The 144,179-nt window shown below is 47.5% G+C and overlaps 1 protein-coding gene across 5 annotated transcripts; it reads left to right on the forward strand.

Annotated features, from left to right (window-relative positions):
- Window positions 1-8,429: 8,429 nt before the first annotated feature.
- On the forward strand, window positions 8,430-99,734 carry BCL6B (BCL6B transcription repressor). Of its 5 annotated transcripts, none has more exons than XM_085637753.1 (11): window positions 44,984-45,084; window positions 53,911-54,012; window positions 58,872-58,944; window positions 64,368-64,539; window positions 66,622-66,843; window positions 74,556-75,338; window positions 75,834-75,973; window positions 77,975-78,145; window positions 81,156-81,286; window positions 91,997-92,134; window positions 97,901-99,734. In XM_085637753.1, exons 4-11 carry the CDS (start codon window positions 64,376-64,378, stop codon window positions 98,039-98,041), a joined length of 1,890 nt encoding a protein of 629 aa, XP_085493879.1. In that variant the 5' UTR covers window positions 44,984-45,084; window positions 53,911-54,012; window positions 58,872-58,944; window positions 64,368-64,375; the 3' UTR covers window positions 98,042-99,734. The 5 variants fall into 5 exon arrangements, with proteins under 5 accessions (XP_085493880.1, XP_085493879.1, XP_085493878.1 ...); XM_085637755.1 differs by having other exon boundaries at window positions 45,066-45,084; window positions 64,371-64,539; XM_085637754.1 differs by lacking the exons at window positions 44,984-45,084; window positions 58,872-58,944 and adding an exon at window positions 8,430-8,520.
- Window positions 99,735-144,179: the final 44,445 nt, after the last annotated feature.

The following is a 144,179-nucleotide window of genomic DNA, read 5'->3' on the forward strand; positions in this document are numbered from 1 at the left end:
CAGCCAATGCTGTGTTTATGGCAGATCCCTCCAATGTGTCTTTTGGATGTGGTGAGCTGCACCAGGAGGCCTTGGTCTCTATCAAAGCTCCTGTTTATAAAGTGAAACTTAACTCTGGTGGGCCAGAAAATAACTTCAGTTTACAAGACAGAACTGTAAACACGAATGGCTGCAATGCATTAAAAATATGAATACACCTATGTGTTAGATAAAAGCCAGAAAAGATTATAACAACATTTTCAGAAAATATTTCCTCACCGAGACTTCCTCTTTCAACATTGACTGTTCTAGGAAGCTGCTTCGTTCCTGGTTGATTTCAACCAGGAACACTGTGTCCAGTGTGGTGCCGAGTTGGTTGGGCTACAGGGACTATTCCATGGGCCCTGATCCTGGGGAGTGGTTTGCTCTGTAACTGGACACATCGTGAAAGTTACTGTGCAGCTGTTTCCAGTCTCAAGGGTCCAGTCCACAGTCTGCTCTGGTTTTAAACGGAGAGGGGCGGCTGTAAATAGATTTCTCTTTTCTTAGTGCTCCTTGGTCACTACAGAGGCCAGGGGTCGCAAGAACAATGCCAGTGGTCTCAAGTGAGCGGGGTTGCAACTGTGACCTCCATGCATGGAGAGGAAGAGAATGTGACCAGTAAGCTGTTGGGACAGTCATGATCCAAGTAGAAATAAGCATTGGCAAAGCCAATAGGTCCCGCCTATGCAAGAGCTATTGGCTTTGTCAATAAGTTTTATCCATGTTGTATACAAGCTTGGCAGCTGTTCAAAATGGCTCAAAGTTAGTGGCATAATAGAGAGTGGTGTGGAGTGTCGTGGAGTAGAGTGGGGTGGGGTGTTATGGAGTGGTGTAGTGAGGCGTAGAGTGCGCTGATGCAGAGTTGAGTAGCATGGAGTAGAGTGAATTGGAGTGTCATGGAGTGGTATAGAGAGGAGTGGCATAGTGTTGTGGAGTGTCATGGAGGGAGTAGTGTGTCATAGAGTGGAAGGGCATGGAGTGGAGTAGAGTGTCATAGAGTTGAGTAGTGTAGAGTGGAGTAGAGTGTCAGAGTGGATTGGCAGAGAGTGTTGTGGAGAGCAGATTGGAGTGGCAAAGAGGGTGGTGCGTAGAGTGGAGTAGAGTGTCATAGTGGTGAGTAGTGTAGAGTGGAGTAGAGTGTCAGAGTGAACCAGAGTGTCAGAGTGGATTGGCAAAGAGTGTTGTGGATTGGTGTAGAGCAGAGTGGAGTAGCATAGAGGGTGTTGCCTAGAGCGGAGTAGAGTGGTCTAGAACAAAGTAGATTGTTGTATAGTGGAGTGGCATAGAGTGGAGTGCAATGGAGCGGCGAAGAGTGGAGTACTGGAATAGTGGAGTGGACTAGAGTGGAGGGGTGTGTCATAGAATAGAGTACACTAAAGTGGCATGGAGTGGTATAGAGGGAGTTGTGTAGAATGTTGTAGAGTGGAGTAGTGTTGTAGAGTGTCATAGAGTGGAGTAGAGTACTGTAGAGGGGAGTGGAGTGGTATAGAGTGGAGTAGAGTGTCATAAGAGTGGAGTAGAGCATCATAAACTGGAGTGTTGTAAAGTGGAGCAGAATGGCCTAGAGTAAAGTAGTGTAAAGTACAGTGGTGCAGAGTAGATTGGCATAGAGTGCAGTAGCTTAGAGTGCATTGGTTGTGAGTAAAGTGCTGTAGAGTGCATTGGTGTAGACTCCACTGGTATAGAGTGCAGTGGTGTAGAGTAGAGTGGCATAGAGTAGAGTGGCATATAGTAGAGTGGTGCAGAGTAGAGTGGCTAAAATCAGAGTGTCAGAGTAGAGTGGTACAGAGTATAGTAGAGTGGAGTGGCGCAGTGTGGATTGCAGTGGCGTAAAGTGCAATGGCATAGAATGGAGTGGAGCACGGTGGTGTTGAGAGTGGCAAAGAGTGCAGTGGCGTAAATTATTTTAGAGTAGAGTGGAGTGGTACAGGATAGAATGCAGGGGTGTAGAGTAGAGCGGCGTATAGTGCAGGGAAATAGAGCCATGTAGAGTGCAGTGGTGTGGAGTGCAATGGAGCGGATTAGATTAGAGTGCCATAGAGTGTGGTGGCTTAGAGTGCATTGGCATAGAGATGAGTGGTGCAGAGTAGAGTGCAGTGGCATAAAGTGCAGTGGTGCTAAATAGCATATAGTTCAGTGGCAGAGACTACAGTCTTGCAGATTAGACTGTCTTATTGTGCAGTTGTGTAGAGTACACAGGCGTAGAGTGCAGTGACATATGGTAGAGTGTTGCAGAGTAGAAAGTTGTAGAGAGCAGTGGCATGCATGCAGTGGCGCAGAGAAGACTAGAGTGGCATAGAGTACATTATCATAGCGTGCAGTGGCGTAAAGTAGATTGGAATAGAGTGGTGCAATATAGAGTAGGGTGGTATAGAGTGCAGTGGTGTAGAATAGATTTTTTTCAGAGTAGAGTGAAGTGGCGTAGAGTAGAGTGCTGCAGGGTAGAGTAGAGGGGTGCTGGGTACAGTGGAGTGTGCAGGGTATAATGGAGTGGCATGGAGTAGTGGCGCAGAGTGAAGTGGCGTAGAGTAGAGTGCTGTAGAGTAGAGGGGTGCTGGGTACAGTGGAGTGTGCAGGGTATAATGGAGTGGCATGTAGTAGTGGTGCAGAGTGAAGTGGTGCAGAGTAGAGTGGGGTGGCCTAGACTGGAGCGGTGTAGAGTACAGTGATGAAAAGTGCTGTGGTGCATAGTAAAGTACAGTGCATTGGCACATAGTACAGAGGTGCAGAGTAGAGTACTGAAGTGCAGAGTGAAGTGGCGTAGAGCGCAGTGGCATAGAGCACAGTGGTGCACAGTAGATTAGAGTGGCAGTGGTGTAGAATTGTACAGACTAGAGTGGTGCAGTGACATAGAGTGTAGTGGCACAGAGTAGCGTGGCCGAGCATGCAGTGTTGCAGAGTAGAGTGCTGTATAGTGCAGTGCCATAGAGTAGAGTGGAATAGAGTGGTGCAGCATAGAGTAGAGTGGTATAGAGAAGAGTGTTGTAGAGTACAGTGGCATAGAGGGCAGTTGCTTAGAGTGATGCAGAGTAAAGGGGCATAAAGAGCAGTGGTGTAGAGTACAGTAGTGCAGACTAGAATAGAGTGGCTTAGAGTGCAGTGACTTAGAGCACAGTGCCTTAGAGTGCTTTCGTGTAGAGTGCAGTGGCATAGAGTAGAGTTGTGCAGAGCAGTGTATAGTGGCATACAGTGCAGTGGCGTAGAGTGTATTGATTTTGAGTAAAATGGTGTAGAGTGCATTGGTGTAGAGTGCAGTGGTGTAGGGTGTAGAGGAGTGGCATATAGTGGAATAGTGCAAAAACAACAGCTGATGGACAGAATGCCGAACAATGTCATTTTTTGCTCACCATGCCATTCCAGTTTGAACCCAGCCATATGCAAATCAGTCTTGACCCTGTGCCTCATGTGAACAGTCCAGCCCGAACTGCCAAGCAAGGACCTCCCTGGACTGGAAACAAGCATCCTAGGACCGGTTTCGGGGTTTCACCCCTCATCAGCCAGGATAGCTTGATTCCAGTGGCATGGTGAGCACGGGACTCACGTCTGAGCATACCTGTCCCACTCGGGGTGACAAATGCAAAAACAACAGTTGATGGACAGAATGCCGAACAATGTCATACATTCACCCCAGTACAGAGATCTGGGCCTAAATCCATAGTTGCTTTGCTCACCATGCCATTCCAGTTTGAACCCAGCCATATGCAAATCAGTCTTGACCCTGCACCCAATGGGAACAGTCCAGCCCGAACTGCCAAGCAAGGTCCTCCCTGGACTGGAAACAAGCATCCTAGGACCGGTTTTGGGGTTTCACCCCTCTTCAACCAGGATAGCTTGATTCCAGTGGCATGGAGAGCACGGGACTCACGTCTGAGCATACCTGTCCCACTCGGGGTGACAAATGCACAACAGTTGATGGACAGTGGAATAGTGCAGACAAGAATAGACTAGAGTGGCTTAGAGTGCAGAGAAGATTGTTTCAGAATAGAGTGAAGCGCCATAGAGTGCAGTGGCTTAGAGTAGAGTGCCATAGAGTGCACTATCATAGAGTGCAGTGCTGCAGAGTAGATTAGAGTGGCTTAGAGTGGATTGTCATAGATGCAGTGGCGTAGAGTGGTGCAGGGTAGTGTGGCGTAGAGTGTAATGTTGTAGAGTGCATTGGCATAGAGTGCTATAGAGAAGAGTGGTGCAGAATGGACTGCGGTGGCATAGAGTGCAGCGGCATAGAGTGCTGTGGAGTAGAGAGGCATAGAGAGCAGTGGTGGACAGTACAGTGGTGCATAGAAGAACTGAGTGGTGTAGACTGCAGTGGTGTAGAGTGTTGCAGAGTAGAACATAGTGGCGTAGAGTGCAGGGGTGTAGAATAGATTGGCACATAATGCAGTGGCATAGAGTGCAATGTTTTTGAGAAAAGTGATGTAGAGTGCATTGGCATAGAGTACAGTGGTACGAGTAGAGTGCAGTGGCTCAAAGTGGAGTGGTGCAGCATATATTGCAGTTGCGTAGAGTGGAATGGCGCATAGCAGGTTGTTCAAAGCAGAGTGATGTGGCATAGAGTGGAATAATGCTTGGTAGAGTGGGGTGGTGCAGGGTGCAGTGCAGTGGCATAGAGTGTAGTGGCATAAAGTGCAGTTGTGCGGAGCAGATTAGACTGGCATAGAGCAGAGGGCACAAAGTGCACTGGTGAAGAGTGGAGTGGTACAGAGTAAAGTACATTGGCATAGAGTGCAGGGTTGCAAAGTAAAGTGGCATAGAGTGACTTGGCGCAGAGTAGAGTGGTGTAAAGTGCAGTGATAAAGAGTGCAGTGGTGCTTAGTAGAGTAGAGTGGGGTAGAGTGCATTGGTGTAGTGTGATGCAGAGTCGAGAGGCATAGACTGAAGTGGCGTAGAGTGGAATGGTGCAGAGTAGAGTGCAGTGGTGTAAAGTTGAGTATGCATTGTGTTGTTGCATACTATCTTCCCAGATAACACATCTTTAATTGAAATTACCATTATATTTGCACAGACATACAGTTTTACTAATAAAAGTATACAGTGCACAAACTATAATGTGTGGAAATGTCATCACCTAGTGTATTGATTTGCTTTGATGGATTTAAAATGCTTTTTTCAACCACCCTTCATGGTTATCCCCAGTAGTCAGCATGATTGTCACATAAATCCTCTCACTTTGAAGTCAGAGAAAGAAAAGTAAACACCAAGCTCCCTTGGAAGACGTAGCCTGACGTTTGACCTCTCTCTTTGAATGCACAGCAAATGTGAGAAGAAAAGAACAAGATTTAAAGGCCTGTTTACATAAAGGGAGCACTCGAAAGGATACTGTGAAGAAGGATTGGGCAATGGAAGAGAGGAACTCAAGCTGGACCGCCTAAAACAAATGAAGTCAGTAAATAGAAAGCAAGAATATGTGCGTTACAAACCATAAAGCCCATGGTAAGCAATGGGCGGAATGTATTCCCTGGGAAGCTTTATGAATGTCCTCAAGATGTTGTTAGCAAACCACGTCAACTTCGGCCTAAAAAGGGCAGGCCAGAGAAGCTGGACTGTTTTGAACCAGGGAGAGATGCTGGGGCAATCAAGTCTGCTTATAGAAAACATGAAAAAAAGAAATAAGGAGACAAAAAGAAAGTTAACCAAGGCTGAGAAAATGAAAGTGGGAACTGTTTGTTAGGCTGAGGTTCACAATCAAAACGCCCTCACTGAAATGGAAGCGGGCCGAAGGCCCAAGTGGGCTTACCTGTTGCCCCATGCTGCATGCCTTGGTGGGAGGAAGCAAAGAATGAATGACAACTGAATAGGCCAATGGATAAAGAAGGCTGTAAAAAAGCCCCTATAGGTATGCATACTGTGGAATATTTTTACATTCTCTTCCTGGGTCTCAACTGGGTTAACAGGTTTACGCCTCTTTTTCGATTCCATGTAGATTTGTGAAGCGCACCATCACCCTGGAGGGTATCCTGGCGCTGAGCAGGTGTGTGCCTCGCCACACCGAGGGCCTAGTGGGACTGCTCGACAAGCCAGGTCTCCAGCTTCTTGCGAAATTCAACATGTAAGGTGGAGCCTCTTATATGTAGCGGCGGGTCATTTGACGCTTTAGGAGCAATGTGGGAGAAGGCTCGACAGCCGAAGTTGTGCAAGTAGAAGCCCGGACGAGCAGAGGTGTCTGTGAAAGCAGATGCGATTGTTGAATTGTGCCAGGGCAATGTTATGTAGCGCCTTGAAAGCGTGGGCGAGGAGCTTGAATTGTGCTCGTTTGTGAATGGAGAGCCAGTGGAGCTGCTTCGGGGGTGGTGTGATGTGTGTGCGGTGTGGGAGGTTGAGAGTGATCCTAGCCTCCGTGTTCTGAATGGTCTGCAGCTTTCTGGTGAGTTTTTTTGTTGACCCGGCATAGAGGGTGTTCCCATAGTCCAGCTTGCTTGTGACAGGGTGTGTGTGACAGTTTTCTGGGAGATGATTGGTTGTCATTTGAAGATATTCCTTCAAATCTTCATGGTGTGAAAGTGATGGCGATGACTTGGTCTGTCATGTCTCACAATGTTTTAAATATTTGGACCTAAGACACGGGCTTTGTAGTGTGACAACACTGGGCTTAGTAGAACTATTGCTGTGCAATATGCTGTCAATCACTAGTATCACTTTTGGAAAATAGTTCACTGGGTTAATGTGCCAACAGCAGAAATGTGGGGAGATGTCAACAAGCTAGGCCTGTTAAGGTTTATAGCACTGGTGCAACGTCACAGGTGTCCTGTTGGTGCCTGTGAAGGGGTAGGGGAGAGTCAGTCGCTTGCCTGGCCAATTAAAAGACTGCTGGGTTGGGGCAAGTCAGTCGCAGCTCATTCTTGTGGCGATAAGAGGCACATTGCTAGCCATTCACATGTTAGTGTAGCATCTGTGGAAAGTATGTAGGTTAGGGGCGGAGTCGGTCGGTCTCAGGTGCTTCCCTAAAATTCCAGGAGGGCTGGGGTCTCGTGCCTGGCTGGAGTTTGTAAAAAGGAGAGAGGGATAGTCAGCCATTTGTGAGTCTAGAGCAGAGTCGGTGGAATGGAAGACACTGTCCTGAAAGGCACACAGCACTTGACAGTCAGTCACCTGTCCAGCTGCTGCCTATGAAAAATAGTAGGGTTGGGGCAGAGTCGGTGTCCTGTCAGTCTGATGCCAATGTATTGAGCAAAGGCAGGGCTTTAAGTGGGCCGGATCCTGCCAGTGCTCAGCACCAGCAGTTCTAAAAGGTAGGTGCTGAGATGTGTCCTTATCGGGCTTTACATTTTGACATCACCCGCCGGGCGAAAGCGGTGCCACCCTTCACTGCCTTTGATGTAACTTCAAAGAGGCCCCTTATAGTTCTTTCGTAGTCTCCTCATTTCAGAACTGAAGCATTTTCAATATGCTCTACAATGAAGCCATAGTTGTTGCTTATTTATCTTATGCAACTAACAACCATTGTCAAAGCCAATAGTTCTGGCTTGTTGTAGGTGTAATTTTACTTATTGTATTATAGATCTGGATGCAAAGACAGAAACAGCAAATTACCAGTCTGGCGGCACACTATGCTCAGCACAGATTTTTAGCTTACTTTTTAAGCCACGCCCCTTTAAGAGACCACCCAGTTTTTCATCCCACTTAAAGCCCTGAGCAAAGGCTTGAAGAAAAGTGAGTGGTATATCAGGCCCCGAGCCTCTGAAAGTATATTAAGAAGGTGACCAGGATAAGGAGTATCAAGTCAAGGCCGGTAGGGCTGGGCAGAGTTGGTCACACGTCACGTTGATTCTTGTGAAAGGCTGGTTTTGTGGGGGACGGGTGGATACATTCCACGTTACGTGTGAAAGGCCGGTAGGGCTGGGCAGAGTTGGTCACAGGTCACGATGGTTATTGTGAAAGGCTGGTACTACGGGGAACGGGTGGATCACATCCCATGTTACGCTTGAGCCTCTGAAAGGCCGGCAGGGCTGGGCAGAGTTGGTGCTTGTGAAAGGCTGGTATTACCGGGGAGTCGGGGACATGTCAGGCTTCTGCCTGTGAGAGGCCAGTACGGCAGGGGCAGAGTCAGTCACTTGTCATGACTGAGGCTATTCAAGGCTAGTCTGGCAGTCTTTCACACCCTGAATGGTTGATGTCTGGCAGACTCGGCCCCTGCCCCGGCCCTCCCATCCTCGCAGCTGCCGAGCCGTGCACCAGCAGGCTTCAGACGTCCAGGCAGGCCAGTCCCCCTTGCTTGGCACCGCCCGGCGGGACTTCCAGGAACACCGACTCATCGGCCGAAAATGCCAAGCCCTCGAGAGTGCGGGAAACGTGAAAAAGCAAATAATTCCTGAGCGCGTGGAAGCAAAACAAGAGGGGGGAGGGCCTCAGGAGGGGGGTGGAGGTGGCTGGCACCTGCCCTGTCCTCACAACAAGGCCGGCTGGAGGCATGCGAGGACCGGCCTGTGAGAGCCACCGGAGAGGGTTCAAGCCGAACGAACATCGGGACCTCTGCCCCCCTGTGACCCAAACTCCGAACCGCAGGTGGGTGGGAAAGATTCTTCTGGGGTCAGAGGGTGTTTCAACAGGGTCGACTTTAGGGCAGTGCGACTGGTGCGGCCGCACTGGGCGCTGACCTGTGGAGGGGGCGCCAACCTCAGAGTTGGGCACTGTGTTTAGCAAAAATGTATGATTGGAGAGATGAGGGGCACTTATGCCCGGTCATAGTGAGAGATTCCGAGGAGGCGTTCATGTGGGGTGGGGGCGCCAAAAATGATTCGCGCACTGGGCGCCACCACCACTAAAGCCGGCCCTGTGTGCCATGGTGGGCTGGCACAGTACTGGGGGGCATCGGTGGGAAGGGGCATGAATATTCCCCTAAGCACCGAAATATCGATCGTTTTGGAAGTTGAAGGGCTCAACAGGCATTCAGTCAATACACACTTTCACTAGTGCAGCAGGTGCAGTAGCACCGGGGCCCGTAGGGGCAAGAGGCCTTCTGCACTCTGAATGTGGCTATATATTATACAAAAATGTGACTGGGGGTTATTTTCCGTGCTCGAGGAAGGCTCACGTCCCCGACTGCACCAGGACAGGGGGCAGTTTATGGCGAGTCAAAGCCCACTGGCTCCATATTCAGGGCTACCTTGAGTGCCGGCACTGGGCACTTTATTGGATTTTATGTTTTTTAAGAGGTTTTCTAAAGTGCGCCTAGGCCAAGCGAAACGGGAAAAGGAGTGCAGTGCAGACAGTCCATACTAGAGGACAATTTTATATTTGTTTTGTTTTTACAAAAAAAGTAAAGGTTATTAGGACGATATAGTTAAAAAAAAATGTTTTTATAAAGGAAAAAAAGGCAAATTCACTGAAAAAGCCTAATGGTAAAAGGGACGTTATAGTTTTTGATCACGTGAGCCAAAGCTTTATGTTTTAAACACAGAAAACCACCGCAATTCACCAGTGACAGTTCACTGGACTAACTATAACTTGAGCCCCCACAATGCACTGCTTATGACCTCACACATTACATCACACCCAACATGTTCAATGACATCATTGATGAGATCACTGCTGACCTCTCAGATTATGTCACTGATGACATCATCCACTGAGCACAACAGTTCATCCAATGGGTGATTGGCTGCAAGTGAACCGCTGCACTTAGCACAGAGAGTGTCCGGAGTAAGCACCTTCGCGTCGCACACACGGTTCAAACCAGTAAGCAGCGGCCTCTCTGTTAAAAGTGGTATCCAGGGCCGTGCCCCTGTGTTCTGTGAGGTGGGGGCAGAGGTGTGTCGTGTCCTCGGGGAGTTCTTCTTTTGTACACGGCGTAGGTGGTGCACAGTAGAATCCGGCAATACAACGGCTTTGGTTGTGTCCTGCACGTCTCTTGTTGGTAATGACCCTTGCACAGGAAGTTGGATGTTTTTAGTGAATTACAAATGCGGAGAATTATAAATCCAGCCCACAGCGGGCATTAGTGGGATACGTTTATACGGCTCCTATAAATAATCCTGAGTCAGTTGCGGCTGGTTTTCGTGTGCTGAGTCACTCACAGTAAAGGCTGCACGCGCTTCGAGCTTCAATGTAAACTTGAGTTCGAGAATGAAGCGAAGCTGCGCTCTTCGCGAATGTTTGTGTTTGGGTTCAACCGCGGTGCGGGGGTGCCACAAACTCAAGGGGGCTCCCTCAGCACAGCACTCTTGCCGGAGAGCTATTGATTAAGCCCGGAGGGGGCCTCTTCCCGTTCCTTGCAGGGAGGCCCCCTCAATTTTCGTTACGCCAGTGTTCAATGTTTTCTGTAGACGTGGGTTGCTTACTTGTGGTGGGCGAGCCACTGAAAGCTCGAGCCAGGCTCGAGCCCGAAGCCTGGCTCTGGCTCAGCTCGAGGTTCCGTTGCAACCTCGAGCCCATACCGAGCCGAGCTTTCATGCAGTTACTTCCTGTCTGCCTTCAGCCCTCTGCCCAGGATGTGGCTTTATACCCATAGCTGCAACTGGGGAACCAGGTTCGAGTCTCAGGATGGGATCAACATCCGGCGATTCTGGGCAAGCCTCTTTTTTGTAAATATACAAAGCGTAATATGAATGTAATTACGCATTGTTAATCTCCCCACGCCTATGGACAATGCATGTGAGCTTGTGTAATGTAACTAGTTGTCATGTACAGAGCGCCAATACCTACGGGTCGAGTTTGCGCTATTTCAAAACATGCACTTGGAGGTAAAAAAAAGACAAACCATTTACTGTCTGATTTGTACAAAATGAAACCAGATAACCTGGATAAATTGTGGCTTCCCCACTAAAACTGTGTGATTTTAGGCAAACATTTTATTTCTCCAACACCCTTTTCTTCTTCGTTATCGCCTATGAAAGCACTTTCAAATATGTGAGTCCAGACTACCAGTTGTACAAAATTAGCACTTTTAATGAGTACTTCTCACTGCATGCTATAATGTGCCCTATTAATGTCAAAGCTTCCACACGTTAAAGATTTTTTTTTTGTTGAATTTTGAAGAGACTTCATTTTATTTTATGTGACTTTTGTTGTATGATTTACATAGTAAACATTGTCAAGGCTCGGCTCGTTGACGGGCTCTGTGATGCGAGCCAGACCCTTGCCTCTGCTCCGGCTCGGCTCGCCTTGTTAATCTGTTGGCTCGCCAGCCGGCACTTAATTTGTATATAAATTAGGTACCAGGGCCCTCGTCAGGGGGTCACCACAGCTGACACCACACATCGCCCCTGCCAGCGCTGCCAATGACAGTACTTACACAACTTCCCATCCATCACACCGCCACAAGTGTGACAATTCAGACTGTTCGAGGCCCCGAAAGCTATAAGAATGGCTTGGGTGGCAGGGATTAGTTGTCTTTAATGTATATTGAATTAATAGACAACTGTTGTTCTGAGCATCTTTATATTTCACAAACAGTGCCACCATGTGGCAGCTGTCATAAGTGCTGGTGTTGACAATTAAGTGCCAGTGCCAAGAACCGGAAACCACCTGCTCAAATTAAGTACTGCAAAATGTGTCAAAAAGTTGTCAAAAGGTGGTGAAAATTAGCAAGCCCTGATGAATCACTAAAAAGTGATGCAAGCTGCTATAAGGCAGGCCATGTTAAGAAAGGTGTCCAAAGCAACTCGGAGTCAGAAAGACTACAGCAGGAGGCAACACTTGCCAAGAGGAAGTAAAAGTGGCCCAATGAACAAATGTTGCCAAAAGGAGACAGAAGTTGCCAAAAGTTCCTGAAAATGGCAGCACTTGCTCGAAACCATTCTGTAGTTGCTGAAAGAGTTGCCAAAAAAGTGGCATCATTTTCTGGCAGGAAGCTATGTTCAGAGAGGTTCAGAGAAACCACAGAAGAAATTGCCAATGAACAAGGGATCAATATTGGTGCAAGTGAGACCACGCACTTTCGGCCACGTTCAAAATTCATTCCCATGTCTGCAAGAGACTCGATAGACGTCTTTAATGAATTGGAAGTGAATGATTTAAAAAACTTGGAGAAATGTACTGGCGCAAGACATAAAAAATGGTCACAACAGCAGAAAGAGTGTATGGATTTGATTAAAAAACTGTCCACAAATGATAATTGTATTGTGCAAAATGCTGATAAAGGTGGGAATATAGTCCTGTGGGGTAGACAGAAATACCTGGACGAAGCATACAAACAACTGAACAACAGAGTGAATTATGTTAGAGTTCCCTCCAATATCATGATAGCGAGGCATCAGCTGTACAATACACAATTACAACAATGGTTTGATCAGAGTTTGTTAACACGTGAGGAATTTCTGTACTTAAAGATCAACAATCCAATAGTACCAGTTTTTTATCTAATACCCAAGGTACATAAAGATCTTAATAATCCGCCGGGGAGGCCAATTATTTCGGCTATTGGAAGTGCCTTGGAAAATACCTCCAAATTCATTGACTCCTTTCTATGCCCAATGGTAAAATTGTTACCCTCTTTTATACAGGATACGGGCGACTTTTTGAAAAGCATCTATGATTTACCGTGGGAAAAAGACATGCTCTTAATAACTATCGATGTTACAACACTGTATACGAGTATCAGGCATAAAGATGGCCTGAATGCCATGAAACATTTTTTAGGCACATGTCAAATTTCTTTACGGGCACATACACAAATGTTGATCTCAATGACAGGCACCTGTTTAAAGAACAATTTTTTTCTTTTTAATGGGGAACTATTTCATCAGTTGTGTGGGACTGCAATGGGCACCTGCTTCGCCCCCAGTTATGCGAATCTGCATATGGGCTGGTGGGAGGAGCAGGTGAAACGGCAATAGTACCAGGAGGTATGGCACAATAACATCCTCCATTGGAGTCGGTATATAGACGACTTATTTGTCGTCTGGAAAGGTTCTGAATCATCAGCCAGGCATTTTGTCAAACAGCTGCAATCTAATAATCTAAATCTGAAATTCACAAGTACTATCAGTGATATAGAAGTCAATTTCCTTGATCTTACAGTGTATGTAAAAGATGCTAAGCTACATACTAAAATCTATCGGAAACCGACGGCAGGAAACTCGCTGCTTCATGCAACAAGTTTTCATCCGCATAATTTGATCAGAAGCATCCCCTATGGGGAATGCTTGAGAACTATGCGTAATTGTAGTGAGCATGAAGTCAGGGAGACTGAATTGGCAAATTTATATTCCCGCTTCAAATCCCGAGGCTACGGGGATGAATGTATTCAAACAGCTGTCCACAAAGTCAAGGATAAAACAAGGGAAGATATTTTATTTAAAAAAACTGGGTCTAGCAAGAAAGTCAAGAGCAGGGAAGAGGGATCAAATGAGTGTCGAATGATAACAACCTATAATAAACAACATGGTCAAGTAAGAAATATTCTGGCAAGACATTGGCACCTGATCCGTAACGACCCTGTGTTAAACAAGTTAGTTCCAGCTAGACCTTTAATAACTTTCCGAAGAGCTAGATCCTTTAAACAAATGCTTGTGAGTAATATGGCACCCAAACCCATAGCTGCACGTCCCAAAGCTTCTTGGTTGCAACGCAAGAATGGTTTTATCAAATGCATTAAGTGCAAAGCGTGCCATTATGGCAAAAATACAACAAAGTATGTAACGGGTTGCTCTAAAATTGAAAAAAACATCAAAGGGCAATATGATTGCAAAACTGATTTTGCTGTATACGTACTTAGCTGTCCATGTAATTTATTATACGTGGGCAGCACAATTCTACCAGTCCATAAAAGAATTCTGCAGCATCTTCGAGCTATTAAAAACAGGGATAAGGCATACCCTGTTGCTCGGCATTTTGCAAAAAACCATGAGAATAATGTGTCAGCCTCACATATTTTGTCATTGATGCGATTGCTCCACATATTAGAGGGGGTGATAGGGAAAAAAACCTAAGAAAACTGGAATCCCGCTATATTTTGGAACTAAACAGCAGAGCCCCGTCAGGCCTTAACATGGAAGAGGACCTATATACACATCTATAAGGGACTGAGATAAGGTACCAATTAGGCCATTAGTATGATGTTATTGCTGCTAACTTTCCATAATCTCTTTTTAAATATGTTTGTGTAATTGTAATGTTTTGTTAGTTTTACACTGGGTGGCACTGTATTATACAGAACAAGATGAGTTCATATTTGCTATAAGAGGTTGCAGAATTATGTGTAGTGCATGCCCACTAGGGCTAAATTTGACAGACGGTAGCAAGAACCATTGTGCATGCCCACTAGGGCAACACCTGCGTTATTTTGTGTCGAATTAAATAATAAGGAGTTTAGTATTCATTGCGTATTTACGTAGGGTAATTTAAAAGTACATGAACTATCTTGATTTTTTTACTGACACAAATTCCATTATGTCTGCCACCATACCACCAAGCGGTTCGAAGATGAGGCTGAAGAAAGAGGGGTGTATCTAGAATTCTAGGGGACGCCAAATGGAGTAAGGGAAGGCTCAAAGATCAAATTTCATGCCTTAACTAAGATCAAATTTCATACCTTAACTTCCTGAAGTCTATTTGCCAGCAAAGGCATTAACCAATAAAGAACTGCCGTACAAACTCAACCCTTTTTAAGTTGAGCCTGCAAGACGGAGACTCTTGTGTTCAGTAATGTGCTTGGAATCCACCCTTTGCTTACTATTCGTTGGCATCGGTGTCGCTCTTCTTTGCCTCCTTCTCATTGAGTAGCGCTTGCCACGCATCACTTCCATTTCTTGCCCTATTGCACGGACCAGCTACAGATTAATTAGCTTTTGATTACTGACCCTCTGCTGGCCATCTGCTGCTCGCGCTGGAATTCAGGCTTTATTTCTGAGCCATGTCGTATTCAATGCTGGCCGCGTCATAGCTCTTTTTTTTAACATATGTAACTTATCCCCACCCCTCCCTGTTTCTTCTCCCCTCCCTCCTGTCCCAGTTTCTTCTCACAAGTCTCTTTTTTACTTAACTTATCCTCACTTCCTCCCTGTTTTTTCTCATCCCATCCCTGGTTCTTCTCCCCTCCCTCCTGTCCCAGTTTCTTCTCACAAGTCTCTTTTTTACTTAACTTATCCTCACTTCCTCCCTGTTTTTTCTCATCCCATCCCTGGTTCTTCTCCCCCTCTCACCCACCCCCTTCTGTGCAATCTTGACCTAGAAAGCACTATGAAGCGGCCAGCGCTGGCCACTTTATAGCATGTTTTAAAATCATTCTGTTATCCACCCTCACCCCACCCCCTCATTAACCACCCGCACCCAATTGCCAATAGCTTGCCCATGGGCGAGACCTATTGGCTTTGCTGATGCTTATTTGTATAGTTAGAAAAATGTTATGATCAACCATGCCAAAGGCTACTGAACGATCCAGTATGACTAACAGCCTGGGATGGCCTTCGACAAACAAGTGCGAGATGCCCTCTGCGGTCCTAAGGAGAACTGCGTCTGAACTATGATTAAAGGGAAACCCAACCGAAAGTGGGGTAGGAGCCAACATTTTGTGGTGCATGCCACATCTTTCAAGGATCTTAGTAAGGAAGGGGAATCCAGCGATTGGCCTGTAATTGTCTCTCTGTTCAGGTTGAAAGTTGATGTTTTTTTAGTGGTATGTGGACATGTTAGAGTCTCAGGGACAGATCTGTGTTCCAGGGAGTCACTGATGATGTGCAGCTATGATGGGAAGAAGGCTGTTTTGTGTCCTTTTGCAGGAAAGGGAGGGGTTGGATCATTGGCGTCCTCCTGAGAGGGTTTAGCATCCGTAATGTTTGTACTATGGATGGTGGAGGTAATAGGTGTGAAATTGTTAAAGAAGCAGAGACGATTTCTGAACCGATATTAACTCTTGTGGTCGGATAGAGGGAGAGAATGAACCTCATTGATGAGTTCCATTATTTTTTTGTAGAAATTGCATCAAATTTTTGAATATTTTGAGTATATCCTTAGAGTGAACCCTGCATTGTCAAGCTTTTATTTGAAAGTAGGTTTCGATTGAGCTGTGTATGTTTACTCAGCCTTCTTCTGGCTCTTATCCGTAGGTGGTTATTCACAGATGTTAAATTTTTACAATGGTATGTCAGACCTTTCAAATCTTATCTCTTAATGGTTATCTGAATATTGGGCCAGTGTGTACTCTTTCTGCAATTTTTTAATACTTTTTGCTTTTTTTTTAATTCATTCGCGAGGAGTGTCTAGATGGCCAATGAAATGGAAGATGTACCATGTGACAGCCCCGTCCAGTCATGGTTTCTTAGCAAACTCACCCAGGTACATCAAGGACTGTAATAATTAACTGAATTTGAATGGGAATGCAAGTAAGCCCAACCATGCAAAGTCTACACCACTCCACTTCAATCAAATCCCACTATACCCCACTGTACCCCAATCTACCCCACTGTACACCAATCTACTCCACCCCACTCAAAACTACCCCACCCCAATCTAACCTTTCACAACTCCAACCAACCCTACTCCCCCAAATCTACCCCACTCTACTACAATTTACCACACTCCAAGCTTCTTCAATGTACCCCCACTCCATTCAATTCTACTCTCTATAATCCACCCAATCTATCCCACTCCAATATACCCCACTCCACTATAGTCAACCTCACTATAATCTACCCCAACCCACCCCACTCCACTCTTCCCCACGCTACCCCACTCCACTCCAGTCTACACGAGTAAATCCCACTCTAATCTATCCCAATCTACTCCACCCTAATCTACCGCACTCCACCTTGATTTAATCTACCCCACTCCAATCTACCAAACCAATATACCCCACTCCAAACCACTCTACCCCAATCCACCTCACTCCATTCTACCCCAGTTTACCCCCACTCCATTCTACACCAATCTACCCCATTCCACTCTACACCATCTACCCCATTCCACTTTACCCCATTCCATTCTACCCCACTTTACCCCATTCCACTCTACACCTGTCTACCCCATACCACTCTACACCATCTTCCCCATTCCACTCGACCCCAATCTACCCCACTACAATCTACCCCACCCCACTCCATTCCACACCACTAACCTCTAGCCATGCTGAATAGCAGCCACGCTGGTGTACAACATGTCTAAAACACATTGCCAAAGCTAATAGCTCCTGCATAGACGAGACTATTGGCTTTGCCAATGCTTGTTTGGCGGTGGTGTCACTGGTTACAGTCCTCTCTCATGTCATGTAATCACTTGTGTCCCCCCTCCCTGCCCCTCTGTCCCCAGGCCTCCTCTTTCCTGGGGATTTTTCTCGATACCTGATTGTATTTAGTGTTTTCGCCAGACGTTCGTCCCACTTCCCTAGTCAGCAGCTGGAGGGGAAGTGCGGACTATGAAAGGCGTTTAGTCATCCCGGCAACAAAGGACAGCGGGCGCCGGCTTCCCTTCTCTGGGGCCAAAGAGACAGGCAGGCTGCTGCCCCTCGGTGAGACAGGCGGATTGTACCTCGGTGAGACAGGTGGGCCGCACCTCAACGAGACAGACAAGCCGTCCCTCACCGAGAGAAACAAGGTGCAAAACCCTCAGGGCCAGTGGCGTAACGAAACTTGAGGGGGCCCCCCTGCAAAGTACATGGAGGGGGCCCCCCATTCTCCTCGCCAGTCAAGAGCCCTCAGGCCAGCGACCCGCCATACTGCAGGGGCTCACCCCAGCCATAAAAAAAGGATTCTGGTTCCTCTATTGGTCACATCCGCCCTCTCATCGAGCGATTTACATACATCAGTAAATGCTGCTGCGCCCTCCAGCAAAGTTACATAGCACTGTCTCCAGCCGGCCCACCAAAGACATCCTCCTACTTGATGAGCCACCTTCAAGCGAAGCCCTCTCAGTTAACCACCTCCAAACTCAGATCACTTCCGTCGTGCCTGCTACTAACTCATCCATTACACTCTACCCTCACCCCTATGAAACCCGCAATTATGCTTTTCTGCCCGCCTTTAAAACCACCCCTCGGATGTCACTGCAAACCTGTGACCGCCGCCTACTGCTCCCCTGTCCATCACCCACAGAAAGACTGATGACCGGTCACCATCTAACCACTGCCTAGCAGTAAAGACAGAGCCTTTCAGCTGCTGGCCTCCCCAATGCCACTATGGAAGTTTTAAAAATGTTGAAAAATCTCTGCAACTGACCACCTCAAAACATTTCTTCCTGCTAGCCTATACGGCATCAAAGCCGTTCCTGCTACTTTTCATCCTCTGCATGATGCACACAATAATATCAAATGTACAAAGGGTCCGATTTTTGTTTCCTCACGCCAACATTAATTTACACTATGTACCCCACTAAACCATACCTGCTGTCAAAGGCAAACCAGATCCCATATGTAGCACCTGTCAACAAGTACCCCAAGGACAAACACCAGAGAGAATGAGCGATTCATGAATTAAACCTACAATGACAACGTAGCATTTCCCCACCCACTGTCAGCCCAGCGAAGTCTGCAACCGCACAGTAGCCATCAATACCAGCAACGTCTAAAGCGCATTTCCACTTCCTTTCTTTGGCAGCTCCTGATACATATACGTATGCCTTCTGGACGCCATCTACCACAGACCACAGCATTCTTTGTGTCCCTAAGACTAACCGAATGCTGTCGGTGAACGCTTCTCTTCCCCCTTCCTTACTAATAACTAATGGAGGATAACGAAAAAAAAATATAGTATTTTCTTATGCAAATAGCGTATCAAGCACTTGCTGCCCGCAGTCCTCGCCAGATCCACCCAAATCAATATTCTGCTATCGCACCATCCTGTCACCCCTATTATTATCTGAAGATATTTTTTTATCCCTTCCTTGAACTGGGAAAAGCAATACTTTGCACAAAAACAAGTCCCTTTAAAACCTTTGCTACTTACAGACTCGCAAAGCACTTCCTTGTTTTACTAACTGTTGTAAAGCAAACGGATAACTCATTCTAGGATTGGGATTATTGTTTAGAGGTGTGGAAGTTAATACTGAGACATAGGATGATTTTTTGCATACACTCGTTCTTCCCTGCATGCGCACACAAAGCTACATTACAATTTAGCTAAACAAATTGTTCAGAAATGTACCGGAAGGTAAAGAAACAGCCCAAATAATTTTTACAAAGAAAAATAGACAATCGTCAACTTTATACCCCATGACATAAAAGCCTTAGCGTGCACAGCTTGCTCAAATCCACGCTACCTAATTCTACCAAACTCAGCACATTTGAACATCTCATAATTCCATGCCACACAATTCAACTATAAATAATTTAACCCTACATTCCATACCACATAATTACAATCCTAAAAATGAAAAAACATATATTTCTACTTCACTCCATACCACATAAGTCCACATCACATAATAACATTCCACACAACTTAATAGCACTCCAAACCACATAATTACACTCCACACAACAAAATTTAAGTATACATAATTCCACTTCAACCTATATAATTATACGTCACACAACATATTTACACTCAACTTTAAAACACAGAATTACCCTCCACAAAATACAACTCTGCAACATGCTACATAATTCCACTCCGCACAATTATACACCACACCATGCCACGTAATTCCACACGTCTCACAATTCCACAATTCATCCCCACACAATTCATCACACATAATTACTCCACATAATACCACTCAGCACCACATAATTAACCTCCACATAATTATGCTCTCATCCATATTGCATAAATACACTCCACATAAATCTAGTCTATGCCACGTAGCAACATTCCACATACACTCGTTCTTTCCTGCATACGCACAAAAAGAAACATCACAATTTAGCTTAACAAATTGTTCAGAAATGTACCGGAAGGTAAAGAAACAGCCCAAATTATTTTTACAAAGAAAAATAGACAATCGTCAACTTTATACCCCATGACATAAAAGCCTTAGCGTGCACAGCTTGCTCAAATCCACGCTACCTAATCCTAATTCTACCAAACTCAGCACATTTGAACCTCTCATAATTCCATGCCACACTATTCAACTATAAATAATTTAACCCTACATTCCATACCACATAATTACAATCCTAAATATGAAAAAACATATATTTCTACTTCACTCCATACCTCATAATTCCACATCACATAATAACATTCCACACAACTTAATAGCACTCCAAACCACATAATTACACTCCACACTACACAATTCAAGTACACATAATTCCACTTCAACCTATATAATTATACGTCACACAACATATTTACACGCAACTCCAAAACACAGAATTACCCTCCACAAAATACAACTCTGCAAAATGCTACATAATTCCACTCCGCACAATTATACACCACACCATGCCACATAATTCCACACGTCACAATTCCACAATTCATCCCCACACAATTCATCACACATAATTACTCCACATAAAATGTAAATGTAAATGTAAATGTTGTAGACTTGTAAAGCGCACAGCTGCCCCAGCAACGGGGCGTCCCGGCGCTGTAGACCGCTGGGGAACCCGTCCTGGCTATCCCTGTGAGATGGTCCCTTTCTGGGTATCTCCAAGGTGAAACCAGGCATCCCCGGCGTCTGTGAGGGGCCGTTGTAGAGATGAGGCAAGCTTAATGCCCAGAGTTGCCGAGTGTGTTCCTGGTTAGAGTAGGTACCGAGGCGAGAATTATCGAGTCCGTTTTGACCCTGGTCCTCGACCCTGCCGCGTCGGGAATTGAACCCTGGTCTCTGGCCGATTCTCTGCTTACGGGTCTGCCGCCTCTAACCAGTGAGCCACACCTCTCCACAATACCACTCAGCACCACATAATTAACCTCCACATAATTATGCTCTCATCCATATTGCATAAATACACTCCACATAAATCCAGTCTGTCACGTAGCAACATTCCACATAACTACACTTCACACCATGCCTCATAATACCACTCAACATAATTTTCACCCAGCAGCGAACACTTCCACGTCACACATTTCAACTCTACACATTTCCATTCCACACCACATAATTCAACAACAAACTACATAATTCAAACCAACAACAGAATTACATAACACACCACATACATCCAATCTACACCACAAAATTCCACATCATGCTATAATATTTAACAGCACACCACATAAGTAAACTCCACTACATACTACTCCACAACGCAAAATACCATTCCAGATAATCTCATTCCAAGACACACAATCCCACTCCATGACACACAATCCCACTCCACATAATTCCAGTACACTCAATACCACACAATTACTATCCACATAATTACATTATTTCGCTACACAGATCCAATCTACACAATACAATTCCACAACTAACAATTCCAATCCAAACCACATATGTCCACTTGACACCACACACATTCACTCCACTCCAAGCAGAAAACACATAGGTAAAATACACTGTCCTTTACAATGTCAATAGCTCTAACTCTCACAAATGCGAGACCAATTGCATTGCAAATGCTTGTTTACCTTCCAATGCGACCGAGCAGATCCTGTTCATTTTTTTTATTTTTATTTATTTTATGGAGTTTTATATAGCTCGAACTTGACCTGTATCGGGTATCATAGCGCTTTACATGAGCACCAGTTGCGTTACATGAGGACACATTCATATTTGTTAGGCACAGGTAGATTAAGTGATTTGCCCAGAATCACAGGATGTTCAGCGTCATTGTTGAAACTCGAACCCAGTTCACCTGGTTCGAGGTCGACCGCCCTAGCCGTTAGGCCAACTCCTCTCCCAAGTATGAGTAAGAATAGGCATAAGAAGGGCTAAGCAGAAGAGCTGAAGTATTTAGATGTAAAAGTAGTGGAAGGTAGGTTCAAGTAGGAGTATGCAGGAGTAAGAGTGCAAGTAGGAGTAGGTAGGACTAAGTTAATGGTAATAAGGGCATTGGTAAATACGGTAGCAAAAGTAAGAATAGCAGTTAGAAGACGTAATAGGAGTAAGAGGAGAAATGAGTAAGAGCAGGAGGAAATAGGCGTAATAAATTGTAAGTGGAAGCAAGAGTATGTTGGAATAATAAAACGTAAGAGTGGGAACAAATATGAGGTGTAAGAGAAAGGTAAAATTAAGAGGTTACGTAGCACAGTAAGAGGAAGTATGCAACATATGAGTAGAAACAAAAATAAGCAGTAGGCATAAGTAGGAAAAGTTAGTAACTTAAGTGCAAGATTAATGAAAGTAAGATTGAAAGAGACCAAGATGAGAAAAGAAAGACGAAGACAGCAAATCCTTCCATATTCTTCTACGACTCCAGTGCTAACAAAGCATGACATGCTTTTCATTTTATGTACACATCAGATGAAGAGCAAGGACCTTCCATTAAGCGCTATTGTAACACGCTTCAGTTGGTAACTTGCATGCAGCTGAAATAGGTACAATTTATGTGTTTTATAGCGCTCACAAACAGCATAAGCGTGTTTCTTGGCACTATTTCAACAAAAGTTAACACTATGCCACTGGCAGAGGTGCAATTTGTTTTATTAATGGGTTGCACACAGACCGGTCTCTGTGACGTGCTGTTCGACGAAAAAGTGCAAGAAAAGACTTCTTAATACCACGTGAGCAGCACTTCAGAACTGTTTGGATAAAGCGTAGCCGATGCCCGGGAGCCGAATAGTGATTTTTGTGTGTCTCTGGCGCCCAGTAGCAGTGCGTTTACCCCGAGGGCCACATTTGGCATGTTCGGATTTGAACTCACCATTATAGAGAGAATGTAATACTAGGTCATTTATTGTCACATGCAACAAGGGTTGTCAATCCCGGCCCCCTTTCTCTGTAGTCCCCGGCACCTGTTTAGAGGTGGACAGGAAGGAGCCCTCTCTCCTTCCAGCACAACAAGCAATACCACAGAACAGCGCCAAGACCAACACAAACGGCTCCCGGTAGCTCATCTCATGTGCCCCGGTAGATGTGAGGCTGTGAGCTGATGAGTAAGAGGTTTAGGAGCAGGGTGAGGAGCTGGCAGCCTACACCAGGGTGGAGCAACAGCACCGAGGCGTCTACAGCAACAGGGGACGGGTCTCCTCAGCTCCGAAGTGTGAGGCCAGCACGTGGGAGCCATGCAGCGGCAGCCAATGCTTGTGAAGCATGTAATCAAGCATTGGCAAAGGTAAAATAAAACCAAGCTAGTGCCAACTAACACAAAGGGTGGGACGGGGAATGGTAAAATTGGGGGCAGGAGGCAGGCCCGGCTCCAGGAATTTTTATTTGGGTGGGCCAAGGGTACATTCGGGTGGGCCACTGCTGGCCCAATTTATCGCTTATATATCTAGCCAGGCCTGCTTCTGGGCCCTCCTTTATCTCTCCTTACTCTTACAAGGCACAGTAAAACGCACTCTTTTCAAAGTCTCTTTCTAAATGTTATCACTCTCAAAAAGTGCTTTTCTTCCATGCAATGTCCCTTTGATGGGAGGAGGAGGTTTCTAAGGTGGGAGTATCAAGCAAGTGACACTACCCGGGCTTCCTCTGTGCGAGCCTTCAGGGAGAAACCCTCTTCATTACTACCTCCACCTGACCTCTGACTCTGCAGCGCACTCTCTTACAGGCTTGATTATCCACTTTTCTACCACCCTTCTCCATCACACCTTATCTCACACCTGACCTTGGGCCCTAGCCCCATATCAGCCACCATTCAGTTCCACTTTCACTATTCCCAGTACAAAACAATAGTAAAATCACCTTCAAACTTGAAACATTGAATATAGCAGTAAAAATAATTAGCATGCATGTTAAAGTATGCTCCACAGTTGTCCTAATCACCTGACTGTTAATTAAATAAATGAAAACAGAAAGGCCATGACAGGGCCGGCTTTATTGCTGGTGCAAACGTCTTTTTTACCTCTTTTTTGACCTCTTTCTCTGTAGATAGCTTAACTACCACCCTCCAACAGTACCCTTCATCTCGCCATAGCCACTCCCCCTCATGGCCTCCTCCTCAGACTCCCTAACTACCACCCTCCACCGGTGCCCCTCATCTCTCTCTAGTCCCCCCCCCCCATGACCCCTCATCAGATTCCTTCACTGCCACCCTCCACTAGTGCCCCTCATCTCTCTATAGTTCCCCCACCCCATGACCTCCTCCTTGGCTTCCCTCACTGCCATCCTTCACTAGTGCCTCTCATTTCTCTGTAGCCCCCCCACCCCATGACCTCCTCCTCAGATTCCCTCACTGCTCCCTCAACCAGCGCCCCTCATCTCTCTGTAATTCCCCCTGAGCCCCATGACCTCCTCCTCGGATTACCTCACTGCCACCCTCCACCAGTGCCCCTCATCTCTCTGTAGTTCCCCCCCACCCCTGACCTCCTTCTCAGATTCCCTCACTGCCACCCTCCACCAGTGCCCCTCATTTCTCCATAATTCCCCCCACCCCTATAACCTCCTCCTCAGATTCCTTCACTGCCACCCTCCACCAGCACCCCTCATCTCTCCGTAGATCCCCCCACCCGTGACCTCTTTGGATTCCCTCACTGCCACCCCCCACTAGTGCCCCTCAGCTCTCTGTAGTTCCCCCACCTCATGACCTCCTCCTCCGCTTCCCTCACTGCCAACCTCCACTAGTGCCCCTCATTTCTACATAGCCCCCCCACCCCATGACCTCCTCCTCAGATTTCTTCACTGCCGCCCTCCACCAGTACCCCTCCTCTCTCTGTAGTTCCCCTCCACCCTGTGACCTCCTCCTCGGATTCCCTCACTGCCACCCTCCACTAGTGCCCCTCATCTCTCTGCTGTTCCCCCCACCCCGTGACCACCTCCTCTGACTCCCTCACTGCCACCCTCCACCAGTGCTCCTCATCTCACTGTAGCTCCCCACCCCATTACCTCTTCCTCGTTTTCCCTCAATGCCACCCTCCACTAGTGCCCCTCATCTTTCCGCAGCTCCACCCCCACTCCAGGACCTCCTCCTCGGCTTCCCTCACTGCCACTCTCCACTAGTGCCCCTCATCTCTCTGTAGTTCCACCCACCCCATTGACCTCCTCCTCTGACTCCCTCACTGCCACCCTCCACCAGCGCCCCTCATCTCTCCGTAGCTCCCCACCCCATGACCTCTTCCTCGGATTCCCTCACTGCCACCCTCCACTTGTGCCCCTCATCTCTCCATTGCCCCTCTCTCATATCCATTCCATTTGTTGTACAGCGCTACTCATATGAGTGTAGGGTGTCACAGTACTTTACATAACAGCACGCATTATACAGAGACAATAAATCAGTCTATGGGGAATGTCACATAAGCCAATGAGGATTACAAGGTGTAGAAATCACGTCATCCATACTGGTGGGCAATATATTTTACGGGGGTTTGGACTGGAGAAGCACAAGCTCAGGATTTAAAGAGTACTCCAGTGGTTGGGGGTCAGCTTTACTGATTAAAATGTAATAACTTCCCAAACAAACTCTTTTTGGCAACATTAGAATAATGAAGGAATGGAGAAGTTCTAACTATATCACAATACAAAAAAGCGAAGTTTGTATGCAGCTCTTTAAAGACAGTTCATAGGTCACTGTCCTATGTTAGGATAGTAACTTCTGAACTGCAAGTAACACAAGGATATCTGTGACAGAGGTAGTAACCCACTGAGCTATTCCCATAAAATTCAGTTTATCAGCACTTAAAAACTACCAACAGACAAATGGTTACTCTGCAGCAGGATCGTAAATCACCAGTTATCTGTACAGTTTTTATTGTAGTTGTACATCGGTGGCAGATTCACTGGGAGGGCCATGGCTCATGTTTGGGTGGGCCAGGCTCATGTTTGGGTGGGCCTGGCCCACCCGGCCCACCCCACCCTCTAGAACCGGGCCTGGCAGGAGGTAACATATCCTGCACTTGTTAGTGGTGTGAGACAAAGAAAAGGGTCAGCGACAGGAGGATATTTACAGCTGGGACTAATTAAAGTCCCAGATAACCTATCTGTAGAAATGTAAATGCTGCATTTTAAAACATATCAGGCATTTGTTATCAACCCACAACATAGCATGTTTTTTGAAGGAGCTCACAATGAAAACTCACAATTAAAACTGCTAGACTTACCAACAACGCTGCAGAATGTGATCTGTCCTGCTCTTTACAAGTCTAACCTCTCTCCCTGAAAGCCCCGGTGTTTCTGAAGAGTGCGGGGCCCCATCCTTTTTCCGGCCGGGCTCTGACTGAAGAGAAACAATGTAACTTGTTACTTTGTTTCTCTTCATTCCTGCCCTGGGTCTACGGGAGGAGCACAGAGCAGGCTGCAGACTGCACCTGCTTTCTACAGCAAGCATTTCTCTCCCAGCTCTTTACCGAAGAGCTGAGGGGGCCCCCTTCACCTAACCGAAGACTGGGGGCCCCCCCGCACCGCGGGGGCTGCGGGGGCGTTTGTTACGCCCCTGCTCAGGGCGTTCTATTCCCGGGGGCCAAAGAGACAGGCAGGCTGTCCCTCCATGAGAGAGGCGGACTGTACCTCGGTGAGACAGGTGGGCCGCACCTCAACGAGACAGACAAGCCGAACCTCCGCGAAACAGCCAAGCCGTACCTCACCTAGAGAAACAAGGTGCAAAGCCTTCAGGGCTTTCTCTTCCCCCCTCTGGGGGCTAAACAGGCAGGCTGCTGCCACTCAGTGAGACAGACGGGCTGTACCTCAAAGAGACAGCCAAGCCGTACCTCGGCGAGAGAAACATGGTGCATAACAAACCCTGAGGGCGTTCTATTCCCGGGGGCCAAAGAGACAGGCAGGCTGTCCCTCCATGAGAGAGGCGGACTGTACCTCGGTGAGACAGGTGGGCCGCACCTCAACGAGACAGACAAGCCGTACCTCCGCGAAACAGCTAAGCCGTACCTCACCTAGAGAAACAAGGTGCAAAGCCCTCAGGGCTTTCTCTTCCCACCTCTGGGGGCTAAACAGGCAGGCTGCTGCCACTCAGTGAGACAGACGGGCTGTACCTCAAAGAGACAGCCAAGCCGTACCTCGGCGAGAGAAACATGGTGCAAAACAAACCCTGAGGGCGTTCTCTTCCCACCTCTGGGGGATAAAGAGACAGGCAGGCTGCTGCCACTCGGTGAGACAGACGGGCTGTACCACAATGAGACAGCCAAGCCGTACCTCTCACTAGAGAAACAAGGTGCAAAACCCTCAGGGCGTTCTCTGCCCAACTCTGGGGAGTAAAGAGACAGGGAGCTGTCCCTCGATGAGACAGACGGGCTGTACCTCGGTGAGACAGACGGGCTGTACCTCATTGAGACAGGCGGTTTCTAAGGAGACAGCCAAGCCGTACCTCAGCAAGAGCAACACGCTTCAAAATCCTCAGGGTGTCTCTTCCCATCTCTGGGGACAAAAAGAGACAGGTAGCTGTCCCTGGATGAGATAGACGGGCTGTACCTCGGTGAGACAGGCGGGCTATAACAAGACAGCCAAGCCGTACTTCAGCGAGATAGACAAGCCGTACCTCAGCAAGAGAAACACGCTCAAAACCCTCAGGGTGTCTCTTCCCACCTCTTGGGAGAAAAAGAGACAGGCAGGCTGTCCCTTGAGGAGACAGGCGGGCTGTTCATCAACGAGACAATGACAGGCAAGCTGTCCCTCGATGAGACGGGCAGGCATCCCTCAGCTAGAGAAACAGGCTTCAAACACCCTCAGGGCCACTAGCCATGTGATCCTTAAGAAAGCATTCACAGCGCCCTCCCCACCCAACCCGTCTGCTCTTCGCGGCTGCCCGAGGCCCCCGCAGGGGGCCACTGAAGAGGGCAGCCCTCTAGTACCATCTGGGCACCCCACACCCCCTTAAGGGCAGGGACTCAGGGAGGAGTCCCCCCAGCCTTGTCACGGTGCGCTAGACGAGCGTCACTTCCTGAGGACAGGGTTAGGGGTATATAGGCCTCCCCCACCATCTTGTTGTCCTCTTTTGCGTGTCAGACACGTGGCGACGGTGGCCACCTCCAGAGCTGTGGCGGAGTTACAGGGCGATCTGGAAGCAAAGGGGTACAGAAGGGTACCTCTGCGCAGCACCATAGGGGGTGCCAAAGCCCAGGAGCCTCATGGGAGGTTCCTGGAAAACCGTGTCGGCGCCCCGTTAGTCCTTCGGGCGGTTGTGGGCCTGAACAACCGGGGGTTTGCTATGCTCCGCTCCGCCCTGAAAGGGGCGTGAGTAATAAGGGACCATGTGTCACGTGATCCGGTAGGAGGATCACCAGAAGTGGCAGCACAGATGGGGTTCGCCCCAGTGCTGCTTGGCGCATCAGGAGGGCAGGCGGCCCAGATGGTTGCCTGCCCTTGGATCGCCCGTAAAATAACCCACCATATTACATAACGGTGTATGTAATAAACCTGCAGCAATTTTACTCAAACAAGAAATGTGTTGTGTGTTTATTTATTAGCATGCATGTTACGTTGGAGGGGTGGGGAAGGTTGCCAATGGTGGTACTATGCGCATATCTGAGGCCCCCACAGGGGTCCACTGAAGAGGGCAGCCCTCTAATAACATCTGGGCACCCCACACCCCCTTAGGGGCAGGGACTCAGGGAGGAGTCCCCCCAGCCTTGTCGCGGCGCACTAGGCGAGCGTCACTTCCTGGGCCCGAGGACAGGGAGAGGGGTATATAGGCCTCCCCCAGCATCTTGTCCTCTTTCACGCGCCGGACATGCCGTCTCCCACCCTACCGCTTACCCGGCGTGGTTCGTGGCAGGCAGGAGGCAGAGAATGTTGTAATGTTTGTCTTTTTTCATTGCAGGCAGAGTTACAGGGCAATCTGGAAGCAAAGGGGTACAGAAGGGTACCTCTGCGCAGCACCATAGGGGGTGCCAAAGCCAAAGCCCAGGAGCCTCATGGGGGGTCCCTGAAAACCGTGTCGGAGCCCCGTTAGTCCTTCGGGCGGTTGTGGTCCTGAACAACCAGGGGTTTGCTATGCTCCGCTCCGCCCTGAAAGGGGCGTGAGTAATAAGGGACCATGTGTCACGTGATCCGGGAAAAGGATCACCAGAAGTGGCAGCACATATGGGGTTCGCCCCAGTGCTGCCCGGCTCATCAGGCGGGCAGGTGGCCCAGATGGTTGCCTGCCCTTGGTTCGCCCGTAAGATAACCCACCATATTATATAACGGTGTATGTAATAAACCTGCAGCAATTTTACTCAAACAAGAAATGTGTTGTGTGTTTATTTATTAGCATGCATGTTACGCTGGAGGGGTGGAGAAGGTTGCCAATGGTGGTACTATGGGGAGAACAGTTACTGCACCTGCTGCCCCGGTGACAGCACAGCACCTGCCCCTTCTCTGGGGCCAAGAGACGCACATGCTGTTCCTTGACAAGACTTCTTGTTCTCTGGTTGAGGAACTGTCTGCGTGTCACCCGTAGAGAGGTCAGCGCTCTGATAATACTTATTGAGTTACAATTCTTTGGCCACGCCTCTTTGTGAGACGTCTCATCATTTACAGCCCGTGTGAAGCGCGCAAAAGGTGCACGTCTGCGGTTTGAGGCTTGAACTTGTAACATGGGAGATAGCTCTGCTTTCCTAGACTGAACTCATATTGTCCATGTAACCTCTACTGAAGTAGGGTCATGTATGTGAGGTCCATGCTGAAGGACACGTCTCCTGCTGCGGTAAATCCTTGTAAGATCTGTGTAACTTGAAGATGCAGTGGTCGAAGTGCTGAAAGAAAAGTATGTGAACTGTGATCCTGGGCACAGTGGGGGCGTGGCCAGCTAGTGTGAGGGCGGGAACCGAGAGTGGCTAAAAAGAACAAAATATCCTGTATGGTTTTTCTTGGCTTTTCACCCACATACAATGTTCACACCTTGGATGAAAAATAAAAGCAACTTAAATTTACCTGTGGGAAATGCATTTTTCCTGGTAGGAGAGCTCAGTTGGTTAATGCAATCACTTGAGATGTCTGTGGGTGTAACTAGGAGGCACTGATTTGATATCTGGTTGGTGCATTGGAGAAATAGTGACATGTATTTATAGTGCTACGAGGTCCAAGCCTGCGACAGAAAGCACTCTAAGATTGTTTCAAACAGTGTAAAGAGGCTATCACAAAATGGGCAAACATTTTGATTGAACGTTTATAGTACTTTCAAAAGTGTAAAGCATATTTTTAGGTTTCTATTAAAAGCACAGATTCCAGATTCTATCAATTAAAGCCTCTCCTGGTTCACAGGTTTACATTTCTTTCAGGTGGCAGGCACCCTGGAGAGAAGGCTTGTTTCTTCTTCAACTAGCTCTCCCTTCTCAGACTTCACGGTAGGAGAGTCCCTTCTTCCCCCTTTCAACTGCAGCAACTCAGTGGTTGTGTAACGGGTGTGTTTTTAAATAAAAATGTACAGTTACTGTTTTGGTCAAATTATTAAAGTATGGGAACGTTGTTCCCTATCCCGCAGATTACATCGTCCCCTGACCCCCTGACTACGTCGTTCCCCGTCCCGCTGACTACATCGTTCCCCATCCCGCTGATTATGTTGTTCCCTGTCCCGCTGACTACGTCATTCCGCATCCCCCTGACCCCTGACTACGCCATTCCCCGTCCTACTCACTATGTCGTTCCCCGTCCGGCTGACTACGTCGTTCCCCGCCCCCCTGACTACGTTGTTCCCTGTCCCCCTGACTACGTCGTTCCCCGTCTCCAGGGCCGGACTGGCCATAGCGGGCACCGGGCGTTTCCCCGGTAGGCCGCTAGGGTGGGGGCCGGTTTTGGCTCCCTGGGGGCCGTTTTTTTACCGGGGGTCGGCAATATCGGCCCCCGGTAACAAAATCGGCCGAAACCGGCCCTCGCAAACTGCTCGGCTGCACTTCCCCTAACCCCAGGGGCGGCCAGCTGAGCAGTTTGCCAGGGCCGGTTTCTGTTCCCAGTCCAGCCCTGCCCGTCCCCCTGACTAGGTCGTTCCCCGTCCCCCTGACTACGTCACTCCCTGTCCCCCTGACTACGTCGTTCCCCTGACTACATCGTTCCCCGTCTCGCTGATTACGTTGTTTCTCATCCCGCTGACTACGTCGTTCCCCGTCCCCCTGACTACGTCGTTCTCCGTCCCCCTGACTAAGTCGTTCCCCGTCCCGCTGATTACGTTGTTTCCCATCCCGCTGACTACGTCGTTCCCTGTCCCTCCGATTACGTCGATCTCTGGGGTTTGGTAACTTGAGGGATAGCTCTGCTGTGGTGGGTCAATAGCGTAAGATTGTTGTAACATTGAGGAATAACTGCTGTTGTAGGTCTGAGTCTGTAAGATCTATGTAACCTGAGTGATAGCTCTGCTGGACAGGATACTGTAAAATCACTGTAACTGAGGGATAGCTCTGATGTGGTAGACAAGTTACTGTTACATTGATGTAACCTGAGGGATAGCTCTGCTGTGGTAGACAAGTTACTGTTACATTGATGTAACCTGAGGGATAGCTCTTCTGTGGTAGACAAGTTACTGTTACATTGATGTAACCCGAGGGATAGCTCTGCTGTGGTAGACAAGTTACTGTTACATTGATGTAACCTGAGGGATAGCTCTGCTGTGGTAGGCCTCAGCTCGTGAGATCCATGTACTGTCTTTCACGCCACTGGGTCCTTGTCCAAGTTCACGAGCACAGATCGGCACGGAAGGAGCGTGTGGGCGCAGGGGCTGGCGGAATTGAAAAGCCACCCTTTCCTTTCTGGCTGCTTCCTCGACGCCGGAGACAATGGCCGGAAGTCAGTGTAAGGGGGACACCGGGCCTGGATTACCAAAACCAACTTTCTCTCTACCTCGAGAGAAAAACAAAAGCGGATGAGTCACTGCCTGCTTCCTGCGTGACGTGACGGGGCCACGAGGGGCCACACGTGAAGAAACCACGCCGAGCACCCTGGGGCTGGGCTTTCACTGGAGTCCACACTGGCCTAGGAGAGGTGCTCTCCAACCCTCCCCTGGCGCCAAGCAGCTCATTGCCATAGGGTTTCTAGCAGGACAAAGAACTTGCCCGGTGCCCAGGATCAAACACTGCCCTCACCCAGAGCCCCACTCCCCAATGCTGCCAACATAATATTTGGAAATAACACATTTTTTCCATTAACCATCAGAAAAGTACGTATTTTATCGACCTTGGAAGCATGAAAGTCTGACAGGAGCCGAACCTGGAACTATGATTTCGATTTCTGTAGTGGATACATTAGTCCGACCAGACCTGGCAAACATTACCCCGTCCCCTACAAGGTCATCAGAGCCGCCTTCAGTCTGTCCTGGTTTTATAATATAGTGATCAAAAAGAGCTAGCTACTTTGATAATGCCCATATTGTATGTGTCTTATTGGGATAACCTATTGGTTTTTAGGAAGGCCCTCACCCACCAACCTAGTTGGTGGCGTGCTTCCTCATGGGGCCCCACCCGAGGCTCCGAGTGTGCCTCAGGTGTGCTACGACGCCTGATTACAGCGGAGCAGGTTGTGTTAGGTGAGTGTGCAGTGAAGGTGTTTGGAGTGGGGTTAAAATGCTGTCCTAGCGGTCCCAATCGGTTAATTTATTTAGTGGGCCCTAGTCAGGGTTCAAAACAAGGCTTTTGGACGTGGTAGGGGAGACTTATGGTCTCTCACGTCCAGTGTGGTCAACTAGTTTCTCGCAGGCCTTTGGTTAAAAACTGGCTTTCTTCAGGACCTATGTGTGAGGGGGTGAGACAAGGGACTCGCGTGTTGTAAGCGCCCTATGCGAAGCACTCGCTAAGGTGCTATAATTGTAAGAGGAGGTCTTCCTCTCTGTTTGTACTTCCTAACTTCGGGGGACAAACTGCATGAGTCTCTGGCCGGGATCCAAGACACTCATGCACTTTGGCGTGATCTCAGGATCCGCTGTATCACCTGATGTGTCCGGCCAGGAACTCCGACCAATAGGTTTTCCCAATAAGACACATACAATATGAGCATTATCAAAGTAGCTAGCTCTTTTTGATTACTGTACAACCCCTGGGGAAGTGAACTAGCTACTCTAGTTCCTCGCTCTTTATTGTGATTTAACCCCTTCGCCGCGGCACGAATTCCGCCGCGGCGCTGGGGGGGTGCGGGGTGAGCGCGGCGCCGCCATGCTCATGACGGAACCACGCCGTCATGAGTCACCGGCGAGCTGTGCTCATGACGGCGTGGTTCCGTCATGACTCCGCCCACTTGCATTGATCGCCCGCACAGGCGGGGAATCAGTGCCGCGTGGGCGGAGCGGCCGCCAACGGCCGCAGCATGACGGAACCACTCCGTCATGAGCACACGGCGCCCGTAGCTCATGACGGAGTGGTTCCGTCATGAGCAGGGAACGGGTTAAAGTACTAATTTTATAATAAACAGCAATTTGAATTTTGAGACACTTCTATGACCTGTTATGGGCCTACAGGAAATGTTGGTTTAAAATTAAACAAGCAAAGCCAATAGGTCCTGCTTATGCAAGAGTGATTGGGTTTGCCAATATGTTTAGCCATGTTGTACATTAGTGTGGTTTCTGTTTAGCATGGCTAAAAGTTACTGCATTGGCGTAGAGTGCAGCAGAGTGAAGTAGACAAGTGAGTAGCCTGAAAATTAAAATATCCCCCACTTCGAATCAAAGCTCTAATGACACGAAGCAAACAAGTCATCACGACCCTCCCCAGAAGAGCTCTCTTGTCTTTTCCATCCAAGCATCTATCCATCATCCTTTCATCCTTCCATCCACCTGCTGATATCCACCATTTCATCCTTACATTCTGTCATCCATCATTCAATCTTTCACCATTCCGTCCATCTACCCATCTATATCCAACCCTATCCATCCATCTCCAAACCTATTCATCCATTCATCTATCTATCTATCCATTCATCCTTTCACTGTTCCATCCATACTTTCAAGCATTCATCAATTTATCCGTTCACTCACCCATCCACCCTTTCACTCCATCCTCCTTTTCCCTCAGCCATCCATCCTTTCACTCATCCATCTACCCTTCCATCCACTCACCCACCTATCCATTTACCATTTCACTCATCCATCCTTTCACTCACTCACTCATCCATCCACATTTTCACTCATCAGTCCATCCATTTAACCACCCTTTTGCTCATCCTTTTGTAGGCTGGGGTGCGTCGGGTTGTTTTAAGTGGGGCTGGTCCAGGGTTGTTTTAAGTGGGGCTGGGGGATGGGTCAAGGTTAGCTGGGGGGACTGGAGCTAGTTTTCAGGGCTGGGAGGTGGGGCTAGTTATCAGGGCTGGGGGGTCAGGGTAGGTTTCCGGGCTGCGGGTTTCAGGGCTATTCTTCAGGGCTGGGGGGTTGGAGGTAGTTCTCAGGGCTGGGGGATTGGGGCTAGCTTTCAGGGCTGAGGGTGGGGCTAGTTTTCAGGGCTGGGGGGTGGGGCACGTTTTCAGGGCTGGGGGTCAGGGGTAGTTTTCAGGGCTGGGGTGTCAGAGTAGTTTTTAGGGCTGGGGGAGTGTTGGGGTAGTTTTTTTTTATTAGGGGTTAGAGTATTAGGCCTCAAGGGGGAGGGGAATGGTAAGTCAGGGTCGTTTTTAAGGCTTAGGAAATGGCGGGCAGTTCCTGGGGCTGGGTCAGGGCTGGCCAGGACTAGGTTAAGGGACAGGGTTTTAGGCATTAAGGCAGGGTAAGGGCACAGCGTGGGGGTTGGGAGGGAGTAGGGGTATTTGCACCTCAGGGTGGGAGGGAGGGGGTGGGTTGCACCTCAGGGTGGGAGGGAGGGGGTGGGTTGTACCTCAGGGCAGTGGGGAGTGGGGTGGCGATCCTAGCCACATGTACCCCTTTACCATGCATACCTTTACCATGAAAATTCGTGGTAAAGCAATGCGTGGTTAAGACGCGACCATTATTCAGACAGCGTTGTATAGGCATGCGGGTTAGGGATTTTGTTCCGTCGTAAAACCATTTAAACTTTTATCCATCAATCTGCTCTCCCTTTCATTTATACATGCGTACTTTCACTCATCAATCCTTTCTCTCATCATCCATCCTTTCACTCATCCATCCAAACTTTCGCTCATCCATCCAGCCAGCCTTTCACCCATCCATCTGTTTAATCCCTCCATCAATCCATCCGTTCATCCTCCCTTTTCACTCATCCCACCCATCCATCCTTTCACACATCCATCCATCTTTTCTCTTATCATCTGTCTATCCACCCTTTCACTCATCCACCCTTTCATTCATCCATCCATCCTCCCTTTCACTCATTCCATCCACCCATCCTTTCACTTAGTCATCCCTCTTTTCACTCACACCCATCTAACATCCATCCTTCCTCTCATCATCCATCCATCCTTTCACTCACCCATCCATTCTTTCATGCATCTATCCAACATTTAATCCATCCGCCCTTTCACTCATCCATTCATTCTTTGACTCAGCCATTCTTTCTCTCATTCATCCATCCATCCTTTCACTCACCCATCCACCCTTTCACTCACACATCTATTCATCCATCTATCCATCCTTTCACTCATTCACTGTTGTCTGCCAAGACAGAAGAGGCCCATCAGGAACTTCACCCCTGCTATAACTGCTAAAGTTTGGGGTTCACGATGCCCCAAGATCCATCCTTTCACTCGTCCGTCTATTCATCCTTTCACTCTGTCCATTCATCAACCTTTTCACTCTATCCATCCATCCATCCACTCTTTCACTCATTCAGTCACTCATCCATCCATCCTTTCTCTCATCATCCATCCACTCTTTCACTCATTCATCCATCCTTTCATCTGTCCATCCACCCTCCCGTTCATTCATCCATCCATTATTTCACTTATCCATCCACCCATCCTTTAATCCATCCATCCACTTCCCTTTCACTCATCTATCCATTCTTTCGCTCATCTATCCTCACATACACCCTTTCACTCATTCATCCATATACCTGCCCAGGATATGGCCCTTTACAACAAATGCTTTCACCACACATTACATTACAACCGCGTTCTTTCTACGCAATCCATCACATCGCAAGTCATTTGAACAACTTGCTGAAGGGGGTGCGCTGGAATTAGGAATAGTATTAATGACTATACCTACTCCAGTTTACGAAACAGCAGGGAAGGTGTTGGATTTTAAATCCAAAACATTCCTTGGTGTTGCACGCCCCCTACAGCAAGTCGTTGATACGACTTGTGATGTAATGGATCGCGTAGAAACAAACCTGTTTTTGTAACGACTGCGTTGTAATGGAAGCGCGTTGTGTTGACAGCGTTGTAAACGCTGTTTACTCCCTGCGCACCCTTTCACTCACCCATCCATCCACCCTTTCACTCACACACCTATCCCTCCATCCTTTCACTCACTCACTCACCCACCCTTTCACATTATTTATGAGCCGTTATCTGTGGAGTTGCAGACAGAAGAGGCCCATCAGTAACTCCAGCCCCGCAGTAGCTTCTAAATTGGGAGGTTCACGAAGCCCCTGGGCATAGAGTAGAGTGATGCAGAGTAGAGAGCAGTGATATGGAATGCAGTGGTGCAGAGTAGAGTGGTGTAGAATTAAGTGGCAGAGGGTGCAGTATTACAGAGTAGTTTGGCGTTGAGTGAAGTGGCGTAGAGTGGAGTGGTGCAGAGTAGAGTGGAGTGGTGCAGGGTAGCGTGCCGTTACGTAGAATGGAGTGATGCAGAGTAGAGTGCATTGGCATAGAGCGGCTTAGGGTGAAGTGGCATAGAGTGCTGTGGTTTAGAGTGCAGAAGCACAGAGTGCAGTGGCATAGAGTATAGTGGCATAGACCAGTGGCATAGAGTGCAATGTTGCAGAGTAAACTGTTGAGTGCAGTGGTGTAGAGTAGAGTGGAGCAGAGTAGAGTGACGTAGAGAACAGTGACATAGAGTACAGTAGTGCAGAGTAGAGTGCACAGGTGTACAGTGCAGTGGAATAGAATGCAGTGGTGTAGAGTGTTGCATAGAAACATATAGCGGTGTACAGTGCAGAGGTGCAGAGTAGGTTGGCGTGGAATGAATTGGAATAGAGTGCAGTGGTTAGAGTAGAGTGCAATTGCATAGAGTAGAGTGGTAGAGAGTAAAGTGGCGCAGAGTGAAGTGTTGCAGTGTAGAGGTGCAGAGTGCAGTGTCACTGAGTGCAGTGGCATAGAATGCAGTGGCAAAGAGTACTTTGTTTCAGAGCTGAGTGGAGTGGTGCATGGTAGAGTGGAGTGGTGCAGGGTAGAGTGCAGTGGCATAGAGTAAAATGGCATAAAGTGCAGTGGTGTAGAGCAGATTAGAGTAGCATAGAGTTGATTGGCATAGCGTGCATTGGCGTAGAGTGGAGTGGTACAGAGTAGTGTGCATTGGCGTAAAGTGCAGTGGCATAGATTGCAGTGTTGCAGAGTAGAGTAGCATAGAGTGGACTGACGTAGAGTGGAGAGGTGTAGAGTGCAGTGGTGAAGGGTGCAGTGGTCCACAGCAGAGTGGAGGGGGGTAGAGTGCATTGGCATAGAGCAGAGTGGCGCAGAATAGAGAGACAGAGTGAAGTGGAATAGAGTGGAGTGGTGCAGAGTAGAGTGCAGTGACGCAGTGTGAGGTGAGTGGAGTGGATATAGTGTGGATTGGTTCAGAGTAGAGTGGAGTGGGGTAAAGTGGAGTATGTATTGTGTGGTAACACACTGCCATTAGACAACACATCTTCAGTTGAAATGACAATTTCATTTGCATAGACATACAGTTTTACTGTTAAAAGTATAGCGCGCACAAGCGATAATTTGTTTTTCAGATGTCATCACCTAGTGTATTGATTTGTTTTGATCATATTAAAATATTTGTTTCCAAAACATTTCAGAATTTGTCAAAAATATGCTTCATTTGTGCTTTCCTAATTCTGATAAATTCTGAAATATAAAGACATTTACAGGCATTTAAATTTTGGTTTGTGTTAGAAAAAAATAATAACATCGTACAGCCTTCCTCCAGCATACCCCAAGTAGCCAGCATGATTGTCACATAAATCCTCCCACTTTGAAGTCAGATAAAGAAAAGTAAACACCAAGCTCCCCTTGGAAGACAGAGGGCCTGATTTAGTTCTTGGTGGACGAGTTATTCCGTCACAACGGTGACGAATATCTCGTCCGTCGAAATATAAATCCTATAGGACATAATGGGATTTATATTTCGGCGGATGGGATATCTGTCACTGTGGTGACGGAGTAACCCGCCCACCAAGAACTAAATCAGAGCCTGACATTTGACATCTGTGTTTGAATGCACAGCAAATGTAATGTAACGAGCACAAGATTTAAAGGCCAGTTTACAGACAGCAGTGCTGGTGGAAGGATACTGGGCCCGATTCACAAAGGGCCTCCGCACTCGTGGCAGAGGCCCCACAGTCGTGATTAGGGGGCCTGCACACGTGGGGAAACCTCTGCATTGCAGTTTCTCATTGCTGAGGTTCCACCACCAGTACGGGCTCCCCACCGCGACTGCAGGGGAGAAGGCAAATCTCCGCACACTCCGCGGGCGGAGCGGAGGTCCCCGCCCGGGGTTAATGGTGGCACTGTTTGCCTCACTTGCAGATGAGCACAAGAACAGTGGTTTATTTATTGACTATACATTATAAAATACTGACTCTGCTGTCCAAGGAATACTTATGTCTTTGGGGGCCTGGAATAGTGTGAATTGCAGGAGTGTGATGGTTAGTAGTCATGTTGGTAGTGTCATTGGCCCCGCTGGCAGGGGCAATGGGTGATGCAAGCTGCAGTGGCCTGCTGGCAAGGGCCATGGCACTAATTTTGTTTTGCAAATTAAGCACTGCTGTGACCCATGGACAGGCAATGTGAGGAGTGTGTGCACATGGATGGTATGAGAACAAGGAAACACCATGCGCGGAGCTTAGGACACATGTATATAAAATGTGAGGAGCCTTATGCACAGGTACAGAAGCATGGCCAGCAGCGTGAGGAGCCTGTGGCACATGGAAAGACCATGTGAGGAGCTTGGGGGACACGGGCTGTGTGGGAAGCCTGAAGGATGTGGAAGGTGGGAAGATCCTGGGCATATGAACAGTGTGTAGAGTGTAGGAGCGTATGAAAACTATGCGGAAGCTAGAACATATGGACAGTGTGAGAATCTTGAGTCACATGAAGGGACCAGGAGCGAAGCCTTGGGTGCGTGGGCAGTTTGAGAAACCTGAGACACATGGACAGTGGGAGGACCTTGGAGAATCTGAAGCATGTGAGGATCTTGGGCCATAGGTGTGACAGTGGAGGAGCTTGAAACACATGGACAGTGTGAGGAGCATGAAACACATCGATATGTGAGGAGCATGGGGCACATGGACAGGCAATGTGATGAGACTGGGGCACATGAAGAGACCATGCGATGAGACTGGGGCACGTGGACAGACCATGCGATGAGACTGGGGTACGTTAACAGACAGTGTGATGAGCCTGGGGCATGTCAGCAGACAATGTGAGGAGCCTGGGGCACGTTGACAGACAATGTGATGAGCCTGGAGCATGTGGACAGGCAGTGTGATGAGCCTGGGGCACGTGGACAGACCGTGTGATGAGCCTGGGGTACATGAACAGACAGTGTGATGAGCCTGGGGCACTTGAAAGGACCGTGTGAAGAGCCTGAGGCACGTAGACAGACAACATGATGAGCCTGGAGAACGTGGACAGACAACGTGATGAGCCTGAGGCACATGGACAGCTGTGATGAGCCCGGGGCACGTGGATAGGCAGTGTGATGAGCCTGGGGCCCATGGAAAGACAGTGTGATGAGCCTGGGGCAGGAGGACAGGCAGTGTGACAAACCTGGGGCACATGAACAGACAACGTGATGAACCTGGGGCACGAGAACAGACAACGTGATGAGCCTGGGTCAAGAGAACAGACAATGTTATGAGTCTTGGGCACGCGGACAGTGTGATGAGCCTGGGGCACATGGACAGGCAATGTGATGAGACTGGGGCACATGAACAGACCATGCAATGAGACTGGGGCACGTGGACAGACAAAGTGATGAGACTGGGGCACGAGGACAGACAATGTGATGATCCAGGGGCACATGGAAAGGCAATGTGATGAGACTGGGGCACATGAACAGACCATGCGATGAGACTGGGGCACGTGGACAGACAAAGTGATGAGACTGGGGTGCATGAAGAGACAATGTGAGGAGCCTGGGGCACGTTGACAGACAGTGTGATGAGCCTGAGGCACCTGGACGGGCAGTGTGATGAGCCTGTGGTACGCGGACAGACCGTGTGATGAGCCTGGGGCACTTGGAAGGACCGTGTGAAGAGCCTGAGGCATGTGGATGGACAATATGATGAGCCTGGAGCACGTGGACAGACAATGTGATGAGCCTGAGGCACATGGACAGCTGTGATGAGCCCGGGGCACGTGGATAGGCAGTGTGATGAGCCTGGGGCCCGTGGAAAGACAACGTGATGAACCTGGGGCACGAGAACAGACTAAGTGATAAGCCTGGGGCACGAGAACAGACAATGTTATGAGCCTCTGGCACGCGGACAGACAATGTGATGATCCAGGGGCACATGGACTGGCAATGTGATGAGACTGGGGCACATGAACAGACCATGCGATGAGACTGGGGTACGTGAACAGACAGTGTGATGAGCCTGGGGCACGTCAGCAGACAATGTGAGGAGCCTGGGGCACGTTGACAGACAATGTGATGAGCCCGGAGCATGTGGACAGGCAGTGTGATGAGCCTGGGGCCCGTGGAAAGACAACGTGATGAACCTGGGGCACGAGAACAGACTAAGTGATAAGCCTGGGGCACGAGAACAGACAATGTGATGAGCCTGTGGTACGTGGACAGACCGTGTGATGAGCCTGGGGCACTTGAAAGGACCGTGTGAAGAGCCTGAGGCACGTGGATAGACAATATGATGAGCATGGAGCACGTGGACAGACAGCGTGATGAGCCTGAGGCACATGGACAGCTGTGATGAGCCCGGGGCATGTGGATAGGCAGTGTGATGAGCCTGGGACCCGTGGAAAGACAGTGTGATGAACCTGGGACACGAGGAAAGGCAGAGTGACAAGCCTGGGGCACATGTACAGACAACGTGATGAACCTGGGGCACGAGAACAGACAACGTGATGAGCTTGGGGCACGAGAACAGACAATGTTATGAGCCTCTGGCACACGGACAGACAATGTGATGATCCAGGGGCACATGGACAGGCAATGTGATGAGACTGGGGCACATGAACAGACCATGCGATGAGACTGGGTCACGTGGACAGACAAAGTGATGAGACTGGGGCATGTGGACAGACAATGCGATAAGACTGGGGCACATGGACAGGCAATGTGATGAGACTGGGGCACATGAACAGGTAATGGGAGAAGCCTGGGGCAAGTGGACAGGCAATTTGATGAGCATTAGACATGTAGACAGACAGTGTGATGAGCTTGGGGCACGTGGACAGACAATGGGAGGAGCCTGGGGCACGTGGACAGGCAGTGTGATGAGACTGGGGCACATGAACAGACCATGCGATGAGACTGGGGTACGTGAACAGGCAGAGTGATGAGCCTGAGGCACGTGGACAGACCTTGTGATAAGCCTGAGGCACGTTGACAGACAATGTGATGAGCCTGGAGCATGTGGACAGGCAGTGTGATGAGCCTGGGGCACGTGGACAGACCGTGTGATGAGCCTGGGATACATGAACAGACAGTGTGATGAGCCTGAGGAACGTGGACAGGCAGTGTGATGAGCCTCTGGTACGTGGACAGACCATGTGATGAGCCTGGGGCACTTGAATGGACCGTGTGAAGAGCCTGAGGCACGTAGACAGACAACATGATGAGCCTGGAGCACGTGGACAGACAACGTGATGAGCCTGAGGCACATGGACAGCTGTGATGAGCCCGGGGCACGTGGATAGGCAGTGTGATGAGCCTGGGACCCGTGGAAAGACAGTGTGATGAGCCTGGGGCAGGAGGACAGGCAGTGTGACAAGCCTGGGGCACATGAACAGACAACGTGATGAACCTGGGGCACGAGAACAGACAACGTGAGGAACCTGGGGCACGAGAACAGACAACGTGATGAGCCTGGGTCACGAGAACAGACAATGTTATGAGTCTTGGGCACGCGGACAGTGTGATGAGCCTGGGGCACATGGACAGGCAATGTGATGAGACTGGGGCACATGAACAGACCATGCAATGAGACTGGGGCACGTGGACAGACAAAGTGATGAGACTGGGGCACGAGGACAGACAATGTGATGATCCAGGGGCACATGGACAGGCAATGTGATGAGCCTGGGGCACGTGGACAGACAACGCGATGAGCCTGAGGCACACGGACAGGCAGAGTGATGAGCCTGAGGCACGTGGACAGACCTTGTGATAAGCCAGAGGCACATGGACAGACAATGTGATGAGCCTGGAGCATGTGGACAGCCGTGATAAACCCGGGGCACCTGGATAGGCAGTGTAATGAGCCTGGGGCCCGTGGAAAGACAGTGTGCTGAGTTTAGGGTAGAAGTTCAGACATTGTGAGCAGTTTAGGACAAAAGTACACACAATGTGAGTAGCCGGGACATATGAACAACATGATAACTCTGGGGCATATGAATAATGTGAGGAGCTTACTGCATATGCGTACCTGAGACGGTGTAAGATGCTTATGGCATATAGCAATGTGAGGATCTTTGGCCGCACAGACAATGTGAGGGGCTTGGGTCATGTGGACAGTGTGAGGCGCCTGAGGCACATGGACAGTAGGAGAAGCATCAGCACATGGACAGTGTGCGTAGTCTAGGGCCTTATAACGAATGTGAGGAGAGATGCGCATATGGAGAGTGTCAGGAGTCTTGGGGCATATGGACAATGTAAGGAACTTGGACCACAGAGACAAGTTGGGAGCTAAAGTCACGTGAACAGTGTGACAGCGTGAGGAGCGTGAGGCACAGGAACTGCGTGAGAAGCCTCGGGCATATGGCCAGCGTGTGAGGAATCTAGGGGCATATGGCCAGCGTGAGGAGTGTGGGGCATATGGACAGCGTGAGAAGCGTGGGCGTGAGGAGCGTGAGGCGTATGGACAGCGTGAGGAGCGTGGGGCGTATGGACAGCGTGAGAAGCGTGGGCGTGAGGAGCGTGGGGCGTATGGACAGCGTGAGGAGCGTGGGGCGTATGGACAGCGTGAGAAGCGTGGGCGTGAGGAGCGTGGGGCGTATGGACAGCGTGAGGAGCGTGGGGCGTATGGACAGCGTGAGTGTGAGGAGCGTGAGGCGTATGGACATGTGAGGAGCTTGGGGCATATGGACAGCGTGAGGAGCGTGGGGCGTATGGACAGCGTGAGGAGCGTGGGGCGTATGGACAATGAATGAATGAATAGGTATTTCTTAAGCGCATGGCTACCCGAGGGCCTCCCAGCGCTATGTAAGGCTGCCCGGGGGGGGGTTGCGCAGCGGTCCCCCCCTAAGAGGGCAGCCGCCTTGGTGCCACAGGAAGGCACAGGGGTGGGAGGTCTAGTCCCTGGGTACACCAGGGGAGACCCCAGCAGATGGCTGCTTCCGGCGGGGGTGGGGAGGAGACAGGGGTATTTATACTGTCTCCGCCCCCTCCTCGCCCTCTTGTCCTCTTGTTCGCCTTGCCCGCCCCTCCGCTACCCAGCGCCCGGAGGTACAAAGGGGGGGTTAGGTCTTCTAACAATGTTGCTTTGTGTTGCAGGAGGAGTTACAGGGCGATCCAGGGTCTGCACATACCAAGGGGTACATCATGCAGCAGCACCGCGGGGTGCTAAGCCAGGATACCCAGGGATGTTTTAGCGGTGTCCCCTGGAAGAACGACAGCGCCCCGTTAGCCGACAGGCGGTTGTGGGTCTGAGCACCTGGGGGCTGCCATGTATGCTCCGCCTACCCCTCACGGGGCAGGGGGCATGTGAAGCAAGTGGACTGGGGGTCCACGGATGGGAGGGGTGGCCCCTCCCATTAGTTGGTATACACCATTTGGCGTTGCCATGGTGACTCTAGGCTTATCAGACGGGCAGGCGGCATAGGGGCTGGCCTGCCCTGGGATCGCCCGTAAGATAACCCACCATGTTTGCATATTGGTTATGCTAATAAACCTGCAGCAATATTTCTCCACTTACAATACAGTGTTGTGTGGTTTATTTATGTACTTATGTGTTTTGTGACAACTGTTGCCGATATTGGCACTAAGAGCAGTACATTCAAGGACCACGAGCGGCATTACGGAAACAATAGGGTCTATAAGGCACAATGTAAGGAACTTGTGCCTTATAGACAAACAATGTGAGGAGCTTGAGACATATTGCAGTTGTAAGTTGTATTTATATAGCGCTTACTACCCTTGACAAGGCGCTGAAGCACTTTGAGGCGAGTGGCACGCTACCCTGGAACCCAAGATTAGTGTTAAACAGTTCGTATATTAGTAATATGTGCTTCCTTCTTCCCTTGTGTATTAGTTGTGGTTTAGGTTTTGCTCTCGAGTCCTCCTGCGTTTGGTAGTGTTTTGGGTAGAGACTAGAGAGAATAATGCAGGTGAATTAGAAATGGAAGTTGTGAGTGTTTATTAAGAGGGATGGACCCGAGCACCTGTTGGGTGAATTGGATAAAAAGGAGGTGGGAGTTTGAAATGCAGTGTGAGGAGCTAAGGCATATGGGCAGCCTAGGGCTAGCGAGCCACATGGACACGCTGACCCCTCCTCCCCTCACACAGCTCCTACCAAAAGCCTTGTATGGGATAAGATGGTCAAAGCCAGCCTCGGAAGCCGGCCCACCCTGGAGGCTAAAATGCTGGACAAGTCAGTACCGTGGAATTATATTTTAACAGGAAAATAATTCAATTTAAGGTCGGAGGCGTTAGGGGCAGCTGAGCAGGCAGCCGGCAGTGCGCGTCAGGCCTCAGGGGAGACGCCATCTTGGATGCCTGGCCCCCGGGGCCTTGTTTTCTTATGTAATTCCTGTGGATGTTCCTGAAACTGCCCGGCCCTTTTCCTGAGAATCCTAAAAAACACCCCCACGCCGCCATGTTCCTGAATTACCTAAAAATACAGGCTCGCGGCTGTCCAGCCGGGCCAGGATTGGGCCCGAGCCGGAGGAAGGATGTGACGGCCTCGCCCGGCCGCTTCCCGTGTGATGTGATATATAGCGCCCGCGGCCCCGTCCGGCCAGGAGACGGGTCTTCGAGGCTGGGACTCGGGGCCGAGGCCGACCCCCGGAACGCTCCCGCAGGCGGGACTGCGGCGGAGGAGGAGAGCCCTGCCGGTCAGGGTAAGCTGCCTCCACACGCATATAACGTCTAAACGCTGCCAAGATTGCACCTGCATCGAGGGGATGCCGACGTTTACACCCAAAATGAGGGGCTTTTAGGCGCTTAGGAACATTCAGGGTACGCCGTACGGCTTGGTGTCAGAATGAGAGACGTGGGTGGGGTGTCTCCATGCTGTCCACTAAGGTGCTCGGGTAGGGCCAGGAGGCTGATTGGAGAGCATAGATTCCATGACCATTCCGTTCTTGACCTCTCAGCTTTGACCATCAGCAGGTGCACCAGCTTTTCTCACAATAGTGTTCCGGGTCACCTGGGCTGTGTCCCTGTATGTAGCCGTACCGATTCGCAGTGTCCCTCAGTCATTTTCCACAACTTTACAGTGCATGTTCACACCATGACCTCTTTAGTAACCAATTGTATAGCGCCTTCTACTATTAGGTTATGGCACTGAAGCGCTTTTTCGTCCGTCTAACATTTTCATACGCTTTTGGGAGTTCCTTTACTTGGCTGTATATGACAGTCGGATTGTGTATGCTTTGCAAAATGTCTAGGTTGGTCATTTTTGTGTCGTTAGTGTGAAAGTGCTACGAGTTTACCCTGCTCCATGTGACGTGCACTGGGGCTGCGAGGGCTTTGCTGATTGTAGCTGGGCCGGGCTGTGGGGTGTTTGTAGCCCGGGGTGCGCCGCTCCCGTCCCACACAGCAGGCTTGTACAGGTTTGTGGCAGTGATGCGGTGTTGCGTGAGGTGGGTGTGGCCGGAGGGCTGCTTGCATCCCTCGGCTGGCACTTGTGCCCACTGCCTGCGAGTATAGGGTGCCAGCGAGGGCTCTCGACTTCCATGCTAGGCCGAGGAGGTGTTCAGGGTTCTGTCCTGCCGTGTGCTCTTGTAACGCGCTGTGTGTTTTCGTCGGCATGGCTGTCATCAGCACAGTCCTACTTTCCAAGCATGTGGCCTGTCTGTGCTTTGTCGGACGTGTGTGCAGTGTTGTGCCTGATGCGTGCCCTTGAGGTTATGCATGTGGTGTGCAGTAGGCAATGCGCACATACTACTGTGCTGGGCATGTGTGTGATTAGCATGACCATTTACGCAGTGCTCGCCACAAACTACATTTTCTGTTGCCGATTTTGTAATAAGTGTTATTATCACCCACTCAATGGCATTCATTTTAAAGCTGTGAGAAGGATGAAAGGCTGCGCTGGGCCCGCATTGAGCTGCATGTCACACACAGTGCCCCGCAGCAGATGCTCGACCCACTGCGCTGCATCGCTGTAAACACTGTGCAGAAGAGAGAAGCTCTTCTCGTGTCAACTTTTATGTAGTATCCCAAAATCAATCGTCGAAAACATAAACACACATCTTTTTATAGGCACACCGGGCCTCGAACTGATAGGCGCGTTCCAAGTGGCCCCAATGTTTACAGCTAAAAAGAGGGGAATCACAGAGGGAGTTACAAACCGTTCAAGATCAGAGAGTTGGGTGAAGGGCGGAATCCAAGATTAATGTCTCGAGTTCTCGTCTCATAGAGCGCGCCTCCCCCTCAGCATTTTATCCAGCCTAAATCACCACATTTCATCAAAGCGCTAGTAGTTAAAATGTTCGCCTCAGACATAATATGGTGTTGACTCAAAATGACTCACCTCCGACGAGTATTCAGGGCAGCGGAGGCCGCTTGGAAACAACTTTTCGAAAGAAGTGGTAATCAGTAAAACATGAATAAACGTGGCATGCCAAGATTATTTGTGGTCGGAAAAACATATCCAAAGGATATTATTGTTGTCAGCGTTCTTTATTGCATTAGTAACAATATGTAACGTATATCACATAGCGCCAATGGCCTGGTCCATGGGTAAGAAAGCGCTTTAGAACTATAATAACAACGCATTTAATCTAAATAATATCAATAGGAAAACTATATTTGCAAAGCGCACCTTCAGAGCTAAATAATACTCATTTTATCAACTCGGAAGGTGGAAAGGCTGAGTGGGCCCGGCCACTCATCAAACCCGTGAGCAGGCTGCAGTGTGCGCATCGGACCTTTAAATGGGTTGTGAACGAGAAAACATTTAAACATTTGCGTTTCTGATGGAAACCAAGTGTCACTGCACACCACGTGTACATACTGAAACTGAACTGTGTAGGTACTCACTTTTAAAGGGGCCGCCAACCAGAAGCTGTGATGAATGAGAAAGAAGCGAATGCATGTTTAGCATTAATTGCAACTAATACCAAAGCTGGAATTTCGTCATAATGCAAATTAATGTAAATACAATATTGAGTGAGAAAAAAATAAAAATCCTGCAAATGTTCGGAACTTATTTTTAGGACTTGCAAAATAAATTTGCATAATTACTGGAATTGCATATTTAGACATGGGAATTTAAAAGGGGGTCTAGACAGTTAACGCACTGTTGGGGTCTTGTTCACAGATGTCACAGAGGGACACTGTGGGCACAACCACCGTGGGGCTTAGGGGTCATGAACCTTTCAGTACTTATGTTCTACTCCACATTTTAACCTCTGTGTTCAGCAAGCAGGGGCAAGCAAAGGCCAGCACCTTAAAGAATTTTCAGTTCTATGCCGAGACAAAGACAGGAGGGGTGCAAGTACCTTCTGTGTTCCGCTACCTACACACACTGGGACAAGGCGATTGTTTGGGCCTTTTGTAGTAACCTGGCCCCACCACAAGGTGGCGTTCTCAGACTGCTGTCACACTTAATGTACAGCCGAGATGACACCCTCCTTCGCCAAATAAACATTTGTTTTGTTGAAAAGAGGCTTTCCCCTTTCTTTCCCAGAATCCGAAATGGAGATGCCAGTAGTGCGGTTTTCTCGCTCCCCAAGATGTTTTTCACATACAATGTTGCAGCATGCTGCCCATCTAGTCAAGTGCTTCAGTGCGCTACAAAGTGTTAGTAAGCACTATATAAGTGTTACAATGCTAGACAAAGTTTGCACAACATTTGTTTGGGGAAAAGAGTTTAGAAGGATGCAAAACATATACCCTTGTAACGCAAAAACCCACACCCACCCTTCACTTTGATGACCCTCACAACCCCTTGGGAGTAGATTTACTAAGTGATCTTCAAGTTTTGGGGATTAACTTGGTTAATTTCGGTGCCACTCATAGGAAGGGCCACTTGTTGGATCCGATATTTTCGAACTCGGCTTGCCTTAAAGCTGTTCCAGCGCTGGCCCTGCCTTGGACTGACCATTTTTTGGTGTCTGCCCAGTGGCAGCTTGATATCCCAGTTACATCTGTTCCCAGGGTATACAAGGTGGAAAGAGCCTGGTCAAGACTTTCAGTTGATACCTGGGCAGCTTATTTGGAGACGTCCCGGCCCCCCCTCGGGTCCAATCCATTAGTCGCCGATGAGAGGCTAAACATCTGGCTGACCAACTCGCTTGATGTTCTCCTCCCCAAGAAGAAACAACTTTCTATGGGTAAAAGAGTGGGTTCGGCGCCCTGGTATACATCAGAGTTGAGAACTTTGAGAAGGGGTTGCAAGAGATTGGAACGGTCTTGGAGAAAAGACTGGAGTGAAGTAACCCGGAGAGAATATCGGGCGGCTCTTAGCACGTACAAATCTGCTATTCGGGTAGCTAAATCTGTATTCTTTGAGGAGAGAATAGGCTCGGCGGCCAACTCCTCAAAAGAGTCGTTCAGGGTCATTAAAGAACTCCTAAAAGCTCCCGAACCTCAAGTCGTCCACGCTGACCCTCTTGGGAAATGTTCCGAACTTGCCTCCTTCTTTAAAACCAAAGTTGATAACATTCTATTATCACTCCCTCGGTTGAGCGTGGAGAATTCCTCTGATAGTAATTTCGAGTCTCTGTCCAGGGTGCGGACAGCGGAGCTGGCCTCTTTCGGCCTTGTCAGTGTGGATGAAGTTCTCACAGTCTTGACGTCCATGAAAAGTGGCTCGCCTAAAGATCCGGCACCAATGAAATATCTTAAGCAGGTAGCCTCTACCATCGGCGGTCCAGTGACGGATCTTATAAATTTATCTTTTGCCCATGGAGTGGTGCCCCCGAGTTGGAAGGGAGCTGTTGTCAAGGCTCTCTTGAAGAAGCCTAACTTGGATCCTGCAGACCTTGCTAGCTTTAGGCCTATCTCGCTGCTCCCTGGCATTAGCAAGGTAGCGGAGAAACTGGTGAATCGGCGCCTCTCGGGCTACCTGGAGTCCAATTCCCTTCTGGGTGATTCTCAAACCGGTTTTCGCCCCGGTCAGGGGACCGATACTGCCCTGCTGGCAGTCGTGGAGAATGCCAGGAGCATTTTGGATACAGGGGGATCAGTGGCAGTGATCCTCCTCGACCTCAGTGCGGCATTTGACACTGTGGACCATCAAGTGCTTCTCCAACGACTGTCGGGGGTGGGGGTCTCCGGGCTGGCCCTGAAGTGGTTCTCTTCCTTTTTGGCCGGCCGTACGTTTGAGGTGTGGGAAGGCCATATGAAATCTTCATCGGTTCCTCTCCAGTGTGGTGTGCCACAGGGCTCTTCGTTGAGCCCTACTTTATTTAACATTTATATGGCCCCCCTGGAGAATGAGATACTGCCCCTGGGTGTCAAGATTATCAGCTATGCTGATGATACTCAGCTGGTGGTAGGCCTTCCCCAGTCGTCTTACCATCCCGATCAGTTGCATACGTGTCTGGATAAGATCTACATGTGGATGTGCAGCTCAGCCCTCAAGCTTAACGGCTCTAAAACGGAATTGATGATATTGGGGAACTCCCCTCCTACCCTGTCTTCGGGTAGCTGGCCTAGTTGCCTGGGAGCGGCTCCCACCCCCAGACAGGAGATCAAGAGTTTGGGGGTGTGGTTGGAGCAGGACCTTACCTTTAAGACTCACGCTAAAAAGACCGCAGGCGTGTGTTTTGGCCTGCTCCGCTCAGCCAGGAAGATTCTACCTCTCCTCCCAGTGGTCTCTAGGAGGTTACTTGTTCAGGGGCTTATCATCTCCCGGCTGGACTTTAGTAATGTGCTGTTTCTGGGGGCCCCAGAGTCCACCTTAAACAAATTACAGCAGGTGCAGAATGCGGCCGCGAGGCTCCTGATGGATCTCCCCAGGCGTCAATCTGCTCGACCTGCGCTGAAGGCGTTGCACTGGCTTCCCGTTAGGGAGAGGGTGAAATTTAAGGCACTCTGCATGGCCCATAAAATCTTGCAGGGGAAAGGCCCTCCCATCCTACGGGATATGGTGCAACCTTATAAAGCCTCTCGTTCCCTTCGTTCGGACCATCAACATCTGCTGCAGGTCACGAGAGTAAGGAAGGCAAGATCTGGGGGCAGAAGATTCTCCTTCAATGTGGCCACTTTGTGGAACTCCCTTCCACTTTATCTACGCTTGGAATCAAGTTTCCTGCGTTTCCGCAAGTTGTTAAAAACTCACCTGTTTCCTGCCTAACTTCTGGTGCCTCATGTTATGACGTCTCTTTCTGGATGAGCGCGGGGATGCCCAAGGGTAACCAGGCGCGTTATAAAACTCATTAATAATAATAATAATAATAATAATAATAATAATAATAACCCTAAAAATACTTTGTCACCCAAAAGCCCATACCCAGCCTAAAATACTCATGCCACCCAACACTCATACCCACACTAAACCTTAAAAATACAATTGCCACCCAAAAAAACCCTACCCACCCCAAAGCTAAACCTTAAAAATACCCATATCACCCAAAATCCCTACCCACTCCACCCCAAACACTAAAAATACCCTTGCCACCCAAAAACCCCATACCCACCATAAACCCTAAACATACTCATGCCACAAAGAAACTCATACCCACACTAAACCTTAAAAATACCCTTGCCACCCAAAACTCCCTACCCACCCCAATCTAAACCCCAAAAATACCATTGTCAACCAAAAGCCCCTACCCACCCCAACCTAAATACTAAAAATACCCTTGCCACCCAAAAGCCCACAGCCACACCAACCCCTAAAAATACCCTTGCCACCCAAACACCCGCACTCACCCTAAAAATACCCCTGCCACCCAAAAACCCACACCCACTCTAAATCCCCCAAATTACTTGCCACTCAAAAACCCATACCCACCCAAAACCCTAAACATAGCATTGCCACCCAAAAACCCATACCCACCACAAACCCTAAAAATATCATGCCACCCAAAAACCCATACCCACACTAAACCCTAAAACTACCCTTGCAACCCAAATACCCATCCCCCCATAAACTCTAAAGATACCCTTGCCACCTAAAAACCCACACCTACCCTAAACCCTGAAAATACCATTGCCATCAAAAAACCCACCCCCCACCCTAAGCTCTAAAAATACCTTTTCCACCAAAAACCCACACCCACCCTAAATCCTAAAATTGACTTTGCCACCCAAAAACCCATACGCAGCCTAAACCTTAAAAATACCCATGCCACCCAAAAACCCATACCCCCAAACCCTAAAAATACCCTTGCCATGGAAAACCCCAAACCCACCCTAAATCCTAAAAATACCCTTGCCACCCAAAACCCCTCGCCCACCCTAAACCCTAAAAATACTCATGCCACCCAAAAACTCATACCCACACTAAACCTTAAAAATACCCTTGCCGCCCCAAAACCCCTAACCACACCAACCTAAACCCCCAAAATACCATTGTCAACCAAAAACCCCTACCCACCCCACCATAAACACTAAAAAATACCATTGCCACCCAAAAGCCTACAGCCACCCAACCCCTAAAAATACCCTTGGCAACCAAAACCCCATACCCACACTAAACCTTAAAATACGCATGTCACCCAAAAATCCATACCCACCTTGAACCCTAAAAATGCCCTTACCATCTGAAAACCAGTTATATGCTGAGACAAAGACAGGAGTGGTGCAAGGACCTTCTGTGTTCCTACCTACACACTCTGGGACAAGGCAATTGTTTGGGCCTTTTGTAGTAATCTGGCCCCACCACAAGGTGGCGTCCTCAGACTGCTGTCACACTTGGTCTACAGCCAAGATGACACCCTCCTTCGCCAAATAAACATTTGTTTTGTTGCAAAGAGGCTCTCCGCTTTCCTTCCCAGAATCCAAAATGGAGATGCCAGTAGTGCAGTTTTCTCGCTCCCCAAGATGTTTTTCACATACAATGTTGCAGCATGCTGCCCATCTAGTCAAGTGCTTCAGTGCGCTACAAAGTGTTAGTAAGCACTATATAAGTGTGACAATGCAAAACAAAGTTTGCACAACATTTCCTTTGGAAAAAACCCACACCCACCCTAAATCCTAAAAACACCATTGCCATCCAAAAACCCATACCCACTCTAAACCCTAAAAATGTCCTTGCCACCCAAAAACCAACACCCAACCTAAACCCTAAGAATACCATTGTCACCCAAAAACTCATCTCCACTGTAAATCCTAAAAATACCCTTGCCACTTAAAAACCCACACCCATCCTAAACCCTGAAAATACCCTTGCCATTCATAAACCCACACCCACCCTAAACCCTAAAAATATCCTTGCCACCCAAAGAACAACATCCATCCTAAACCCCAAGTATAACCTTGCCACCCAAAAACCCACACCTACCTAAACCCTAAAATACATTTGCCACTCAAAAACCCATACCCACTCTAAGCCCTAACAATACCCTTGCCACTCAAAACCCATATCCACCGTAAACCCTAAAAATGCCCTTGCCACCTAAAAACCCACACTCACCCTAAACCCTGAAAATACTGTTGCCCTCCAAAAACCCACACCCACCCTAAAAATTCCTTTGTCACCCAAAAACCCACACCCATCATAAAAATACCATTGTCACCCAAAACTCACAGCCACCCTAAACCCTAAAATACCCTTACCACCCAAAACCCCATACCACTATAAACCCTAAAAATACTCATACCACTCAAAATATCATACGTATCCTAAACCTTAAAAACACTCATGCCACACAAAAGCCCACACCCACCATGAACCCTAAATATATCCTTGCCACCCAAAAATCCCTACTCACTCACTCTAAACCCTGAAACTACCCTTGCCACCCAAAAACCCACACCCACCCTAAACCCTAAATATACCCTTGTCATCCAAAAACCCAGACCCATCTAAACCCTAAAAATACCCTTGCCACCCAAAAAACCCTACTCACTCCACCATAAACGCTAAAAATACCCTTGCCACCCAAAAACCCACTCCCACCCTAAACCCTAAATATACCCTAGTCATCCAAAAACCCAGACCCATCCTAAACCCTAAAAATACCCTTGCCACCCAAAAACCGACACCCCTCTAAATCCTAAAAATACCCTTGCCACTCAAAAACGCATCTAACCAAGATAACTATGGCAATGTGTTCTTTTTGGTAATAAAAAAATATTTGTGTTTTTAGGCAATTTTTTTTAGATTGACATGGGTCGAGCTGATTCCCCAGCAATAACGTTTTGCAAAATCCTCTGGAAAACAAAACAAGCTTTGACAAAGCCAACAGCTGATGACCAAAGCCAGACATACTGGCTTTGCCAATGCTTGTTTTTATTATCTGGGTCCCAATCAAGCCATTGGCCATCCACCCATATTCTTTAACCAGAAACAAACCCCTTTACTTGTTCCAGGCAGTGCCAATGTCCATTTTCATCCTGGACTCCCTGTTTGACTTATGCTGCTTTCTGACCAATTCTATTCCTTGCACAATCAGCAACCTTGTATGTGACCTTCTGCAGACTTGTGTCTCTGTGCAGATAATTCCACCAGGTTCTTACTGGTGCATGATGCTAGTGTCCATGTGCAAACTCTTTTATACTAGACTTCTGACCCTAACATGTGTCCTCTCCCTCTCCACCATGCACAGGTACGTTTGGATTGGAGCACCTTGCATTGCCCCCAACTCATCCTGGTACACCCTGGGCCTGTCTGGAGCAGTCTCAGCTGGACTGGACTGTCCACCAAAGAGGTGAGTGTTCAATTGTGTCTGGCTCGGCTGCGAGAGTAGAGAGACAGGCCTGTGCATACCTGGTTGGGCCTGCCGGAGCCAGCACCCCAACTCTCCTGTCATCAGAGATGTGCGTGCAACAAATTCACGCTGTCACTATAGTTGTATTTTTTGGAGGGGGCGGGGAGTGGCGGGGGGACCACAGGCTAGAACAATAGGCCATCACACCTGTCGAAGGACAGGTGAGGTAGTAGGTGAAAGGTGGGAGCCAGGTGAGAGGCTTCTATGACATATTAACAATAAAAATATTAAAATGCAAAATAGCACCAAAATATATCGCGGACACAAATATTAACTTTACAAACATACTAAGTAAAGTACATAAGTTTCATCTAGAAAAATACAGTGGACCTAAATATCAATAGGCTATTACATAACAAAGTATATAGAATTTAAAATATGTCACAATATATTAACTTAAAAAAATATATTAACTTTAAAAGCTATTATATTAAAACATATATACATATACTGTAGAAAATATATAAATACATTTTATAACTTCAAAAAATGAAATATATAACTTTACAATAAATACATTTATTAAAAAATAATATCCTTAACATGTTAAATAGTTATTACATAAATGTATGTAATAAAATGAAACATACTAATACTAATACCCAGATCAAGTTCAATGCCTGCATGACTAAAATCGCTAGCTGGATACAGACTAAGCTTGGGCGGAGTTCGCGGCGTTCCTCTATGCGGAACTCCACGAACGCAAGCGAGGACAAAAACTCCGGAACGCGGAGTGCGGAAAACTCCGCAAACTCCGTGAGCGGAGCAGAGTTCACCGCCCAGACTTAATATAGACCAACTGTCTGTTGCTGAACACCAACAAGACCAACATTATGATCTTTGGGAAGAGCACTTCACTGTGGGACTCCACCTGGTTGCCATGGAGCTAGGACCGACACCAGCCTTGCCGAGAACCTCAGGATTGTCATTGACAGCAAACTCAACGTGATCTCCCAAGTCAATGTCATCACTAACTAATGCTTCCATACCCTGAAGATGCTGAGAAGATTCTCAAATGGCTCTAAACCAGCACCCGGAAACCTGTCACGCATGCCCTTTTCACTAGCCAGCTGGATTACAGAAATCCCGTCTATGCTGGGATCAACAAAATTATCAGAAGGTTGCATACCACTGAGAACTCGGCAGCCAGAATCACTCTCAACCTCCCACGGTGCACTCACATCACAGCACACCTGATGGATCTACAGTGACTTCCCAAACCCAAACAAGCACAATTAAAAATCAAAAAGCACCACATAACTCTGGCCCAGCACACACCAAGAATCCCGTTCACTTTCACAAACCTTCCAGACACCTCTGCTCGTCTGGGCTCTTGCTTTCACACATCGCACCCATGTGGCAAACCAGATGAGGTGTTCGATTCTTCCCCTACATTGCTGCTAAAAGCATGGAACTATCTGGAGCTACCTATAAGAGTCTCCTACTCACTTGTTGAATTCTGCAAGAAGCTGAAGACCTGGCTTTTTGAGTAGTCTCACTAGACCAAAGGTTTGGCTAGACTTACACCTGCTCAGCGCCAGGATACCATCCAGGGTGGTAGTGTGCTCTACAGATCTGAACAGCAAACCATATACATAATTCAAAACTACATTTTAAACAGTTCTAAAATATAAATATGGAATACAGTCAATAATGTATTAAAAGTACATTAATACAAAATTACTCAATCTACAAAAAAAATAGAAAATATACAATTAAATGATTATCAGTAAAATAACTTTTAAAATTAAATAAAATAATATGTAATAAAAAATCATAATGCAACAAAAAATATAAATACAGAATTACAATCATTGTAAATGCAACTTTGGTGCATAGAAAACATAATTATATTTCTAACTTCAAAGTAATAAAAAAAAAGGCCATTTTAATTTTAAATAAAAAATGGCATAAATATAAAAATAACAATATTACTTCAACTTAAAGATCACTAGAAAAAATGTTAGACTTTGGAGAGTCAGATTTACTTTACCCACTACAACTTACCTGTGTAACAGGGGGTACATTTTGGACTTGTTAGAGGTCAGATTTACTATTCTTATTCTAACTTGATCAACAGTAAAGAAAGTGTTGGATTTTAGGATGGATCAGATTTACTATTCCCCCTCCTACCTGAGCAACAGTAGGGAAAGTGTTGGACTTTGTAGGGGTCGGATTTACGATTCTCACTTCGACCTGAGCAACAGTAGGGAAAGTTTTGGACTTTGTGGGGTCTATTTTACGATTCTCACTTCGACCTGAGCAAAAGTAGGGAAAGTGTTGGACTTTGTAGGGGTCGATTTTACGATTCTCACTTCGACCTGAGCAAAAGTAGGGAAAGTGTTGGACTTTGTAGTGGTCGATTTTACGATTCTCACTTCGACCTGAGCAACAGTAGGGAAAGTTTTGGACTTTGTGGGGTCTATTTTACGATTCTCACTTCGACCTGAGGAAAAGTAGGGAAAGTGTTGGACTTTGTAGGGGTCGATTTTACGATTCCCACTTCGACCTGAGCAAAAGTAGGGAAAGTGTTGAACTTTGAAAGGGTCATATTTTCTATTCCCAACCCTAAATTAAATAAGAAACTACATATAGATAAAAAACAATAAATTGAAACATATCAAATGATGCATGACATATGGTAAATAATATAAATATTAATATTACAAAGAAAAAAAGTATAATTATTGATAAAAGTATAGACAAATATTTGACAGTTAAAAACATAACATATATATTTAAAACACCCCCATGCTTTTATCCAACAATCCCAACAACCCACAACAAATATTTGACAAAAAATGTATATTAGACAATAAGTAGATAAATGAGAATAATATAAAGTTAATATATAAAAATAGAATATAATACATTTAATTAATATGAAACATAATAAAAACAGTTAAATAATTCACATGATAATCATAATCGAACTATCCAATTAAATGTTAAATAATACCTTACCAATTTTTAAAACTCAAATATTAAATAATTTGCAAATAAAATAATACACACAACAAACATAACACAAAATAAAACAAAATCTATTTATTAACAAATATAAAATATATATTGAAGCACTTGCCACCCTACTTCCCTCCTATCTCAAAAATACAAAATACTAATCAAAATTATAATAGAAGCCCGTCCGTCAATTGGAATTAGGCCAGTAACCCCATGGGCGGTTCTTTCCGCCCTTGAGATTACGATACGGGTTTCAGCAGCCTTTCCGTGCCGGCCTTTCTGACACAAAAAGGCTGTAGGAATTCGACTTTAGGGGCCCCCAGCAGGGCCCCTTTGGGTGCACGGCCTCCAGTTGGAGGTCCCCGTTGATCCCTGCAGCTGGCGGAAACAACTTGAGGTGCCATCCACGGGGTACAGGGATGAACTGCACCTCCTATTTTACAATGGGGGCATGCATTCCAGCCGCATACATGCTCCCATTGTAAAGTATAGGAATGTTCGGTCGCATCCTAATTAGTCGGTCGGGACCACTGACCGGGTGTCGGTCGGTCCCATGACCGAGACGATGTTGGGCGGAGGAAACATCGTAATAGGGCCCAAAGTTCAGAACGGTAATGACTCAAGGCAAATATGATTAGTACATCACTGCATCATGGTTACAAAATGAACATAGTATACAAAATCTACCTTAGGCAAACAGTTACTAAAACTTCTCTTCGTAACTGCAGCTCCTACCATCAGCAGGAACCCAGCCCTCAAGCCCCTGAATTATGAAGGACAACGCGGCGGTGTTGCACATGCAGCCTAAGTAGGCATGTTGGCTTACACCATAGGCCACTCTGTGGGTGACTGCTTCAAGTGGCACCCCTCAGCGGCCAACACAAGTCCATGGCTGGACTGCAGCGGTACCATGTCCCAGAAGATAGCCCGCTGTTGTGTTTTGAGGGGGTCCATGCCCCAATGTATACGGACCCTTCTCTTTGCCTAAACCAAAGTCATATCTCTAGATAATTTAGACTTCCCTGGACTTTGCCGCAATTTCTTTTACTCATCCCTGCAACGTTGTCCGCGGAGCCATGGGCGCTGTCATCCTAGAGATCTCAGTTATAGTCCCCCTCCACAGTGCGGCCACTGTCTTGCATGGCCACGTCAGGTGAAATCACCCAATGCAACCCACACCTCAAACTGTCCGAGTGAGCACTCAGATCCAACCTGTAAAGACTCTGTGGGGTGTAATGGATTCTGTGTAGAAAGTTTACCTGTATCAACCTGAGTCTATGATTTGGGGACAAGGCAACTGTATGGGCACCTTCAGGCATCTCACCTTATGCTCTACTAGTAACAGAGTTTATGGTCTGAGCACATTTTGAATGTGCACCCTGTCTAATGGGCAAAGCAGTGTCTAGTCAATGAATCTGAATTAGGGGCTGCATGTTAGTATGCCAAGGGAGGAGTCTTTCCTCTTCCATTGCTGTTTGTGAGGCTATTCCTTGCAAGCACTTTCAGGCTCTTTAATATGGGTTCCAGCAGCCACCTTTTATTGACTTTGTCATTGTAATGAAATATCTTCCAAAGGAATTCTCCCCCTGAAGCCATATGCTATACGCTTTATGGACACCATTATGTAATATTGACTACTATTTCTATAGGTTGAGAATGTATTAATCCGATGCCGCGGATGGACAACCACAAAGATGCGTTGCTCGTTTACCTATTGTATGCTATTGTTATTATTATTTGTAGCTTTTGAAATCTGCACAACAAGCTATTCAATGTTTTATGTTTTGACCAAAGGTTCATATTATGCTGTCTTTCTTGCTGTTTTCATTTCATAGAACCCAGATATCGATAAAACATAAAAACAGTAAAAACCTACAGTGGCGTCCTGGTGCTGGACTTCAAAAGCAGGTAACATAGGTGAATCATTACAAGGATATATAGAGATCCCCTCTAAGGCCACCATTTACTCTATCTTTCTCCTATCAGTCATATAATATTGCCTGTGTCATTATTAGTGATTTATTAAACATTATAGCTTTATGTGACAAGCACAGCAGCTTGTTCCCTGTCAGCATGTGCCAGCCGGGCTTGGGGTCTACCCTCCTGGGGCCGCCATAGAGAGCAGAGCACTTACCTGGCTCATGCACAGGTCTTCTCATCAAAGCTTCTGAGTTCAGCGTGGCATTTTGGTAAAGTCGACTCTCCGATGCCGCGTCTTCTGGCACGGCACAACACGCCCAGCCCAAAATATGCCTCTAGACCTGCCTCTCATAAGATAGCAAAGTCAACGCTACTCCCCACGACATGATAGCTTCTTTTCTGGGAAGTTCTCAACATAAATTATATGTATATTGACTTCTCTGGGTTTTCATTGCTACACAAATTTCAAATTGTTTAACAAAGCGACATACCCCAGCGCTTAATAGTAAAAAAATTGGTTCCAGGGCCCTCATCAGGAGGACACTACAGCTTGCCCCATCCGTTGCCCCCGCCAGTGCTGCCAATGACAGTGCCAACACAACAACTATCACTCTCTTACAAGTGTGACTATTTCAGTCCCCCAAAGCTATAAGAATGGCTTAAGAGGCAGGTATTAGTCATTGTAAAAGTAAATTGAATTAACAAATAGCTGTTGTTGTGCTGATGCCTAAATTAGGCCGACGGCGCCACCATGTGTCAGACTGTCATAAGCGCAGGTGTTGGCAATTAAGTGCGGTGCCGAACACCAGAAACCACGTGCTCAAATTAAGCACTGCATACCCCACACAAAACGAGGGCATGAATGACAGAGAGAACATATTAAGACCGAGTTTAAATAATTGTATTAATAACCCGGGGAAGTCTGCTGTCCATGCCTTAATGGAGTTCATTGTACACGACATTGGCAGGAATGTGCAAGACATCATCGACCAGTAAACATACAGATTCCTTTGTGGCTCATGCTCCCTGCAAGCCCAGGAGTTGGCAAAGACAAGCCATGCATTAACAGGGGGAATTAACAGAGCAATCTCTCTGCTTACAAGAGTTCTTATGCCAGAGAATGGCTAGAGGTAGAAAATGTATCTGAGGATAGTGTGGAGGTACACCATCAAAACCACCCTCCAAGAGGGAGGTAGACGGACACCTTAGAAAGGGTCTTATCCAAGGTCCTCGGTCAATCAATCAATCTGTAGATTTGCAAAGCTCAGCTTATCACCAAGAGGGTATCTAGCCGCTATGGTGCATCGGGCTGACTACTCCGATGAAGATTCCGATGCAATCTCTGAATTACCAGATTTGTACTCAGACAAAGGGATGATTCAGGTCGTACTTGGGTTTGCCCCAACAAAAAAAGAATACAAAACAAAAGTTGCTAACTGTAAGTGTCAAACCAGTTCTAATGGCACGGGGGGGGGGGGGGGCGAATTACAATATTTTATCAAACATGGCTTCAATTATACAAAGATGCCTAGATCTTTACAGACAGTTATGGGATTCAACACAGAGTTTTATTGTGATTTTCTTTCCTCATTCCGTGCGTGATTGTGATGCTATATTGTTGTTTTATTCTCATTGTATATGTGTGGTTGCTATTGATTGTAATGATTTTAATTAATCGACCAATACATTTACACACACTTCATTCCGTGCATTTTTCACACACACAGACACAGAGCTAATTTTGCAAGAAGTAAACGAGTTGTTATTAAAGGGCGGCATAAAGTCGACAAGTTACAGTTCTTCAGGTTTCTTATGCAATCTTGTTCATGTGGAAAAAACCCAAAAAGTAAGACCAGTAGTAGAAATGTGTCAATTCATCCATTATATGATTTACAGACTCTTCAAAATGGAAACAATTCTCCACTTCAGGGATTGTCTCCAATTATCAGATTGGATGGTCCATCTGGATTAAGAGGAATCTCATCTCTATGACCCTGTTCATAATCCTTATCGCAGGTTTCTTCAGTTTCAATAGAGAAATAAATGTTTCCATTTCACAGCGCTCCCTTTCAACCTTTCGACAGCTCCTTGGTGCTTCACCGAAATTTTAAGGCCAGCCATAACTTACCTAAGATCTCAGGGATTTCACTTAGCAATCTGCCTAATCAATTTTCTTATCGTTTCACAGGACATTCATTTTTTTGTATCAACTGGAAACCACAATTTAATTTCTGGAAAGTTTGGGGTATGTTATAATTAAACCACAATTTCTGATTACTAGAGTCCAATGTATAGTTTCTGTGCTTCGTTGTGAACTCGAGAGAATATACCCTTCAACTTCCAGATTCAAAACTAATTATTATCAGGAAGAAATGTTCACATTTATTTTCAGTTACTCACATATCCCTTTTCATTTTGCACATATAGTGGGTCTCCTGGCTTCCTCAATTCAGGCGGTTTTTCAAGGCCCTCTTCAATATTGTGCCGCTACAAATACTCAAAATTTGCCACTTGAGAAAAGGCTTCATCTAATTACGTCTCATAATTTTGGACCAAGAAACAAGTGAAGAGGCACATTGGAGTTTGGAACACCAAACACAATTTGAAATGGAAGATCGATTTTCAATTCCTCTCCAGAACTTCCTATAATACAAGTTTGGTAGGAGAGAGGGCTCGCTGCGGACAGTGCTCAACTGGCAGCGCACGGTCTCAGAAGGAGTCTTACAAGTACCTAAACCAGTAAGAACTTCTTTCAGGCTCCTTTGTGATCCAAATCTCAAAAAACATGCCCGATATCCAGTCCTCCCCAGAAATATCAATCACCTGTGCAGTACTCGATCCAAAATCCAGGCAAATTTAGCAAAGCGATTCTTTGAGTATTGTCCCCTCAATCTCAACTCTGTGACAGTGGAATATCTTCCACGCTAACTAAATTCCTGACAGCTCAGGGATTACAGCAACTGGAAACTCCATGCATCAGTTTTCCAATTGATTCAAGCAGTTTGGGGCCCACTGACATCCCAATTCAACAACCAACGTCCCCAATTTTCCAGCTGGAGTCCAGACCCATTAGCATCTGCCGCCGATGCATTTCTCCAACCCTGGACTCAGGATTGCGTCTTTGCTTTTCCTCCTTTCCTGGTGATTTCCTACTGTCTTTCGAAAATCAGACAAAGGTTATCCACAGTTATTGTAATGTCTCCGTTGTGGCATTCACGGATCTGGTTTATCAACCTCTTAGAGACGTGTAAGGACATTCCAATTCTTCTTCCCAATCTCCATATATCCTCCAGAACCGAGCAGGTCAGTGTCACAATCTCATTCTTTCAATCCATGTCCAGCTCATGGCTTCGAAGGTTTCGGGAACCCCTGATCTGTCCAGGGACTTTCGTCAGGAACTGTCGGCTTCATTGAAAAAGCCTGGGCTGCAGGAACTTTAAGAGTCCTTAAATTAGCTTGGGCCCAGTGGTCTTGGCGGTTTTTGGGACAGGATTCAAATCCCATTTCCATGATTTTGCGAAAACAGCAAACTATTTGGCTCACTTAGCTGCTTCAGTTCGGTGCTGGAGAATAATTGATTTCCCTTGATCCGCCCTCGGTACATTAATGGGAAACCCATGGTCGAACACCCATTAATCTGCAAATCCCTTTGTGGCATTAGGATAAGTATGCCTCCTTCTACCAGATATAATTGCTTAGGGGATGTTAACTCGGTCCTAACCCTAGTTACTGTTTGGTCTGCCAATTCATTACTGTCCTTAAAAGCCTTACCACCAGCATTAACAAGGGAAGAGGCGTGGCGCCGCGGCCAGGGCGACTGACTCAGGAATCTGGGGATCACGGTTCGATTCCCAGCGCCAGCGGCAGATTATCCCAGCACCATGTGACTCTGGGCAATAGCTTGCTTAATCTTCCCGACGGGCCCCAGCGCCTAGAGACCCTTACGGGTGATTGTTTGCGCTTAACAAATGTGGATTATTGTTAATGTTCCTAGTCTCATTAAAAAGAGTGACATCAAGGCAATGGATTCATTGGGCAGGCAATGTGCTCTGTAATGTTTTCTTTTTAATATTAAAAAGAGAATGAAAATTCTTATTTCCACCGTGGAGACATCTTGCTTTCCCTGACTATCTGAAGCTATGTTTAGTACAATGCCTAAAAGAATACAAATCTGGCACGACTGACCTCGGAACGTCAACGAGTCAGTAATTTCCTTCATGAAACCTCATTCTCCCGTTTCATCTACTAACCTTGCAGGGTGGGTGAAATGGGTCTTGCCTAAAGCAGGTATTGATGCTTCTAGCTGCAGAGTTCATTCCTCCAGGGCTTCAAAAGCCTTTTGGGATGGAGCTAGACTGGAAAGACATTCTAGGGACAGATGCCTGGTCTACTGTTTTTACTTTAAAACGTCCTGTTCTAAACCAGTTAGTCAAGTTTCTCTTTCACCTGTTGGCTTGGTTTAAACAATCACAATATGAGCCTCTGGTCTTGACATAAAATTTGGATTTTCCAAGAGCTATTGCGGAAAGTCTTACATTTATTAATGACATGGAGGCGAGTATTATCCCACCTCATGGCTTTATTTATGACTTTGAGATCATTTTGCGATCCCTTGCTGTTATTTCTAGAAGTTACTCATTCTTTTAACTTTCTCACTTCCACAATCTACAGTTCTTCAACCGACCCAATGAATCAGAGGACATCAAAGAGCAGATTGCGTTTTTCCTGTTGATGACTGTCTGCTTATTCCTCATTTTGCTCCCATTTTTGAACAGTCTGAATCAGTGCTTAATTTGAGCTGGTGGTTTCTGGTGCTCGGCACTGGCACTTAATTCCCGGAACCTGCACTTATGACAGCTGACACATGGTGGCGCTGTTTGTGCAATTTAAAGATGAGCAGAAAAACAGTTGTTTGTTAAATCAATATACATTAAAAACAACTAATACCTGACTCCCAAGCCAGTCTTAAAGCTTTGGCAGCCTCGAACAGTCCGAATTGTCACAGTTGTATCAGTGTGGTGGCTACTAGTTGTGAAGGTACAGTGGCATGTGTGGTGCAAACTGCAGTGGCCTCATAACGAGGGCCCCAGCACTTATGTTTTTTTACAAACTAAGCAGTGATCTGAACTGACAGCAGAGAGCCAGGATAGAGAAAGTGGCGATCTTGGAGGGGTCTATATATAACCTCATAATGATTCACTTCTCATATCTGCATTTGTAGCCAAGCACCAGGGTGTGCTGGATAGCATAGTGTTGTTTACTGTTATTATGTTTGATATCTGGCTGCCATTAAAACAATAAAGACTGCATAATACTTGCCGCTGAATTTTTAATACAATTAGGACTTTGCAGCAATAGCTCTTGGAAAATCCACACTTGCTCACTATAACATGTTTCCTCTTCGGGTTCAGCAGGCACTATGGACTCCTCGGCGGGTGGATACATCAAAGAGTTTACGCGGCACTCCAGCGACGTCTTGCTGAACTTGAACGAGCTGCGCAAGCGCCAGATCTTGACTGACGTCTGTCTGCTGGTGGACGGGCATCAGTTACGGGCCCACAAGGCCGTCCTCATGGCCTGCAGGTGAGGCCTAAAGCCCTGATTCCAGATCTGAACCACGTGCACTGTTGGCTACGCAAATGTAACTATCCAGTTTTTGTAAATCTCTAATTCTGGTGTCTAGTCTGTTCGGTTGCTATATAGACTATGAAGCATAAGGGGTTAGCCCAGAATCCCAAATGTTGTCAAAATTGGAAAACTGGATTTAGATTTTAGATTTTATGGCTGACCAATTTGGGGGCATATCATCAAGGAAGCGATATAAAATTATCGCTGCTTTTGCGTCCGTTTTCGGACGAAAAGTGGCGATAATTTTATCACCTAATCAGCAAGGTCACGCTATCGCGTGAATCCTTGCATTATCGCCCTTTCCCCCAACGCCCATCTTTGCATCTCTAATGAGATGCAAAGTGGGCATTCCTGCCCTGACATAACTGGAGAAATGTCGCTAAGCGACATTTCTCCAATTATCAATGGGCACGCTAACCTGCAGAGCGACAAGCAAAGTAGCGATAACCTCTTCCTTACGCCTGCTTCAAGACTGACTTAGCCATGATATCCTATGTAAGGTGGATATCATGGCTAAGTATGCCCTGCCCTATCATCAAGCTAACGCCAAACTTTGTGAGATTATCGCTGGATTTCCAGCGATAATCTCACATTTGGCAGTTAGCGCTTGGAATTTTATCGCTTTTGAGATAAGCGTTGCTAATAGCAGATGAAAATGTACTAGCATTGATGTTTTGCAGAAAAAGAATACTCATTTACTGAGTCCCTGCTTCAAATTCACTATCAGTTTTCCGGGTTCTGGCCCAGTATGACCCAAACACCCTCTGCCCCACGCTTGGTGCCCTGAGATCTTCATGGGCTGGCGTTCCCAGTGGACACCTGGGCCTGCATTACAGACAGAGCCATGAAGGCGCAACAGGCGTGTACTTCCATTATTTATGCACCCAGTGTACTGAATTGTTATAGAAGGTGCCACAAACCTGCGCTCCCCTCTGTAGCATAGATAGTGCCTGCACTATCTTAAGAGGGCGTTCCCTCATTTTGGATGAGGCATGGCCCCACTCACTGCACTACCAACATATGTTTCTAAGCGCCACAGCGACATCCTGTGGTGGAGAGGCAGACTGCAGGCCTTCTCTGGGACAAGGGATTTAAGTGGGTTGGGTCCCACTGATATATCAAATCCAGCAGCAAAGGTCACTGCCAACTTGTAAGTAAACCGACTTTGAAACAGGACCCTATCGGGTTTAATATGCATATCCTTAACTCAATGAACAAAACATTGTTCGACTTTCCAACAATAACTGCATAAATCCCTAAGGTAGTTAAAGTCAGCGATGCAAGCTCTATTTACATTCTCTCATTAGTTCCATAAGCGGACATGTCTTCAAGATGTTGTGTTTTTGTAATTTGTTTCATGCAGAAAATATGTCTCTTGTACAGTGCACACATGCAGGCGTCCAAGTGCGTTCAGGTTGTGGGTGGGTGTTTATTAAAGTGTACAACTAAGAGCACATGGGCGGGTTCTAATTGTGGAAAGAGCGAGATATGCAATTGGAGGATGCCAGAGAGTTGCGGCGAGGTAAAGGGTGTAAGTGGCTAAGAGATGAGAGACAGCAGAAGAAAGTGGCATCAACAGGCGAACAGGAGTGTCTTTGACACCGAGGCCAATACGCCTTCCACAGATCTTAATATTATTTAATGTATAGTCTTATATTTTCAGAATTGGAACGCTTTCAATTCTAATTACTCACAACAAAATTGTTGTTATTCATTTATCCGATACAGCTAACAAGCATTGGCAAAGCCAATGGGCCTGGCTTGTTTTAGGCATATGTGTTGGTTGTTACAGAAAAAGCACACAGAGGCACCCAAAAGCTAGTCAAGTGGCGCCATTGTGTGGCGCACAGAATTTTAGTTTGCATGTTTTAAGTCTCACCCTTAATTATATAGGCCATACCTCCTGGAAAGGAATCCTAATTCTGCTACTTTGGCCACTCTCCTTTTAGAGACGACCCCACTTAAAGCACTGTCTGGGGCCTTGTCGAGTGCAGTCTTCTAATCCAATTGCTCTCCGTCCCCCTTTGTCATCCACAGTGGGTTCTTCTATTCTGCCTTCTTGGGGCCAGGCGGCAGCGAGCTGACCGTTCTACCGCTGCCCGGCAGAATCGAGCTGCGGGGCTTCCAGGTGCTCCTGGACTTCATGTACACGTCCCACCTGGCGCTAAGCGTGGACAGCATCCACTCCGTGCTGGACGCGGCGGAATACTTGCGCATGGAACATGTGATGGACACCTGCCGGCGCTTCGTCCAGGCCAGGTAAGGAAAGCTCCTTGAGTATCTTCACAGCAAATGTTTAAAAAGCACTACAATGTGGCTCCCATCACAAGTTAGCGCCTCACAAAACATTTAAAAAGTAGGTAAACATGTGTAACGGTGCTTAATACTTAGGGGTGGCAAAGGTTTAATACTCCCCTGTGTTGGGAGAAGTTGACAAAAGTCATTTTGTGTAGTTTGCCCCATTTCTCAAATTCCCCTTGTGGGGAGTTTTCCCACACAAAAATCCCATGCAGGACAATTTTCTAGCAAAAACTTAATTTGGAGGTGGAATTCCCTGTTAAAACTAGGGTTCATACCACCCTAAAGCTACAGCTGGAAGTTCAAGCTTAAAGTAGCGCAGAAAGTTGGGAAACACGCTTTTTTCACAGGGAGCAGCTGAGAAAGAAAGGAAACTTACTGAAAAATAGTTTCAGACGAGAGAAGACAGGTTTTGTAAAATTAATTTCAAAATCTCTCAAATTAGCAGCATATTTTACTCAAGATGTGAAATATACAAACTTGGGGCTAGGAAACAGATCAGTTTTTTATTTTTTCTTTAAGGTAAACCCCATGAAATTAAGACTGCTCCTTATGCAGCCGTAAGCTACAGATTGTTGGGAAGCAAAGTTTATCAAGCACAAGAAACATGCATTACTTAACAACATACATAGAGGTGACTTACACAAGTCATAAGCAGTGATGGCTCCTTAACAGGGGCTTCAGGCCACAGCCCTGCCTCCTGTGTGCCACCACTTCCTGCCCATTGCCTATGCACCCATCTGATACGTATTCATCAGTGTACATGAAAGCACTTTGTTTTTGTTAGAACAATGAAATGACATCAGGAGTCCCCCCGGGCTCTTGGTGACAGGAGAAAGGGGAGGAGCCTGAGGTATTGCCCGCCCACAGAGTGTTCTTGAAAAACATGGCACGCTGCCTGTAGATGTCTGGATTGAGAATGTCTGAAAGGTTTCATTCTACTACAATCCCCATCACACAGGCCCAGTCGAGGCCTGTGTGTAGCTACACAGAGCAGCAAGGGCAGGCTCCCCGGCACGGTCCCAGCTTCTGATAGGACTGTGCTTCCAGTCCGACCGAGAAGGGAGAGCAGTTGAGGGGGGTCTTGCCCCTTTAACCCCTTGCGTGCGGGTTTATTTCTCCCGCTGTGCGGGAGAAATACATGGCGTTCGCGAACACGACGGCTCCCGGCCGTCGTGCGCACACGCCCACCGTAATGCACGACGGCCGGGAGACGTCGTGCGCACTCAAGGGGTTAATCCTGCCTCTCCTGCTCGGTCTGGCTCGTCCAGCACTGAGTTCCTGCTCTGCTGCTGCCATGGAGCCTCTGAGTTACCAGCAAAAGAAACAAAGTAAGTAAAAAAGTGTTGTTTCCCCGCGCATGTGTGAGTGAGTGTGCTTGTGAGTGATTGAGCCTGAGTGAGATTGAGTGAGAGTGAGCACGTGTTATTGTTGAGGTCATCAAAGAGAGCAGGGTTCCATGAGAATGAGTGTGAGTATAAATACATGAAAGTGAGAGTCGAGGGAGTGAGCAGCTATCAGTGGTGCAGCAGGTGCAGTTGCAACCGGGCCCGGAGGCCTGAGGGGCCTCTGAATCCTAGCTATCAAGCATAGCACCTGCATCTTAAGAGTTCAAAGCAGAGTACAACAATAGTTGTGAGCGCCTCGAGACCATCACGGGTGAGTTGCCGTGCTTTACAAATCCTTATTGATTAATTGAGAGTGAGAGTCAGTGCATGTGAAAGGGTGAGTATGTCTAAGTGCATTTGTGAGTGGGAGAACCAGTGAGTATGAGTATGAGTATGTTTCTGTGTGAGTGACAGAGAATGGGAGAGACTATGGGACTCGTTATGATGTCGGGCAGAAATCCTCCGCCTGACAGTCGGATTCTTCACGACCACCGCGTTGGAGCCCTTCCGACCGACTCAGTTTACAGTCTGACTGCCCGATTGCAATGTTCGCTGTCGGAACGTAAACTGTCCGGTCATTCCAACTCTCGTAGTATTCCTGTCAGTCAGAACTGCACTGTAACCCCCATGGACGGCATTTCCACCGTTGGGATTACGATGTCGGTTTCCAACAGCCTTTCCCGGCCGGCCTTTCCGACATGGGAAGGCTGTCGGAAAGTGAATGTGAGGGCCCCTGGCAGAACCTCCTAGCCCCCGCGGCCTACAGTTGGTGGCCGAGGGGGTACCAAAGGTACCATGGGGTGCCTGCGACAGGTTGCAGGGTTGTACACAAACACCCCATTTACCCATAGGAGCCTGTGTTATGGCCGGTTCTCGGGCGGTTCTCGGGTGTAACACGAGCTCCCATAGGAAACAATAGGAATCCGACCAAACAGTGTCTGATCGCATCCTAATCCAGCGGTCAGAACTGCCAACTGCAAGTATGTTGGTCCCGATTCCTAGACGGTGTCGGGCGGAGGCTTTCTGCCCGACATCGTAGGGAGCCCCTATGAGTGAGAATTAGTATGTAAAAGAGCGTGTTTTATGGTTATGAATCACTGGCCATGACATACTTAAGATAATTCTTGGCTTACGGGGGCATCCAAGGTAACTTGGTGCCATTTTCATATTAGAGGCGAATTCTTGGCCTAAATGAGGGCACCTGTGGCAAAATATAGGCCCTGTGTGAAATAAAGCAGAACACTTCTGGAGGCCAAAAATCTAACAGGTTTTAATGGAAAAATATTGAGCAACCAAGTAAAAATCAAGTGCCAATCGTAAATTCAATGCGCCAGAACTTCTGCTTAAGATACAGTTGGAGCATATAATGCTAGTTTCTTTTCACTTCAGGCCATTTCTATACACGTTACTCTCTGTGCAAGTCAATTGGAACATGAACATGTGATAGAAACTTGTTACTATGAAGTGGTGGGGCGGGGGAAGTAGGAAACACAGAAAAAGACAATAAAAAATTAATAGAATTTCACTTACCTGCTCTGACGGCTGCCGCCTTCCACCTGATCCTCGTGTCCTCGTCAGGAACCTAGTGCACACTGCGCAGGCTCGCCGCTCCCAATGCCAGCACCGCTCACATGCTGGGATGTGAGCAGTGCTGGGATTGGTCTGAGCGCCTCGGTTTGGCGCTCAGACACAGGCTTGGAGCCTGTGTTGGTTTCTCCATCCAGCTGTACAACACAGCTAGGTGGAGAAAGGATAAGTGCGCATGACGGTTTGGCCGGCCATCTGGGGCAGGAAAAGCCATCATGTGCATTTAGCAGTGCCCACCACTCCCCCCACCAACCTGCAGCTGCAGCGTCAGCGTGGCTGTCCCAGCCCCTTCCTCGGGTCGGCTGGCAGGCAGCCTGCAGGACGCAAAATAAAATGATCATAAAAAAACGCTTTGTTATAATTTTATTTATGTCCTTGCCACTGCTGTCTTCAGTAAGGGGGGGCGACGCTCCTCCGCCATAACTGAGGAGCCGCCACTGACTTGAGCCCATCTAACTAATGCGTACTCGGCAGGATCTTCCCTGGGGAAGAATGAAAGGAGTCCTTGATTCAGATATAACAATACATAAACGTACAGCACAATTCACTACTTCTGACCACATTTCTGATAGTCCATCTTCAAAGCAAGACTACTCCTTATTACAAGATGCAGAAAAAGTGCAAATGTACAACACTAAATAAAATGGCTTCGGGCGGAAGAGAACTATGAAACTTAGCATGCATGGTAAGGTTACTGAACACTTTAGGTTTATACAAGAACGACATTTGAACTCGGTTCTGTAGTTTATCATTTTAAGGCGCATGTGTGTAGCGAAGCATTGGAATTAAGGCAGTAGGTATATGCCTGCTGCTTTCTCACCCTGACATGTTATGTTATGTTATGTTAGCCATATTTATATAGCGCACAGATGCCCCAGCAAAGGGGCGTCCCGGCGCTGCAACAGACAAGGTATCAGACCAAACATAACCAACAGCAAATCACTAGAGGTTCTGGGGAAAAAGGAAGGTTTTAATAACCTTCCTAAAGACCAGAAGATCTTCAATAGCACGAATATGGGCAGGGAGAGAGTTCCAGAGCCTGGCCGCTAATACTCTAAAGGAGCGACCACCGGCCCTAACCCTCTTGAAGCGTGGGACTACAACAAAGTGAAGTCCAGAAGATCTTAGAGTGCGCGAGGGAATATAAGGCTGAATAAGATGCCCCAAGATATGAGGAGAGGAGTGCTTGAGGATTTTAAATAGCAAGCAAAGGCACTTGAATTTGATCCTCTGCGAGATAGGGAGACAATGAAGTTTGCCAATAGTTTTTTTGGCCGAACAAAATCTCGGTAGGCCAACCAGAGCTCTGGCGGCAGCGTTTTGGACGCGTTGGAGTCTAGCAAGTTCGGCCAAATTGGCTCCTAACAAAAGAGAGCTCGCATAATCCAACCGTGACAGGATCATAGCTTGTACAATAAGCTGTCTGGTAGGAGCATCAAAATATTTAAAAGTGGGTCTAAGCTTTCGAAGTATCCCAAAGCACGTGGCAGCAGTTTTCTTTGTGTGAGAAACAAAGCTGAGTTTGGAGTCTAACCAAATCCCAAGGTTTTTAACCTCCGTAACAGGGAGGGGAGTAGAGCCAAGCCCAGATGGCCACCAGCGATCACCCCAAAGGTGGCTCTGCTTGCCAACAATGAGCACCTCGGTTTTCTTAGCGTTCAATTGTAGGCAATTATCAGTCATCCAAAGCGCTACAGAGCTAATTCCCTCCCGGAACTTAGCAGCGTCCAGGTCGGAGGACCCACTTAATGCAACCGCCAGCTGAGTGTCGTCAGCGTAGGACACCAAAGTAAGGTTCCACCGTTTGGCTACAGCAGCCAGCGGCTGGACATAAAGGTTGAAAAGTGTGGGGCTAAGGGCCGACCCCTGCGGGACGTCCTGTGCGATAGGATAAGGATTAGATTGAAAAGGGGGTGTAACAACCCTAAACGTGCGATCAGATAGAAATGATCGAAACCATTCCAGTGCTGTGTTACCGACACCCACCTCACCCAGACGTACTGGAAGTAATCCTTGGCACAGGGGCACCCATGGAAAGAGGTTCATATTGGCATACTAGAGGAAATGCTCTGCATGGGGGCACCCATGGCAAAATGCTGGCACCGCCACATTCAAGGTAATCCTTGTCATACGGGAGGGCCCACGTGGCAAAATGCAGGCCCAAGCACTAGAAGTACTTCTTGGCGTATGGGGACACTTAGGACAAAATGCTGGTGTTGGCATATTGGAGAGAATTCTTGGCCTCAGAAGGGGGCACCTTGGCATATTTGGGCTGGGGGTTGAGTTGGGGGAAGCTGGCTCTGACGTACCGCAGATATTTTAACATATGGGTCACCCATGGTATAGCGGCAGAGTCAATGGCAAAATGATGGTACTGGCGTACCGTATGTAATTTTTGCCATCAGGGGCTAGCCATGACAACTTTCTGACATTGGCACACTGGAGGTAATCCTTAATATATTGGAAACACCAAAGGCAAATGTTGGAGGAAATGGGATGAAATTGGGGCAAGTAGCCCCACCACTTTTAAGGCCCATTGGCTGCCACTTATGTACATTTGATTAAATAGGAAGCACTGCCATGTCAGGCTGTCTTTGCTTTTCTCTGCATGGTACGTAAGGTATGGCTTTTAATAAAAGATGGCATGGAAAAAACATTGACTTGCAGTCAGAGATCAGGCTACCTTTTTCAGAGAACGGGATTCATACAATCCCATGCATAATATTTCCACTTTTTTTTATATATATATCCATACTTCTGATCTAAAATTTTGGGAGAATATTGTTTTCGTGATCAAAGTTAATTGAAGCTGTAGCGCCATCTACTGCATTATATTGGTGCTACCATCAGATTTTTTTCAAGAGGCAGGTATCTAGGTAAAATTAACATTCAGAACGTTCTCAGAACACTAGGCAGCAGATTGCGGGTAAATAACTGTTTACAAAGCATTGATTCCAAAATAAATTCAGAATGATAAAAGATCCCTAATGGACAATGTGCAAACATTTCTAAGAACACCACTGGAATGAGAGGTATTTTTCAGGCATTTGACTCTTTGCCAGTGCTTCTTCCGAGATGTTAATCGAATTTCAAACACTTAATATACTATTCTGATAAAGGAAGATACATTATTCTGTTTAAAGGGGTTACTCATTTTCATTTCAAAACAGCAGATAAGATTCAAACTCCCCTCTTACGGCCTTGTCTCACCGAGGGTTCTTTTTTTTTTTTTTTTTAACGTGTGACTGTCCACGAGTGTGATTGGTAGGGGCTGTTTCAGAGCATTTTTGAATATTACCTCCAAGGTCCGATGGTTGTATTTCTCTAGGGGTTCTATATGAGCGCTGACTGGCTGGTTTGATAGCTCTGTGTCTGTCATTGGGCTGTGAGTGACAAGAGAATCAGTTGTTCATGAGCAGTCTGTAGGGACAAGATTTACTGGGTTCCTGTCAAGAGAATGCTGTGTGCGGAATTTTGTTTTATTCCTGTCACTTTACTGCTGAGAGAATTGTTTAACAGCTGCACATTTTGGTTCTCCTCCGCCCCAAAGAAGTCCAGTTTCCAGGGCCCTCTCTCTGCCTTGTTTCCGACTCTGGTAGAGAGATGGTGTGAAGTTGGCATCCAAAGCATAGCTAGCTTTGGAAGCTTGTGAACGCCCACAAACCCTGAAGAAGACTTGTGTTTGCACAGGGGTGTTATTGTCCCAGTGCTGAGAACTCCACACATGAGGAATAGAATCCAGCTTGGAATGTGGCATAGCCTTTCCCCTGAATGCACTTTCAAACCTGCCCCTGGCACAGCTTTCCATGCGTATCCTGGAGAAGCTTGCAAATTACACAAAGTCCTAAATCTACACACGTAATTGTACATCTTGGAGTGCAGATTTACATATTTCTTCATAAATCTGGTCGAGTGTTTGGTTTTTTCGACTATAATCTTTGCCATTGTGGACACGATTTGATGGCGATCCATTGTTGGGTCCCAGGCTGCCTTGAAGACCAGTCTAGTGAGATTAGGAGCTGCCTTTTGTTCCTCCTATGTGCGGAAAGAAGCTCTCCCTTTCCTTTCAGTTCACCAGGCTGATTTTATACAGAAATATCACCTGACATAAATATAATCGCCTAAAAGTCATTCACAAAAAATATTGTCCCATTAAGTGTGATTTTCTAATGTTAACTCCACTAGGGTGATATTTTTATAGATGATATTTCTGGCACATTATTTATGTTGAAAGCAAAACCAAAGGGGATGATGGACGGAGTGTTGAACATTGCAAGCGCTCACCCCCAAGCAACTGATCTGGGTTTAATCCATCATCATTCTTTAGCTCACTCCACCACCCCAGTTCAGACATGGCCATATGCAAATTAGTCTGACCCTGTGCCTCATGGGAACAGTCCAGCCTGAGCTGCCAAGCCATGTCTTCCCTGGACCGGAAACAAGCATCCTCGGACCGGTTTCTGGCTAATCAGCCGTCATCAGGCAGGCTAGCTTGAATCCAGTACCGACACCCAGATAAAACTCACAGATGGGGTAAAAAGAGAAGCAGGGTTAGACTGGTGTCTGTGGCATTCACATCTTATAGAACTATTATTCAGTTGTCAAACTATTATCCATGGATTCTGAGGTCTCCCATGTGTACTCTGCTTCAAGTTCTGTTGCCTCACTAACACCAAGGTTGTTCCATCTCTATTGCAGGTACAGCCACACCAGTTATCAACATACCCCTGACAAGACCACCTTCTTAGTCAGCCCTGCCCCTCCGCCGGAATGTGAGTGTGCATACCCGCACCCACAGAAGGTCCAGGAGATCCTGTCCGCGCCCCTGGAAGGGGTCACCCCTTCTCCGCTCACCGAGTCCCCAGCTGCTGGCAGCTACCAGAGAGGATCAGTGGTACGGTGTCCAGAGTCCTGGACGCAGAGCCAGAAGGGGTGGGCTGCAATGAAACATCCTCATGGCCCTTTGCAGAATGTTCCAGTTCTTCTCAGCAGTGCCAAGGAGTACCCCATGCACCTCCAGGAGGGGTCTGGGCTAGGCGACCACGCTCAACTCACAGCTAATCGAGATCAGCCTCCAAGAAGAAACAGTCAAAGCCTGTTGGCGATGGAGGGCCCGTCGAGGGCTGATGAAGGCTCCAAGGATAAAGATGGGGATCCCGCCAGTGCAAAACCATCAGTCCTTACACCCAACAGCCCTATGCGCTCTGATGGCCATCCCAACTCGCCGACAGAATCGTGCACATCCAGGTGCCATTCAGGCTCCCACAACCTGGATCCCAAGGCCTGCAACTGGAAGAAATACAAGTTCATTGTGCTGAACTCCCTGAAGCAGGAGGAAGAGGAGGCGGAACACAGTCTTGCGACAGAGAAGCCATCCACCACCCTCCCTTTCCCACCGGAAGATCAGGAGGCGGTGAAATTAAAGTTGCAAGACTACCGCAAGGATGAGGAAGTGAATGGCCAGCATGGATACCAGTGTGGGTGAGTTCACACCTTTCTCTGGTACAGATGTGCATGGTTATCTGTATGTCTGGAGTGGTGGGTTTGTCAAGGATGACATCCTTTGAGTGAGGGGGGGCTGCTGGCCAGCTTGATGGCATCAGGTTTAAATCTTTGGGCAGACAGGTGCTTTTTAGAGAATGCTAATGACCACTTTGTTGGATTTGGTCTTATATTTCCCTGGAACACATCCTGTGAGTGAGCTGCTGCTGACCTGTTTGTTGACTTTGGACAGTTACACCTTCAGTAATTGCTACAGGCCTGTTTGTAGCTTTGGTCGTGGGTTATTGCACAGTGGCAGGATGGTTCTTGGTTTTACTTCCACTATGTATAATGTCAAAAGCAGTCTCTGGCATTGTCTGACAGCTGCCCTTGAAGTCATCAACTGTGTTGAGTTTATCCACCCCTCTATGCGCTGCTGTACTCATCCCAACCCACATCTTCCTGGATTCTCACCTGTTCCTCTCTCCCTTCCAGACTTCTCACCAGGCCCTCTCAGTGCTTTATCTGTGGCCAGTGGTTCCAGGGGTCGGCTCGGCTGCGGCACCATGCGTTGTACTCTCATCCCGGAGAGGAGCTGTCTGAGTACACACCTGAACCGGTGAACTACAGGACCGGTGAGAGGAGATCATGTACCAACCTGTCTGCGATATATCCAGCGCCTCATCTATTGATCATTTCATGCATTCGTCAAGCAAAGTATTCATTGGTCTATCTGTTTGCCCATTCGTCAACCATACATTTAACAAGCACACTATCCACCCGTCATCCATCCTTCCACCCCTTCAGCAATACATGCATTCATCGAGTAACTCTATCGGCCATGAATCCACCCAACAGGTACATTCTTCAAGCAAATAATTAATCCACACTAAACCCCATCAGTCCATCCACCCATTAATCCATCTTCCAGCCAACCTACCACCACACCCATGTCTCTAACTCTTTCCCAGTCCTCTTCTCACTTCCTTTTACTTCTTGTGCCCCTCCCTTTTGGGTTAAAAGACATCTGAAATTGTTGAACATCCAAAAATTCTCCAAGTAATAGTGCTCCTTTGAGTTGCTTCTTGCATTCATCATACATGATGACTGCAAGTGACACAGGCAGGACACTCATGATTTGAGATACATATGTCATTTTAGCTTTTCTGCGTCTTAAAATTACCTCTACTCAAGCAAAGAGCTGCAGCTCAGTGGCAACGCCTCGTGCCTCTGGCACCACGGCCACTTCCAGCAACAACATTCAGATCCCACCAAGGTATTTATGGAGTCCTGAGGTCACCTTATATTAGAAAATATCAGTACACATCCACAGAATGCACCTACTTTTGAAGATTAGCCGACCCAGAAATTCCACAATCCTGCCCCTAACCCCAAACGTATGAATGCTGCAATTCTGCAATCCTGACAGAGTTTCCAGATCCATAAATGCAGGTTGCAAACTCAAACGGTACCAGCTCCGACTCTGGGGATCCGCTGTGAACGTTCACATGTACCGAGTGCAGTTTTTGCTCCCCTAAGTTCATCTTGGTGCCCAACAGTTTCGATGTCCCGGGCCCATTGCTTCTCGTTTCCTTCTGCCTCCTTCCATTTTCTAGGTTTCTCTTCATAGGTTATTTATTTATTTGTCTAGTTCTTTAGCACATCTGGACCAGTCGGTATGATGTCGCTTTAAATTACAAGAAGTTAACAAGTGGGGATTACATGAGGATGGGAGCGTGGTCTAAAGAATTTAAAATAACTTAGTATATGCAGAAGAACAGACTTGGTTCCTCCTTCCATTTTCTAGGTTTCTCTTCATAGGTTATTTATTTATTTCTCTAGTTCTTTAGCACATCTGGACCAGTCGGTATGATGTCGCTTTAAATTACAAGAAGTTAACAAGTCGGGATTACATGAGGATGGGAGCGTGGTCTAAAGAATTTAAAATAACTTTGTATATACAGAAGAACAGGCTTGGTTTAAAGTTTGAACCTGCTTTGAAAATATTATTCGAGGTTATGTAAATTCAAACAAGCCTTGTCAGCTTCACACGCGAAATTAGCATTACTGTGTGGGAAAGCTTTGACTTTGATGTTTATATGCAGGAGCCCTGGAATAAACATGTATTTCATCATTTATTTATTGCTAAGTTTGCACCTGCTGCCAATCGGTAGTGTTGGTTCAGATTTTCAGGGAAGCTCCCAGTGAAGGCCTTAGAGTCTTTTTCTGCCTCTCCCTGGATGACTCCAGAAGGATTAAGATAGGTTGTAATTCTTATTTTTTTGTGAGGAAGCTTCCTTCACTTCTGAGCTTACTGTTTCCTTGGATATGCTATTTAGGGGGAAATGCCAACATTTTGGGCCTTTTCTTATGTTCTGTGTCAGAAGAAGGGTTTTTGACAATGAACGTGTGACACTACAGAGCTTTACCATGAAAAAACCACAATTGTCGGACTTAACCTGACAGGGTATTCGGACGGCTGGCCTATAGGGAAAGCGGACAATGGCTAATAGGCCCCAGTCATGCTGCCGAATCCTTGAAGCCAGCCTGTCTCTGGTGCTGGCAGATATCAAGTTCATGTGATCACATATGGGGGTTTACCTTTGTCTCATTGTTGTGTTCTCCGCCTCGTCTAGAAAATGGCACCCTGGCGTGTGGAGCATGTGACCAGCACTTTCAAGAAGAGGAACAGCTGCAACGCCACTTCCTGCACATCCACAACGATGAGAAGCCGTACAAGTGCAGCTCATGCATGGCTGCCTTCCGCTACAAGGGAAACCTGGCAAGCCACCGGGCTGCCCACTCTGGTAAGCGCAAGCAAGGGCAATGCATGCTTAAGTTAGGCATGATGTGAGTGTGTTAAAATGAACATTTTGGCTCGTGTTACTCATAAGCGTGTGATAAGATAAACATCCCACCTCATGCTCAACTTGAGTGCATGATGAGATGAAACCCATCTCATGATGAGATGTGATGCTAGACCCTGATGATGACATAAACATCCCACCTCATGCTGTGTATGATGAGATGAACATTCCACCTCATGCTGAACCCCCGAGCATGATGAAATGAACATCCCACCTCATGCGAGACCCCTGTGCATGATGAGATGAACATCCCACCTCATGCTAGACCCCTGTGCATGATGAGATGAACATCCGACATCATGCTAGACCCCTGTGCATGATGAGATTAACATCCCACCCCATGCTAGAACCCTGTGCATGATGAGATCAATATCCCACCTCATGCTAGACTCCTGTGCATGATGAGATGAACATCCAGGTTTAGGTTGGGCATATGCGCATAATATAATATGATGCACACCCATGCTTGCATCAGGCCTTCACATGCGCATGCAATAAGGTGAACATCCAGATCCTTGCTAGACAAGAGTATTCAACACATTCCACATCCAGTTCAGGCTAGTGTAAGCCAAGTGTGAGCAGTAAGATGAACATTCATGTCCAGCCTTCTGCTAGCTGTGAACGCGCAATAAAAACATCGTCCAAGCATGGTTTAGGCATGTGCGGAGACAAAGATCTAGGTGTCTGTAAGGCATGAGTGCAGGATGGAGGGAACATCGATGTCTATGTAAGGCATGAGCACGCCGCCCAATTACCTTCCAGGCTTGGATTAAACTTGACCCTGCATCCAATGCGGGGCTAAGTATGAGGTTTAAGTCAGGATAAGTGACCAGTGATATGAGCATGCACTCAGGTAGTAGCATTCTCAGGTAAGCATGTGTTGTCTGTAGAACAAATTTAGATGGATGCACATGAATTTGGGCCACCTCTCTCTGATGAGCATGTGAGCGAACTGAGGGAAGGATGAGGTAAAGTGACTGCTCGTTCAGTAGAATGGGTAAAAATGATGGGGTAAGAGCGCAACTTAAGAAACACCCCATAAGCGTGCATTCAGGTAAACAACTACCCAGGTGAACAAGAGTGCAGACAAATGTGCCTAGGTAAGTGAACGCCCAAGTGAAGTCAGTCCAGTTAAGTAGAAGCTGCAGTACATGTGGGAATCTGGCGAAAGGCACACAGAGGTAAAAGCAGGCACCTCGGAGTAAATCACGCGCTGAGGTGAATGGGCGCTCAGGTAAATCAAAAGGATGCTCAGAGGCTTTCTCGTGTAGGCACATGCGCATTCAGGCATTTGCTCAAGAAACAATCTTTGAGGCAAAAACATATACACGTGAATGCTTCAGTAAATGCAAGAGGAGCAAAATGCAAGAAGAGGTACATTCACATACTCTGATGCACATACATGCTCTAGTAATTGTGCACAGAGAAGGGCCCGGTAACCTTTGTCAGAATTATGAGTTTAGCGTGCACAGTGCTGCTCAGTTGTATTCTACCTGCACAATTCACCTGCTGCAAGGAGGCAACCTCTCGCAAGTGAGTACCAGGGAAAACAGGCAGAAATCAGCACGTTGAGTTAGGTAGCCGCATGTTATTCCCCAAAATTCATAATCCTCTTAATTTCACCTTCCGAAATTATGAACACCCCTAGTAACACGAAATCCTGGGGGAAAAAAAAAATGGGGATTTGTATCGGCCACACATGATGAGGCCCAAGTGGTCGGGGTCGTTAAAAGGTTGCTGGACTAGGCAGCGGCCTTGGACACAATCAGCCATGAAGCACTACTAGAGAATCTCCATGCATGCATGGGCATTGCACAAACTACTTCAAAGGCCCATCTCCTTTCTCTCAGACAGAAAACAATTCATGCAATTGAAGTTTTCCATGTCCCCCGCTCCCTGCCACACGAATCATCATGCAGGCCCCAACCATCGACCCTGTGCCATCTCACCTCTACCGGGACTCCCTGGGAGGAAGACCTGGCCAGCCTAGCATCATACCTCTCCAAAACACTGGCAACGAACCACGAAATGTCTCCAGCCCGTGCCATCCTTGACCTCAGATCAAGCGTGGGCACCATTGGGTCCTGGGTGTCTGCGGTCTACTTCAAAGCTTAACTCAACTGACGCAGAGTCTGTCCTCATCAAAGGAGGCAGTCCAAACTCTGACCCAGACCTGGCTCAACAGCAAGAATCTGGAGCACCCCTCCACTGCCTCACAATGCTAAACCCCCAAAAAGTATATACTGTCTCTTCTTCAGGGCAACGTGCATAAAGAGCTCCAGTATGCATGTGCAAATTCAAACCAATCTACCCATGAAACCACTTCTGCCCCCACAGTCCAGGCCCAACTACTATCACACCCCCGCCAGTGCAACACGCTGCATACTGGATTCCTAGGCACCACCCTATAACTGCACACGCGAGCCCAAGTAATTACTGAGGGAGGGAAATTCAAACATTGTGCTGCTCCCCTGGAAATATCTACCCTGGCTTCCTCCCTCAGCACTGGTGACCACAAAGGCCTTCCATATGAAAACCCAGACTACTTGGTTTGCAAATCAGCATCTCCCACACAACGCAGAGCCGCTTTCTTGCCTGACTCAAAATCCAAAGACCTAAGAATGAACACACACCGAGCCTTCTCCACATATGCTTCAAGACTGGAAGAGCAACTTTGTTAACCACTTCAGAAAAAATCTCAAAATCTCTCTGTATGTCTGCCTCCCAAGGACTGATAGCCCTCCCCACTGACACCCCTCTTCCTCAGAATGCATTCTTGTATGCCCCCCATTAGCTTGCTTCCCTGCCGCTACGGACAGTGCTCCGCTGCACCTCAGGATCGCACAGTGTGGCTCAAGGGAGGAAGGAAGGATTACAAATCAGTTATCTTAGTTGCACCTTGAGCAAGCAACGTCTTCTGCAAACCATTCTCTGTCTATTTCCTGTCCAGGGGAGAAGCCGTATCGCTGCAACGTTTGTGGTGCACAGTTCAACCGCCCCGCCAACCTCAAGACGCACAGCCGGATCCACTCTGGCGAGAAGCCATACAGATGCGAGACCTGCGGCTCCCGCTTCGTGCAGGTGCGTGTGGTGCCCAGGGAGGTCTGGGAGGAGACCCCCAAGAGGTTCTCAGTCACTAGCCTCTTTGAGGGAGCTTTTATTTTCTGAAGTAGCACAGTCCGAGCTCCACCAGCCGAGAACTACTTTTTGTTCCAAAAAAATGTTTGGAACCTGAGATGCTGTGTACATGGTGAATAGTGTGTAGGGTCTAGTTTAGAGACCAGATAACAGAAACCAGAATGTGATGGGGAGATGGGTGTTAACATGCTTTTGGGACGCATTTTGAAATGACACATATTTACACGCAGGTACAATACGTGAATTGCCAGGAGCAACATGTTCTTTTTGGACAAGTGTTAAGTCTGATATTAGAACATTGGAATGTTGGGAGCTCCATTGAAAACAATGGAGTGATCCGGGCTTCTAATGGCCGGTAGAAGACCGGAACATCAACATTCCAGCGTTTAACAAAGGCCTCACAGAGCTGGAGGGAATTTCAACCCTCTTAGGCTCCGTGAGGCCTTTGTTTTACAAATTAGAACATTCTGCCCTCTAGGGAGAGAATGTTCCAATAGCCTCAGAGCCTTCTGTAGCGGGCTATACCAGCAGTTAAAGGCACGCTTCCTTGTTAAAGGCCCGAGCCCCACCAGATCTAGAAGCTGTTAGGTGAGAGAGCCTTAAAGTCGGATAACAATGTAACTTGGCCATGGGAAGTTGAAAAGAGTGATGTGGTTCACAGCTAGTGGTTCAGATTGACACCCTCTTCTACGCAACAGAAAGTGGCTCTCTGTATTCACCCCACTGGTTTGGACCAGTCCAAGCAGGCCGGCCTCTGGCCTGCTTGAAGCTACAGATACACGAATGAGGTGACCTAGGGCATGTCTTTTCCTCTCACCTCAAGGAAAGCATGTGCTATCTGCTCATTCCTCATCCTGTGTTCAGCTGTCCTCCTGCATCCTGTATTCAGCACTCCTGCCGCATCCTGTATTCAGCTCTCCTGCCGCATCCTGTATTCAGCTCTCCTGCCGCATCCTGTATTCAGCTCTCCTGCCGCATCCTGTATTCAGCTCTCCTGCCGCATCCTGTATTCAGCTCTCCTGCCGCATCCTGTATTCAGCTCTCCTGCCGCATCCTGTATTCAGCTCTCCTGCCGCATCCTGTATTCAGCTCTCCTGCCGCATCCTGTATTCAGCTCTCCTGCCGCATCCTGTATTCAGCTCTCCTGCCGCATCCTGTATTCAGCTTTCCTCCTGCATCCTGTGTTCAGCTCTCCTCCTCATCATGTATTTAGCTCTCCTGCCGCATCCTGTATTCAGCTCTCCTGCCGCGTCCTGTATTCAGCTCTCCTGCCGCGTCCTGTATTCAGCTCTCCTGCCGCGTCCTGTATTCAGCTCTCCTGCCGCGTCCTGTATTCAGCTCTCCTGCCGCGTCCTGTATTCAGCTCTCCTGCCGCGTCCTGTATTCAGCTCTCCTGCCGCGTCCTGTATTCAGCTCTCCTGCCGCGTCCTGTATTCAGCTCTCCTGCTGCGTCCTGTATTCAGCTCTCCTGCCGCGTCCTGTATTCAGCTCTCCTGCCGCGTCCTGTATTCAGCTCTCCTGCCTCATCCTGTATTCAGCTCTCCCTCTGCATCCTCTGTCCAGCTCTGGCAAAGAGATGGCATCCAGCTACAAGCTTCTGACTGGTAGATCAATTTTCTGGAAGAGATAAACACTACCTCAATGCAAGATCTGCTGCACCCATGAGCCATAGACACTGTAAGCATTATGGAATGTTGGCTTCCACTGAACTGCACTGTGTTCCTGGAAGGATGACAATAAGTCAAACGAAAGGGTCCCTTTGGGTTCCTTGTATAGCATACAGTACAAATCAATTCAAAACAGCTGCATTCAATCAATACACCATTTATCAGCACCAAATAGAAACCAAGAGCATAATGTAAAAGAATATATCTTGTATCTTTATTCAATAGACAAATATCATAAAATGTATAAAAAACGTATATTTCATTTATCTCATTTGTGCACATATATTAAAAACATTACATTCATAATACAACGGGAGAACCTTATGATGGTCAAAGCAGGTCAAACTGACAACTGCTTACTCAATATCAGACAGCACTCCAAATACATGGAATTGAATATTGTTGTTAATACCAATTTAATGTACTAAATCCATTCAGTGTCTTCTCCTCATACCCGATATTTATAAGGCCTATTGTATTAGGGCCAGGTGTTATCAGAATATTTCATAAAAAAAGCAACGCGTTTCGGTGGTATCGTAGTCATTCACCACCTTCTTCAGGCTGACAATAAATTCTAACACATCTCCCAGATCATTATATCCGATTTCCGAAGTGATGGAGGACAATCTAGCCCTCCTTTTACACAAAACAGTTTCTTTGAGGGATAAAACCCGAGTCTTAGCTGCTCAGTTCGGGGGCACAGAGTATCCTCCCTTCTCAACTCCTTTATTAGTTTAGTTAAATACTTGAACCAAGGCAAAAGCAGCGTTAACCAAGGATCACAGCCTCATAGGTTAGAGCTGCATACTTAATCCAAAATGTCCAGACCACTGGAGCTATGGTCATAGATCAGACTATTTCAAGGAGTGGAGGTATGAGTTTCTTAAATGTGACAAAGCTCCATCAAGAATATTTGTTCTAAATGCTTCCACAACTCCACCGGGACTATCCAGTCTCCGCACCTACTCCTATTATCCTCACTTGACGAAGTATGTCCATCATTTAAATTGATTCACTCCAAATTTTAAGCGGTGGCCCAAACCCTGAGTGGGTGGTTGGACTGAACGTCACAAATTCTGAATATATGCTGCCTCTCTGAGGTAGAGAACCAGCCCACCTTAAGACTTCATCAATGCCCTGGGCACCAGCAAATAGTAGAAGATTGGAACAAGGGATGTGTTCTGTGGCTGCCCGAGTTTGAGTCCGGTCCACACTGCAGGACTGATGAAGGAACACTCTCTGGTGCTTGGACTTTCGGAGTATACTGCCTTCCTTGTGTGCTGCGAATGAGCCCAAACTCTTCTCAAGCTGTTGCAAGGCCTGGATGATTTGAGCACTGCCTTCAGGGTGAGCTGCCTGGAAGCAGGGAACTTGCAGAAGGTCGGAGTGCAGCTACCGTGCTGAAACACAAGTCGCACCACAAGCGAAGCACGATCATCTCTCTTTATATCTACTAACGTTTACCTTCCCAGACAGAGCCAACATTGCCTGCATCCTTCAGCAGGAGGCGAGAGGAAGGCATGGACGAGCTCTAAAATCTCCAGGTGGGAAGGGCTGGCCAGCGGTGGGTTCCTTCTGTGGGCATGGCTGCTGCGCCCACCCTAGTACAGGGCTGGCATCCGCAGACCGCATTTCTTTTAAGATGCTAAGTAACACCAGTAGCGCTGTTACTTAGCATTTTAAAACACATGTGGAAGCCTTACGCCAATCCTGCTACTGCCTGCCTGATAGATGACGCTCCGAGTCAGACACTGGTGTCAGACAGGACAGACAGACAGACAGGCAGGTTGCTTGTGAGACATTTTCTACTGCACCTGTTTCACATTAAGCTTACTAAAGCGGGTTGACATGGTGCCAATCGTCTAGAGACTGTTTGAGGGCCTTTTAAACCGCCCACAAATGACGCAAGGCGGTGTCATTTTTCCAAGCAGCCCCAAGGCTGCAATGTCTAAAGTTTCTGCGTGATAACCCCGCCCTTTCACAAGTCACCACTGGATGGGGTGGGGTCATCAAGCATAACTGACCCCACCCATCTCTGTGATGAGTTGGGAAAGTTAGGGTCTTTTTTAGGTCTCGCCTGACCCAGCACATGCGCTGGTCTGGCGAAACTTATTGAGAGGGCTCCAAAAAGTGCCGCGCTTTACCGCGATTACTTTCACTTTCGCGGCCGTACGGCCGCTTTGATGTTTGATTGTGATCGCGATCACTTTCACTTTCGCGGCCGCACGGCCGCTTTGCATAGCCAATAGGTCTCGCTTTTGGGACCTTATAAGTATTTAGTTATGCAACTGTTGCATGGCTAAACACTTATAAGGTCCCAAAGGCGAGACCTATTGGCTATGCCAATGCTTGTTTTTTTATACTGCCTCGCTTAACAACCCATATTAATGTTTATTTATTCATGGTTTTAATATAGCACACAGGTAACGTCTTGTCTTGTCTGTTCGATGATGTGCTAGTGTCGCGAAGGGTCTCAAGAGGAGCTGGAATTTCCTCGCGGGAAGCACCTGGCGGTGAAATGCTTATTTGAACATCGGAAGTTTAAGGTGGAAGTTGGGTGGGGGTGAGAGGGGTGAAGGATGAGAGAGCAGATACGGTGGAGGGGCCTGTGGTGTGTGCTATACTTGACTCTCCAGTCGTAGGGGTGGTCAAGGTGTTTCACCCTAAGCTATGGAAGGTGGTGTCTCAGGGTTTAGACCAGCAGTCAGTCTCAGGGTGTGATCTGCAATCTCAGTGGCGCGCACTTAGGACTGGACCTTCCTAATGTTATCCAATGGGGCGACGTTAGTCCATGGCCACTGCTCGCCATCTCCTGAAGTGGACTGGCCGAGTGTTCATTAATGGAGCGCTGCTGGTCTACGGCTGCGAGGCTCTTCTCCTCTGTCAGTCGCAAACGTAGAAATGAGCGTCAGTAATGTAGCGCCTGAACAATATTCTCGATCGCCTCAGTCAAGCGCTTACAGAGAAATAAACGGGTTTGTCTTGTTGCTATCAGAGTAATCAACGGAAAGACATTTTGCATTTTCTCGCACTTCACATGAACTGCATCTTTTAATCTGATGGTGACATTAACATTCTTATCAAGATTCTGTTAGACGTTTTGTGTTTGCTGTTATCTAGTTATGAGAAAGTAGAACTTCTCATCAGGGGGGTGAGATAGTAATGACCAAACAAGGGATGGGGACTGGGGCTATTGCAAACTGGGGCACCGTGATTTTTACAGACCGGGCCGGGGATAGGGTGACCAACTGGCATTGGTGCAAATTCAGGACGGTGAGTGTAAAAATTCAGAACAAAGGGTCAAAATTCAGGACACAAATTCAGGACAGGAGGTCAAAATTCAGGACAAAACTTCAGGACAATAGATACGTTTTACAGACACATCAGAGGAGGTTGTGCAATAGTATATAAGTAAGCCCACATATTCAACCATTTGCAAACTTATCCATCATGTATCCTTCCATCTATCATTTCACTCATCCATCCCTTCATCCGTCCTTTCACTCATCGATCCATCATCCATGGACCCTTTCACTCTATCCATCTGTACACTCATCCATCCACTCTTCTACCCATCCATCCATTCACTCATCCATACAGCCATTTACCCTTTCACCCATCCAACCATCCTTTCACTTACTCATCCATCCACCCAGTCACCCAGTCAGTCATCCTTCCACCCATCCACCCTTTCAGTCATCCACCCATCCTCCCTTTCTCTCTCCATCGACCCTTTCACTTAGCCATCCTTCCATCCATCCACCCACCCACCCATCCATCTACTCATCTTCTCATGAATCCATCCATTGACCCTATCACTCATCCATACTTTCTCTCATCCATCTATCCTTTCACTCCTTCACTCATCTATTCATCCTTTTGTCCATCTACCCTCCCTTTCACTCACTCATCCATCCTTACATCCACCCTTTCACTCGTCCGTCCATCCATTCACCCTTGCACTTATCAATTCATCAATCCATCCATCCATCATTTCACTCATCCATCCACCAACTCACTTACTCATCATCCACCTTTTCGCTCATCAATCCTTTCACTCATCCATCCTTTCACTCATCCATCCACCCTTTTACCCATCCAGCTACCCTTCCACACATACATCCAGGTATTTACATTTTCTCTCATCCATCCTTCCACTCACTCATCCATCCATCCTCTCTCATTCTCCATCTATTCAATCTTTCATTCATCCCTTCACCCTTTCACTAATTCATCCAGCCATCCCTTCACTTACTCGCCCACCTTTTCATATTAATTTTGAGCTGAGCCTTTTTGAGAAGAGGCCCATCAAGAACTTCACCCTCGCTGCAGGAGCTATTCCAGGACTGGGGCAGAAGCCGCTCAGGGCGGAGACAGGATCCACCACAGAGGGGTCAGGAGCCATCACAGGTGGGGGTTGGGGGGGTGGGGGGGGACAGGAGCCACCACATGGGGGGACAGGAGCTATCACTGGGGGGGGGGGGCAGGAGCCATCACAGGAGGATCCACCAGGGTGGGCATGCAGTATTCTAGTATCATCTTGGTCTCTTCCGGGGGGGGGGAGGGGGTAGGTCTCCTCACCCCCTCGTGGTCAAGACAACGAGATGACAGGCTCTGTTTCCAAAATGTTAGTTTTGCCATCCCCCACTGTGATGTACAATACTTAAAGGAGATACTCCAAGAGAACTGATTTAACTGATTGTCCTCCATACTTTGTTAATCAGTGTGGGTGCGATTGTGCCATTTCTTTATTTTATTACATTATAGACTGCATGTTTGCAGAACCGAGGTTTGCTTACAATCAGTAATTAAGCTCTGTGAAGAGAACCACGTGCTGCCTCGGTGTAATCAGGGCCGGTTCTAGGGTGTTTGGGGCAGTGCTTTAAATGGGCCGGTACTCCCCTGTACTGAGTACTGGCACTTCTTAGAATTATCACTCTGAGTGCCGGCAGTTCTCTACTGCCCTGGAGAGTACCGGTACTCATGAAAAGGTAGGCTCATTGGCTGTGCTGGTGAGCAGGAGTGGAACTTGTCTCCGTCAGCCAAGGCGCCGCTTCTGTAGCCCCGACCTGAGCCCCAGCTGAGCTATTCAGCAGGGCTCCTTTGAATAATGTCCGGGTGCCTTTAAGTATAAACAAGCCTAATGCATGAAGTTGTCCCTGTCCTGATGTTTAGGGTGCCAGCGGGTCTTCCTTGCCTGAATTCGACCCACAGTACGCGTCTTACTGACGTTCATAATACGAGTGGCTGAGCAGCCCCAAGGGTGACTGTAGAAAAATAAGGGGTGTCTGGCACAAGAATGTGCCCGCAAGAAAGAAAGTGTGTCCGCTTAATTGTGATACCGAACTTAAATAAGTGCTTCTGACGGAGATCAGAATCCAAGTGAATGAGAACCCGGTGCAACTCAGAAGTTAATAAAGTGAACACCGCTTCACCTAAAATACAAGACGTCTGCAATGCCGGGACGTGGTGTCAATTACATGGAATAAAAGAACGTGTCACGTGACAAAGAATTGAAAGGAAACAAAAAATAGAAAATGCAAATGTGAGTCACTGTCTCCAATGTAAAATAACTGTGAATGGAAACCCTGTTATTTCACGTGGTCAGGAACTTGAACGCATGATTGTGACATTAAGGCACCATTGTTTAACGGTAACTAGGTGTTACTGGAGCAGTACATCGATGTACTTTGTTTTTTTAAATGAATTATACACACGTTGGTATCAAGCGCTTGGATTACAAAGAGTGATATTCTTGATTTTGGAATCGGGGTTTGTGCTAAAGCAATGTGAAGGTGTATGCGAAGTACAATGTGACGTCAACATTAGTGCTGCATAACCACAAGATGATTTAAAAGAAATTTGTAACAGAATTAAATACAATTTGGCCAACACTGTGATTGAAAGAATAATTATTCAAAAAGCAACAGCGGGGTGCCGGGAGGGTTCGATTTTCCTCGTGGGAGAACGTCCTCTTTACACTGTCAGTCACATTCACACTATCCTGTGCATTTGTGCAAACACAGGAATCATGGCAGTGGCAATGAGGCTACGGCCAGTCCGGCCCTGGTGGCAATTCAAAAAGCCATGGTAGGTGAAGAGTATAACATGGCTTTTATCACACCCGAGTCTTTTGTGTGTCTGCTTATGTTTGTGTGTTTGCCTACATTTGGGGGCCTGTTTTTGTAAGAGAAAAGTGAAAGAAAGAGAGAGAGAATCAAGACACTCTCAGGAGGTATTTTAAAGAAAATGTGTGCAACTTTGTTTGTACACATCTGATCGGTGACAAAGATTCATAAATAACGTAAAAGGGAGGGTTGGTGGGTTGATGAGTGAGTGGATGAGTGAGTGGATGGATGAGTGAGCAAGGGTGGATGTATAGATGGATGGATAGATCGATGGATGAGTGAAAGCATGCATGAGTGCAAGAGGGTGGATGATTGGATAAAAGGGCGGATGATAGGTGGATAAGTGAAAGATTGGATGGATGAATGAAAGGTAGGGAGGATGGATGAAAGGGTGGGTGATGGATGAGTGAAAGGAGGGATTGAGTGAAAGGGTGGATGGAAAAAAGGAGTGAAAGGGTTGATGGATGAACAAAAGGATTGCTGGATGAGGGAAAGGGTAGATAAAGAGATGGATGAGTGAAAGGATGAATGGATAGGTTTGGAGATGGATGGATGGATAGGTTTAGATATGAAGGGTGGATAGACGGAATGGTGAAAAACTGAATGATTGATGAAAGACTGAATAGATGATAGCATGTAACGGTTAAATGGCGGAGATCAGCAGATAAATGGTAGGATGAAAGGATGAAAGGATGAATGGATAGATTGATGGAAGAGACAAGAGATATCTTCTGGGAAGGGTCATTATGAGTTGCTTCATTTGCTTGGTGCCATGAGAGCTTTGGTGCGACGGGGGAGGGGGGGGTATTTTCAGTCTTTCTACTAGCGTGCTCAAGAATATATAGTATTGTGCCAAACAGCAATTAACAGTATGAAATTAAGAAGGTGCAACTATTGCAAAAAAAGGAAATGTTAACATATTATCGCATTTCTTTTTCATTTTGTGTGAGTTAAACTGCTTTGTTTATATAAACACATTTCTCATGTGTTTTGATATGTGCTGCAACTAATATAGAAGTTGTTATGTCTTACCCTTAGCCCCGCCCCTAACCCCGCCCCCTCATTACACCTCTAGCTCATTTTAATGAGTACCTGCACTTATTTTTTCCCATTTAAAGCACTGGTTTGGGGCCTTGGGCAGAAAGGGAATGTGAGAGGCCCCTCTAAATTGCAGAGACATGACGCATTCAGGGCTCTTTGCATCTGAATAGATGCCCCTGCTCCTGAAGCTGCAGCCCTCCCTCTCAGTCACCTTCAAACACCTCTTAACAGCTCATCAAGGGCGGAAGATGTGAGGGTGGCCATCCCGCTGTGCCTCTCTAATGCTGCTGGGGGTCTGAGCTTTGGTACAGCATCGGAGTCCGTTACACCCGACCTCACCAGCATCGGAGTCGAGCAGGGAGGTGGGTGGAAGCTGTGCCGGCTTTAGGGTGGTGAGACCGGTGCCCGGTTAAAATTATGGACAAATGGCGTCCGTTAAAGAATCCTTCACGGACAGACGGCCGAAATTATGGACTGTCCGTGAAATTTACGGACGGTTGGTCACCCTAGTCGGGGATCACTGCAAACAAGGGCCGTGGGATTACTGCAGACAGTGTCTCATGTGCCTCACTCAGTGGCCAAAGAATGCTGTTTCTGAGGGGCATGTCCTGCTCATACTGTTTTGTTAATTTAAGAAAAACTGTTCCCGTACTTTCTCTGAAAAGACAATCGTCCCAGGATGCTTAATTGCGACCGCTAAAATGCTTCAGCTGAAGCATAAGGCAGGGAGTCTCCTGTGCTGTGAATTCGAGGGAAGGGCAGACAGCTAAACCAGCCTTCTTGCCAGGGTGCCTGCTTCCCTGAAAGATATATGATTGGGAGCAACTGGTGAATCTGCAATTGTAAAAGCTGCTTGGAAGCTGGTGTTGGCTTTAATTGATGGACTTGAAGATTCCTGATGAAACAGGCGTATTCTTTTTGAGTGATGTTGCAAGAGAGTTACCCACTGAGCTGTGAAGTGTCTGCTTTTAAAGGACAGTTATAAAAAAAATTGCACTTTATATAGTTGGGCGTTACTAAAATCTATATTTTGAAAGTACTTTTTCATCTTGCGCATTTTTTCACATTTTGTAGCAGTCTATCTTATATTGTGTGCAGAGACGGTCCTTCATGACATGATGTGTTTTTCTATTAAATCAATTATCTTTGTTTTATTGATTCATTTCTATGCTTGGGGGCCCCTGTCTGCTGCCCTGGTCTTTCTTTATTGATCGTGTGCTCAGCACATCTACAGCACGCTCAGGCCTTCTGCAGCTGAGGCCCAAATCTGGCAGAGAGGAAAAGGTTAAATCATTCACACCAAGTGTGTCAACTGAAAAAAGTAAATGCACGAGAGGAGCCCAGTCTAGGCCGTTTGCTCGCCATCATGCATCGCGAGTTGGCGTTGCAGCGCGCGCAATGTACATTTTTTATTTATTTACTTAACTCCGTTCTGCCGTATGCCGGAGTTTACTACCCCTCACCCTGCCCCTCCCCGCCTCACCGCCCAGCAGCACTCCCTTGGCAAGCCGCCACTGTCTGAAAGTCAACGCTTCGAAAGGAAGGAATTGGCAGTCCATTGAGTATGCAGTTCCAGGTTGTACTAGGGTGCCTGAGGCATAGAGTGATACTTGTTCAAAAGACTACCCATAGAAGAGGCTGCATTTTGGGAAAACCTAGAGCCGGAAGTCACCATCTGAGTCTGGAAGGTATACAAGAGAGAACACTAAAAGTCAATGCTTCATGTGTGATCTTAACAATATTCGAGATCAGACAAATTCCTCTCTAACTGTCTCACATTTTCTTCTTTGCTCCCATCTCTTTCTCGCCCGCCACAGGTGGCCCACCTCCGAGCCCATGCCCTGATCCACACTGGGGAGAAGCCATACCCGTGCAAAACCTGCGGCACGCGTTTCCGTCACCTGCAGACCCTCAAGAGCCACATCCGGATCCACACCGGGGAAAAACCATACCAGGTGAGTGCCACAAAACATCAGAAGCTAAGAAACTATAATGCGCCGGGTGCCACCCAGGGCTGGGGCACATGGATAAAAATGGTACCATAAGTGTCACCCAGGGCTAGGGCACAGGGACAAGCATTGTACCATAGGTGCCACCCAGGGCTAGGCCACATGGATAGGCATTGTACAATACATGCCACCCAGGGCTATGCCACAGGGACAGGCATTGTACCATAGGTGCCACTCAGGTCTAGGCCACAGGGACAGGCATTGTACAATACGTGCCACCCAGGGCTAGGCCACAGGGACACGCATTGCACCATAGGTGCCACCCAGGGCTAGGCCACAGGGACACGCATTGTACCATAGGTGCCAGCCAGTGCTAGGACACAGGGAAAGGCATTGTACCATAGGTGCCACCTAGGGATAGGCCACAGGCACACGCATTGTACCATAGATGCCACCCAGGGCGAGGCCACAGGGACAAGAATTGTACTAAAGGTGCCACCCAGGGCAAGGCCACAGGAACAAACATTGTACCATAGGTGCCACCTAACCAGTCTTAGGCCACAGGGACAAGCATTGTACCATAGATGCCACCCAGGGCGAGGCCACAGGGACAAGAATTGTACTATAGGTGCCACCCAGGGCGAGGCCACAGGAACAAACATTGTACCATAGGTGCCACCCAGTGCTAGGCCACCGGGAATAGCAATGTACCATAGGTGCCACACAGGGCTAGGCCACAGAGATAAGCATTGTACTATAGGTGCCACCCAGGGCTAGGCCACAGGGATGAGCATTGTACCATAGGTGCCACCCAGTGCTAGGCCACAGGGACAAGCATTGTGCCGTAGGTGCCACCCAGGGCTAGGGCACAGGGACAGGCATTGTACCATAGGTGCCACCCAGTGCTAGGCCACCAGGAATAGCATTGTACCATAGGTGCCACCCAGGGCGAGGCCACAGGAACAAGCATTGTACCATAGGTGCTGTGAGAAGTTGGCCTGCTATATGCTGTCCACTAATTATAGTGGGCACCTTGTATCAGTCCAAACAACCCCTTATGGTGAATAGGTTAAAGACAACCTTTATTGAAAGCTATCCTAGTGGTAGTTATGGAGAGCAGCCTTCAGGCTGTCTTGAAGGAATGTAAAGCAGCTTGTTTTACCAGTCTATAATCTCTTGAATGACCAAATAAATGGACAACCACACCAGGTATATATTTAAAATATATGTATTTAAGATAAAACACACCCCTCTAGTCTCTTTGAGGATGGAGTTTGAAGTATTTAATTTACAAGTTAGCAATCAACAGTAATAGCACAAATACACGTTTGGGCCCTAGGGGCGTATCAAACCATATACCAATAAAGTGGTATAAAAACCACGACTGAACTAGACACAGGGCCTAGAGCCTGTAGAATCGCTGGGAACCCAAGGAACCACCCAAGGTAGTGACACAGGGGACCCACGGGGACTGTGTGCAGTATGTAATCACAACCGCAGGTTCCCATTAGCTTCTATGGGCAATGTCGCGGTTGGAAATTTAAAGATTAAGGACACTTAGAATCAAGTCAGGACCAAACCCTTTTGGACTTAGGAAGTTCTTGGGCTAGCACCCACGGGAGCACCGGAGTACTCGTGTTACCTCACCCAGGGAAGCCGGGTGCATAGGTGTCTTTTGGTGTCGGGTCGAGTCGTCGATTTCAGTGGGAGCTGGCGAAGAACTGCTTCTGTCGTGAAGAGGAGAAGTGTCCGAAGCGATCCAAGCCTGGATCTAGGATGGAAGGAACCTGAAAACAGAGGGGACCGAGTCTGGGTCACTTACCAGTGACCAAGGGCAGGATGGACCAATGCCCACAGATGTCGGGTGCTTCAGGTGAGTTGACGGGTGACTTGACTCTTCAGCCACGAGGTCCAGGAGGCGCCGATGATGACCAGGAGCTGGATTCGAGCTGTCTCACGAAGTCTGTCGAGTGCTGCGGTGTCGGCGACCAGATTGGACCCAACAAGCCTTGGCAACGGCAAGTTACTGGAAATTAGAGAAAGGACTGCGGTGCAGACCAGCAAGGTCTAGGGGACTCACCCAGCGAGGGTAAGTTGGGGCACATATGGAGCAACCAGGAAAGCCCAATCAGAAGAGGAGTTGCCTTCGTGGGGACCTACTAGCCAACGGGCTAGCGATCGCGAAGGAGCCTCGAGAGGTTGCACTTGAAACTGGCCCACGGGTCACTCGTGGAGTGGAGGCCAGCAATCTTTGGTGCAGGAGGTGCTCAAGGCTGGGGCTACTTGGAGCCCAAAGCACAACTTCGAGGAAGACCAGGAAGATGATGTTACTGCAAAAGTTCACGGTGTCCAGGGGTCACAGTTCCACGTCACCCACCATAGCCACGGGCCTCAGCTTTGCTGTGGACTCAGGGTAGCCTCGGGGAAGTCTGGAAATCCACCTCTGGTGATGCAAAGACTTCAGCGTGAGCTTCAGCGATCTAGACTGGTCAGTTGCTTCTTTGGTGCCTGCCAAGCAGGTGAGTCACTCCTTGACCCCAAGGGAGATTTCTTCAGTCTTCTAAGCAAAGTAGAACGTCGAAGGTCCAGGATATATATTGCAGAGTTTCATCCAGGGTAATCTAAAGTCGCAATGACTGGGTTGCCATACTTATACAAAGTTTGGGGGTTGGACATACTCTAGGGACCCACCTATGGGAGGGTTTGGAAAGAGGGGTGGTTACACCCATTTCCTTTGTCCAGTTTCACGCCAGAGCAGGGACAGGTAGCCCCTGCAACCAGTTTGAACTGGACTATGCACAGGGACACCAAGTGTGCCCCCAGTGCAGGACTTCAAAGCACTAGAGAGTGCTCCCGCCCAGCCCCAATACACATCTGCCTGTCTGGGGAGGTGGTTATACCTCCCTGGGACAGGAGACCTATTGTCCAAGCCTCCCCTGCCGGAGTTTCGGTCAGCAGCAGGAGGCCAGACCCGTGTCTGTGGCAGAGGCATCCATTTTGTGATGCCAGGGCTGTAGAAAGTCCTACCGGGTTAGACCAGTGTGAACATGTCTCTCCCTCTAGAACGGTGGAATGCTACCCCCGCCGCCAGAACTGGCGGGGGGGTAGTATTCCAAAGCGTTTGACACCAAACACGACATGTTTCTGTGCAGCCATCCCAAAGTTAGCATTTACCGCAAGGTTATAATGCACTTAAGAGTATATGCTCAGGCTGCACCACAAACAGCATCAGAGGAGGTACTCCGAACGCTGCAGAGGGGCTCTGCTCATGCAGGGGCACCCTCTCACATAACAACCAAGCACTCTGCCTTCAGGATTGTTAAGGCCTGCCATAGGAGTGACTTATAGGTTTTAGATGTGTGTGTAATGATAATGATATAGGTGGCCTATACCACTGTAAGGGGTGCAAGCACACCCTTACCCAGGCTGCAGTAGCAGACCTGTGGTGCCATTTTGGAGTGCTTCCCAGGGGTGGCATAATGCATGCTTCAGCCCCTGGTAGGCCTCTGAGGAACCTATGCCCTAAGTACATAGTATACCATATACTAGGGGCTTATAAGGCACTCCAGAATCCAATTAGAAATGTACCTAATGTACATGGAAACCATTTTCGAGAGGAAGCAGCTAGGCTGGGGTCCTGATTAGCAGGGCCACAGCCAGATTAATGTCGAAAAACAGTAAAACACCAGCAAAAAGTGGGGGTACCCATGTGAAGCAGATCCTACTCTCCCACAGGTGCCACCCACTGCTAGGCCACAGAAACAAGCATTGTACCATAGGTACCACCCAGTGCTGGGCCACTGGGAATAGCAATGTACCATAGGTACCACCCAGTGCTAGGCCACAGGAGCAAGGATTGTACCATAGATGCCACCCAGTGCTGGGCCACTGGGAATAGCAATGTACCATAGGTGCCACCCAGGGCTAGGCCACAGAGACAAGCATTGTACTATAGGTGCCAACCAGGGCTAGGCCGCAGAGACAAGCTTTGTGCCATAGGTGCAACCCAGGGCTAGGGCACAGGGACAAGCATTGTGCCATAGGTGTCACCCAGTGCTAGGAAACATGGACATGCATTTTACCTTAGGTGCCACCCAGTGCTAGGCTACAGGGGCAGGCATTGTACCATAGGTTCCAGCCAGGGCTAGGCCGCAGGGATAAGCATTGTATCATAGGTGCCAACCCAGGGCTAGGCCACAGGGACAGACATTATACCATAGGACGGTAGTCAGGGAAAGCTGGTCGGAGCGGAGGTGTCTGTTGGGTACGTGGAATGTGAAGCGGTGATTCAGGTATGCTGGTCCAGCGTTGTGAAGGGCCTTGTATGCGTGGGTGAGGAATTTGAAGGTTATTCTTCTGTCGACTGGGAGCCAATGGAGATCACTGAGGTGTTGAGTGAATCGGCTGCGACGGAGGATGTTGAGGATTAGTCTTGCTGCCACGTTCCGGACATTCTGGAGTGTTTGGAGGAGTTTCTGGGTGGCGCCAGTGTAGAGTGTGTGCCATTGTCGAGTCTGCTGTTGATGAGGGCATGGGTGACTGTCTTCCTAGATTCGGTAGGGATCCATCTGAAGGTTTTTCGAAGCAGGCGGACTGTGTTGAAGCAGGTCGAGGATATGGTGTTTATTTGGTGGTCCATTGTGAGCGAGGAGTCCAGTACAATGCCAAGGTTTTGTGCGTGGATCGTGGGGGTAGGGGGACTTCCTAGAGTAGAGGGCCACCAGGAGCCATTCCAAGCAGAGGGGAAGGCTCCCAGGATGAGGACTTCTGTCTTGTCCAAGTTGAGCTTAAGGCAGTTGCCCTTCATCCAGTCTGCGACGGCTTTTATTCCTTTGTGGAAGTTGTCACTGGCGACAATGGGTTCTTTGGTGAGGGTGAGGATCAGCTGGGTGTCGTCAGCGTAGGAGACCATGTTGAGCGCGTGGTTCCTGATAATGGCTGTCTGGGGGGCCACTTAGACGTTGAAGAGGGTGGGGCTGAGGGAGGAGCCCTGGGGTACTCCGCAGATGATATCTGTCGCTATCAAGAGGTACGGTGGGAGTCTAACCCGTTGTGTTCTGCCGGTGAGGAAGGTGCAGAACCAGTTGAGGGCCTTGTCTTGGATACCAGCGTTGTGGAGTCTTGTGGCTAGGGTGTAGTGGGAGACGGTGTAGAAGGCTGCAGAGAGGTACAGTAGAACGAGGGCCATGGTTTCGCCCTGGTCAAGGAGGGAGTGGATGTCGTCGTTGGGGGCGAGGAGGGTGGTCTCGGTGCTATGATTGCTACTTACAACACTATAGGACACCGCACTATGAGGGTGCCATAAGACTGATTAGTGGCTCAAACGTCAGTCACTGCTTATATCTAGTGTTATCTACAGGCAGTCAGTTTGAATCTTGGCAAGGCCAATGCAGCAATTAAATCCAGGTTGATAAGTTTAGTAACAACAATATGTGTGATAGTAACACCTACTCCCCCTCAGCAAGACTATAAGGGTCAGCATGTGCTTCTCTGCTGTCCTCTGCCTCTGTTTGTTCTCATTGCCTTTCTCTTTGGCACTCATCCCTGGACACATGTGTGTTATACCTGTCGTGTGGAATGTTGGTGTGTGATGATGCTGCGGAATGTTAGGTGAGTGAGGGAATCCGTTGTAGGATGGGCTGCGCAGCAGGAAGGCTGCTCCTGGTGGGGCTCTTCATAACATCTTACTTAATAAACCTACTTATGTAATCTACCTTGGAACTGGACATCATCTTTGTACAACAATGACTCACAGACTTCTATGTTTTTCAGTGTGAGGCGTGTGACCTGCATTTCCGCCACAAGAGTCAATTGCGTCTGCATCTACGCCAGAAGCATGGCGCCATCACAAACACCAAGATAGCCTACAAGGTGCTGTCCGGACCGTACGCCACAGGAGTGGTTGTCTTCTGACCCGCAGGACGGGTCATCACCCTGCAGCCGTGACACCACACCAGTCGGTTTATTTACTACAGCCGACGGCTCCTGCACATATACTGCTTGTATAATGTTATCTGCATCCATTGCCAAATACTCTTTATGCTCATCTCGGCCTCCAGAGGTAGTGGGCTCCCACCTATCAGTTGGATGGATCAACTCCAAGGTTTCATTCGCAACAACAACGTCAAGCTTCTACATGGGTTCAGATTAAAGTCACGTCGATGTGTGCATATCCGCCAGTCGAATAGTCTTCTAATTGCCAAAGATCTGGAGAGCACAAGCCATAGTTAACTCTTGTCTCACCGATCAGCGTCGCTGCCAGCTTCATTTTATCCAGTGAAGAAATGAAGCCTTCACTCATGCTATGACCTACAACAAGCTCCTCTCTCTGATTCCAATGCGGCGTGCACAGGTAGCTGCGGATCCGCAGGGTGGATCCTCTCCGTGTTGAAAAGACAATAGCCGCTTCCCACCCGAAGTGCCACTGTTACCGTACATGACAGCACGCAGACCTGCAGGGCAGGTTCCAGTGTTCTCTCGCTGAGCGAGTCGCTGGCTGGACTGGCTCACTATGTTTGCCGCGTTTGGCTTGTTACAACTCCCCCCATCAGATCATCGGACCAGTTTCTATCGATGCCTGGCGCAAGTTAGGTCTTTTGTTGAAAGACATTAAATATATTCTATAGGAAGCAGACAAGGAAAGCCAGCCTCAAGACACTAAGCAGCCATATTGGAATGGGAAGGAACTGATTTCCTTAAATGGAAACATAACCAGTACTTTGGCATATGTGGATTTAGGGTGTGTTGAAATGAAGTGATACCAAATGTAGTCCACGTCAGAGATGGGTTGTCGTTGCCAAATTTACAAAATGTATTTATCCCAAAATGTTTCACCTTGTCTCACTATTTCATTTCCTATTGATTTTAGGCTCGGAAAGCGTGCTAGTCTATCACTATGAAAGGCACATGGCATGCAAAGAGGCTGGTAGGACTGGGGAACAATCATTCATAATCGGCTACACACAATTTGTGACTGGTTCGTCCCAAATCCAATTAATATTTAATTGGTCATTTGCCAGGTGGGAAAACTCCAGATTCTTCTATCAGCCAGTCCCCTTGGAGAAAAGGGGGATTTATTCAACCTGCATGTTTTCATTAACTCCCATTTAGACTCTTAAGTAATCAAACATGTTGAAGCTCAGAAACTAAGGGCATCTGAAATATATCATGGCCTCAAGAGCACGAGCCAGCCACTCTGTAACGTACTGGCAAACCATGTCATGCTTATGCAACACGTGATGTCAGAGATCAAGCACTTGAATTATGGCGGTCTTCAACCAGGAAGAGAGGAGCAGGAACAGGAAGTGACCTCACTGCAGGCAGTCGGCACTATCCAAGCCTCCATTAACTCCTCTCTTATTATTAATGCGGATGTGCACGGGGAGACGGTAGGGGGGGTTAGGTTACTGTAAAAGGGAGGATATTTAGCTTTGAAAGCGATATTCATAATGGCTTGCGAGCAGTTAGGAAGTTTTTTTTAAAAAAAAGCATTTTGCTGGTCAAATAATTTTGCCTTAAAGCACATTTTTCTGGAAGAATGTGTCCTCTGCTAGTGTTTAATGTGCTGTTTTATCAAATAAATAAAATGCTACTTCTAACATAAAAACATTTGTTTTTAAGACCTGCATCGATTTCGCATTGTAAAGTGTTGGCATTTATATAGTGCTTTCCTTTCCACTTGTGAGGCCTAAGGCACTTTGTGGGTGGCCCGATTGCGTTATTTATGTAGTGTCTTTGCTCGTAAAGTGCCCCAGTTTGTATGCAGTTCGTGGACGCCTCTCAGAATACGTGGTTCAAATGGACTGGTTTGTACTTTGGTCTGCATGGGACATGTTTGGTGAGGTTTACTCTACGTGGTGAAAGCGCGGTGCTCCAAATGGTACAAGCATTAGTAGCAGGTGTAGCAGAGAGTGTGCGAATAGATGTTGTCGTGCATGCAGGTGCTTACCAACTGTGGGTGGTCGGGATCAGATGTAGAACCCGCTGCTGACGTGCAGCCTCTGGGTCCACCAAGACATATGGAGTCCTCTCAAGCAGCATCAAAAAAACACCCTATGGAGAAGCTCTTGAAATCCCAAAGTGGTACTATAAGCAGAGCACCCAAGCGTGAGAGAGGACCAGGCCACAGGAAGCAATGTTAAACCACCAAGGGAGGGCTACTTTGAGTCCACCCATGAGCGACAGAGGACCAGCCAATTGGAAACGCCTAGGGGTGAGGGCGGCAAGGAGTGGAAGACAGAAATAGCCCCTACTACTACAGTCAGAAGGTCTAAAGCTGAACTGAACGCACCCCAGACCCTAGGAAAAAGCACCAGCCAAAAGGTATGTATTAGCTTAATAACCCGTATGGCCCGACAGAGAGACAAAAGTGTGTATGAGACAGCGCCTAGAAGAAGAAAAGCACTTTCATGGCCTTTTACTGCCCTTTCTTGCTGGTATATGTATGTACTACGGAAGGCAGTATAATTGTTCTGTGCATGTTTACAAACAGCCTCGAGAGCCTATAATTTGCTAACTGTCTGAGACCTGCATGTTTCCCAGTTTCACGAAAAGCAGCTCTGCCAGAAATCAAAAGAAAATTGAGCCCGGGCGGAAAACCCCTCTCGGTTCTCGGAGTTTGCAGAGTTTTCTGCACTCCTCTGAGCAAGTGGAGTTCCGAGAAATTGTAGAGGAGTTTTTTCCTCGCTCGCACTCCCCAATGTCAATTTGGCAAGCGAGCGAGGAAAATCCATGAGATTCTTCCTCGCCTGCGCTCCCCAACATCAAGATGGATATTGCAAGTGAGAAAAATCCACCTCCCGGCAAGATTTCTCAACGCGGGCTGATGCGACCGCACACGAATCCTTTTGATCGCGTTGAGAAAGTTGCTGCTCGAGTTGAAAATCTACCCGAGCGGCAGAAAAGAAGCCGCACCCTCTTGTGCTGCACATGGTGCCATTTGTGTTTATTTTCCAGCGCAGGACAAACACCCGGCGCTGAAAATCAATGCGAACAGGCATGATCAAGTGCAGTCCGCGTACGCGGAACTCCGCAAACTCCGCCCAGGCTTAAAGAGAATACAATTTCCAGTGTTGGCTGATGAACTCTGAACCTGGTGAGGCTCACTCGGCCTCACACGCTCAACCTGCCTCACTCACTGCCTATCACATGGTGCCGCTGTCTCACCCGCTCTCTCACTCATACTCACATGGTCTCATGCACTGTCTCTTGTGCTCACACAGTCTTATGTACTGTTGCACTCAGTCTTACAGTTTCTCACTGTTTCTCACTGCCACTCACCCACTATCTCACTGAAATGCTCACACTGTCTAAGTTACTGTCATTGATACTCATTCATTGACCCTCTCCCCCCCCACATGCACACAGTCTCAGTCTAACTCACGGTCTCACGCACTGTTTCACACATTGTCACCCATTGCATCACTCACTGCCACTCACACACTGGCTTATCACATGCTCACACTCTCACTCACTCCTCACTTTCACTCACCGTGTCTCTTACATGCTGAGGCATTCTCATTCATGGCTTCACTCACTGTCTCACTCATGCTGTCTCACTTGGATGCTTACTCTTCAATTGACTGCCTCTCACTCTTACACTCACTTTCACACACTCACACACAGACACACGCATGCACACATTTTTACGTACCCTAAGGTGCCACTTCATCTCCTCAGTGTTCCTTTGAGAGTTCAGGCATCATGGGCTCCACCAGGAAGCTGAGAGCTGAAGACCGCCCAGTGCCTGTGCATGGACCCTCCTCACAGGGACCATGCTGATGCACTGCGCAGTTTCAGCTTCTCATCCCCCTCTTTCCTAAATCTGTGACAAGTCGCGACACACAAGCACAATAGCGTTGCTGGAGGGATTTGTGTGTAATTCAGAAGCACAGCTATCATTTGTGCAGCTGGTGCAGTAGCTCAGTCACCCTGGAGCGTGAGGGGCCTCTTCACACCAATCATGCTTGTCTTTTGCTCCCCAGTGCCAAGCATGGGCCATTTCCCCTGTTCCTGTTAGGATCTGTGCTACTCCAGCTACACTACTGATTAGATCAGTGGTCGTAGTCTTGAATCACTAACATACCTTAGGGCCCAATGTCAAACATTGTGTGTAACAGTTGAGAGCACAGATGTATATTGTATGTAAGGCACTTTAATGTGTCAGCATGTTTGCTGCAGAGATCCTTGTGTAATTTGCATGTCACAAATTATAATCCTGATAAAATGATGTAATGTCTTATGCACCAGGATAAAATGGAACAAAGTGAGGGGAGCAAGGAAAAGAAGATGGGGAGAGGGAAGAGGGAGGGAGAAGAAGACTGAAACAAGAATGAGATGTGAAGGACAAACGCAAGAATACGGAAGAGGGAGCCAAAGGAAACTGCGGTGAACGTCCCAGAGATGCTAGGAATATGGCTGAGAAGATTATGGGGGCTGCTATGATAAATACTGCCAGGGCTGCTTTTGGTTCCTAGTCCGGGCCTGGGAGCAACCTGTGGAGAGAAAAGCGAGAAGCAAAACAAACACAGATGCCTACTTATGCTCTCTAAATCAGCAAACAAGCAATTCGCTATGGCCCTTGTTTTAAGGAAGTGGCTTTTTATCTGGCCTCTGGCCAATTAGTACATAATCTCTGCCAGTTAGACAAAGGCTTGCAAAACAGAACTAATCTCTTCTATTTAACGAGCGGCCAGTGAAACACCTGGAACTTCACTGTTTATCCGACAGGCTAAATAGCAGAGATCATGTACTATTTGACTGGCATCCGGTTAAAAAGTATGAAGGAAGTCTTTAGCTGTATGTGGAGAAAAAAGGACCCCAGGCAATGGCAGGGTGGTGACGGTGTTGTAAAGCGGGTGCATCATAGTGTAAGACTCCAGGTGGCCCTCTGTCCTCGGTCCCACCCCCACACCAAAAGACCACGCCCGCAACCTCAGCATCATACTAGACAGCAAACTCTCCAAGAAATTCCAGGTAAACACAGTTGCCTCAGTCTGTTTCCACGTGATTTGCATGCTCTGAAAGATCTTCATATAGCTCCTCATCAGCATTAGGAAAACTGACGCAGGCCCTCATCACCAGCCGATTCGACTATGGCAATGCACTCTACGCCGGCACAACAATCAAACTCATGCAAAGTCTCCAGACAATCCAGAACACTGCAGCTAGGCTGATCTTAAGCCTGCCCAGGAGGGCTCACATAACCCCATACCTCAAAGACCTCCACTGGCTCCCAGTCTAGAAGAGATGCCTGTTCAAGCTCTTGATGCACGCCTACAAAGCCCTCCACAACACAGGTCCACACTACAAGAACCGCCGCCTGACTTTCCACCAACCATCCAGAAACCTTTGATCCGCACACCTCGCCTTCACACAGACGCCACTCATCTGCTGCAGCCATACCGGAGAACGTGCCTTCTAGCACCTCACCGTCAAAGCCTGGAACACTCTCCACCTCTGCGCCTCACCCTCCCTGATCCACTTCAGGGGGGAGCTCAAGACCTGGCTCTTCGAATGAAACCTGCAGTACATTGCCTGGAGACCCCCGGGGCCACAAGTCGCGCTTTACAAATATCAATTGATTGATTGATTGAGAAGCATTTGAAAGTAAATGCATATACAAATGTACAAAAGAATGCACAAAGGTAAATGCCTGAATTAAGCTAAGTTGTTTGTAGATCAAAAACTATAAAATGAATTTCAAATAAATGTGTTCATGTTAGCATAATATACGAGAAACAGACATTTGATGCTGCTGTCTCGGAGTATTTGGTTGTTTGCAAATTGTAATGAGTATGTTTTAAACCATGTTATGTAAATGATGTTTCTCTCATTAGGATATGTTTTTAATGTTCCTGATCCTCCCCCTTAATGTTTTAGACCTGTGCTAATTTAGGGCTTGCTATAACTTGTGCTAGTTCTGTGTTTCTTTTTATGGGGGTTTGCTTGGTTAGTATTTTACACCTGACACAGGCAGGCACCAGCAACAGGGAGTGCAGAGAGGCTAGTGGTATCTGGGCCACAGAGGGAAGGGTACTTATTGTAGGCACCTGGTGTCAGGGGTCACTGTGCTTTGGGGCATTTGCAGTCGGTACATTGGGTGAGACACAGTATTGTGGCTTCTGTGGAAAAAGAAAGTACAAGCAGGAGGCCAGTAAGTAAAGCATCTGGGTAAAGAATGAGGGAAGTGTCTATATTTCCACCTGCATCTGGCATTTGGTTTGTATTTCTCAGGCCATTCCTTGGGCCCCTTTTTATAAAGTGGTAATATTAGTATACCCTTCCAAGAAAGAGGAGGCCTACCAGAATCAACGCATGTCCTACAGACAGAATAACAGATCTTGGCCCAGCATAGTGGAAATGCCTGATGGATAGTTATCGGGATATCATCAGGTCCTTGGACACTTGAGGTTTTAGATGACACGATGAGTCGAAAAATCCCCTCTACATTGATATAAATATAATTGTATATATTTTTTTCGATGACATATATACCAATTCTCCTGTGAATTTATCGATATGATTTATTCTACACAGGTCAAAATAATATCTCAATCTCCAATTAGCACAATTTGGTATCTCATCTCTTAGTCATTTTAGCAACATGAGTTCTTAATTCCCATCATGTTGATCTCAGTCAAGATCTCATGAACCCTTTGCCAAGCTTGTGTCTCCTAAGGGTGCTTTTTTAACAAGGCAGATGTTTTCTCTCTCCTCAGAGCCTTACATTCCATACAAGCCTCCTGTATGTCATTACCTTTCTTTATAATGCATTTTACTGTTTAGCATGTGTGTCACATGTCTAATGCCTCAAGTCGTGCCTTTAGATAATGCTTGTTCTGTTCGTCCTGCCGCTACCTACGTTAAGCAGTGTAACGAAACTTGAGGGGGCTCTCCTGCAAAGTACATGGAGGGGATCCCCCACACTGCGGACCCAGTCAGGAGCTTTCAGGCCTAGAGTCCGCCCCATGCGCATTGCCGCAAGGTGCCCCTGGAACTCTGGGGCCCCCGCTTCTTGGGGGATGTTGGGGATGGAACGCCACTGCCTACGTTTTTCTTCAAGAGCTCCAGCAGTGATCTTGCCCGTTGTTACCTGGAGTTTGCTGCCGTCAGATTACTGGGCTCCACTCAAAAATTAGCAACAACAATCAGCATTGTGTCTTGGAGAGTCCTTCATTAACCATGAGCGATTTTGGTGACCAGAGTAAATTGGAATGTATTTGCAATTTTGGTAGTGCAAGCCCTCTGTCCAGGTCATTGTCGAGGCTGAGACCGAATGTTGAGCCATGGCCAACAGCGTACGAACAATGTGTTTCAGCAGATCTTCCAAGCTGAACGTGTTGAGGCAGAAGACATAATGAAACAGAAAGAATTGGTCACATGTGGGAATCGATAGTTGCCCAACTCAGCCAGTAAGCTTATTAATCGGTCACTGGTCTGGTAAAGACTTCCAAAGTATTAGTTAATAATTTTTTTACAAAGCGAATCCCCAAACTCATAAACTGGGGTCTAAGAAGCAGTGTATCTACATATAACTATAACACCACAAATATTTATTCAAATATACAACAAAACATAGTTTTAAAAAAAATATATAAATAACTCTGTAAATAACTATAAAAACACAACATACATCAACAAATACAAAGTGACAAAACATACATATACTCAATGTCCCTATAGAAATAGGAAGCGTCTCTCTTCCAAGGATTCTTTATGTAAATGAATGGCTGCTCAATATACGTGGCACTCCACGCTACTGCACTCTGCTCTTCACAACTCTACACTATGCCGCTCTACTCCACACTGCGACACTGCACTCTTCTCTAAAGCACTCCACTCTACACCTCCATACTCTACACCACTCCACTCTACTCTATGTCAATGCACTCTACCTTCATGTCACTCTACTATGCACCACTGTGCTCTACACCACTCCATGCCAACACCAGTTTTTGCCACCCTACTCTGCAACACTGCACTCTACACCAATGCACTCTACTCTGTACCATTCCACTCTATGCTAATGCACTCTACTCTGTACTACTCCACTGTACGCCAGTGCACTCTATGCCAATCCGCTCTATGCCACACTACTCTGCACCAATGCACTCTACTCTGAAACAATCTACTCTGTGCCACTATACTCAGCGCCACTGCACTCAACACCGCTCCACTCTACTCTGCACTACTCTATGCCACTGCAGTGTATGCCACTGCACTCCACACCACTTTACTCAAAACCAATGCACTCTGCGCCAATCTACTCAGCCATTGAACTCTATGCCACTCTATTCTATTCTACACCACTGCACTCTACGCCACGCTAATCTATTTTGTACCACTGTACTCTACACCACTGCTCTGTATGCCACTGAACTCTGTGCCACTGCACTCTATGCCACTCTACTCTACATTGCTACACTCCACCCCTCTCTACTCTCCAGTACTGCACTCTACAATAGTATACTCTGCAACACTGCGCTCTGCCACTCTACTTTATGCCACTCCACTTTGTACCACTCTACTGAGCTCTGCATTAGCTGGTTAGGGGCGGGACGGGGCTGGTTGTCACAGGAACAGGGGAGGAGTGGTGGGCACTCTCGTAAGTGCGCATGATTGTTTGGCTGGCCGTCTTTGGCCGACAAAACAGTCATGAGCGCTTTGCATGTTCTCCACCGGCTGTATTGCACAGCCCGGGTGGAGAACAGGCACATTCTCTCAGTCTCTCTCTGAGTGCAGAACCAATGCGCTCAGACCAATCACAACGCTGCTGTAATGCAGCATTGTGATTGGCTAGGGGAGTCCGGGAGCCTGTGTGCTTCCTGGTTACTACTTCCTGCTCCTGGAGTCAACTGAATAGTCAAAGAGGACCGAGAGGCAGCAGCCAGCCTGCAGGTAAAAGAAATGTTGTTATATTTTTTCTTTTACCCTCTTTCCCACCCCTGCTTACCACAACACCCATTAAGTGGTGGCTGCCACTAAACAAAACCAGCCACCACCAGAAGTAAAACTGACCCTCAACCTGCTAGCCCACCAAGAAAACGCATAGTGCCCTGTATAGGCTTTACAGGTCTGCCAAACATGGTTATGTGCTGGCATCCATTTGTAAAAAAGAAACATCATGGTGTAATTTCACCTGTTACCAAAAATAAAGGAAATGTAGGTGTTAGTTTTTCACAACTGATTTAAGGGCAGCATATCATCATGTGGCTCTCGAAAAAAATCGTAAATGTTAACCACTTCTATAAAACCATTTGGCACATATAAGCATTTGCATTTACCTTTTGGCCTGGCCTCTGCGGCAAGTGTCTTTCAAAAGTTTACGCACTATTTATTGAAGGAGAACGGAGGGGTACTGGCCTTCCAGGTCGACATATTGACTTATGCAGCAAGCCAGCATGAGCTCAAAGAAATCATGGTTTGGCAGTGTCCTCAGAAAAATGTACATTTTGTGGCAGGGTTGGGAGATTATCTCTGGCATAGCATTACAGCAGAAGGAATAAAGCCCAAAGACTATATGATGAGGACCATCAACTGGGTGCCAGCTCACATGGATAAATACCAACTTTAAATAATCCATTGCTTTAAGTGATTATTGTTCTACATTGGTGGAAGGGAACCCTATGTTAATGAAACCCTTGAAAAAAGATTTGTTCAGCCGCAACGGCAGTCGGTATTGGTGCAGTATTGTGACAACACACGGGCAATGCGAGAACACTCTTGCTTCCACATCTAGGGCACTTAAGGACACGGAAAGGAGATACAGCATCATCATACAAGACGCCTTAGCCTCGTGGCAGTGGGAAATTCACAACTTATGTATTGTGTGGGGGTTTGCAATTTACACTTTGCGCGGATCATAAACAGTTAACATATTTGTTTGGTGAGAAAGGTACAGGGAATCGTTCCTCTAGGTTACTTGGAATTTTATCAAAACTTCAAGGATACAATTTTGTCATAAGATCTATTGTGGGTGGGGAAATGTGCAGACAGACAGCTTGTCATGATGGTCTCTGCTCGATGAGGGGCAAGACTGTGATATTAGAGTGGAAGAATAAGCAGTGGATTTACTTGATGTGGGTGCATGTTGTCAAGCAGCTGTGAAGGAACAAGAATGGAAAGTGTACTGTGAGCAGATGAAACTTTGAAGGCGGTTCATAAATATTCACACGGTTCAACAAAGAGAAGGTGTATCCTTACACGAAAGAAGATTATGTTTTCCAAAATCACGACACATCATCTGATGAAGGAAGCAGCACCAGATCCAGTAGGACAGGATCATTTGGCAGTGATTCAAGTTATGAAGGACAGCGGTACACACAGTACGCCAGAGGGACACCTCAACCGATACGCCCTCCCTTATTCCAGAATCCTCCACCGCCACCTCATTTCTCACACCCTTCTTTCCAACCACCCGGCTATCCGGGACAATGGATGGGCCCTCCACCCATGTGGCATGTACCTCCAACCCATCATCTTCTGCCAACCCAATTCCAGCAATTCCCGAACCCACCTTTTCACAACAGAGGGAGGGGCAAAGGAAGAGGCAGAAGAAGAGGAAACTACAAGAAAGTAGTGGCAAGATCAGGAACCGATGACACTACGGAGCCAGGCGAGAGGCCAGAGACCCTAGTGGTGAACCTCTCATCCAGACCACTTACAGAGAAAGAAACTATGCTACTTGAAAAGGGTTTGGGATTTGTTCCCACACCCAAAGAAGACTCTTTCAGGTTACACCAAGAACTTCATCAGTTCTTCCGCAAAGTTAGACTTAAGGCCTTCTTTCAAGGAAAACCAGACAATCCTCCTACGGAGACGGGTTTGAAAAAACCTTCAAAATTTACCCCTACCATGGCCATGACACCTCACGAGGTCCTTACTTATGAACAAGCGGTCCTGAAAGACATAGGAGCCCTTAACAAGAAGCGTCCATATGACAATTTGTCTAAAGAGGAAAGAACCATCCTCCGTACCATCACCGAAGATCGAGAAATAATAATCAAACCAGCAGACAAGGGCGGTGCCATTGTCATTCAGAACCAGGATACTTATGACAGAGAATGCACCCGCCAGCTGAACAACACCACCTACTACGAAGTGATCACAGAAGATCCCACTAAACGCCTTTCGACGAGGATTAAGAGCATGGTCAGCGAGGCATCCGCTGAAGGCTGGATTTCGCAACAGGAGGCAATTTTCCTCACGACAGAAGAACCTCGGACCCCATACTTTTATACTCTCCCGAAGATCCACAAGGGGGTCACCCCCCCTCCCGGCCGTCCGATCGTCTCTGGTATTAACTCTGTGCTAGAACCACTGAGTAAGTTCTGCGATTTTTACCTACGCCCTTTGGTGAGCCAGACTCCTACCTACCTGAGAGATACCACAGAGGTCCTGAATCTCATTGATCTTTTTCCTGACGCAGACCAAATAGACTTCCTTGTGACTATGGACGTTGAAGCCCTTTATACGAACATTCCGCAGGATGCCACATTGGAAGTACTGGAAGACACTCTCCGGAACATCGAACCATGGCCCTACATAACTCCTATCTCTTTCATCTGCGACTGTGCTTCCCTGGCTCTCAAAGAAAATTTCTTCGCCTTTAAAACGCAACTATTCCATCAAATACAAGGCACGAGCATGGGAAGCACCTTCGCGCCGAGTCTGGCATGTCTTTACATGGCCCATTTTGAAGAAAGACACATTCTAGGAGATAACAACCCCTTTAAGGAGCACATTCTTCTATGGCGTCGTTACATAGACGATGTTATCTTATTCTGGCGAGGGAATGAAGACCAATGCATTGAATTCTGCAACTGGGTGAATACTCTTAACCCATACTTAAAATTCACCAGCACAAGGTCGCGTCAAACCATCCCATTTTTGGACCTTCTAATCTCATTGGAGAATGGGTGTCTTCACACTACCAATTACAGAAAACCGACGGATAGGAACAATCTCCTCATCTATGACAGTCACCACCCCAGGGCACTCAGGAACAACCTTCCGGTTGGCCAATTTTTACGCCTCCGGAGGAATTGTGACACCACCAAGGAGTTTGAAATACAGTCTGATCTCCTCAGAGATAATCTGGAAAAACGACATTACCCGAAGAACATTATTCGTCAGGCACATAAAAGAGCCAGAAACAGCACAAGGGCAGCTCTGCTTGAGACAAAAGAAAAGTCTGAATTAGACACAATGACATGTGTCACCACATTCACTCCAAGCTCGAACAGTGTTCAGAGAGTAATCAAAAAACATTGGCCAATATTAAACTCAGGTACATTCGAACCAGGCCCGCCACCCCTTTTCGCATTCAAGCGCACACAGAATTTAAGAGACCATCTAGTACATACAAGGCCGAAACCACTAACCGCACACCAATCTACACTCTGGTCTTTACCACCAGTAGTAGGCCATTACCCCTGCGGCTCATGTTCAAGTTGTGCAGAAACTACGGTTTCAAAAGAAATCGACTTGGGCCTCAGCACACCTTGGCGTCAAATAAGACACACGAATTGTAACACGACCAATTGTGTCTATACCATAGTCTGCCCATGTAACAAAAGGTACGTAGGAATGACCACTAGAGCAGTTAAGATCCGCATGGGGGAACATAAAAGTACCATCAGACGAGGCAAGACTAACACTAAACTGTTGACACACTTTGCAGAGGAAGGACACACAGCGAATAGTCTAAGATGGACCATCATTATCTCCAATCCCCACTGGACAAAACAGACTCTATTTAAACAGGAACAACGATGGGTCCACAGATTGAGATGCGACACAATAGGTCTGAATGAAGAAATTCCGTGGGTTGAGTTGACATGACATCTACACACCCACACAGTCAATGTTCAAATGGGAGCCTGACTATTGTTATTCCATACCCCTACCAGGGATATTACTTCTAAGTCCTTCCCTGTCATATACGTGACATACACTTCCATGCGATCAACTAGAGGGATAATGAAGGGTACTACAATACTTATATAACGGTCCTTCCAAAAATACGAAGTGTATTAGCGCCATTTTTGAATAATGGGATACCACGACGGCTTCAATTACCCCAGAGTTACCATCTCATACTAGCTCTCCAAAGAACCCCCCAATGTGCTTCCATTACCATAAACATCTTGTTTCAATACTAAAAACTTTATTGATTTTCAATGGGAAACACACAAGCGACTTTCCATGAACGCTTTGAGTTACTCACTCTAGCGTCATAGACACTACCGATTCTCACAACAAACGGAGCACTGTTTTCGGCAGTAATCAAATACTACGATCACATTGACAATTACTTACTCGACGCTCCTCTGTTACCAAGAAGCGTCTTAGTTTCGCCAGAGTTACCATGACAACCAACCACACAACATCATTATATCTTTTCCCGGCGTTTTGTTTACACCTGAAACACTTGGTTTCAATACCTACAAACTTTATTTATTTTTGATGGGAAACAATTAATCGACTCTCTTTGAACGTTCCTTGCATTCGCTCACGCCAGAGACACTACTGATTTCCATAACGGCGGAGTGTCCATTACTACATTTTGCGGAACTAATCGATTCCCACGATTACATTGACAGTTACTCCCTTGACGCCACAACGTCATCGAATAGCGTCTTAATTGTTCCCACAGTTACCATGACACCTAATCACGCTACGTCGTGACATCACTTTCCAGCACCCAGGGACCGCCCCCAAACAGAACTCTGCAGTACGGGAGATCGCATTTAAGCAGCACGTTTTTGCATTGTCCCTATCCATTCCAGCGATAGACGGAGGAGGGGTAGGTTACTACGTCCCGGGCAAAGGAGCACTTGTGAGTAATCTTAGACCTAAGAGGTAAGCCTAGACGCTCTGTTTTCATGTTCGGGATAGATACCGATGTCCATGACATTCCGCTCTGTTTCCCCCTTTATCAGTCTCTCCTTATGCCAACTCCGCGCTGCTGATGGAGCCCTAATCCCTACACCTTGAGGGTAGGCTTTATCTCTAAGTTTAGTTTTACTTGTTAGTATTTTTTCACTATTACGAGTATTTGTCATTTCTTCACAAATACGAGTATACCGCTGTAGAGATACTGTTCGTCTCTTTGTGTAACCACGATAATGACAGCAGCAGTTCCCACGGTGCCACCGGTGTTGTTTACCTCACATGAACTGCTGGATAAGTGAGGCACTTGAATACAACAATATTCTCACTGTACTATAGCGGATTCGATGCACAATGTTGTATTACTCCTCACAAACGAGTTCATCACACTCGCATGTCATTAGTAGAAGCATGGCTTGCATAGATACTATCTTGTGCTGCTTATATGGTAATTATGCCATACAATGTATAATGATTATTTGATGCTATGTTTCTTTGCGCATTTATTGTTCTCCCTCTCCCCTGTCCGTGTGTGTGTCTCTCCATTTTTTCCTCTACCATACCAGGTTGGGTAAAGGTTTCCAAATAAGAAGGAAAAACCTATCAGCGCGAGGACGCTGTTCCACCTTACTATTGAGGTACCACAGGTTTACAGAACTACACTTTACAGAAACCTGTTTTTTTGAATATTCACAATTCTTTCACTCACTTGTTAATTTTTAGGTCCTGACGAAGCGCATTTGGGATCCCTTAAGGACCCACCCATGAGCGCGAAACATGTTGACCCCCCACCAGTAGGATTCCCACTCACTATCCTGAGAGCAGCAGTTACTTTCCAGAATCTGCCCTCTTTTATTCCTTTCTCCAAGAGTAGCTCCAGGATTATACATTTTAACCTTTTGCTGGGTAGAGCCGTGAATAAAGGTCTTGGACTCTATCCAGTAATTTTTAAACGCACCACCCACCTTCCCTCCGATAGGCCCACACACCCCCATGCACAACTGCGGCGTCTCCAACCAAAAGATCTCCGACAAAGAGCCCTCTTGCGGGGCCCGTGGGGGACTGCAGCGCCACCCCCACGAGGAGCAACGCCCCATGATGAAGCAAGACACTCGAAAGGGTGTGTGAGGGCACTATATACAAAAGGAGAAATTCCCCACACTCCATCCTACCAACCACATCGTGAGAGCACACACAATCTATTTCATTTTCGCCTTAGGAACAGTTACCCTCTCATAATATATAATTGATTCTGAGGGAGCACGGGTACTGGACCTATTTTCAAATTACGCTCCCGGTCCCCCCCTCTTTATGTGATAAGGTTCATAAATATTCACACGAAGGCTGCCGGCCTAAGATTCAACATCTTCAAGGATTGGTCTCATGCTTAGAAGGTTTCAAATGCTGGGACCGCATAGGGATAACGAAAAGTCGGGACGTGTGGGACCAACGCCACATCAAGACCTGCCAGAGCTTGTGTGATGGCGTCCAAATGCCCACTTCAGGGATATCGAAACTTGGGGACGTGTGAGACCAACGCCTTATCAAGACCTTCCAGAGCTTGCGTGATGGCGTCCAAATTCCCACTTCAGGGATATCGAAAAGTGGGGACGTGTGGGACCAACGCCATATCAAGACCTTCCAGAGCTTGTGTGATGGCGTCCAAATGCTCACTTCAGGGATATCGAAACTTGGGGACGTGTGGGACCAACGCCTTATCAAGACCTTCCAGAGCTTGTGTGATGACTTCCAAATGCCCACTTCAGGGATATCGAAACTTGGTGGACCGAAGCCATATCAAGACCTTCCAGAGCTTGTGTGATGGCGTCCAAATGCTCACTTCAGGGTTATCGAAACTTGGGGACGTGTGGGACCAACGCCTTATCAAGACCTTCCAGAGCTTGTGTGATGACTTCCAAATGCCCACTTCAGGGATATCGAAACTTGGTGGACCGAAGCCATATCAAGACCTTCCAGAGCTTGTGTGATGGCTTCCAAATGCCCACTTCAGGGATATCGAAACTTGGGGATGTGTGGGACCGAAGCCATATCAAGACCTTCCAGAGCTTGTGTGATGGCGTCCAAATGCTCACTTCAGGGTTATCGAAACTTGGGGACATGTGGGACCGAAGCCATATCAAGACCTTCCAGAGCTTGTGTGATGACTTCCAAATGCCCACTTCAGGGATATCGAAACTTGGGGACATGTGGGACCGAAGCCATATCAAGATCTTCCAGAGCTTCCAAATGCCCACTTCCTAGATCTTTAGGTACCTACAACCTCAGAACGCACTGAGTGATTACCAAGTGGCTTAGAAAATGTTCCAGAGAATAACCCACTGGAGGGACTCCTGCTCATGGGCCACCTGGGTGAAGGCGGGATATCACAGATATACAAAACCCTGGTGCCAAACTCCCCCGACCTGTTGGGATCCTTCAGGGAGAAATGGGAAGGGTGGGGGGGAACAGTGGACGAGGCAGATGTGCGCAATGCCTGTATGCCCCCCCATGCCCTAGCGATATCTGCATGATTCAGCTGGTGCAATTCAGATACCTGCATCGGGCATAGCTCACACCCCTCCGACCATGGAAGGCTGGTAAGCGTACCTCCCCCACATGCAACAGGTGCCAGGACCTGCAAGGGGACTTCTACCATATGGTGTGGCCATGACCGGTTATACATTCGTACTGGACCACCATTATAGGGGCTTTATCTGAGTAGTGGGGACACACCTCAAGGGACACCCCAGGACCACACTGCTGGGTGTATTGGAAGATGTGAGTCGGTTCAGGGGCTACAGGGCCCTGGTGGGGATTGAAACTGTAGTGAGCACATGAGATACTGCCAGGCACAGGAACCTGCAGGCTGCCCCTTCGGTAACAGAGCGGACCAATGGCATGGACTAGTGCGCCAAAATGGAGAAAACTGTACACTTAGCCAGGGTGGGGTTCATGAAAATATGAGAACGTTTGGAAGAAATGGTGGGAACACAATGGCCTGGATGGCTAAGGGTGGGGCTGACTAGCTCCAAGGGTTGGACACAATACGAGGTAGGGGGGGAGGGAGAGGGGAATGCACAGGATGGATAACACAGAAGAGCAACTGTATTTGTTTTAACTGTTGTTAATATGAATAAAACAAGAAAAAAATCTCTAAAAAATAAAATCTTCCAGGGCAGCTGCACAGTTTTCGTCAGGTTACTGCCGAATTGAGCACTGAGTCTGGCTTTTTGCTGAGGAAAAAACAATTTGTGTCCCCAGTGGAATTGAGGAGAAGGGCAACTCTGGTGGCATACATGGGGCATTCGGGAAGTACTGCCACAAACAACATTTTGAAACAATTATTTTAGTGGCCAGCTATGGATAGGTGGGTAGAACAGTGTGGGAATTGGTGTGGGAAATGTCTTGTGTCTAAAAGCATTGAAAGATGAAGGACTCCCCATTTACATGTGCACTTCCCGAGGAAGTCATAAGGCAGGGTAGCTTTGGATTCTGCAGGGCCTCTTTTTGCTCTGCCTTTTGATGGCCTCTCTGTAATAGGTTTGGTACTCTAGTGTTCAAGCTGCGCGCACTCTTGACTCGATCACTGCAGAGGTTGCTGTGGAATTATTGTCTAGGTTTTTTGTTCTCAGGGGTTGCCTAGAAAGGTAGTCACTGAGAAGAGAGTGCAGCAAGTTTCAGAGACAATAGAGTTCTTTTTGAGGGTAAAAGATACCAAACATTGCACAGTGTCCCTTTAGAGCCCACAATTCAGTGGTGGTGTGATGGAGGCTCACCGCTTGTTAAAGGAGGGGACACAGACAGCAGTCACTTGTGGCAGAATGTGGGACATTTTGTAAAGGGAATGAATAAGTGTGGGGGTATCATGCCAGTCCAGGCTGTGCTGCTGGCGCGCCTCCCTTCAGGTTAATATGTGGGTTCAGATCTGAGTTGGTGCTGGGGTGGGTGGATTATTGCAGAGTGCTGATGAACGTACTGTGGACCTGGAGGGAGTAAGAACAAGAGTGATGGAACAACAATGTAAAATGAAAAAATGCTACAATAACAAACCTAGTGTAGGTTTAAGGACGCATGTGTTGGTTCTTGGGTCATGTTAAGGAATCCAGGAAAAGCAAATAGGACTTTAAAGGTTGGTACGTAGTGGATAAAGCTGTAAAGAACAATGTCCGGCTGTCGCGAGAGAGATGGGGAGCTATTCGCAACCTCGTATCACTGGAAAAGTATCACGAAGGATAATTGAAAAAAATGGAGATGGTGGGCAGCTTTTTGTTTGTTTCCACTGGGTGAAGGGACATGCCACACTAACAGGGTATTTGGACAGCTTTGGTGGCACTTCAACTGTGGACATTGGGCAATGGTCGTCTCCTACAGGGAGATTGGTGTGGTTGATGTAGGTGGCGGTACTACATCAGGAGAATGGGTGGGTGAGCATGATTGATATGACCAGGGTCGGACTGGCCTATAGGTAATCAAGCAGTGCCCGATGGGCTGCTCTGACAGGTCAGTGTATGGGCCAGTTTTTTAGCAGGTTGTGGTCCTGTGTTATGGCCAGGTGGGCCAGTTTTTTATGTTGATTTCCCTGATATTACCACAAACGTTACCTGCAACAGACACAAATGCATGCAGTCTTCCATACCTTTCAAAATACCCAACAGCGTGTCTTCACAAGTTCAAAACTGGTCAGATTTGCAAATGTGGGCCACTTTTTTAGCTATCTGGTTCGCTCTTCGGGTCCACTTTTATGTTTGTGTCCCAGGCCGACCCTGACAAGGACGCGCTTCCCACAAGAAGTGGTTGCATTTCTAGACTCCCTACTTATTTGGCGGGTTACGACGTTTGATTTTGTTGTTGTCCTTTTTCTTGTTTTTGTAGGGAAGGAGATGTTGTGCCTGTATGCCAGTCACCTTTCCTGTTATGGCATCTACTAGCTTCGAGGCGCTGCTTGTTTTGTTCTTCTTGTCTTGACATGCTTCCTTGTTCCAGAGCTCCAACAGTCTTGCCAGTTGGTACGTGGAGGTAGTTGCGTCAGGTCGTTGGTTGGTGAGCTTTAATAAAATGTACCTAAAATATTAGATGAAAGGTGATGTAGAAGGTGCCCTTATTTTGGAAAGGGAATGAGTATTCACATGTAAACAAAACAAACTTCCCTTTTCCTTTAACTCTAGAGGGAAAAATCAGTGTCTTCAAAAACAAGCTTTTACAAGGTCTAATCGTAACTTGGTAAGATTAGACCTTGTAAAAGCTTGTTTTTAAAGGTTCCAGGGTGATCCAGATATAACTGGACAGATAATTGGGGTTGAAGACACTGATCTTTTCCCTCTAGAGTTAACCCCCTTGCGTGCTCATGACGGAACCACTCCGTCATGAGCCACGGGCGCCGTGTGCTCATGACGGAGTGGTTCCGTCATGCTGCGGCCGTTGCGGCCGCTCCGCCCACGCGGCGCTGATTCCCCGCCTGTGCGGGCGAATAATGCGAGTGGGCGGAGTCGTGACGGAACCACTCCGTCATGAGCACAGCGCGCCCGTGGCTCATGACGGAGTGGTTCCGTCACAAGCATGGCGGCGCCGCGCTGACCCCGAACCCCCCCAGCGCCGTGGCGGAATTCGTGCCCCGCCGAAGGGGTTAAAGGAAAAGGGAAGTTTGTTTTGTTTACACCTACAATATTAGAGGCATGCTTCGGAGAGCCCTTTGCTATCAGTACACAGACTCTGCATCTTAACATGTGAAGGAGACTTAGGTGTGTGTGTGTGTCATGGAACTTTCACAAGTTCCACCTTCTTTTCCTAGCTTGGATTTGAAACCACAATTCTGTGTGGATCAGTTGCTGTGATGTTGGCGAGCTGTCCAGACCCATGCCACTTACCTTACATATATGGTACATGTGAATCTAAAACTGGTTCTATGTTAGTATCATATGCACTACACATGGTGAACCATTTTCAGATCTGCCTGGAAAATCTAAGTGACCATGGGGCCTGATTCACAGAACTAACTTAAGACAAAATCGTAAACTTACTACCATTTTCGTATTCACAGAAGGCACTTACTCATTTTGGTATTCACAGAAGACACTTACTCACTTCGGTATTCACAGAAGTTAGGAGTCCTAACTTTAGGACTCCTAAATGCCTTCTGTGAATACCGAAAGTCTTAAAATTAGGATTTTTCTCAGTTTAGGAGTCCTAAAGTTAGGACTCCTAACTTTACTACTTCTAAACTGAGAAAATCCTAATTTTAAGGCTTTCGGTATTCACAGAAGGCATTTAGGAGTCCTAAAGTTAGGAGTCCTAACTTTACTACTACTAAATTGAGAAAAATCCTAATTTTAAGACTTTCGGTATTCACAGAAGGCATTTAGGAGTCCTAAAGTTAGGAGTCCTAACTATACTACTACTAAACTGAGAAAAATCCTAATTTTGAGACTTTCAGTTTTCACAGAAGGCATTCTGTGAATACCGAAATGAGTAAGTGCCTTCTGTGAATACCAAAATGGTGGTAAGTTTAGGATTTTGTCTTAAGTTAGTTCTGTGAATCAGGCCCCATGATCCCATAGTGAGTGACCCTGCCTTGACCATCTTAGAAGCGCATGGCCAGACAGAAGTTTTCACTTGCTTTAGAAATCATGTAATGGGATGGAACGACTACACGAGATAGAACTAGGTGGACTGATTTGCGAATGATGTGTCGTTGGGTAATTGGGATATGCCCTCAGGTAATTGCAGATGAACATAGTTTTGGATATAATACCATAAGAGCAAGACCCTTTTCTCTTGGTTGTAAACACATCCCCATCTATGGCATCAAGATGGGCCTCAAACGCCTCCCTCCATCGGGGGGAGACTGACAGGGACTGAGAACAAGGGAGGGGGTGCGGATACTAAAGCCATAACTTAAAAGGAAGTCTGACAAAAGATAACTGATAATGGATTGTAAGCAGGATTGTAAATTTACATTGTAAGCAGGATTCAAGTATTGAGTTGCTGCTACACCACTGTTCCATACAGCACTGTGAACTTTAACCGTATAGACCACAAAAGGAATCCACACCTGTACTGCAAGATATAAAGTCATGAATTGTCAGATGGCCACTACTGTTAGCTTGCAATGCGGAAAAAAACACCAGCACAAGATGTCATCCCAAAGGATAGAGTGATCCTCACAAAGATTTCATCCCGAAGGATAGAGCGATCCTCACAAAGATTTCATCCCAAAGGATAGAATGATCCTCACAAAGATTTCATCCCAAAGGATAGAGTGATCCTCACAAAGATTTCATCCCAAAGGATAGAGTGATCCTCAAAAAGATTTCATCCCGAGGGAGGAGCCTAGCGCGCAACCAAGATGGCCGCGTAGGTGCGAGGCTCCCGAGGACCTCCGTGACCTCCTACATAAATCCTGACAATATCCTGTCCTAGATGAGGGGACTGTGTTGGTGAGCCCGAGCTGAGGTGTCACCCGTTTTCCGCTTCCAAATTGGACCTCGGACACCGGCGGGAGCACCGAGTGAGGTTTGCGGCCTTCTCCACGCCGGCCCCCCGGATTGGAGTTGTGGGGCGATCCGGAGACAAAGTGATCAACAGCGGCGGGCAGGGCCGGGCGACTCGCGTACCCCGCACTTTCACTTTCGCTTTTGCACCCTCCTTGCTGCGTAGGCGAGGTTGGGTTGCGGGCGGTGTGCGGTGGTGTGGCCTCGTTGGGGTGCCCTGCCGGCCCGCCGGCTGTGATCCATTCTGTGGACCTGTGGTTGCCCCCCCCCCGGAGCCCGTGAACTGGTTTGTCGGCCTTTTCCGAGGTGATTGGCACGATTTGGGGACTGAAACCATGTCCACAAAGCAAGATGGCGACCGGGCAAAGGTGAAATCGACCCGCCGTGGCGCAGCCCATCAGTCCAACAACATGGACCGCTACACCCTCCAGAAGGGATCTCCTGAGGTGCCGCATAGGTCCCCTGAGGGCCCGACTGATGCTCCTGCTCTGCCCGCGGATCTGACCCTGCGAGATGTCATGGGCGCTATCGCCGAGATGAAGGCCTCGGTGGACCAGCGCTTTGACACACTGGCGCAGAAGATTGACTCGGTCCACGTGGATGTTGGCCTGGTGAGGGCCGATCTATCCAAGACCAATGACCGGGTCGATTCTTTGGCCCACACCACCTCGGGCCTCACAACGGACGTGGCGGCCCTCCAAGAGGAGGTGCGCCGGCTTGGCCAGGCGAGCGCCCTGATGGATCGTCGACTGGAAGATTCCGAGGGTCGGGCCCGGAGGAACAATGTCCGCATTGTCGGGGTGCCGGAGGGACGTGAGGAGGCGGCGGCGGACCTGTTTGTGGAGGACCTGATTCTCACCCATCTCCAGCCCCGGGGGCTGAGTAAATTCTTTGCGGTGGAACGTGCCCACAGGGTTCCCGGAGGAAGACCTAAGGCCGGAGCCCCTCCGAGGCCTCTCATTGCCCGGATTTTCAACTTTCGGGACAGAGACGCTATCCTGCAGACTTCTCGGCTACAAGGACCGGTCAGACTCGACAATATGGACGTAAACTTCTATCCTGATTTCACCCCAGCGGTCCAGAAGCAGAGACTGAGCTTTCTCGGAGTTAAACGTCGTCTACGGGACCTGAACCTCAAGTATGCGATGCTTTTTCCAGCTAAGTTGCGGGTGGAGGTGGATGGCCGCACACACTTTTTTGATCGTCCCGAAGCGGCCGGGGACTGGTTGGACTCTTTGCCCGGGGATCGGGGCCGGGGGGGTGGGGGGGGCGCGGTTGGAGGGGAGGGCTCGCCGGATCAGGACTGAGGGACTAATAGTAGGCCTCGCTCTGGACAACATTATCGTCACTTTTGACTGTTCGTGTAAGTTCCCCTCCTGTGGAGGTAGTACGGGGTCTCCTGGGGGCTCTCCCTCCTCCTCTGGGGGACTAGTTAGTTTAATCATTTATGGGGCGACAGGCACACTGCACTTTGGGGGGGCTGTTTGGGCTCATGCAGGGGTGCAGGGAGGGGGGAGTTCTGTTGGGATGGGTGGGTTGGGGTGGGGTGTTGTTTGTTTTTACCGCAAGGCAAACCCTTTATTGTATTGGTGTTTTTAAGGTGCTCTCAGGGGGACGAATGATGGCTTCTGTACGTGATGGGGGGTAGGGACCTGACTTTATTGTCTTGGAACGTTAATGGACTGGGGGATAGGATCAAGCGAGGTGTGGTCCTGCAGTATCTGAAACGAACTTCGCCAGATGTGGTCTTTCTGCAGGAGACACACCTTATTGGTAATTCCTTTTGTGCCATGAATCGGCGTGGCTATCGTTTGGTGGCCCACTCGGGCTTCACGTCGGGCTCACGGGGGGTGGGCATCATGGTGAAGAACTCGCTCCCGTTGGAAATAGACGAGGTGCGCCATGATGAGAGGGGACGCTACGCTGTCTTAGTGGGGAGAATGGAGGGCAAAGTAGTTGTCTTTGTATCAGTGTACGTCCCACCGGGGTTACAGTCTACCACTTTTGCAGACCTGGGGCGCCTCCTTCTTGACCTTCCGGGGGGGCTTCTGGTGGTTGGGGGGGACTTCAATGCGGTGGTTTCTGGGACCGTGGATCGCCACCCCCCTAGGGACCTCCCCCGGGCGCAGGCGTGGCTGTCCGGCTTTCTAGATACACTGGGATTGGTGGACTGCTGGCGCTTAAAACATCCCACGCAGCTGCAGTACACTTTCCACTCGGGTGCCCATGGTAGCCTCTCTCGGCTTGATTATGTCCTTGTCCCTGCGGCCTATGTGGGGAGGGTAGGAGAGGTACGCCATTTGGCGCGGGGTATTTCAGATCACTCCCCGCTCCTGTTGCACTTTGATGTCTTCCCGAGGGGGGAGGGCAGGGTAGCTCCAATCAACGCCTGGTACCTGCGCGACCCCACCATTCGCGCTGATTTGATTAAATCCTTGCAGCGGTATTTTGATGAGAATGTGGGGTCCGTCCCTTCGGCTATCTCCCTGTGGGAAGCCTTCAAGACAGTTCTTAGAGGGGAGGCCCTCTCCTTTATCTCCCATGCCCGGAGGCGCGAGCAGGAGGAGGTGACCCGGGTGGAGGCCGAAATTGCTGAATTGGAGGGTGATCTAGGGGGTGGGGTGACGGATGCTGCACTACATGTCCTACAACTTAAGCAGGCGGCCTACAGGGCCCTCGTCACGGAGGCGGCCAGGGGCCTCAGTAGAGAGCAACAGGGGCGACTGTATGATGTGGGTGATAAGGCTGGTAAACTGCTTGCGTGGTTGGATAAGAAGGAGAGAGCGAGTCGTGTGGTCCCGCTGATTGAGAGGATGGATGGTGTGCGTGTCACCGAGCCAGAAGACATTGTCTCTTGTTTCGCGGATTATTTCCGCGATGTGTATTCCCCGGTTTCTCCCTGCTCGGAGGAGGATTCCCATGCCCTGCTTAGGGATATCGCGCTGCCTTCCCTTTCGGTGGAGGACAGGGTGTCGTTAGAGGCCGCTCCCACCTCCGACGAAATTGCCCTCGCCATACGCTCGGTCGCATCCGGCAAGGCCATGGGCCCGAACGGCATCCCTATCGAGTTGTATAAGCTGCGACCGGATGTACTGGCACCCCATCTCCGCGCGATGTTCCTGGCGGCCCACTCGCTGGGCTCCCTCCCGCCGGACCAGCGTCTGGCTACAATCGTGGTGATCCACAAGGAAGGGAGACCCCGGGACCGGGTTACATCCTATCGGCCCATCTCGCTCTTGAATGCGGAGCCCAAAATCCTCGCCAGGGTGCTAGCCAACCGGCTGGTCGGCGTGGTGGGCGATCTGGTCCACCAAGATCAGTCCGGCTTTATTCCCCATCGCAACACGGCCCTCAATCTGCGGCGCTTGCACGGGGTGCTCGCGCGTGTCCCGTTTGTGCGGGAGCCGGCCGTATTGGCGTCCTTAGACGCCACCATGGCGTTTGACACGCTCGAGTGGCCATACATTTGGGCGATGCTGGCGAAGTTTGGATTTGGCCCGGGGTTCATCAGCTGGGTCAAATTGTTGTACTCGGGCCCTTTGGCGCAGGTGGTGGTGAATGGAAGAGTATCGGTCCCATTCGAGCTGGGACGGGGCACGCGACAGGGCTGCCCCTTGTCGCCGCTCCTGTTCGCGCTGGCCTTGGAACCCCTGGCGGAGTGGCTGCGGTGGCACCCTTCCATCCGTGGTCTCTGTTGGACCCCCGAGTATGAGGACCGCGTGTCCCTATACGCTGACGATATCCTTTTGTACCTAGCCTCCCCGCGTAAATCACTGATTGTCCTGGTTGATGTTTTGTGCTCATTCGGCCGCAACTCAGGCCTTGTCATCAACTGGGCTAAATCATGTGTGTATGTGCTTTCCGGGGAGGCTCCCGTCCTCCCGCGGGGCTGTCCGATCCAGATTGCCTCTTAGGGGTTTCGGTACCTGGGTGTTTATATTACTCTGGACCCGGAGGCCCGCTACGAGCGGAATTTGCTTCCCCCCCTCCGGCGCTTGCGGGAGGACGTCGCGCGCTGGCGGCGCCTGCCGCTTTCGCCGCTCGGCCGGGCGGCATTGTTTAAGATGATGTCGTTGCCACGCTTCCTGTACGCTCTCCAGAACACTATGGATTTAGTCACAGCACGCTATTTCCGTGAGGTGGAGAGTCTACAGCGCCGCCTGTTCTGGGATGGGAGGCCGCGTATTGCCCTGGCGAAGTTGACGCTCCCATGGTACGACGGGGGGATTGCCCTCCCGGATATTAAACGGTATTACTGGGCCTCCCAGCTAGCTGCAATTAACCATGGCCTTTACGGGCCCGCCTTAAACCCGGCATTTGAAATGGACAAGATGCTCCTGCCTGGTGGCGACTATAATCGAGCGCTCTACTCTGGCGCGCCCGGCCCCCGCCTAACGGGACCTACGCGTGTCATGGTGCGAGTATGGCACGCGGCTAACGCAGCTATGGGGTGGAAGGACCGTTTGACCCGGGCATCACCGTTGTACGCGTCTGAGAGATTGGGCTCCCTGTGGACCTCGAAGGGCTTCGAGAAGTGGGACACGATAGGCATCAGTAAAGTGGGGGATCTCTGGACGAGGGGGGGGGATTTAAAACATTTGAGACGCTGCAGACGGAGTTTCAGCTGCAGGGCAGTGAATACTTTCGGTACTTGCAGGTCCGTCACGCACTGGGCTCCGTCTTCCCAGACGTCGCCTCCATCCCGGAGTCTTCCCCCCTGGAGGATAGGGTGCTGGACGGCCACGTTCCGGACAGCACGATCTCCCTTATTTACAAAAAATTGATTAATGACCGCTCGGGCTTGCTGACTGGCCTCCGCGAGGCTTGGGTTGCCGATGGGCTGGAGTTGGACGACGAGGACTGGATTTCAGCGGTGGCCTCTCCGAAGGAGGTGGCCATACCGGCTCGCCTTCGCTTCGTCCAGCTTAAGATACTCCACCGGGTTTACATGACGGGGCCAAGGCTTCTGCGTATGGGCTATGCTGAGGATGGGTTGTGTAAGCGTGGGTGTGGTGCTTTGGCTACTTTTTTGCATATTTTGTGGGAATGCCCGAAGGTGGAGCGATTCTGGCGTGGTGTGCATGAGGTCCTGCGAGTGGTTACGCATGTCGCGCTGCTGCCTGAAGCGAGGAGATGCCTGCTGAATGTGTGGGAACCAACTGACTACTCGGTTCCGCAGACGCGATGGGTGACTCTGGGATATATGATTGCTAAGCGTGACATTGCTCAACTGTGGGGATCCCAGAGGCCCCCGGCGGTGTCGGCCTGGCAAGAACACATGGATTGGTGCATGTTCCGAGAAAAGGTGGTGTATGTGGCGAGGGGTAAGCCTGGGGCATGGGTGAAGGTATGGGGCCCCTGGAACGCCTACCGCGGGGGTATCTGCGCGCCACCACTGCTGCCTGCTGCCTCACCAACCCCGTCCCCTTAGTTGACTCCTTTCCCCAGCCCCGGGCACAGAGTTCCCCCAGTCCTCGATCTGTTCCCCTTCCCCTCTTTAGACTCCTGTGGATGGCTGGGGTCCCCCATTCGGGGAGCACGTGCTGTTACTTTCGATTGCGGGTTGCCTTGCGGGTGTGATTTTTCGTGTTGTTTGTATAAAATGAAACCGTATTGCGGGGTCAGAGTGATGTGGCCCACGACGTTGATACCTCCTGATTCTGCTTCCCTGCAAGGCCAAGTGTTTTTGAACGTACGTCATATGCTCCTGTCATTCTAGCGGCCGGCCGGAAGGTTGTAGGCCCATACTTGTATATTCTTGAGATTGCAATAAACGGTTTCAAAAAAAAAAAAAAAAAAAAAGATTTCATCCCAAAGGATAGAATGATCCTCACAAAGATTTCATCCCAAAGGATAGAGTGATCCTCACAAAGATTTCATCCCAAAGGATAGAGTGATCCTCACAAAGATTTATGACAAATATTTCATTCCAAAGGATAGAATGATCCTCACAAAGATTTCATTCCAAAGGATAGAGTGATCCTCACAAAGATTTCATCCCAAAGGATGGCGTGATCCTCACAAAGATTTCATCCCAAAGGATAGAGTGATCCTCACAAAGATTTATCACAAAGATTTCATTCCAAAGGATAGAATGATCCTCACAAAGATTTCATCCCAAAGGATAGAGTGATCCTCACAAAGATTTCATCCCAAAGGATAGAGTGATCCTCACAAAGATTTATCACAAAGATTTCATTCCAAAGGATAGAATGATCCTCACAAAGATTTCATCCCAAAGGATAGAGTGATCCTCACAAAGATTTCATTCCAAAGGGTAGAATGATCCTCACAAAGATTTCATCCCAAAGGATAGAATGATCCTCACAAAGATTTCATCCCAAAGGATAGAGTGATCCTCACAAAGATTTTATCACAAAGGATAGAGTGATCCCCACAAAGATTTCATCCCAAAGGATAGAGTGATCCTCACAAAGATTTCATCACAAAGGATAGAGTGATCCCCACAAAGATGGCTTTACCCCATGTTGAAACAGGACCACTGTGGTGCTGATGTGGTATTGGCATGAGTGTACAGATCACTCTAGGCAAGAGCAGGTAAGTTAAGTAATCCTTTATTGGAGCAAGCAGGTACCAACCGGCCCACACGGTAACTGCTCTCAACTGCCCTTCACTCCCCCACATTCCAGAATCCCCATGAGCCTGTGGCATTCCGTTACCCATGAGACCGGTAACTAAGATACCACATCTCCCTTCTTTACACAAAAAACATAAAGTATACTTCCTACACCATCAGTGCAAGATGTATTCAATATGAGTACATAAAATGCTGAGAGTCGTATGGTATGTTGTACAGGACTACACACTAAGCATTCATAAAACAATGATATCGATGTATCAACACCATAACAATAACGAAATGTGCCTAATGAAATCCATGGCTAACTATAATATTAAGCAAAACCGGTCCTAGGATGCTTGTTTCCAGTCCAGAGAGGACCTGGCTTGGCAGTTCGGGCTGGACTGTTCCCATGGGGCACAGGGTCAAGACTGATTTGCATATGGCTGGGTTCAAACTGGAATGGCATGGTGAGCAAAAAAACGATGGATTTAGGCCCAGATCTATGTACTGGGGTGAATGTATGACATTGTTCTTCATTCTGTCCATCAAATATTGTTTTTGCATTTAACTATAATATTAAGACATGTATATATATGTAATAGGGTAAGGGTTTATCCGGCAAAAATAACAAACAAATAAGCGAAAAGCACACAAACATTATTAATGAAGTACGGTTGCAAGAAGGCTGCAAGAAAACTAACTACAGCCCCATCCTCTTCTTTACAACAATTACATCACAAAACTTCTATATTTCACAGGTAAGTTTACCTGTTTGCAAATGCATGTTTTAGCTACAACTCTAGTTTGGCCAGAAGATTGTACATCTGGTTCTGGCCGGTCATTGAGATGTGGTTGACTATCACTTGTATCATTACCACTAGAGAAAGAAAACGGTGTAGGGGCATTATTTAGATTAGCATCGTCACCTCATCCCACATCCATTTCATAGAGGAAGACTTGCAAACTTTACAACAATTAGGTATCTTACCATTAGGAATTTTATCACTCTTTGCCATTCTGCTGTGATGCTATACCTTGTTGTCACTTAATTGTGCTGATTTTGAATACGTCTCAATTACTTGCAAAGGTGCAGAAAATAAGCTTTTTCCTTTCTTGACTTTGGATCATATTTTGACCCTTACCCAATCTCCAGCCTCCAAATTTGCATCCTTCGTACTATGCCTCTTATCAAAATAAGTCTTGTAAGAATCGTGAATGTTTGTCAAGTTTGACCTCACCACAGCAGGTGACCACTTGCCACATACTTTCATTTTGTTTCATGCCACATTGCCTTTAGTAAAAGGTTCTCTCCCTCTCAGAATCCGAAATGGGCTATAACCAGTAACAGTGGGAGTAATTGTATATGCCAAATGGTGCTATAAAGCTCTTTTTCCCAATCCTTCCCCGCATTTAAGGATGCTTGCACACTCCTCATAATGACCCTGTTGAGGCGTTATAAACAATTCCATTTCCAGCGGGGTGATAAACTGGAGTTTTCTTCCCAAAGATTCCATTCCTTTTTTAAAAAATTCTCAAATCTCTCCGACACAAATTAGGGGCCATTGTCACTAAGGATAGTTTTGGGAATACCTTCTCGTATAAACAAATTTTCCCAAAAACTCACAACCTGTTTGCTGTCACAATTGTCCATGATTCTATTTCTGGCCATTTGGAGTAATTATCTATGGACACAATAATGTGTTTGCAAATTCCATCATCATCCGCAATGTGGTTCAACAAATGTTTGCTCAAGTCTACCCACGGATGTTCAGGAATCATTCTTGAGCCTAAAGTAGGTCTTATGCAGCGTTGTGTCTTATCAGACTCCGAACATATAGAACACTGTTTAACAAATCTCTCCACATCTTTGTCTATTCCAGGCCACTAATATGTTAATTTGACCCTTTTCTTTAATTTGACGATGCCTAGATGACCTTTGTGATTTATATCTAACACCTTGGTACGTAAATTTATGGGAACCACTACTCTTACGCCTCTGAAGATATAATTAGAACTGTCAATGGGCAACTCTTCTTTGATCTCCCACAAAGCTCTTAACTCATCATGAAGCTCATTTTCACTTGGCCATCCCTTAACAACAAAATTCAAAACCTTACTCAATATTTTGTCTTGTGTGTATCCCAAATCCCACTCTTCCTTCAAGATAGCATCACCTTTATCATTGATGACAGCTACACTGAAATCATCCCAATCAGCTCTCCCAGTTTCACTATGCGGGAGTGGAGATCTGCTGAGATAATCAGCTACTTGATTTCTTTTTCCAGTTAAGTACTCCACTTCATATGTGAAGTCCAATAGTTTCAAAGTCATCTTTGCTATCCTGGGTGTGGCCTTAAGTATCCCTTCAGAGGTCAGAACCTTAACCAAGGGTTTATGGCCAGTACACAAAGTGAATAGGGAGCCCCACGCAAATTGTCTGAATTTGTCCATTGCTCAAGATGTTGCTAACATTTCTTTCTCTATCACAGAGAATTTTTCCTCTGCTAGAGACAAAGAACGGAAAGTGAATGCAACAGTAGCCTCCGCATCTATTTCTTACGCGTCCCTACTGACTTTCAAATTGGCCTCTCGTGTATCTTGAGCCATAAAACTTGGAGTGAGGCGAGCGTATTGATTTCTTTTGTGATTGAGCAGGGAATATCCAGCTGGCTCATCCTGGAGCTCTTTGCCTTAAATCGTTTTTCTACATTTGGAGGACTTATCAAGTTTATTGGGTGATAATTACTTGCAGTTTCACCCCCTGGAGTCGAAGCGAACCGTCACGTGAGCAAGTTACCAGTTAGTTTAAATGTCATTTTAATAATCGTATCCGTTTTCAACATCTTACTATTGTAGTCTTGACTACATAGAAAGGAAAAAAATGTGGCTCTCCTGATGAAGATGCTTTATAGCGTCGAAACGCGCGTTGAGAAGATTTTTTGTCTATATGTAATTATGTCTGTCACATTTCATATTGTGTTTTGTTAATTTGAAATTTGTCATTTGTTGTTTATTGTACGCTTTGCATCTATCATTGAAATCATGTTGCATTATTTGTACCATTTATGACATAGTTCTTGCACTTTAAATTAAATAAAATGTATACCTGATTTTATTTATGTTGCGTGTACTGAGTTCCCATCTGTGAATGTTTTTGTTGTTAGAATTAGCCACTGTATGTAGTCTTTTGTCTGCCTAGGGTGTTTGAACTCAAAATGCAACAGTAGCCTCCTCACCCAATTCATTCACTTGGGTCAAAACTGCCCCTAGAACTTTCCAACTGGCGTCAGTGGTTATGATACTATGTGCAAGGCTGTCGAACCCCTGTAAAGGAAGAGCAGGAATAAGATCTTGTTTGATCCTTTCAAAATCTTTTTTTAGGTTATCGTTCAAAATGAACACTTGTCTGTTTTTAAGTAACTGCCTCATACTATAGGTTTTTATTGTCTAATTTTGTACAAATTAGGAGTAAAATCCTGCTAGACCTCCTAACTCATGACCAAAATACGTGACAGATTTCATGGCAAATTTGCATTTTTATTAATGTTCAATTCTGCTGTTAAACCCTTCTCTGACAGTTTGCTTAGAACAGCTTTTAACCTGTTGTCATGTTCAGATTTGTTTCGGCCCATCATCAGAATGTCATCTTGGAAGTAAGTAACTCCCTTTTGGTCCTTGAATAACTTGTGCATTCGTCATTGGAAAATGGCGGCAGCAGACACAAGGCCGAAAGGAATGCGAACGAAATGGTAGCAACCAAAGGAGTTATGAATGCCGTCAAATCTCTACTACTGGTTTGCAATTGAACCTGGTGATTAGCCGATGTTAAGTCAATGGTCGAGAATCTTTTCACTCCCTTGGATTGTGCTAACAGTTCATCAATCTTGGGGAATGGGAATTTATCCACTTCTATATTTTTATTTAAGTCCCTCAAGTAGATGAATAAACGCAAACGACCATCCGGTTTGCGTGTTAGGAATCCTAACTTTACTACTCCTAAACTGAGAGAAATCCTAACTTTAAGACTTTCGGTATTCACAGAAGGCATTTAGGAGTCCTAAAGTTAGGACTACTAACTTCTGTGAATACCGAAATGGTAGTAAGTTTAGGATTTTATCTTAAGTTAGTTTTGTGAATCGGGCCCACAGTTTCGTAGTGCAGAACAGCTCAGCACCGACTGCAATAGCAGCGTGGACTACTGGCAGGAACACTTGTCGCCAGTGAAAAGACCAAACAATTCTGAGTCAACACAACTTTTTTTGGATTTAATAGTATGATGTTACCTACTTCTTGTACCATTTCTATTGGTGGGTCTTTTGTAATTAGTTCAGAACATATACCTTCAATGTTCAATTCCTCATGCTGGACTGCTTGATCTAAGAAGTGACCAAGCCTCCTATGATTAGAATCCACTATCCAAGTTTGCACTTCTGAGTACTTTTAATCATTATATCCCTATTTTGTTGACGTAGGGTTTGGGTCAATGATTGTAGCACTGATGTTAAACTTTCTAAGGCATGGTCACGTATAGTTAACTGCTCTGCTAGTAATTTTACCATTAAAAATAAGACATTTTGTATCACAGTCATCATTTCAGCGGCTGGGGAATCTTCTATTTCAGGCTGGGGCACATTCAAAGTAGGAGACATTTGTCACTCTTTGACTAATTGGAGTTTAACATATCTCGTCAATATTGGATTCTTCCATAACATAACAATACTCGTCTAACAAACTGCCCGGTATATGTCCCTTATTTTTAGGTATGCTGGTACTTCATTTGGCTTGCAGTCGGTTGAGCTGATATTTAGTAACAAAATTGGTAAATTTTTGGGGGTTTTCAATATCCCCTCTTGGATCTTAATTAGAATGGATGCAGTCACTTCTTGAGATGACACTATTTTTTTTTATTGATGGTCGCTGGTGAGTTGTACATGATTAGTGTGTTTTCATTTTTTTTCTCTTGCCAGTGACATAACAATGGACAATAAAATAATGCACTAATAAAAAAAAAGTGTAAAATAAATTCAATTTACGAACAAATACCTAATGGCCTGCAGCTTTCCTGGCCTATGCCCGCTAGCCTATTGGCCTGCTGGTGACACGCTTAGAACCCTTTGAGTCCTGACGCTTTGGGTCAGCTCGCTCTGTAATACAGGAACTGGCAGGAGAACAGGGCGCGCTACAGGCAGGGACATCTTAAGGATTTTGGGGTCTCTGGGCCAAACGTATTTTGGGGGCTCCTGTTAGGAACTGCTTTGAATATTTGCTACATTTCCACGCTCTTTCACGCCCTCTTTGGCCAGGTCACTGACAGCGCTCAGGCACAGTCATCCAAATTATAAATGTGTTTATACCTAATATTCAGGGGGCGGGGTGTGTTTTCAAGATTGTAACACAGCAGCAGCTCGCGAGTATTACTGCAAATAATCTCTGTGAGCCCCTCCCATTTCTCATATGTCAGGTCCTGCTTTGATCTAAAAGAAACCTTTTTATGGATGTTGCAGGAAACACAGCATTTCACTGCAAAATGTCTGCAATAGACTCTCACACGTTAAAAATAAATTAAAGGAAAACGGTATTTAAAACAATCTCTTTAAGCATTATTCAAGGTCATCAGGGCAGGCCTCTCTGTAGAACAGAGCTGGCTGTATGAGGGTGGCTAAAAGGCTGTGGCTCTGGGCCAGAGTCCACTTTGCTGCTGCCTTAAATTGTCTCTGGCTACAGGATTGCAAGCAACGAATCTGAATGGGATTTGGGGGATGGCTGAAATCTAAACCCCTGTATTACAAGTTATTAAAAAATTGACCTCTGCGCACTGTTGCTGTGAAGCTGTTGCTACACACTCTTACAATTATTCTATAACAATCCACTATTTTCTTAAACGGTCATCAATATAACACATCAAAAATTTCTTTCAAGGGGAGGAGCCAAGATGGCGGACGGACAGGACGTCTGAGCTCCCGGCTCCGCAGCCCGTCTGCTGTTTATATGACATCCTGATCTTTAATCCTGCCTACGGTGCGAGCAAATGTAACCACGAATGCGCTGATACTTTCCGCATTCCTCCGATGTCCCCGCCGGCTTTTTTGGTCGAGGATTCATAGAGTTTGCCGACTTCGGACCTTGCCCACGCACCCTGGCCCGACCACCGTCACCGGACACCGCTTATCACGTACGGTGAGACGACCTGGGGCTGGATCGGCGCCTGGGGAAATGTGACCGGATGTGGAGTGGGCGGCTTGGCGGAGCCTTCTTCGCGACGGAGAGAATTCCTGTAGGATTGGGCCCGGGCTGGCGAACCTTCCTTTGTCCTGCTACCAGCGGTCAGAGCGGTATCCGTTTTAGAGCGCCCACCACCCGCATTGCAATACAGCCGAGGGCTCTCCCATCGAGTGAGCCCCGTATAGCGAGCAGTAACTTTTCTTGCCTTAACTACTATTCCTCCGCCCCATGGAGTCGCCCTCACCCCTCCGCTGTGGGCTAACTGCCAAAATGGTGGCGGTGCCGGTCTACCTCGCCGGAAAGACGGAAGCCTCCATACCCCTGACGCAAGCTTCCCTGCCTACTGTCGAGCTGGAGGGTGTCCTGGTGGCGCCTTTGCATACTGCCGACATGCGGAAGCGAGGAGCAGACCTGACCTATGGTGATATCCTTCTAGCCCTGGAAGACTTGAGGGCGACATGGTGCCAACACACTCGAGAACTGGAGCGGAAGATCGATGCTGCTGTGCCATCCAGGGAACTACTGCGGTTGTCTGACCCCCCAATGCCTCTCATTCCCTTCGAGGTGGATACAATGTGGCGACAGGGGGATACTGTGGAACGTCCTCTCCCTGGCTACAGTGTCGAGTGTTCTCTTAATGACAAAGTTGCAGATACAAAGCTCCCTTCCACTTTACAAGCTGAGACTCTGCCTCTGCAAGTGTTGCCACGGCTTCCTCAACATCGCCGGAGTGTGTGCCGTTCTGTGGGGAAAACTGTGTTGGTTACTATCGCTGTGGTGATGGTTTATGATTGGGAACTCTCGCTTCCTCTCCCTCTGCGTCTTCTATGCCGGGAGCGGCCATCTTGCTCCTTTGTTCTGCCTGAGGTACACTCCCAGCGGTGGCCATGCTTGGTGGGGTCTCCGCGTTCTGGCCAGGGCTGATGTTGTCTCCCTTGATGATCCTGCCTGACCGCCTGGCATGACCCGGACTAGAATATTTGTCCATGTATTTGCTGTGCCGCATGTGTGTAATTTGCTATTGTTGATTGCGGGGGTGGATCTGTGGGGCCACTTAGGATCGGGCCAGGGCTGGGCGATTCCCTTTAGTTTGCTGTACGTATTGGCGGGCGGGTACTAGGACGGGACTGCTAATTATCTGATTTATTTGCACATTTGGAATGGAGTCTCCCCACCTGCTGCTTTGCTTGCTACTTCAGTTGTGCTGATGATATTCAGGGTGGGGGATGCTTATGGGGCTGTGGTGACCGGGAGTATGTAAAATTTCCTCCTCCTGCCTTCTCTGGGAGTCGGAGACTGGGATGTTCTTTCCCACTCTCCGGACTCTCTTCCTACTTGGGGTTCATTTGGGGCGACAGGCATGCCTATTGGGGGGGGGTGGGCCGTGGCCTTCCGCTGGTATGCAGGGTGGGGGGATGGGATGTGTTCTATGTCTTTTCTTTGTCTCTATGGCCCTCTTTCTCTTTCTTTCTCTCTTCTTCTTCGGTTTCTTTTTCTTTTATGTTTCTTTGTTTCTTCGGGGTCGGGGTTCAGTGTTAGTTGGGAGTTTATTGTGTTCTATCATTCTGTGGTATAGTGTTTGCTCTTACTTCCCGGATGGTGGCCACCTGTTTCCTTGCAAACGCTTTCCTATATAACGCCTCCTTCTGGGAGCTCCGTGAACGGTTATGACTCTCCTGGTCAATGTTAGCTTCGACTCCTTTCGTAGTTCACTACATTGTACTCGACAAAATCATAAAATTAAACCTTTTCTTATCCTGACATTATTGTTCTATGTTCTACAATGTCATAGCGGCCGGCCCCGAGGGGTTGTAGGCAGACGCTGTGTATTGTGCATTTACCGAAATAAAGGTTTTAAAAAAAAAAAATAAAAAAAAAATAAAATTCTTTCAATTTGTACTCAACCATTGAATCTGTACAAAATCATACAAATTTCAAATAAATACGTTCCTATATAGTCATTCATATATTGAAGAAATCCGGTTGGTGCCCTTGAAGAATACTTTTTTTCTGCAATGCCCAATGCATTTCGGGCCGATTTGGCCCTTCTTCAGGGGATTTATTCTCTAAAAAGACACATAAATATCGTATTTACAATATAATATACATGGAAGCAATTAGAAGTTACATACAAACGTACATGCCAAAGATACATAACGGTGACAAAAAAGATGCAAATACACATGTTTGGTCTGTTCTACAGTGACACAATAACTCGTTGAACGTTTTCATTACATCAGGAGTCAAAAATAAACTTAAAAAACATAAGGGGTTACTTAGAAATATACAGAAACAGTGTTCTTGAGGAAACAACCACCACAAACCAAACATAAACCTAAGTGAGGATTAGACACCAGAGATCAAACATAAAAACCACTCACGAAGACTATTTCTTATGGCGAGCAACCACACGTAAGCTCCTGTGAAAAAGATTTGAATAAATCCTTGATCACTATACTGAATTGAAAATCATGAAACCGTGAATTGAGCCAACAAACAGGCTCGTGCTCAAAACTGACCTTCAGAATGCTCCCCCATCCCTGTGTTTTTCGGGTGGATGGTGTGGTACAGTGACCACTGTGGTGGCAGTGGCTGCTAGGTTAGAGGGGCGGGGACTGGGACTTCAAAAGGGGGGTCGATTGGGTTGGCGTCTCTTTTGTTCTTCTGTGCTACAGCATGCCAGTCTGTGGGTCTAGAGCTGGTGCCACAGACAGGGTTGGTGGTTTTTGGACAGGAGGGCACGAGGAAAAGGAAAGTTGCTTTATGTTGAGACCCAGGATGAGAGGTGAGGGGAGGTGAGAGAGGTAGCCATTTTGAAGTAATATTGAAATTAACAGGTTTGGAGTATACTGGTGACGTTTGGATAGATGTAGGTAAGGAGTGGTGAGAGTTTTCTGGTTTTTTCAAGGGCATGTTTAAGGTTTTCTTAGAGGAAGGGGCTTGTTGAGGTTGTTTCAATGTTTATTGAGACCGGTGTTTAAATTAGTCTGTACAGTAGTGGCTGGTATCGGGTGAAAGTGGTGGGGTGCGCAGGGACAAATAAACTTACCTGGCTGCCCCTTGCCACTCTTCTGATTTCTGCAGTACACAGGCTGTGGCTCACAGACTTCCCTACAACCAATCTCATCTCTTCTCTCATGCTGGTGAGAGAAGCGCTGGGATTGGTCTGAGCGGGCTGGTTTTCCGCTCCATCGGGGACTTGGAGCCTGAACCTGCTGTTTTCTCCACTTGGCAGTGCAGCTCGTGTTAGAGAGATGTCAGCGTGCATGTCGGATTGGCCATCCTGAAACAGCTGGCCAAACCGACATGCACACTGACAGCAGTGCACACCACCCCTCCTCTGTGCTTGCTGCAGTGCTGGGTGAGTGTGGCCCATCCCCCAAGACTCAGCATAGGGAAGACAAACACAATTATAATAAAACAGTTTTATCATTTTATTTTTACATTTTTGCAGCTGCTGGCAGGGTGTGGTGCCGCTCCTCCGCCATAACGGAGGAGCCGCGGCTGAGTCTGTATGGCTCATAAGGGTTTGTTTATTTGTAGTTTGCACCGGTCTCATTAAAGCGGCCTTTTTCACACTCAATACAACTCATGTGGTTTTCTGGCTGCACCGTCCTGCCAGAAGAAGGGCGGAGGGTGAAAATGTTAAGCCACACTCACATGGTAGCACTTTTCTCTCCAACGATTACACTGGAGCCACAGGATCATCCTGACACAGTGATTTGCACAGTAGAACGTGAGCTTAAATTACAAAACGTCCCAAAGAAAGTGGCTACTGTGCCAAAAGTATCACCGCCCCTCAGTTCTCTAGCAGTATAGTCAACAGGAAACCAGGGCAGGCTAGAAAAGTGCAAACAACCAATTGAGGCAATGAGCTGGAGTTTCAAAATGGCATGTCTCAACTTCCCTGTAGCACTCTCCTCTGTAACAATTTTACTGGAGATGTCAGGCCATCTAGATAAGTGCACAGTGCAACAGAATGTAAGTATACTCACAAAGGGCCAGTGCCCAGATGTACGGCCGCTTTTAGCGGTCGCAAAAGGAAAATTGGTCCATTTGCAACCGCTAAAAAGGGTTGCGGTATGTGCAAACCTATGTTGTGAGTCGATAACGTATTACTGACTTGCAAAATAGGGTTTATGAGTAGCTATTAGGAAGGGGCATGCCAAGGGCGTCCCTTCCTAATAGCGAGTCTCACTGGTATGTACAATTGTTTTGCGACCGCAAATCCGGTCGCAAAACAATCGCAGTTACCGCCTACTTCAAGTAGGTGGTAAGCTAGTCGCAAATGGGAAGGGGTCCCTAGTGTGAATGTATGCAAAAATATTTAGTACAAGCAGGCCGTGGTTTCAAAGATAACTGCCTGCCCTTAAAAATGAGAACATTGTTTTTCATTTTTTTTCTTTTAAATGCATCCTGTTTTCCTTTAAGGAAAACTAACTGCATTTGAAAAAAAAACTGCTTTATTTAAACAGCCTTTACAGACATGGTGGGCAGGCTACCATCCCTGTGAGTGCTGGCCATTCCCAATGGGTCACAAATTGCGACCTCCCTCATGAAAACTGATGACACAGGTCATTTGCGACCCCATTGGGAATTGCTAAATGTGTCTTAGACACATTAGTACATTCTGTTTTGCGAGTCACAAATTCAGAGTCGCAAAAAATCGCAATTGCGACCCGCCAATCAGAATGGTCGTACATCTGGCCTCAGGAGTACAAAGCTTTTTTGCATTCGCAAATGGACCGATTCACAGAATCAGGCCGTTTGTGAATGCAAAAATGCTTTTTTGCATGTACCAAGCCCAAAGTGTGCCTGTTACTGAATCGCAATCTGGTTTTGTGGATCAGTATTTGGAAGGTGTAGGTCTGGGGCGAACCTTCCAAATACCGATTCACATTGGTATGTACGAATGTTTTGCAACCGAAATGGGGTAACAAAACAATTGATTTTTACCACAAACTAGAAATTTGTGGTAAGCCATTCGCAAAATGGAAGGGGTCCGAGTGAGACCATTTCCCATTTGAGAATGAAAAAATATATATTTTTAAGAGCAGGCAGTGGTTCCACAGATCAATTGTACAAGTCACATTAAAGCTACCCCACAAACTCCATAACTGTATTGAAATTAACACCATTGACACGCCAGAAATGTGCAAGCTTTGTGTCATACCAGAGAATTCTTCAAACATGTATTAAAACGTCCATGTCACAACACAGGATAGCTTCGTTTTTGGCATTTGCTAATTGCTGCTCAACAGCACGCCCGTGACTATGGCGACATATGACTGTCTGGTGGGTATATGACCTCCACCTGCATTGTGATGACACAATGCATGTCAAGTTGTTCAATAACAAACAACCACACAACTAATGCTCACTCACATGATCACACTATGAAAAGAATGTGTACTGCAGCATTGTTGGTTTGTCCTGTACAAGCCACTCTTACTAATGTGTCTCCTAGAAACGTGTGGTCCTGCACAAGGTCTATCTCTGCATCTCCTGAAACCCTTCCACTGGCCAATCACTCTACCTCAGCTGAGGTACTGTAGATCCCACACATTAACAGGAGGCATCCTTGTGCAGATATTTTGTGTCGTGAGGTCATGTTTCAGATGGGGGTGCTACTATACTCCCCCCCCCCCCCCGGCGGTATATTGGGCTGCTTGACCTGCTGTGTGCTCCACAGTGTCTAATACATGTGCATTTGGATGGCGTGACAATACATGATTCACGTCTATATGGAAACAAACAAGAGAGAAGTGTACAAATGGCATTCCTTTGCCGCCCAATCACATACATCTTGCTGTTGGGTGACCATGAGTGAACTAAGAAGTGGCCAGAGAGAGAAGAAGAGGGTCACCAGCTTCATGATGGAAGAGATGAATTTTCAACGGAGAGTTGTTTCTTGAAAATGTCTTCAGCTCTTTGGGTCTGCAGATCAACAGTTGGCTCACACGGCTGAAATGGACATCTGGCAGGACACTGCCTGGAAGTGCCTGCAGTCGGGATCATCAACAGGATGGGATGGGACATGAGGAACCACTGGCAGGACATCCTTCAGCTCACCCGATTAAAGGCACGCGACATCCTGGGGAGGACCTCAGCTGAAGAGGAAGGCGAGATCCTGCTCATCCCACCACAGCGAAGAGTGTTTATGGTGCCCTGTTTACTTCTGGGTAATAAGTGGGCATATTGGGAGAAGTATGAAAGCTGGGCTTGGTAATCAGAATCTGCAAGCTGGGGGGATGAACTTATTGGTCAGGACTGGAAAGAGGAAGACCCGGACTTGGAGTAATGAAGAATAACGGTAAGGAAGCGGGTCAATAACACATTTTAAAGTGATTTTGCCTTACATTTACTGTTTAAAGCACATACTTCATTTTCGTATCAGCCAGACACCTCAGCTGAAGAGGAAGGAGAGATCCTGCTCATCCCACCACAGCGAAGAGTGTTTATGGTGCCCTGCCCAGCCTGCAGGCCCAGCTTTAGAACCACAAGCACTTGCAAAGCAGTTCATCTCAATTACTTCAATGGCACAAATGATCATTTTCAGTTTAGTATCAGCGCCAGGGTCTACTATTTTTTTCTGGTGAGCATGAACCAGAATAAATTTTTGCAGGTGTTGCATTCAAAGGTGTCTCTTCTTTTTTCTTCATCTGAGAGTAGTTAATCAATTAATTTTAGCTTGAGTATTGGTTCATTGTTCAGGATTGGATGAAGAAGACTGACAAGAAGGTAATGATCCGGTTACTTACTGGTAATCTTCACTGCTCAGATTCCAGGTCTTCTGCATTTCAGTCCTGGCTCCCTCCTGTGCTCCCAGATTTATTGATTCATTTATGTAGCCTAATTACTACAGGAAGTGACATATTTAAGTACTTCTGGGTAAAAAGTGGGCATATTGGGAGAAGTATGAAAGTTGGGCTTGGTAATCAGAATCTGCAAGCTGGGGGGATGAACTTATTGGTCAGGACTGGAAAGAGGAAGACCCGGACTTGGAGTAATGAAGAATAACGGTAAGGAAGCGGGTCAATAACACATTTTAAAGTGATTTTGCCTTACATTTACTGTTTAAAGCACATACTTCATTTTCGTATCAGCCAGACACCCTAGCCAAATCAGGGGTTGTGGCCCTTGGGCCAGTTTATTTCACCTCACCCCCCAGTCAAAATGCAGTGCTTCTAGTTTTCACCAGTCTTACAGGTTCAATAAGCTTTAAAATGATTAATTTACCAAACATTTCTCTAAAAATGATTCCAGTGAGACTTGCCAAATGGTTATCCATGAAAGGGACGATCCAGGTATGTGGGCTACTGTTTTGGTCGTGCCGTGGCCTAACTGTGATCCTAATCAGACCCTGCCTTTGCCCATTCTGAGTCCCTCAACAGGCTCCGGTTTACCAATGGTAAAAAGGTGAGTCTTGGGGATGACACCCTGCTTCTTGTCAGGGTTTGCATCTTCACCTGATAACTCTTGGTGTGGTGCCAGGGGATAGGGGATTGGGCCCACTGAGCCACTTGCTTCCAGAGAAGCGGGCACTTACAACTTATGACGCCAGAGTGCACATCAGTCGCAAAACATCATGGCGCTACTTCTGATCTAGGGCATTTCACGGTAGGACATTCAACAGTGCATGCTTTGCCTTGATGTCTGTCTGGCAATGAATTCCCCATGCATGTTTCCCTTCTGTCAACTTTCTTAGGCCACTCTGATCCTTTTCTCTTTATGGTTTTGGAGAACCCAACTCACCCCTCTCATGTTGCTTGCCTCCCAACCCTTGAGCTGTTAGAGATGTTGCACAGCAGCGTGGGCTGCTGTGCAACACGGCTAGGAGGGAAAAGAAATCAGTGACTACGTCAACATTGGCCATGCCATAGTGTATTTTTTTTTACTGTAAGCCATGTTGCACTGCAGCTTGTGCTGTGTGCAACATGTAAAAAAAATTACAAAGCCAATAGATCTTGCATAGGTGAAATCTACTGTCTTTGCCAATGCTTGTTTTGTCAACACCTGCCACATTGTCTAATTTTGGCGTGTGGTAAAATGACTCACACAATGGGATGTGCAGCAAAAGGCCAACGTTCACACTATGCCCCTATCTGTTGTTATCCTCCCTGGACACCACCACCTGGTGTTCACATTGTAACTCCATCGTGTCCAACAAGATGCCACTGGGTTCTTGACGATGGTTGTCCATGCCGACTAACAGTGCACTGGTGTAGCTGAGGAGCCGCTCCATGGACACATGGCCAAGTCCCACAAACGTCATCTGCTGGAAAACAAAAACCCTTTTTCATGTTGGAGATCTGTCCTGGACCCACCCACCATACGTGTGGTTGACGCTCCCTGGGCGGTAAAGTTGCTGGAGAGAGAAAACAGATCGAAGATGGGGAGAGAAACCAAGCACTGGGATGGTCACACCTGAAGAGAGAAGTCTAGGACGGGTCTCTGCCCAATGGCAAAGCAGTGTGGAGAAGAAGTGCCTGTGTGGATATGACGTTATCTGGTTGCTGGGACGAGGACCTAAGGTATGGGTCCATCACCTGTGGAGTAGGAATCCAAAAACGGCACTGTGCCCCAGAGGCCAGGACATTGAGCAAGGGATGGTTGGAAGCAGCACCCTCGTTGGTGGAAAGGGGCACAGTTGCCTCATCTGTCTGCATTGTATGATGTGTGCGGATGGTGGCTTGCAGAGGAACAGGAGTCTCTCCCAAAAAGAGCATCGACCCCCTACTGGGGAAAGGGGAGGGTGAATGGGGGTCAAGTGGTTGCTCGATATGGCACACATGCCTTTGAAGTCACGTGTACCACGGATTGGGAATTAACACATGGGGTCAAGGTCAACATGGTCTATGAATCAAACATGAGATTCACATGAACGTGGGAGTGACGTTAGAGGCAGTAAAGGTCATGACGGCAGTGCACTGTCATAGCTGTGTGTATCCATGCAGGAATCGCAGGATATTGTGAGATAGGGTGCACTCGCAGAGCTCCCGAGAAGCAGGTTGTGCTCCAAGTCTAACTGGGGGTGCATTGGCAGAGCGGTGTGTGCTGGACAGCAGGATAGCCGGTGGGTACATGCTGTAAAATCTGTGGTACTTCGGCAGAGCAGTCTCAGTGCATGATTGGCAGAGTGTGCTACAGGACATGGTGGAGGTGCACTGGCAGAACTGGAGGGGAGTCCCTTCCTGAACACTAGCTTGTGTCGCAAGTAGGTTTGAGGTGCACTGGCATACCTGGAGGGGTACCCCTTTCTGAATACCAGCCTGTGCCGTAGAGAAGGTCTGAGATGCACAGGCAGAACCGGAGGGGAGTCCCTTCCTGAGTACCAGCCTATGCCACATGGGAGGTTTGAGGTGTACTGGCAGAGCCAGAGGGCAGTCCCTTCCTGAATACCAGCCTGTGCCGCAGGGGAGGTTAGACGTGCACTGGCTGAACAGGAGTGGAGTCCCTTCAAGAACATCAAACTGTGTCGCAGGGAAGGTTTGAGGTGCACTGGCAGAACTGGAGAGGAGTCCCTTTATCAATACCAACCTGTGCCACAGGGTAGGTCTGAGATGCACAGGCAGTACCGGAGGGGAGTCCCTTCCTGAATACAAGCCTGTGCCACAGGGGAGGTTTGAGGTACACTGGCAGAACTGGAGGGGAACCCTTCCTGAGTACCAGCCTGTGCTGCAGGGGAGGTTTGAGGTGCACTGGTAGTGCCAGAGGGAGTCCCTTCCTGAATACCAGCCTGTGCTGTAGAGGAGGTATGAGGTGCACTGGCAGAGCCAGAGGGGAGTCGCTTCCTGAATACCAGCCTGTGCCTCAGGGGAGGTTTGAGGTGCGCTGGTAGTGCCAGAGGGAGTCCCTTCCTGAATACCAGCCTGTGCTGTAGAGGAGGTATGAGGTGCACTGGCAGAGCCAGAGGGGAGTCCCTTCCTGAATACTAGCCTGTGCCGCAGGGGAGGTTAGACGTGCACTGGCTGAACCGTAGTGGAGTCCCTTCAAGAACATCAAACTGTGCCGCAGGGGAGGTTTGAGGTGTCTACACACACATAGAAATGATCATGTGAGTTGCCTGAACATTCACACAGGCTGTGACTACGCTCTACTCCTCAAGGTAGGAGGTAGGGAGAGTGTCTTAGGGATTTACTCTTTTAGTCCTGATGAAAGCCGGGAACAACGCAGTAGCCGGCTGAAACATGTCGACAGTTTGCAGAGTGGAGGGGAAGTGGGTCCATCATAGACCAGTATACCACCATCCACTGGTTGTTTAAAACCTTTGTAATCAGAATAGGGAGTTCAACAATAAAGGGTAGTTAGGAGATCCCTGCATTAGTTTCAACATTATCTTCTCTGCACTTTTCCTTTGATCCCGCAAAGTTTTTCTTTATGTTTGTCTTGTCTCCCCCTCCTTATTGCTCCACCTCTGTCGTTGGCTTGCGCGGAGGTGTGTTAGCCCCCTATGATGAAGCATGCCACAGATTTCTGTGAGTGAGGGCAGTTTTTCCAGTGGCATCACCCACTGCACTGGGGGCTCTCTTCTCGCATCCTCTCTGTAATTCTTTTGTTCAATCCTATATATATTATTCTCTTTCTTTTCCTGCCTCCTCTTCATCATCGCCCCCTCTTTTCCCCTGCCTTTTCTCACTCTCTCTTCCCCTTTGTATCAAGCCCTTCCCTCTTCTCCTTTCTCAGCACCCCACCTCTTCTCCCTCTTGTATTTCCCCTCTCAACACATCTATTTCTATCTCACCCCTTTAACCTTTGCTCGTATTTTTCTTTTTCTCCGACCCTTTGCCTTTTATCCCTCTCCTTCAGTTTTTCTCCCTCTTTTCCCCTGTGCTAATTTTTTTTATCTTGATTCTTCGTTGTCTCATTTCATTAGTTCTTCAGCCATCTCCCTTCCACTTTTTTTCACTCACTCAACATCAATCTCAATATTTTACCCCCGCCTCTAATATTCTCCTTCCCTTTTCCCCTCTGTCTATACCACTTTATCATTCTCTTTTCCCAACTGACCCAACTCTTTCCTATTCTCTATTCTCCTCTACCTGTGTCTGTGCTATTCATTTTTCTCCTCGAGCCCCCTTTCATACTCCCTCAGTTTATTCAAGTCTGCATCTTCTCGCTCTCTTCTCCCGTTCCTATATACTTCTCTCATCTCTCCTTTGTCCAAGTCTTTTTGCTTCTATTTTTCTCTCTGTCCTGCCTGATCTCGCGTTTCATGTACTTACCTACTTGTTCACTTCCCTTAGTCCAACACTCTCCTGTACCAACCCCCAGTTTTATGTGAAAAATATTTTGGGCTTTTCTAGTACGAGTTTTTGCTGTCTTCATAATAGCAGGGCACCCATGATGTCCAGACCCATTCATATGGGACAAGCAGGGGCTCCTGGGCCACAGCTGTGGTTCTGGCGTCCGTCCTACTATGGATCTGCAAACTGGGCCAAGTACAACCTCTTCTACACTTGACTCTCATTGCCAGAGATGGTGACCAGTCATGGGCTTCTCTACATTTACAGTCTTATATGTACAATATCTTAGCTTTGGCTGTAAAGCAGAGCAAACCTGTTTACATTTGGGATGTTAAAGGGGTGTAATTTCACTTCCTGTGACACCACTTCCTGAGAAGTCACTGCATGTGATGTTATTACATACACTAAATAGTCCTCAATAACGTTTTAGGACTAGTGCCCAGCTGCCACCCTTCCAAATGTTCTCCACATCGTGCCCTTCTGTCCCCACTCCTTCCCTTTCAGCCTTAATCGTGTCCACCTTTCTTTCTGCCCTATCATCCCGTACCCCTTCACCCATTTCTTGCAGTCACCAGTACATTCTCACTTCCTAGAGGCTTCAGCCTATTTTCCCTACAAAG

Source organism: Triturus cristatus, chromosome 12 (genome assembly GCF_964204655.1).
Source record: "Triturus cristatus chromosome 12, aTriCri1.1, whole genome shotgun sequence".
Classification (NCBI taxonomy): Eukaryota; Metazoa; Chordata; class Amphibia; order Caudata; family Salamandridae; genus Triturus; species Triturus cristatus.

Coding starts and splice junctions, on each gene's coding strand:
- BCL6B (XM_085637754.1), top strand. CDS start 64,376: ATGGACTCCTCGGCGGGTGGATACATCAAAGAGTTTACGCGGCACTCC. Junction 75,339..75,833: donor CAGCATGGATACCAGTGTGG/GTGAGTTCACAC, acceptor TCTCCCTTCCAG/ACTTCTCACCAGGCCCTCTC. Junction 81,287..91,996: donor GCGGCTCCCGCTTCGTGCAG/GTGCGTGTGGTG, acceptor CGCCCGCCACAG/GTGGCCCACCTCCGAGCCCA.